Genomic DNA, 144,179 nt, shown 5'->3' on the forward strand with positions numbered 1-144,179 from the left:
GAGCTAACCTATGCTCACCCACCCCTATTTTTTGCTCACACATGGTGCATCTGGAACTTGAGGTACTGAGCAAACATTTCCATGTGTCGTGCCTCACTATTTCTGCTTTTGCTGAAGTATGTTTGGGTCATCCCCTATTTCAGATGTTCAGTGTAAACAACTTGTAGAGAGTATCTGCTGTCAGCTTAAATATATTCTCCTTTTGAACTGTGAGCAAAACCTCAGCCTTGATTAGACGATAAAACCTACCTGAGGCATGCATGTAAAGCTTGTTTTATATTCATGTGTGAAAACTGATGACAGATGAAAGGCTCAAGGAATAATACGGGAAGAGTTTCAGCTGAAAGAAGTCAATTACTGGTCCAGAGAAGTGGGGAACTCCATAACTTGGAGGAGAGGGGGAGAAAAGCTATGGGGAGGCAAAGGTCTTCAGAGTGCTGTAGTGTTCAGAAAGGGGGAAGAGAAGTTTTTGTATGGATCTGGTGCTGTAGCTGATGCTTGAGAGAGATTTCAATGGTCAAAGCTGGGGCAGAAGGATGCGAGCAGAGTGCTAAAGCAAGTGGCAGGGCAAGTGGCTGGTTGGGGAGATAGGAAAATGATTGGCAAAAATCAGATTTACCTCACTAGAATGTGGTGGTCATGAAAAACTTGTAAGAAGAAGAGTGAGGAACACAGTGGTAGGGCAGCTGATGCAGGTTTTGCCATGTTTGGATTAGATTTGAAGATACCAGCACAACCAGGGTGCAGTCAGAAGTAGCCAAACACTGGGGTGGCCAAATGTGGCTGTGGGCAGATTCAGGAACTTGAATGGAGCAAGAGAAGGGCAAGTTGTATGGGAGGGAAAGTGATGGGGAAAAGGCAGCATAAGAATCAAGGACAAAGAACTTTCTGTACAAAACGGACTGATGTTAGGAGATCTGGGTGGGGGTGGAGGCAGGTCTTATAACTGATGTACCAGGTGAAGTCGGTGTAGAGGCTTGATGTGTAATGTGGCAAAGGACTGGAGGTCAGCAGACAGGATACTGAAGCTGATGACAACCACATTTCTAGGTTATAGGAATTAGTGTAATGACACAGGAGAGGCCAGCCCTGCCACCCACCCTGCTGCACCAGCCCTGAGAGAAGACTGGTAGTAAGTGGAAGAGATTGGTAGTAAGCGTATGATGAAAGGGGGGTGGATTCTCACAGGTGTGAGAGGTCAAAAACAGAGCCTAATCTTCAACAGTGAGAAGGAAAACACGTTGGTAGTCCTGTCAAAAAAAAAAAAAAAAGGCTGTAGCTTCCCCAGCTGATGGGGGAAAGACAGGCAGTCAGCTGAAACTGATGCAAGCTAGAGCTGAGGATGGTGTTTCTACACGGAAACAGCATCTGTCCTCTCTTCCAGGGGTGCATGAAATAATTCAACCTGCTTGAAACTCTGTTCAGCTAAGATGATGGATGCAAGACTGTACCTTAAAAGCCTTGCTAATAAAAAGTATATTTAGTTTGTATATTGTGTGCATCTCCTTCCTGTGAGCAGCATGAACAAAAATAATATGTGGTACTAAAAAAAAAAAAGCACTCCCCACACAGCCTCAATGTTTGTTACACAGAAATATAAGAAACAAGATCTGCAGATAAAGCTTCTGCTTAGATTTATTTTTGGCTAAAGAGCAGCCTTTTGTCAAAAAATGTGGGTGTGCTTGTACACTGTGGTTTGAAGTAGATGAGCGAAACAGATGTCTGAGCTACTGAACTTTTTTTTTAACATCTTCTAAAGAAAGTCAACACCGTACAACTTCCTTAAGCAACCCGGTGAGGTGAATGTTGAAACCACAGAGCACACACAAACAAAACAGGCAGCAGCAATTCTGAACTGCAGACTACTCAGTAAAGGCGTAGTGTTCAGGAAAAGTCACTCTGTATATATATGTCATGCAGAGAAATAAAGGAAATGGAATGTGTGCAAGTGAAGGACCTCTCCAAGGACAGACCAGCAGCTATAAGGGAGCAGTAGCTTCTAATACAAGGGAAGAAATGAGGAAAGTAACTGTCCGTAAAAGGTCTGTAGCTGTCTTCCCAGTAAAAAAGCAGTCTCACAGCTGCCTGTGAAAGACTGCAAAGAAACTGGCTGTTACAAATGTTGGCACAAAGGGCACATCTCAAGATTTATGAAGACCCTCCAAGTGCTCACAACGTCACGGAATGGCTGGGGTCGGAAGGGAGCTTAAAGACCATCTAGTTCCTCCCTCCCTGCCATGGGCAGGGATGCCACCCACTAGATCACCAGATGATGGCTGGGTCCAGCAGTCTTATGTCACTAAATAATGGAAAATGAATATCAAAACTGCTGATTCATCTCTCTGGGGAATTGGATTTGAAGAGTCCTAAGTGGTATAATGTGAATGTAAGAGTGGTCACAGGTATGCCCCCGGGGTGGCTTGAACTCCAGCAGAATACAGTGTGAGTAGCAAAGGACTTAGCTTTTACTTTCTTTTACAGGGTCACGGACATCATGTTTTGAGAATTTCTCAGATGATTTTTTTTTTTAAATAGTAAATAACCATTCTGAAGGATCTTCTCCTTTGATATTCTGCTGAGCTCTTTGCTTGAGTTGTGTAACAACTATCAAAAACGTTATCCTCAGCAGTCTGCACTGGCTGTCAGAGTAGTGGGTTTTCACAGGAAAAGAGGTTCTGATGGTACAAAAACTCACCCTGAACGTGCAGCAAACAACAGTAAGTACCTCTCCTCCAGCAACTACCTCAACAGCTGAAGAACAGTCTTTATAAAGCTGGTGGGTGGACAGGAGTTGACCCTGTGGTGATGCATGTCACAATACCAAAACACCCTCATTGCTGAATTCAGAATGATTTGTGTACCATTTTGGACATCCCTGACTAAGCAGCAAGACTCTGTCAAGAAAAGCCTGAGGACAAAGTATTCCTGAGGACAAAGTATTTCTTGTCTGAGACCATGTAAGCAGGTTGACTTCACGATAACTGCTGTTGACACGGAGAGATTTCAAGGTTCTGTTCCTCAAATCTGAAACATGACATAGTGGTTTCAAATAGCCCAGCTTACCTTGCTTGCACATTCTGAGCTCTGGCCAAAGAAAGTAGCTTTGTTAATGAGTACTCATACTTAATAACATCAACCATCTTTCTCCCCCTGTAAAGAAGGGATCATACCTTTCTGCCTCTTGAACCAGGATGTAATGGAGCTACTGTCCATCTTCATCTGTATGTGATGGTTTTACACAACTGAGCAAGAAGTCTTGAAGGCTTTTCTCACTGCACTTAAAAATGAGGGAAAAAAGCTGGTTTACTTCCAGCTCCAACATCTACAACAGAATCAATAATAATTGCTCTATTTAGTGAACCAAAGAGAAGGCTAACATTAGTTATCAGCTGCATTTAAGTCTCTCGGTGGACTCCTAACTCTTAAGACAAAGCCCCCAAAACTGTGATGAAGAAACTCCCTTAACTTCCTCAGTTCTCCTTCTATGAGACAAGATCCTTTGGTTTGTCTTGGCCTGAATCTTCAAGACTGAATCATTAACATCATTTCCAATAGCAACACCATTCAATTAGCTTCTCTGCCACTCCTTGATCTGGATTTTCCAAGTTTTTATTCTTTTATTTTCAGAGTAAACTTCTCCCCCTCCCAGAGAGCCAGTTTAAAGAGGGGGAGAAGAGCTCATCCAATCCTAAATATCAGGGACAAGTCTCTACAAACGGTAGAGTCTTGAAAAAAAAGGTCTTGATTAGTTAAGAAAGTAAAACAATTGAGGAGCTATGACCAAGTTCATGGCAATGGTGGCCATGGCCATTGGATGTAAACGAACAGCACCTTGCATTTATCAGTTAGCACTGGACAGACAACCGATTGCCTGAACTAAAAAGTTTTATTCTGTTTTTCTCTTTGGACTCCTGGAATCCACCAAATCCAGTCTTCTACCCCTCTGACTTGAGTCTCATTGCAAATGAAAACAAGTTATACTATGAGATGGCTATGTCCAAATTTACACTCTTCAGGAGCACAGAAGGCTGTTTTTCAAGTAATACTAAAGGAAAAGTACACAAACTCTCATACGCTGGTAATTGTCATCATGTAGCTTTTAGACTTTCTTCACACAAATTGTTCTTAAACAGCCATTTTCAAACACAGCTCTGTCCTTATTTGCAAAGGAAAGGAAATAAGCAGAAACTATACTTACCTCTCTCCTTTATCTAAAGGAAATAAACTGCTTGATGCTATTGCAGAATCTTTCTGTGTTTTTAAGACCGTTTCTAGTCTAGCTGTAGGCTGTTCAAACAAATATTGATGATTAATAATAGGGCAAAACCCACTGAATTTTAAAAACAAGTATTTGTTCCAATATCTGCCATCACATAGAATTGGTGGTTAGCTAGAAATAAATTTATGTTACCAACTTCAAAAACAGGAAGAAGTTGGAGCTTATTAACATTAAATATTGTCTATGCAGGCACAAATTCAAAGCTCAGTGTAATTTATTAATGTCTTGTTTATGAAGCCTTCAAAAACTTCATGAAGTCCTCAAGAAAACAGTCACTACATACAAAAATCTATTTATCAATGCCTTTCTAAAAAGAAAAAAGCCTGGTGCTGACTTCCTTTTTCTTCTTCCCCTAAGTACTGACAAGCAAACATTAGAAAGAAACAGCCTGAAATGAAATCCTAAATACATATGATATTTTACTGGGCGTTGCTCTAAGGCAAGAATTTTCAAGACCTTAACATGTGCTATCCATAACCACCAAGCAATGAAAGAATCTTCTCTTTTTCTTTAATAAAAGCAAGATATACAAACAAGTCTTATAGTAACAGGTAACACAAATCGTCATACACAACTATATATTACATGCTGTAATCAGCAAACATTTATAGAATAGGACAGCAAATTTTGCTAGAGAATCCCTGTAACTTCAAGTGACAATTTATCTTCTCCTTTTCACATTAGGATCGTATCTGCAACAGAAAAGAAAATTTGTCACAAATTACTATGGCTCCATGATATTCAAACTTAAGAATGCTATGCAAATGATTTTATTATATATTTATAACAAGGGACTGGGCAGTGTTCATCAGTCCTTTCCCAGACTGCACTTCTGACAACTACAGTTGATAAAATTTGACTGAATGATGCAGAAGTCAGTACTTGTGCACGAACTAAAGATAACACCTTTACCAAAATAAGCTTTCACCACCTTCCTAGCTACTTTAAACCTACTTCATGCATAAGAAAGCTTCTTCAAGCCTGTATGTCTCAATATAAGTTCCACTCGTCACCCTGCCTCCTCCACCCAAAAAAACGGGGGCACAGGGGCAAGGGGTACTGTATATGTGTAACATTTGGCCACAACTCATTCACAGAAAACCTTTCTGTTGCCTTCTGCTCCTACAAAACAATCCCTCGCTTTGTCTTACCTTTCATACAGATTTGGATTGTTTTTTAGTTATTAATAACTATTTTTAAATCCAGAAAGTAGATATCTAAGTTACAGCAATATGCCTACAGTTTGCCGCTGCTTCATACTGTCGTCCTTTGGCTTTCTCTCTCTCCATTTGTGCTTCACCTTCCCTAAATCCTGTGTCACTTCTTTGAAATTCTGATGTGCTTTGTATTCATGCATGAATAACTTACGGACACAACTGAATGATCAGGCAGTTTTACTTCCACTAATTCTGATCTCATTCATCGCTTTTTTTTTTTGCTTAGACAGGAAAATGTCCCAACTTGTGAGCCAAGTTACATCACCACATAACTACAAAGGTATTAGAAGTTGCTGCCATGCAGCTCAGACTTCTGGCAAAAACGAAGTGTGTGATTTTTGAAAGCAATGCTTTATTATTTATTAACTGTTTGTTAACAGCACAAGCTGTTAAAGCAGTAAGGTTCTCTGAGTGGTTTGTACACGTTGATATGACACGCAATATGATATCTCTTTGATTTGGACAAATACATGCTTCTTTACCATCCATATACATTTTTCTACTGTAATACACAATTTTTAGTGTTTGTCAAATTCATGGCAGGTCAGAAGTCACATAGTAGTTGCTAGTTTCTTTACATAAAAACAAAGAAAATAATGAAACCTTTGCTAACCAAAATGCAGTCCTTATGCTCGGTCTCGTAGCATTTCTTTGATTTTATTGCTATAGCATTGTTACAAATCAATTCTAACATTTACGGATGTCCTGGACACCAAACACTATTGGAGGGGGGAGGGCAGCGAGGGGGTAGAACACACAAGCTGAGGAGAGATGGGGGATGATGCATGGAACTCTACCATCGGGACACCACCAACAGCTTCAACCCTGTCTGACTGTCTACAGAGAAGCTGACACTGACGGTCATGAACAACTTTCTATTTAATCCCCCAGCTCACCTCCAGCCATTTCTCATGTTAAATGAAACCTGGATGATGTTTTACAGACAGAAAGAAATCAACCAGTATTATCTGAGAAAGTAAAAAAACCATACAGTGCCTGTGGCCTGAAACGTAAAGCGATCTACAAGGAGTCCACTACTTTAAGTGAATGTACAAAGAAATGAAATACCTTGCTGGGAATAGGGAATGAAGGGCTGTTAGCAAGCATTATCCATTTATTTCCAGTCTTAATAGAGAGTATGGTAGTTCCTTCCCTTCCTCCTCTATCTCTGAACGTACTGAATTAGCAGTACTTGAAGGTACAGCTTTTCTTTCCAACACATCTTTACCTTGGAGCATGACTGTTTCTAATTTCATCTTCAAATGCAGTTTTCATGGGAAATTGCAGCTGCTAACATTAGCATCACATCAAGTAGTTTTAGTCAGGATTAAGGACAAAATTAGAAGTAGGTTATGATCTGCTGAACGTTAAACTATGTGTTTTAATATTTTTGACTATGGAAACTTCTGTACTTACAAATACCCTAAATAAATCGGAGCTGAGGTCAAAATTTTTCTACGCATAAATGCATGTGAATTATTTAAGTTTCCGCTGCTGTGTTTTGAAAAGCTGGAATTAATCAAGATATTTTGGACCACTTAATCTTCTAGCAGAGCAATCAAGCTGCACCGTAACTTTTTATAAATATCTTCATAATTGTTATGCATTTAAAAGCTGCATTGCAGACGTAAATCCGGATAAAGCGGCAAACTTGGCCTAGAATTTCTTTTTTTTTTATTGGAAAGTAGTTAAAAATCATTGAAACAGGATTATGGTTGGAAGTAACTGGACAAAAAATCAACTGAGTAAGATGATTTTCCCTGCTCTTTCAAAAGAGAGATGAGAGAAAGTGGTAAGACAACTGAAATGAGGGTTAATAAAATTACACTTTGGAGATAAATGTAATGAAATATGACAAAAATCATAGAAAACATAGCCTTTTTTTAAAATTTTTAAATTGCGTGAGTCATAATCTCAAAGATCAAAAAAGAAAGTCCTGCCAATCACTTTTTTTCACAGAACTAGCATTCTGTTGCTTTAGCTCCCTCAACACAAGGACATGCAAGGAACATGGCCAGTATGAAAGAAGTTACAAACTCCAGAGCTTTTTCTTAGGAATTCAGATGACTGACTTAAGTGTAACATCAAACCACTCCCTCGTGCTAGCAAACCCTAATGGCACAGAGCCTGACCCTGGAAATCTCTTCCAGCCTTTGTGAACAAACTGGCTTACGCGTGAGACAGGAAAGAGCAACATTTCTGCTTGAGAATGTTCTTATTAAAAAACTTATAGCAGGTCTGAATGAAATTGGAAGCTTAAGGCATAAAAAAAATCCTTATGAAAGTCACACTGGGTACATTCCAGACACGGGAATACATGAAATCTTTAATAATAATAGTCTAAGAAGTAGTCTTTTGCAAAATCGGCATTTGTGCAAAAAAGATGTGATGCAAAATAAACACCTTTTGTAAATATGAACATAAAACTCTTACCTAAAGAGATCATCAGCAAGTGATTCTTCTCTTGCACGTCGATTCTGTTCCTGACAAGATAAGATTTTTTCAATAACTGATGTTAGGGATGAAAGTAATGAACAATATGGAAGAACAACATATTCCTTCACTAATAAAATTTTTCCCTGAAAACAGAAATTTTCTCTAAGTACTCACAATCGATGTACATTCCTAATGGATGATGTATTTCGTTAGTCAAACCTGGCTACTGCTACTAACGGATTAGTATTCTCCTATATTATTATTCTCCTATGAAGAAAGGCTGAGTGAGCTGGGGCTGCTCAGCCTAAAGAAGAGAACACTCTAGGATGACCTTATTGCAGCATTTCAGTAATTAAAGGGGGCTTATTAAAAAGATGGAGAGCAACTTTTTGCACAGTCTGATAATGACAGGACAAGGGGGGATGGTTTTAAACTAAAAGAGGGGGGATTTAGATTAGAGGTTAGAAGGACATTCTTCACTCAGAGGGTGGTGAGCCATTCTATGATTAGTTTGTGCAAGTTTTAAGTTTTTGTCAGAAGTTTTGTTTGTAAGTATTATAGAAATAGTGAAAATTTTGTATGATTATTGGTGTATAAAAAGGATTTTAATTGGCATTCTCTACACTCAGGGACGAAAAAGGAGATAATTAAAAAGTGTTGAGGGCATCAGGCTGTGGAAACAAAATACAGCTCATCAGCAAATATTTTTAATGAAAATACTGGAAGATCAAAGTGCAACAGAACTGCTACAATAAAATATAAAACTTTTACATAAGAAGGGGAAGATTTTCGTAATAGAAAAAGGCATAGAACTTCTCAGTATCTCTCCCAGTATACCACAAGAGAATTTTACTCAAGTATTTTCTGTTCTTACCAAGAGAACAGAATGTCAATTGCACTGTGTAACAATTTGAGAATGGGTTATATAAAAAGTCCTTCCTACGTGTGTCACATTTGTAAAAGTCACAAGTTTCCATAATGCTTATTTTGCTTATTAAAAACAAAAGAAGATCACTCTCTTTAAGGTTACTGATTTTGCTTTAAATCATTATTACTGATTATTTGAATTTCGAAATGTAAACTGAATTCAAATAATCAGGAAAAAAAAAAAGAGCCTTACCACCGACCTCTGGCTTTCAGTAACTTTTCTAATGCATATGTTCCTATAAGCACGTGTAATAGCTAATTGGAAGAGGTTTTATTTCAAAACTAAAATTCTGAATTATTTCAGAAATGACCACAGGTTGTCATGACCACTTAAAGAAATCAAGTTTTGGTATTGTTCTTCTTTGAAAAAAATTCCTTACCTCCAATTCTTCTCTTAACCAGTCCTCTAGCTCTGAACTCTTTCTAGCATGGTGAGCAACCAAATCTGATCCTCCAATAATGTACGGAAGTTGTCCTGCCCCTGGATAACTGACCTATTAGACAATACATTCTTACAGTTAAGATACAAGGCAAGCACAATACAAGAAAAAGGTCTGTTTTAAAAATTCATATATCAGCGGTGAAAGTCAGTCTTTCTTTGAATAACAATTATCAGATGATATTTAAATGAGACTGAAGTGAAAAAAGTATTTATAAAAAGCTATTAAGTCCCTCCTTTTACCAGAGAAACAAAAAAAGGTGATGAGTTCTATATGCTAAATAAATGTGACAGTATTAAATGAAGTTTGAAAACATTACAAACTGATCTTTACTGATAGATTCTATTTTACATCAAAATGCATAAACATCTATTACAAAAAGTTGAAAAAAACATTTTATATTTGGGATAGTATTCTATCTAAAATGACTGCACACTCCTAGAAAACTGGAAGTTGCATTATCTGAATAATGTTCTCTATATTATAGTGAAATGCACTTCTAATAATCTTATACCATATATATGTTTTTTTGTTTGTTTGGTTGTTTTTTTTTAATATGAGCTGAAGTGGTACTTTTACACTGAACACTGTGGATTTTCTTAAGTTATCCTCAGGACCCAAGCAAGCAATAATCTCAGTTTTTTAAGATATTATTTTTAGTTTAATTTTGAAATCCAAATTTTATTACATAAAATTCAAGATCCAGAATCAGCATATGCTCTTTATAGATCTTTGGAGACGTTGAAATGCAAGTTTTTGGAAGCATGAAGTGAAGTCACACTTTTAACGAGATTATGATAGGCATCACTTAATGACATATTCCAACTAGCAGCTTGGAATAAGAGACTACAAGTATCTAAAGAATCTGGTATGAGGTAAGCCTTTGTCAGCCTGGTACTCTTTGGTCAGTTAGAAAAATATTTGTAAACAATATAGTAAAATATTGGAATCGTTTCTTTCTCTAGCTACTATTAATGTAGAAATATATTATGAAATATATTAAAAAAATACTAAGGAAATACTTTGAAATATTTTAAACAGTGCCATCTTGTGACCATTTGAAATACATACCTTTTTGAACTTTTTGAAATTTTTCTGTCCCCCGCAGCTCGTATTGCCAATAAGCTGACTGTTCTGTCTTGGATGGCTGACAACCAAGGATCTAAACTCAGTCAAGAGAAGTCTGCTAGGAAGACTGCTGGAGTCATCTTCAATTTTGTTGTGGTCTTTCTGAGGGAAGAAAAAGGATGGAGCACTTCAAGTATATGAACAGACATAGAGCACACCTAGTAGTGTAAGCTTCAGAGAAAGAAACAGTAGTGAGTGCAGCTGAGGGCCAGGAGAAGCAGCAGCAGTGCTACAAGACAAGATGGATGTACTTCTCAGCCTCCTTATACATTATCATTAGAGCTGGGTGCTCACTATTTTTTTTTCTTTCATATTTATATCCATTGAAAGTACAGGATTATTAAAAACTGCAGTAATAATCATGAGGACGGTGTACCTCATTACACTAGAATTTTACTTCATGATAAAGCTCCATGTAAAAAAAAAAACCATATATATATATATATATTCTTTTTTTGCAATGAAGGTATTATCTAAGAATTACTTCTCACCTCCCTGTCACTCTGCCTTTTATTTGGATTAATTTAACCAGCATTGCTTATTCTAATAGAAACTCAAAGACTAAGCTGAACATCTTCAGCTCCATTCTAGCCTACAGATTCATCGTTTAGACCAACTTTGTAGCTATAAACTAGATCTGAGAAATGAAGCAACTTTAACTTGTACACGGGAACACTGTACACGTCTGCATGCAAATCTGCATGCATACTTTGCAGCTTGGGGGTTAGATCTATGTGAATTAAAAAGGAAAATATGGAGGACAAGCACACAGATTTAAACTATCTTCAAGGACAGCTCCAGCCCTGACAAAGTACCAGTATTTTATATTAAAGTGCAAACTAGAAGTCCCTTAATCTGAGCTGACGCTGCACTCTGGTACACCTGCACAGCATTCCCTCTTCTTGGTTTGTATTTTTTACGCAATGTTTGTTCACGCAAAAAACATTTATCCTGTTCCTTGTGAACTGGCTACACTCTCCTTCCTCTATTCAGAAGCATCCCATTTCAGTTTCATTTAGCCTTGTCTCCTCTCTGCCTCACTGCCATTCCCAGCTATTCTCTCCTCCTTCCTTAATTCATCATCCCTTAGTCATCTCACCTGTAACACGAAGTTAGTATGCTATTTACTATTGATCAGTGTATGTTACATCTATTTCCCCCATAGTCCATCTCTTCTGCTCTAGGTGTAATCTCCTCAGAGCAGCCAAAGAGATCGCATTCTTATCCGGTCTTTAAGTACTTACCTAACAAAAACATCAGCACTGGCATTAGCCACATTGCAGAGTTAATACAACTGCATTAGTTTCTGCAGTCTCAATCATCTTAAGTGTCCATAAAAAATAGCTTTACACAAACACGTAGATAAACTACAGTTCTGTCTTTATACAATCAAGAAGCTAGACTGCACTATTCAAATTTACACGATTATTTTAAGGGGATCTATTTTTACACCTTCTTTACCCCAAAATATGATTTGCAAATATTATGTCCTTAAAAGCAAAGTTTTGGTGCACTTTCTTAATGATTCTCAAGGTTTGCTGTTCAAACTTACAATTGGTTTCTTACCAAGACTGGAGGAGATTCTTGCTTGATCTCACTTTTCTTTTCTAGAGTTAGAACTGATCCAACTTCATCTTCTCTCTGTTGATTAACGATTGAGATTAAATGAAAATTATGATGGCAATTACATAAAATCACTTTCTGCTCTTTCCTGTGGAACAAGCATTTTCAGATCAATACAAATACAGAGACAGAAAATTAACTGACTACACTATATATAAAAATTAAAAATACTGTCTTGCAAACTCTAGTTACTCAATTATGCATTTTACTCTTACAGCATGTAAACACTGCCTATACTGTATATAAATTGGCTGGACAGTAAGCTTTAATAGAAGTATTTTTAAATAGAAGAAAAATGAGTCTCTTCTCTCTTATTCCCTTTTGTGTTGTTGATTTTTTTTTTTACTTGTTACTTTGCTAGGGTTCTCAACATTGTTGTCCTCTACAAATCTGTATGTTTTTTTTGTTGTTGTTGTTCTTTTTTTTTTTCCAATAAAGTGGCTACTGTTAACTCAAAATCCATTGTTTTCTTCGTTTCTCTTAAAAATTGCCTTAGTCTCAAACAGAGAAATAATCAAGAAAACTAATTACAAGCTACTCTATGACTAAAGTATGCATCTGCTCCCTTCCTCTTTAGTCTCTGTCTAGTCTAACTGGTTTCTGCTCTTTACAGTGGAATAAGCATTTTCAAAATCAATATAAATATTTAGACAGAAAATGATCTGCAACATACTTTTAAAATTAACATGTTTTTTAGATTAAAGTTACAGTCTGCAGGGTACATCAATTTACAAACTGGTGAATGAATATGAAATCAGAATATTTAAGCTATGATAAAGCTGTATAAATCTGAAGCCAAAAACTTTGGAGCTTCAGGAATTGAAGTTTGGCATCTGGTTACAGCATACTAGTATAAGCCAAATTTTGCTTCCTGGCTCTTCGCTTTTTTTCAAGTGGTATGTTTTCAAGAGTTCTTAGTAACTCTCTAAAGTGAATGCTTCATTAGATAGCAATGTTAGCTAATAAAGTTACAGTGTCTGCCCAACAAAGTCAAACTTACAGAGATGGCATATAAAAGAATATATTCAAAAAAAAATCCTCTCTAAAATATTATTTTACTAAGAAAGAATTCCGTCATCAACAAGACCTATTTGCAAAGAGGAAAATGAAAACAAAACTTTTAATATCAAAGAATCATTAAGGTTGGAAAAGACCTCCAAGATCATCTGGTCCAACCGTCCCCCTACCACTATACGCATGTATGTTTGAGCAAGAATTATCAATTTACCCCTGTGTTAGCTCTATTCAAATAAACCAATGCGCTGAAATAAAGGCTATGATTGCTCAAAAATAAAAGTTCTTCACTGATTTTGTAGGTTTCTAAAAACTAAAATAAAATAGAAACCATTAAAAAAAAAAAGCCTTCTTCCACAATAGGTACAACAGTGTTTTACATCCTGATGATTTTCATCCATGTTGGCCTGACAAGAAAGATTTTGTTTTTGTTTAATATTAGGAATTTAATTTTTCACGTAAGTTCTGTCCTTTTCAAATGCCAAGTGAAATTCAGCCCATCCATAGCTGACCAGAGGTTCTGTCTATGCAGTTTAGTGGTACTATTTATTTATCTTTAAATGAACATTAGTGATTTGAATTGCCTCATACACGAATTTTGAAGATCTTCCATATGATACATCTAGAGATTCTAACTTGAAAGATGTTGGAAACTACTCTGGGTATTCAATGGAAGAGGTCACGTTAAGGTTTCTTCAGGAAATTCATTACATAAATGTAATTGAGTATTATTTTAGCATATATATTAGCATTATAATTACACAACAATGTACAATATTAGAAGTTATTCTTGGACCATGGAGAAATTCTGCTGTCCTACTTGCACTATTTCAAAGAAAAAGAGAGGAAAAATGTCAGAATAGAGGCAGTTTTTAATTCACAAAGAAACAATGCTGTGAAAGAAAAACAAACAAACAAAAACATTTAAACGGGTGTAACACTGCAATGTATGAGGAACTTTCTTCATTCTTAAAAAAGCTATTGCATCCCTCGAATACATTTGTAAACTTCGAGACCAGACACATGAGAAGAACATAACTCACCAACGTTTCATTCTCCTCTTTTTGCTTTGCATTTACTTCTTCAATTCTGCTTCCTTTGGCTTCCAGACATCTTTTTTTTCGTATATTGCCTTGAGATTCCTGGTCTTGATTTGCCGTTTGCTTTTTCCAGTCTAGGTCTCTGCTTTCAAATACGATTTCTAGTGTCTCTATATTTTCAGATAAATCATCTAACTCCTTTCTTTTCTTTGGTGCAGGATTTTCACTAGAAGTAATTTTAGTGTCAGTTTTATCACTTGCTAGTTCATTACTTTCCCTCGTCAGCTGGATGTTATTTTCCTTTTGATGCTGTTCTTCATTTTTCCACACTGACGAAGCTGTGGATTCAACATGCTTGGAAACAGGCGATGACCTTTCCTCCAGTTTTGCTAGTTTGGGGACAGATGTTTCTCCTCCTTCTTCATCTCTTTCTCTTAACCATAAAGTAATTACGAAATGAAGAAATTACAAAAACGTCTTTGAATATGATTAGCTGCATCAGCAATACAACAGCTTCCTGGGGTTTCAATGACGGCATTGTGAAATTTGTACATAAATACCCTTGAAAAACGGCTTTCCCTTTTCAGAAGCTGATCTAAAAATTACCTTTTTATTAGCTTCGTTTTGAATAACATGTACATCGATGGAGCTAAAATAATTTTCCAGAAACAGCATTATCTTAAAAATAAGGGACATAATGTCAAGAACATTTCAACTTACCTTTTCCTAGCTACTTGGAAGTAATTTGTAATCGAGTTAGACTGCTGACGTGGAGTGGACTCTCTAGGTTTACTGACTTCTGAAATTTTAGATGGAGAGGGAGGATGACTTTTTTGACTAAGTGTAGATGTTCTATTCACTCTAGATATCAGTGTTCCTGCATTCACATTGCCACTTGTGCTAGGGTTCTCCTTCACAGGGGGTACATCCTGGAAAGCTACTTTTTCTCTTCTGTTCGTCTTGGAAGTCTTCTCTATCTCCATACTACAGCAGAGAGGAAAAAAATAGTAGGTGAACACACAAGAAGTTACTAAGGAGATACACTGTTGTAGAATATCACTTTTAAAAAGCTGAGCTGTACTCGAATGTACTTACAAGCAATGTACATGTGCTAACAACAGAAATTGTAAAATCTGCCACAATAAATACATTTTCATAACCATGAAATGGCTTCAAAATTTGAATACAGTCAAGATAGTCAAGTCAGATATGCAGTAACTACATTTGTGTCTAAAAAGAGTCAGAGGTCCTGTGACGTATTGCTATCTACCACTAAGCAGAAATTAGGTTACTGCAGACAACCGACAGCAATTTGTTAAGTGCAGTTTCAAATGCTGTATTTCTTTGTCCACTGCAATGATGCAGTTCCTCTGCCACAAGAGTACTTTATTTGTAACTAGTAGCTTAGAAACTATTTCCATGCATACTTTACCGTGTCTGCTCTTCTATTTCTGTATCAGCTACATATAGCGTACTGGTATCTGCAGCAGTTGGCATTATGGTTTCATCCACAGCCAAACTCTGAGAAATGGCTGGCCCTATTCCTGATGCAGAAGTACTTCTAGTTACAGCTGCAAGATCAACACAAGAGAAGAATTAAAAGGTTAATAACCAGTCTGCTTTCCTATGCATGTATTATCACACTACCACCACTGGTAACTGATCGGGTGAGATTTTTTGTAAAATTGTGTTAATGCAGTTTTCATCAAAAAATTACATGGATTTAGTAATTTAAAAACAAAACAAAACACAACCACCAAACAAAAAACAACCTGAAGGAACCAGGTTCTAAATGACCAAATTCTGGGGTTGTTTTAGTTAAACATCCTGCTGAATTAAGTTACGGAATTTTGCTTAAATAAAAATGAAGCACCATGGGAAGTTACTTATTAATATGGTCATAATGTAATTTATAGATCATGTAATACACATGCAAAACTGTCAGAGCACAAAATCCACGATCTGTTTTACGTTTAGTGTTTTATCATCATCTGTTAACCTGGGGTCATTATACTACACATTACCCCTAATAATACAAAACCACCATTATAAAAAAAATCTTAGAATAAATGCCTTCTACGGCCAAATTCTCATAGTCCTTATAGTGAGGGGACTGCCTTAAACACTGTTTGCTGCTTAGTCTAGTCACTTGCATTAATGCTCTACAGAACAGAAAGAACATACACAATTCTATATTGTTTGCCTTTTCACTTCTCTTTGTCTTACAGATTGTCTTCTCTAAGTCAAAGGATACTAAGGCTATTTTAACATATAAGTCTCATAAAATCTATGACAGCATATCCTTTCAGATAACCCATTCTTTATACATTCATTTTTTTTTTTTTTCACACCACTGTAACCTATAGAGGAATAACCAACCTACAGAGTCACCCAGGTCTCCTTGAGCTACCACATCTGACATGATCTTACATGATTACTACAACTTGTATGTCCAAGGTAACAGTATCTCACTATTTATTGTTGAGACAAGATTGGAGGAAGAAGTCTTGCTTACAATCCCTTTGATTTGCAACACATACATGGAAGTTTTTGATAATCTCCGAACACCAGAACTGATTCCCTCTTGACAAATAAACTGCAAACATAGCTATCTTAAAAGACTGATGTTCTATCTTTCAATGTAAATTAATCAGGCAATTTAATTTTTATCTAATGGAATTATTGAGACAGGAAAACAACAGTCAGCATTCCTAATTTATTCAGCTGTCTACAGGGTTAATATCTTTAAATTTAACCTGAGAACCTATTTTTACTGCTGTTGTATTAGCAAATACAAGTTATGTTTCAAGACAAAACATGGTATGTCCAACCCCAAACTATTACTTTAGCAAATGTGGCAATGCTGTCTCGTTGGTTACTTTATGATTAGGTTTGATTTTGAAGTGGGAGCGTGTGGTGAGAGTTTCCCCAAGGCAAATTCTTTTGTGCGCAATGAAAGCAAGTCTTTACAAATCAAGTTGGTTCTTATTCTCTCCAATTTTTAATGTAGATCTATTATCTTGTTACCCCAGTCTTTTCATACAAGATAGAATAGGTTGGAATTCACAACTACTATATACATATTGGTTTAGCAGCCACTAAAACCGCGAACTTCAAGACTGTTTATAAACACGTTTCCTTTAAACTGAGTCTGGTTTTTACACTAATTTTAGATCTGTTACTTTTTTATTTACATTTATATGTCAGTTTTCAATGTAGTTTACTGGAAACTATTTAAAAAAATACCTTTTCAAACCTGCATATAATTTTCAGTGTCATTCTATTTTAGTGGTCTTACAAAACAGAAGAACCTTAGCATTATTAGCTGATGCCGTGTACAAAAAAAAACCAAACCAAACAAAAAAAAAAACAGCCTCTTTATTGCTGTTAAATTATTACTACCCTTCTTCCAATTACCTTTGTTACCAGGCTGCTTTTTAGGGTTGCAGTATGTTTCTGTAGACCTGAAGATTACCGCCAATCCGATTTCTGCTTCGGGAATAGCCCTGAGATCATTACTGTTAACACAAAAATGAAACCAACACAAATAGTTAAAAAAAAAAAAAAAAAAAGTCTTTCAGTACAGTTTCAAAGATGAAGAGCACAGATATGTCAAGGTACAAAAAATTTCAGTCCACGTTATTATTTTCCACAATATGGCAAGTCAGCATAACTATCCATTATCATATCCACGTCCAGTACATACAGACCTCCATGTTTCCTGCTCCCGTAGCCCCAGTCTAGTTCCAGTAACATGGCTAAGGCATCTCCCCACCCGATCTCTGGGAATTTAACTGACTGTGGTGTACCTCTGATGTATGTGAATGGAAAAGTGACTTCAAAGACTTGAGTCACTCCTTTTACAGGAGTTACCAGCACACACACACACGCAGTACATGGCTGTACTGCAGCCATGAAAATAACGGGAATACAATTGTTTTCTCTGTTTAGCAACGAAATTCATGGGGACTAGGTTTAACTACCCTGTTAAGGGTTGGGATTGAGTTTTTTACAATGTTATAATGACCAGTGTTATACGGAACACAAACTGCTTTTCACAAACTTGATATTCAAGTAGTTAGACAGCAATGAGCTGTATGTCCTCAAAGTGCTATTTCATGTTTTCCATGAAATAAATATGATTTTTAAAAAATCAAAGATTATCTATCCCCCATTTTTAGAATATTTTTAACTCATTTTAAATAGAAGAAAGAGCTCTTGCTTTCTGTAATTTCAAATCAATTCAGTAACAGTGAGTTAAAGAAAGAACCCCTCCAAAAACCTCAAATCCTCGAAGAACTGCCAAGTCCTTTCTTTCCTATTTCAAGAAATTTTACTTACTGTGCTACGTACTTAAAACAATTAAGAAAATGTCCCCCTTCTAAACACCCTACTGCTTCAATATGTATGCAAATATGACTAAATCAGTGCAGAAATTCTGCAATTACCCTACCACTGTACAAGAGAACAATGATTCACCTTTGCAAAACATTCAGAACGGAATCAGTCCAGTTTCTCATGGACTCAGATCCTAGGATCTGGGAGTTTGTCAACCCAACATCGACAACACAAACTTCAGGAGAAACCAGTGAAGAAGTTTCTTTTCTTCCCTCCGTCATCAACTTTGCTTCGCCTCCTCCAAGAACAACAGCCGGACCCAGTTTCTTGTACTAAGAAAAAATGCAAATAAAAATATCTGAAAATATTTATTTAGAAATATGCTAACCTACTAGCACAATACTTATCATTCATAGATTAATGCAGAAGTGATGGGTTCTGTTTCTACCCCTGTATTTCATCTTGCTTAGGCCACTGTTTTGTGAAAAGATAAATATAATGAAATCTTTCTCTCCTGATGAACCGAGAATGAGTCTGAATTCAGAGAGAACACAATACGTGCTTAGCTGTCCCTGCAACACCTTTGCAGTGTAAAGCTCAATTACCTGCTTGGCAGTTAGAAATACAAAAGTTTTTCCAAAGAATATTCTTTTCCTTTCTTGGTGCTCTGATAAATCCAGGTTTTCAGTACCAATGGAAGGCTCATCAACTGGAGGATAAAAACTGCAAGAACAGAAGATTAAAGTTACAAAATTGAGTTACGTATCAGTACTGATTGATAGTCCTTTCTACTGTAGGGAGAAGCTATGAGTTAAAACACTGCACTGCTTTGTTTCTGTTTAAACTATTTACATAAATATTTCTTCAAGAGATTAAGAGGAAACAATCTCTCACTTCTCAGTATCTAAGCTTAGACCACGACTTTCTAACTCAGTTAACTAAAAGAACAATGCTTTTAGGAGTGTACTCAACCTTCCGATTTTAAACATCCACCCTCCAGACATCCACACTCTCCACTAACTACACTGACAAACAAGACTGCAATCTCATTACCTTAGCAGGGGACTTCACACAAAAACAGATGTCTTGCTTGCTCTAGCCTTCATGTTGGGACAGCCACCCCAGTTCCCTTGTATTGGATCAATTGCACTCTGCCACACTAGATGACAGCCTACTAATCTGAAAGAAAGTAAGTACGCTTTTCTTGGTGGTGGCACTGAGAACTGAACTGATTCAGTCTGCAGCTTCTCAAACTTTTTGTCTGAAAATAACCAGAAGGGTTGTTGGGGAACAGATTATATAGAAGTGAAACCCTAATCTTAAATTCAAATTTTTGTGTCCTGTGATCTCTGCTTCAGTTAACAGCAGCATACACACATCAGAAAAAGCCTCTAAGACAACCTTTTACTGATAATGTCACAACAGTATTTATCGACTCTTGGAGCCACACATTCACTCCTGCAGCAGACCCAAGAGATCAAGGTGAAGGCATGTGCTGGAAAGGAGGTGAGAAAAAAAGATGCTGAAATGCCAAAAACTGGTTTAACAACCCAAGAAATTACATATGTACATGTATTCATACATACAGATATATGTTGATTTTTTTTTCTTATTAATGCAAAGATTAGCAGGTTCTAAGCAGGAAATAAACTCCACAAAATGCTGAAATACTAAAGTTCCTGAAAAAAATTATGCATTTTTTATATAAGTAATTTCACTATCTGTAAACATAAAAAGTCTCCTCGGATACTGATAATATTCACGTAAGTAAAGCTGAACACAAGAATAAGCCCATGTTCAAATATGTAATTCAATGATGATAGGCTAGAGCGTACTAAAATAATTACAGTCAATTCTAAATCATCTTTGTTCTTTTGCATTCTTCTCAATCAATTCCTAAAGCTTGATGGACACAACTGACTAACATGAAATTCAGGTTTCAAAAAAGTTTTTGACAAATGTCAGTGACTGTTCAAGGTTTGTTTACAGAAATATTGTTCAACTACTTCATTTGAAGGTGAAATAGATAAATTCCACTGATTTGAAGAAATAGGGCACCTCAGATTCTAGTTACCAGGCCAGAGGGCTTCAGATACTGAGTCCCGTAATAATAGTTATTAACCTGGGAAAAGGTTATTACAGGCAAAAGGATATTACAGGCGAAAGTCATCTTTAAAAATAAAAGAATGAGTAAAAAGGGAGAAAAAGCAGTTCCATTACTTCATATTATTTCATATAGGGCTGTACTTATGCAGTCATTAGTGAACTCTTCAGGCATTTTTTTTCCTTCCACAGGTTATCAGAGATTACCAGAAGACTGGTGTAATGTAGTGTCATAATAATAAAACAATAAAAAGCCTCAAGTAAGAAGCCACACTGATAATGTGAACTGCAGGTTTGCAATTCTGTGAAGTCTTGATATAAACCAAAGAGCTTTAACGCTTTTGAACTTTACAATTTCCCCAACACTAGGATTTGGAGGGGGGATCAACTCTACAGTACTAATCAACGCTTAATTGTCACTCTGCATCACCACACTAACAAGCCTTTCTCCTTTCAGATCCAAACTATTACTGCACCAAGTTGTTTAGTGTCACGTGGATGTACCAGCTCTTGCTACGCTGCACAATGCAGATATTCTCGATGAAGGTTAAAAGCATTTTTAGAAAACTGAATACAAACAGCTGCTACGTAAATTTTGAATATCTTCTCACAAGCTACATCTTAAAAGATCACCTATTTAAAATACTGCAATTATTTTAAAGATAGATCTCACCAGCTGTCTCGTTTAGCTTGACACAGAACTCTCTCTTTGAAAGCTAAATAATGGATACATTGCTAGTGTCAATCCCATTTAGTGAGCTCAACTCCTCTGGGGGTCTTAACAGTTAACAAAAAAGTTAAAAAAAGGGAAACATATCCATTAGATTCTATTTTACAGAGCATTTAACAGCTCAATTACGCTGTCATTTCCCTATTAAAAGAATGGACAACATGCACCCTGGTGCCAAGAGCCCCAACCACTATTTGTTTGTTACTCTAACAGACAGTAACAGCAGCCTTACAGCATGGTAACATTAGATCAAGCATATTTCAGATTGCACATCCAACTGCTTCCTTTCTATGGCCTGCACTACCTCTACTTTTTAGATCTGCCAGAAAATCTTGCTCAGTATTCCAGAGAGGATTCTCAACAATTTCTGTTTAGCTTTCTCACGATTGTAGAACGATGTAAAAGTATAAACAGACGGAAAAGTTATAATTCATGAAGTTTCCCCCTTTCTTTTGTAGCTGCAGACCACTTTACACCACTCTTAAGATGACCTACTTGATCTATTCCATAAACCTCTGCAAATGTAAAACGGTATCTTGAAACTGAGGAGTATTTGTTACCCATTGCTCCAGGTCAGCACCTGCATTGTTCTAACATGGCACTGCCATGATCTGTGACACGTATTTACCACATAACATGCAGGTTATTGCAAATATCTGCAGCCCTGCTTCCATTACCATCTGCACATCGCTAAGGTGCTGTCTGTTTATTTAGTTTCCTTTTTCCCCCCGTCATTTAAAGTCTTCTACCAATGACTATCAGACCCACTGACGAAAATAAATGAAATCCCTATGTCATGACATAGATGTATGCATGTATATCAGTACATATGTAGAATCACAGAATGCTTTGGGATGAAGGGACCTTAAAGATCATCTAGTTTCAACCCCTCTGCAGGGACACCTCCCACCAGACCAGGTTGCCCAAAGCCCCATCCAGCCTGGCCTTGGACACTTCCTGGGACGGGGCATCCACAGCTTCTCCGGGCAGCCTATGACGGTGCCTTACTGCCCTCTACGTAAAGAATTTCTTCCAAATATCTAATCTAAATCTTCCCTTTTTTCATTTAAAGCCATTCCCCTTGTCCTATCCCTACACCCCCTGACAAAGAGTCCCTCCCCAGCTTTCCCGTAAGCCCCTTTAGGCACTGGAAGGCCACTGTGAAGTCTGCCCAGGGCCTTCTCTTCTCCAGGCTGAACAACCCCAACTCCCTCAGCCTGGCTTCACAGGAGAGGTGCTCCAGCCCTCTGAGCATCTTTGTGGCTTCCTCTGGACTCTCTCCAGCAGACCCATGTCTTTCTTGTGCTGGGGGCCTCGGAGCTGAACGCAGGCTCCAGGTGGGGTCTCACAAGAGCAGAGCAGAGGGGGACAATCACCTCCCTTGCCCTGCTGGCCACGCTGCTTTTGGTGCAGCCCAGGACACGGTTGGCTTTCTGGGCTGCAAGTGCACGTTGCCAGCTCATGTTGAGCTTCTTGTCAACCAACGCCCCAAAGCAACAACGTGACTCCTATTTTTTTTCCACCGCTTATTTCCCCCAACTGCAACGTCTGGTTTCCAGTATCCACACCAGATTAAAACAATACATTCAGAAAAATCATGACTTGAACGTCTTTAAAGTAACTTAACTTCACAAATTGTTCACCCTGGTAACTGACAATAAAGTTCTACAAGTTTTGATGTTTTTTTTTTTTTCAAATACCAAGTATTCTTACCATTTCTGTTCATTACGTATTTTATTTTGTATGCTTTGGAAGACAGTCTGAAAAGTGTAAGTGACAAAGAAACAGTACCCATAGAATTTACCTTTTGAAAATACACACAATGCAAATTGCTGTCCTGCGTAAATCATGTGTTCATACTTTAAAAAAAAAAAACTCTCCTTTTTCAAGGTCAAAATAATAGCAATACAGGCACAGGTGAAATTTTCCCGTATAATAATGGGATTATTTTATGCTTTTCTGTGTGGCAAAAATGACCAAAAGGGCTATTCTACCATACTTATTTATTCCAAATTAAAAATACTCTTTTCCTATTACTTTAACAATATTTTCTTCTCCTATAGTGAAGACCTGTTTGTGTTACTTTCACTTCATCTCTCAAGAGAAAACAAAAAAAAATCTGTTATTTCAGGAAATTTAACAGTCAGGCTAACTTTGTTTTAAACAAAGCTTGCAAGCGCTTTTTTCCACATGACAAGTGATAGGAAGCAAGCAAATGGTCTCAAGTTGCACCAGGAAGATTTAGATTGAACATTAGGAAAAATTTCTTCATAGAGGAAGTGGTCGAGCATTCCAACAGGCTGCCCAGAGAGGTAGCAGGGTCCCCATCCCTAGAGGTATTTAAGAGACAAGTGGACGTGGCACTGAGGGACATGGTTTAGTGATAAGACTTGGCAGGTCAGGTTGATGGTTGGATTTAATGCTCTTCAAGGTCTTTTCCAACCTAAATGTTTCTATGATTCTATGAATAAACTCAAAAACTAACCATGCACTGGGAAAATACATTTTCATAATGAAGTGAGGTTGATATAGTTTATACAAATCTAATTTTCTTCATTTTAATATATCAACTCCCAAAAGAGTTTTGACGTTGCATCAAACATATCATCATAAGGATTGCTGTACCAACCTCTGAAAACAAGTTCCTATCCAGAGCTAGTAACATCTCTAGATGTATTATCAATTTCGAGAGCTCATTTTATAGCTCTAGGGGTGAGAGCAAGAAAATTGCCTGAAGATTAAAATGTGTTTCATGTTAGGCATTCTTCCACAAATAAAGTTAATGTAATTCACGTATTCTGTCAAGTCTGAACAGATGAATGTGCAGTTATTTGATAATCTAGCTTCCATAAATTTAATTCTGTGACATTTAAAACATGATACTTACCTTTCAGGAGTTGGCAACTGTTGCCTGGACTGAACAGCTTTGATTAATTCTTCAAAAAACTCTGGTTTTATAATTGGTCGTCCACAAATCAAGGCACATATAGTCTGAAAAGAAGGAAAATAAGTATTTAACATACAGAAAAAATACAGCTAGAATATGGTCCAACTGACTTGAGCTCTGTAATATCTTAGATGTGGAAAACATCGCACAAATACAACTGTACTTGATTTTACTATGGAAAAAAATGGATAGTTTTACTTCTAACAGCACAGTTTTTAGTTGCTATCCTGACCAAAGTTATGAAAATGTGTAAGGTAGCCGATGAAAATCAATGACAGTCTTCAAAAGAAGAACTAAAGCTCCAATACACAAAGCAATGACACTATGAGGTGTGGTATTATTTTTTGAGTGGTCAGTTGTTTTTTTTGCCACTGAAAAGGCTTGTGCAAGCCTTGAAAAATAACATTTAAAAATCACAGAGTGGCTAAATAAGCATTCGGTTTGTACAATTATATTGAATATAGTCAAGTGGAAGTTAAAAAGGCTACAAATTCTTCCTAAATAAAGTACATTTCCACTAAACTATCTGAAAGTTAACATAAAAAATGAAAAGGAAGACACTGACAAGGATGATGAAAGCAAATAAAAATTCCGTCCTTCATTTAAAAATGGAAAACACCAGCAGAAATGAAAGAACAGCATACATCAAAACTCTACACTAGGCAAATACTTAGAATGGTAATTAAAAGAAGAGTAAAATCTAAGCAAATACTGTCTGACTAGACATTTATTTTACACAAGTAGAACCGTGTTACCTTTAGTGCTTCTGTTAACTTGGATATGAAGTTCCATAGTCGAAAAGTAAACAGTTGTGTGGGTTCTCACCAAAACAAAGTGATTTTTTTTTTTTTTTTAACCATCCCAGTACTTCTCAGCAGCCTCAACTAGACTGATGCTAGTTTAGTTTAGTTCTGATCCAAATTACTGTGTGGATGCATGAAAGGCAGAACAGGAAAGCTAGAACAGGAGAGGGAGCTGGAGGATAGTGGGAGGAGACTCAACACTAACATCTTACTCAGGGATCGTGGAACTGAAGGATAGAGAAACTTAACTAAGTAGTACAAGAGAGAACTAGCAAAAACAACAACAAGAACACAAAACCACAAAACAAGCAACCATGCATACAAAAGAAACGACCTACCAAACAAAAAAGCCATCTTTTTTAACAATGGATTGACTTTTCCACAAACATTATGGCAACACTAAGAGGGAAAAAACAAACAAGCAAACAAACAAAAAAACATTTTTCTTTATTTCTCTTAGTTTTCAAATACAACTTTTTCCCCTTTCCATTTTTATTTCATTTTAATATGGTATTTTGGCTTTTAAGCTGAGAATAAAAGCTTCTCTATCAAAGCTTTCACCAAGGCTACCATAGCTTCTCTATCCATCCTTTTCCCACTCCCTCCTTTATCTAAACAACTTTTTCAACTTTTTTCATTTTCTCTCCCTCCAACATATACCTTTCGAAGTTTGGAAAAGGAGGAGTTTAAAAAGAAGAGAAGGAAGACTTTACAGAGAAAGAATTTGTCTAGGTAAAGCCAAACAAAGCTCTGCCACAATCTTGACCACATCTAGAATTTAATTCACATTCATAGAAAAATTGCAGAGCAGTTCCATCAATATGCGAACGCTCAACATACCTTAACAGTAACTTTTACTGATGCCATTACAAGGTAAGTACACTCTTTCGTCCATTCATTCACTACAAGACCTCCCAGGAGCTGGATGGCTTGATTTAACTCTGTTTTCTGAGCAGCATCTAAACACGAGGAGCAGACAACCAAAGACTCATACTCCACTCTGAAAAGAACAAATGAAAGAGAATTGCTTTGGTAACTTTGGTGAAGCACTATAATGAAAAAAGCTGTCTTAACAATCATGTTCATCTCACAGAGAATTCTGAAAACCTAAAAAAAAAAATGACCCTGTTAGTTTTATACAGATAAAGACTGCTTTAAAATATCCTGAAAATATATATATACTATCTTTCATTCAGAAAAATTAACATTTTGATTTCATGTTTGAAACGTTTCTAAGGACTATTTGGTCTCAAGAATGAGCAGAGACACCGATTAGAATCTGCTTCAAGAAGGTTTAAAATTAGGAAATACTAGAAGAAATTCAGCATGGGCTTTCAAATGCAAAAGGTATGCTCAACAGAACAGTCCGTGAACAGATTGATATTTAAAAGACATGAGTTTTGCAGAATGCAAGCTCAGGTAACTTTTTTTCTAAGACTGCCCTTACACTTGACCATACACCTAGTTAAATCTGTGGATTGCCCACAGTGCATTACAGTATGCCAAATCATATGATTTGACTTGGTTTAGTCTATAAAGGAGAAAGAAATTTACATAACCTTTCTGGTACAAAATTCACGATGTATCTGGGCCTATGACATAAACATACCTGACAAGTGGTACAGGAGCTATCTAAAATACCCAGAATAATTTATTGTAACAAGGCGTGGAGAATGCTGTTTTTACTGCCAAATAATATCAATAACAGCGACAAAATTAAGAGTAAAATTTAAGGAACAAAGACAACTTCTGGTTAATTTAATGTTGGTTCTGAAGGTCATTAGAATTGGTTTTATCTGCCCGTCTCTGTACCTGCAGGAGCACTTTATATGCTCGCATGGATAGCACTGGCTACGACATTAAATTTGAAAAAATGAGCAAGTTGTACTCCCTTAAGAGAAGCATATATTACAGCAACAAGCATTCAATGGTTGGTTCTGCGCAAAGCACTATCCAGCCATCTCAGTTCTTTTCTCATTACATTATCAATAGCTAACAAGGGCTCAGCTGAACTGTATACCTACTTTAAACTTTCCTTCCTCCTTTAGAACCATTTAGCTTTTAGCATTTTCTCAACTAAAATTTTGTTCTTTACTTAGGAAAGCCTGAAAGCACTTATGGTACATGACACATCTTCTAAATGCCAATGCTAAACTATAAATAGTTTTAATTCCTTAATTTATAATAATGAATCGTTATTATAAAAATATGTATTCAGTTAGGGTTTCAGTAACAGGCTGTGGAACACGGACAAATATTGTTCATCTCTTTTGCTTTCTAAAAACTTTTTAAACATTTAACATCATTTACATTTCTTTATTGTACTATTTCTTGCCAAGTTCTGTGATGTGCTAAAATAAAATACTCTTTTTAAAAGCTTCATTTTTTTTTACTTAGTATTTTATAATCAGCCTAAGTACTTCTTCTTACCTAAACTTGCTGTTAAAGACTCCAAAATTGACTCTGTCACCAGACTGCAAAGGCCTTGAAGATCCATTCATTTTTGATCCATTAACAAATGTACCATACTTGGAGGTATCTCTTATTGTTAATGTAGGGACTGGAACAGACTGGCTCTGAAAACAAACATAAATAAGCCTTGACCGTTTATCAGAAACAGGTTACATGAAAGAAATTCCATCTGATTTGTCTTCAAATTTCTGTCCACAGAAACTGCAACATGTAAATGACAGTAAAATGCTGCTTGCTAATTCTCCTTGGGACATTTTTAATTTTCCGCAGTCCCCTAAGCAAATGCAAAATTAATGATGTGGAATGAAACGTGAACTCCAGAACCTAGCCTGCAATGATAAAACTGCAGCACTTTCCAGACCCATGACTTCTTTGTCTAAAACTTGTCTATGCAATGAAATGTAATAACATAATTTTCCTGCTGTGAATATTTTAATAAAAATTCCTAATCTATTTTCACTCTGGGATAAAAGGAATGCCCAGACAGGAGCCTGGAACAGACGATTTATGCCACTGAATTTCTCAAAACAGACAAGCACCCCAGAAAAAAATATAAATAAATAAAAATTCAAGATTAAGGAAAGAAGGTGGCCAGTGGTTCTACTCCAGCTGTATTACCATGGCAAACTGAGCTGTCAACACAGTGTATTTTTAACACAGTAAAATGCTGGCAACTTACCTGGGTCGTTTCAGGATGACTTACTGTCAGAACCGCATGACTTCGACTGATGGATTGATCATCCTGAATTAAAATTGCACAGTTTCTGCGTCCAACAACATAATCTGTACCAACTAAAAGCCGATACGGCTCCCCTGAAAATAAAAAAAGAGACAGAAAAATATAAATTTACAAAAAACTCCAAAGCACCCAATGTACTTCAGAATAATTCAGAAATTTCTAACCCTTAAACTTGTCATACATGATTTAATAGGCTGATGAGAATCACACATTTAGTTTATGGCCAACATCTGTTTCTTCCTCTCCCCTTTGCTATGTCCATTATAAAAGGATGCATTTCATGATACACAAAGCAGTTACAGAAGTGGTGGTATACTTTTTTCAAGGACAATATGTTTTTACTAGTGTGTTATTTATTTTCTGTTGTTTTACTTCATAAAAGAAGTACACAGTACACAAATCCTACAGGTACATAACTTATTTACTAACTTATTATCAGAATAAAATGCCTCCCTAACAGATGCTGGAAGATTTGCAATGTAAACCAAACTGATACTTAGCATGTTCTGTCTCTGACCTATGCTTAGCTCATTCTTGGTATTTGTGAGCTAGATCACACTGCAGCTTAACAGTGCATGGCTTGACTGTGTCCAAAAGGTGTAGGTCACCTGCTAGTCAGTGGTGAACCAGCAATTTTTATTCATGAAAATGAATGAATTAGAGACTAAATGTTAGTTATCAACTGTGGACAAATACTTTTCAAATACAAACAGTGCAGAACTGATCATCCTGATTACAAACCCAGTAAGAGATCAAACCCTGCTCAATGGGATTACATGCTGCTGCCACCAAGAAGTAAAGCAAACATCCTGAAGTCACTCCTAAAGAATCAGGAAATAAAGAGCAGATGCAGCGGTGACACGAGTGCTCTTTATGAAAAAAAGAGAAAGCATTTCAGTCAAGGAAAAGCTTTTATATTATACGCTACCTATCAGAGTTGATCAATACATCAAAGCTGCAGATAAACTGGAAGAGAGGTAGAGTGACAAGACAGTTTCAAAACCCCGCATGCAAGAAATAACACGAGACTTGGTCCTTGAAACAACACAGCAATCGGGCACCGTTCAGGCAGAGCCTCCGAGGTTGCCTTCTGCCCCTCCGCTCGGCTCTCCGGGTGTCACAGAGCTGCCTTGCTTCAGGGGCAGGAGCGCACCCGGGGCCAGCCCGGAGGCACAAAGCAGCTGCCCCACCGCCACCAAAGCGCCGGCCCTATCCAAAGGAACCGCAGCGGGCCTGCAGGGCTCACGTGCAGAAGGAAGCCCTGCTGGGTACCGCAGCGGAGGCCGAAGGAGCAGCTCCAGACTCCTAAAGGGAACGCCCGGGTCGAGGCCCGCCCGGGACCCCTCGGGCTGCGGGGAGGAAGGGGGGGGCTGCAGCCGCCGTGCCCTCACCTGGTCCCGCGGCGGGCACCAGCTTCCACATCCCGGCGGGGGGCTCCTCCTCGGTGAGGGGCTGCGGTTCGCCGGGCGGCAGGGCCGGGAAGGGGCCGGGACCGCCACCGCCGGCCGCCCGTGTGCCCCGCCTGGCCGCGCCGCGGGCGGGGAGGGCGCCGCACGATGGCGGCGGCAGTGGGCAGGCAGCGCAGCCGGGCGCGGCGCGCAGGCGTGGCGCTGAGGGGAGGCTCCGCAGCCCGGCCCCGCCGCGGACGGCTCACGGATCCGGGCTGCTGCCGCTCAGGAAGCTGAGGCAGGGACCGGTTGCCCCTGTTGGGCTGGAGCGGGGCGGCTGTGACCGGGGCAGGGTGAAGGTGGGCGGCCAGGTGCGGGCGGTGAGGCCCGGGAGGCGCCATGACGGCCGCAGGCCTCCCCCCTGCCCTGCTCTGCTGTAAAGCGTCGGCGTGCCTAGCAGCGGGTCGTGTTTGAAAGGGAAACGGTGACATACAGAAATACAGCTCTTAACTGAAACCTCTGCAACTTATACATTAAAAAAAAAAAAAAGCAACTTACTAGTTTTAAGTAGCAAAAAAATCCCGGGCTCATGGATGGGAATTTTAAGTCCATTAAGCACGTCGTCACTGCAGATGATTTGCAACATCCTTAAACTTTTTATTTTATTTTTATAATTAATCGTTTATTTTTTTTTTCACAGGGAACAGACAACAGGTATAGAGAAGCGGTGTGAGCTGTGAACGGTCAAAATACCCGTTTCTCATCGTGCTGGGGAGCTCAAAAGGAGCAGGATGCCAAATCCCCAATGCCCACGGTTATATTGGCCAGTATTTGAAGATAAAATTTCTTCCTACTGGGTAATCACTTCACGTCTTTGGTAATGAGTATTGATAATTGTCATTCATCTTTGCAAAACAGCAAAAGCCTTTTGGTGGGTGCACATAGATAGCAAGTTTTAGCATCAGGAAACTGATGGAGTTGAAATGGGAGAACTTGGGACGATGTTTTTCTAATAGGAAGAGATTAAAACATAAATATGAGATGTAAGTCAGGAATGTTATTTGTGTGTTCAATCTCCCATGTGATTAAGCATTCTTTGTCCTTAAACGTTCACTTAGATACGTTTTCAGATTTTCCCTCCTACATTTCTTCTGAGATAAATGACCACAGTCTCCTTAATCTCTTTTTATGCAAGTTTTCTTCATATTCTTTGCTCGTTTTTTCAGTCACTCACAATTTTACAATTTCAGTTTCACTAGGGTGATCAGAAATTTATAGTGTATCCTAAATAGTACTATATCTCAGCTTTATATAACTACTTAAATGTTCTCTGTATAGTTCATTATCATTATTCTGTGTCTTATTTATCCTATTGGCTTGACTTCTGTGATCACAATCTTATGTGACAAATTGTCATCATAAGAAACTGCCTGAATCCTGTAAACCATATTATAATGTTTATACTTTCCATTTCCCTGCTTTTATCCAATTTCATTTTATTTTCTGCTATTGTGTTTTCCTATTTATTCATATTTACCTTCTAGACTTCTTGAGTTTCTTGCTGTCTCTCTGATCCTGATTGATCTAAGTAACCTCTAATATTTTTTGGTTCTCTACTTGTTCCTTTTTTCAGATCATAAATAAATGATTCATCAGGGTTCCAAACTTAGTTTCCTCAGTAACTGTCAGTGCAGAAGGAGGTATTTCAGATATGCATATAGGCTACAGGCTTAATTGAATATAATAAAATATATTCATAAAATAGTGCCACAATTTACCAAGCCTTGTGAAACAGTAAACAAAATACCGAGTTGATCTACCGTTAATTATTTACCCTTAACAGAAGTGTAGATCTGCACCATGCCCATGTCTTAAAGATGCCAATTTTCTCCATGATGATAGTTATCTCTGACTTACGACTTTTTGTTAATAGCTTTTGGTTTCAGAAGTTTCTTGCAGTATTTTTAAACTTTATCATGAGGTGCTAAGTATTTATTTACTTAAGGTAGTTGGAGTGGCACAAAGAGCATAGACATGGAAGTTTACAATGAGGACTCAAGTTTCTGCTGAGCACTACATTCTCACACTTCGCCAAAACCTTGAAAGCCTAAATTATGATTGCTATACATCTATCCATTACCTCTTAGACATTTAGATAAAATATTACTGAGACAATTATCTTTGCGCACAGCTAGTGCTAGTTAGACACTTTCAGATCATACTTTTCTAGGTATTACTGACTTTAATGACTTTTTTCTGCTCACAGATTAATACACTTTACATGTCTCTAGGTTTACAGTCTTAGAGTTTCTCAGGTTACCCCACAAGATTAAAAAAAATAAAAAATCAGATATTTTGGCCCTGTAGTCCTCCTGATTTGCTTTAAACCAGAGACTGGATGCTTGAATATTTCAGATAATCTATTCTTAAACTCTTCCTAAGCTTATAAAGACGTATCTCCCAAACCAAAGTAAGATTTATAAAATGGAATAATAACTTATTATACCAATTTAATTTCCTCATAAAATTCACTTAGATTTTAGATCATGAGACGTGCAGGTGCTAATGTTTTTTTTTTCTTTTAATGTCTGCTTTCTAGTCTTTTGAGACTGTTTTCTTATAACCTAAAAATGAAGTTTGTTTTTATAGTTTGTTCCTGCATACTTGTTAGCTTCATTGCAGTGAAGCATTCTATATTGTGTAGGATGTTTATATTAAAGCATCTTTTGAACTATTTTCACTCTCATTCTTCATGCTTCTTTCTTTGTTCAGTGATTACATACCTCTTGAGCCTCACTGTGTTGGAATGAACTGATCTGAATGAAAAACTGTTACCAAAATTTTAGAATGACTTTTAAACACCTACCAGATACTTGAAAAATAATGATATTGTAATAATAAATAACTAAATAACTTTAATGATATTGTGGCAACTATTCCTACGAGTCTTGGCCTTAATGCTTCACTGGCTGCCCAATGCCAAGTCTAATAATTATCTTAAATGCTCTAGGATGTACGGTACCGACAAACAAGAGCATCAACAGTCTCTGAACGTTAAACATTAAGCTGTTCAATCCTTTTTTTAGTACAGAATGCTGATGACAGTCTTATGATTTTAATTCTGATGCCAGGGATGACTGTATGGGCTTTTCTGTTTTACCCAAGCTGTACAAAAGGGTTGGTATCAGTCATTCATTACCTTTCCAATTGGCCAGTCTATGTGCTCTACACAAATAAATAAAATGTCTTGTTATCTCAGAATAATCCCCTGTAGATTTAATGTTCGTAATCCCCTGTAGATTTAATGGGCTTAATGTTCGTAAACTGCTCAGGCCTTTTCTGGATTCCATTGTCAGTGGTGAATTTGGAATGAGAAGGAGAGGGATTTCAACCTTCCCATTGCACCTTGTTTCAGGTCTTGGGTAGGATGGAGGAGCATCAGTGCTGCTACTGTTGTGCCAGGGAGTGCTTTGTGAAAGTGCTAAGCCCGATCCCACCCCAAAACAAGCTGCGTGGTGTCAGCCCCATTTGAGAATCCCAACTAGCAGACTGTTTCCCCACAGCTGTTTTCATATTTTTTAAATAAAGAATGCCTCTTCCCCAAAAGCACCTGGCAAGAACTGACCAGAGCGCCTGAGAAGAGCCGTGCTGATAGTACAGAGGGCACGTAGACTTCTTTCAGTGTAGCCTATGACAGTCTTCATGAATTAAAATTAAACTTTTTATTATTTTAGTGTCCTTCAAATAGCATGCATTGAGAAATTATTTGAGAGACAAAACCCAATGAAACACAGAGACTGAAAAGCGCCGCATCAGCTCCTTGCAGCGCAGCTCGGGCTCCTGAGGCGATGACGGTAGCCAAGCAAGGAGCCGCCGCCCGGCGGGGTCGAGCTCCTGAGGCTGCCGGGGCTCCGATTTTGCTGTCCAGCCACGGACTCGCCTCTTCCCCAACAGCACCGGCCCCGCCAGGAGCAGCAGCAGCCCCCTTCACCCCTGCCCGGGAGCCGCGGCGCTGCCGCCCCGCCTGGTCCTGCGGAGCAGGCGCACAGCCCGGCGCCCGCCCCCGAGGCTCGACGAAATGGCGGCGGCAGCGGCGCTGCTGTGGCGGAGCGGTGCGCGCGGCGGCGCCTCGCTCTCCTTGGCCGGCGGCAGGCGGGTAAGGCGCTCCCGGGGAGCCGAGTGCGGGCAGGCCCGCAGAGGGGCTCCGCCAGTCCTCTCACCCGCTCTGCCCAGGCTGCCCTTGCGGTGTCAGAGCCGCCCGCAGCCGCGGGGAGCCGCCTCGCCGTGCCGGAGCGATGTCGAGGGGCTGATGGTAGCTGGGGGAGGACCCCCAAAGGGTCAGGACACCCCCGCCTCTCCTCAGTGCCTCGCAGAGCCCCTTTGTCCCCTGTTTTCCTTCAGGGTGGACGGCAGGGGCTGGAAGTGCCAGTACCGCCCTTTGGTCCCGTTGGCAGAGTTGCGGGGTGCAATTTGTCTGAAGTGCGAATGTTGCTGTCAAAGTAGTGACACGGCTGGTTCCTGTGTGGGTGTTGCTGAGGGCCTTTTCTAGCGAGCCCTGCCCAGGCAGAGCGCTTCCTACAACTGACTGCCTCCGGGAGGACTTTTTGTAGTAGTTTCATGATTTACTTCCAACCCCCGGCTGAGGGGGATTTGTTTGTTCTCCTCTTCGTGTCTTTGTTTTTACCCTGTTTCCTGGCTCATTTATACTTCTCTTTACACCTGAGATTTAATTGAACGCCTAGACCTTAAATGCTGGCAAGATTAAATTGAATGACTCCTGTCAAGGAAGCCCTTTGTGAAACTGCTAATGAGACTGTAGCAGCCTCAGGAGAAGACTGCTGAATCATACCAACCTCACCGGCTACTCAGTGCTGTTAATTTATTAATCTTGGTGCTATCTTAAAGCCCATGCTGTGGCCTGCTTCCTCCTCCTCCTCCTTCAGCAGAAGGAGAGCTGCTTGTACGGTTTCTGTAGTGATGTGAGTAAAGGAGCGGGCTGTGGCCAACGTGTAGCACCTTTGGAGGCGTAATCTTATCCTGGGGGCAGGGGGACTCCCTATGACATCTTGGTTTGGGGTGTCTGCCATGAACTGAAGGTTTTCAGAGCCCTCATCTGTCCCTGCATAACCAAAGGGAGCAGGGAGCTGTGAAATCCTCAGAGAGAATCCTCACCCACCTCTTTCCTGGAGCCTTAGGCGTATGGTGGTATTCAGTGAAAATAAGCAAATTTGTTTTTAGTTGGGATAATTAAAAATAATCAGTATATTACAGACATTTGGTGGCAGATCTGATCAGTAGAACTTTATTTCAGAAAAATATCTTTTTTTTTTTTTCTATGTGAGCTGCTTGGATTGCTTAAAACAGTTTATGGATTTTTGCATGTGTGTGTGAGAAGCTATTGCATATTAGCTGAGGAGTCCAAGTTCCAGAAATAATCACCAAAATATGCATTTAATGTAAGTGCTGTGGGACTTGCTGCATTGCTTTAGTTTCACGATAAATCCAGCTTTAGTTTGACCTTTACTTTCTTGATTTTATTCTACAGAGTGCTCCCAATTCTTCCTCAGTCTTAGTTTCTGTTTAATCATTTGTTTGGAACATGAGGTCCATTAAATCGGCAGTGTATTCCATGATTCTTCCGTCTGTTTTCACCAGTGTTACTCATACACAAGTGTATTATCACATAAAAAGATTTGCATGCACGCTTTCTCAGGCCAACTTTAAGATCTGTGAAACTTGCATCCCTGGATGTCATACCTATGGCACCTACAGATTATTCAACTACTGCTAAAAATACAATCTGTTAACTTCAGAGTTAGAAATTTGAATTAGTATTTAGAACAATAACTTGTAATATTTGTACTATTTTAAAATAACCTTTCTTCTTGGTGGCAACTGGAAACATGTTGAACAATTTTATGCTTTTTTTTTGCAACAACATATAAAAGTAAACATGCAGTCTTCCTAAAATTACACTTTTTTTTTTTTTTTTGTAGTGAAATAGACACATCAAGGACTCAAGTACAAATTAGTATTGGAGAAAATAAACAAAGCATGCGTTCTACTATTTTTATTATTTTTTTTTGCACTATAAAAATGGTCTAGTCTTGTCTTTCTTAGAAATGTTTCCAGCTCCAGATTGAGGTAACTTCTGTATTCTAAATAATTTGGGACAGTCTGCATTTTTACTGTAATGCTGCTGTGCCGAAGTATTTAATTCAGTAGTTATTTTAGGGCTGGATTCCATCTGATGCTGGAATGACCTAATGTTTCACAGATTGCAAAATGGCATTAGTTTGTTTAGCAGCTCCAGAAATTACTGGGACAGGTCTTTTGGAGTTTGATTCTACCTAATTCAAGCCAGTTAAGGGTAATGTTTCATTGTAGTAAAGGTTCAAAGCCTTGGCACTGCTAGTGAAGCTTTTGAATCTGTAAATGTATAGATAAGTAATTTCAAAATCACATGTACTTATTAGGGCTAAACTACTAATACTTAAAGTACAATTTGTATCTGAATCTGAAGCCTAAATCCTGCTGTAAATGTATAATTTGTTGGTGAAGGATTTCCACATACCTTAGTAAAAGTGACAGTCATAAAAATAACTAATATACAGAATAATAAAAATCACGATTAAAATATTTTTTCAATAGTTCTTTAGTTGGAATGGAACATCTAAAAACAGCTCAGGTACGTTCCTGGTTTACTGTTTGTATTACACTAAAACACCTTGATGCAAATGCAATTAATCATTCTTACATTCAGTTTATAATGATAGGAGGGTAGTTATGATTGTTATCTTCACTGTCAGAAGCAAATCTAATCCTGAGTAACAATCTTGTATATGGAAATAAGAAAAAACCTTACTCTTTTTTTTCTTCCAGTTTTTCAGCCGTGGGCCAAATGTGTTACTTCAAGACAGCAATGCACCGCAGGCTGCATTCTTTTCACCTCTTCAAAAAGTGATGTTGCCACCAAATACCTTTCAAGGGAAAGTAGCCTTTGTAACCGGTGGAGGTACTGGGCTTGGCAAAGGCATGACGACAGCCTTGTCCAGTTTGGGTGCCAAGTGTGTTATAGCAAGCCGGTAAGTATTAGCGAACACATTTTAGAGCTTTCATTTAGTGTTGAATGCTGAGTGGATTGGTTTTGTTTTCTTCTTCATCAACTGGAAAAATTTATTCTGTTTACTTTATTTCAGTACACTTGTAATTATAATGTAATACTATAAATACCAAAAATCAGTTGATCTGTGTGCAAATGTCCAATGTGAAATTGTTTAGTTGGAGCTGCACCGTAACCAGCAGTAGGAAGAAATAAGCTAAACTCGGAAAAATTCTTCAGGAAACGTGGCAGCAAAATAACCCAGAATATGACATAAATTCTGCTATAGCATAAAGGAGAATACAAAGTAGAATGACATTAGTGGACATCTTGTATTACTGTGGGTGTTCTTCATATAGATTTTAATTGCAATAAAGAATTACAATCATTCATCTTAATTCTTAGCAAAGATAGTCCTGCTATAATTCTATAAGCACTAGAGTAAAGGCAAGAAAAACAATCTAATTTTTAATCAAAATAAGTGTTGTGACAGTCTTCTAAGTAGTGATTCAGATATTAGTTTTAAATCTGAATGCATAAGTCCCTTCTAAAGTACTAATAGAGTAATAGCTAAAGCTAAGTTTATTATGATTGTGTACTCGGAATGGAAGCATTTTGCTAGTGTACTACACTTGACTAGTTTAATGTTAGTCTCCTACTTTAGACACTTCTGATTTACTTCTAAGTACTAATAAGACGAAATTACTTAGATCTAACTTTCAGAAAGTTAGTAACTGAATATAATTTTTATTTTGAAGTTCGTTTTGTGAAAATCAATACGCATATGTGTGCATGCATTAAATAATATTTTAAAATTTAGCTTGTATTTGCTCTGAAGAGATTAATCAGCTCTTATCTGAATTGCAATTGCATTTAATTGAAATTCACTGTCATATACTTATTTCTAGGAAGCTTGATGTTTTGAAAGGAACAGCAGAGGAAATTTCTTCAAAAACAGGGAATAAGGTAAATTTTACAGAATTGTGAATGTTATACATTAAATGGGTTGTAGGGATTTTATGCATTTATATGCTTCTTCTTCCATTGTTACACAGGTCTATGCCATCCAATGTGATGTGAGAGATCCAGTTTCTGTTAAGAATGCTGTTGCTGAACTAATTCAAGTGGCGGGGCATCCTGATGTAAGTATTTTAGTGAAAGGAAAGATCTGCAGTCTTCATTATTGAAAATACTCTGCATATGTATGAAGGAAATGACTGTGATAGAAAATCAATGAAATCTAAAGAGACTAGACAAAAAGTGGCAGAACTTCAAGATAAAGCTAACATTGACAGCTAAACCGGCTATACTTCTTACATAGTTCTTAAAATAGTTGTTGTACTTGGTTTAAGGACTAACAGTTTATTTGTAAGCAGTGGAATAGTTTCGGTGGGATTCTTTTAGTTAAGTGAACAGAATACTGCTCAAAAGTCCTCCTGAAAAGGATGTTTTACCTGTGCTGGTATCTAATAACACCTGTTGGTTATTAATAGAACGTCTTAAATTAGAAGCAGAAATAGTCCTAAACATCTTTGGTCCTTGCTTGACTTATTAAAATACACAAAGAAGGTTCCAACTTGAAAATTAACTGCTGCTGAAATGAAGAAAAAATCTTCAGTCAAGGTAAACATCTTTTAATAGTTAGGCACAAAACACAGAGCATTGATGTTAGCCCTTTGCTCTGGGAAGGGTTGTTGTCTATTGGAGTCTAAGCAATGATAGGCCATAAATCCTGATTTCATTGTAGTCAGAGCAACTCAGATTGTGCTAGCTGATTAGAAAGTGTGATGAGGGTGTTAACATCAACGTAAAGGATATTCAGTGTGATTTAGAATGGTTTTCTGTAGATTTAAAACTGTCATCTGTTTACTATAGACATTTTGCTTTCAGCAATAGCTTCATATAAAAATGAAGGAGAACCTGATGAATTCTAAATGCTTGAAAGTACATTGAGAAACATGAATACATGGAGAAAGTATTTCTCATAGCTGCATGCTGTATCAGTGATATAAAATAAACCAGCTCACTGTCCTGATATGTAGACATATTACTCTGGATGTAGTTTTGACTACTAGTTACTGCAGTTTCTGGCCAAAACATGTTATCATCTCCAGGTTTTAAGTGTGTGTAGAGTGGGAGGAGACTTCTTGCTCTCTTTTTAATGTTTTATTACATCAGTAATTTTCTGAATAAATATTGCCCGCATCTTGTTCTTTATAAGCATTTCCTGTCTCTTCAATTTCACTTTTTTTTTTGCCTTTAAGAGAGATTGTAGGCTGTATTGAATGTCTAGTTCTTCTCTTTAGTGACAGGCACAACAGGTATGTCTATGAATACTGTAAGTCTGGGTATCTGGGACAAACTTTTCTGTTAGGACACAGTTGAGACAGTAGGGAAGGTACTTAAGTCATCATCTAAATTTTCAGCTCTTCAGTACCGGCCTAGTAACGTAGAACAGTTTGGAAATACAGCTATTCTCTGTTTCACATCTATGCTGCAGATGTTAAAATTTCTGATGGATTATTTTCTCTCTTCCCTACACTGTACCCCATTTGAAAAGGCTGTAGTCCCAAAGCCAAGGCTATTTTTAATGTTCTACCCAGGTACAGTAAGAAGTTCCTTATAAATTCTCTGCTTTTTTCTCAATAAGAGCTATTTTTAGTAAACTCTTTTTCTTTCTGTTTCAGGTTGTGATAAACAATGCAGCAGGAAACTTTATTTCCCCTTCTGAACGACTTTCTGCTAATGCATGGAAAACTATAACTGATATCGTGCTTAATGGTACTGCTTTTGTAACGCTGGAAATTGGAAAGGAACTCATAAAAGCCCAAAAAGGTACCTTAAATTTAAGATAAATGGTAAATAAGCCTTGTAACATATTATTACTAGCTTTCCTTGTGTTACAATGTAAGGCTACGTATGATTATGTATCGTAGCCACAACTTTAACACTAAGTCTTTTCTAGAAAGTTCTTTTTGAGTAAAGCCATACTTAAAAATCACAGAGTAGGATTGGTTAGCAATTATTTTATTGTAGATTGCAGAGTTTGTACTAATTGTAAAACATTTGTAAAAACTGGAAAAAAAATAAGGCTTTGTTTAAAGCATGTTATTTCTTTCTTTTGGGTCTTCTATATATATCTTGGTTTCATTAAGCAACTGAATATGTGATGCTTATTTAAATGAACATCTTAACATCATAACACTTTACGTTTTCCTTCTCAACTTGTTAATATATAAATAATTAAAATTCACAGGTGTAGGATTTGACTAATAGCTCTAGCTATATTGATGAAATTAGAACAAAATACCCGTTAGTAACTACTAGGCTAGGGCAGCTTCTAAAAAGGCTCTGTAAGAGCTTGGGCCTTCACTCTAGTCAGTGATATTATGTATATACGTTGATTATCAGTAGAAGCCTGAAGGTTTAGATTAAGCTTCAGAGCCTAATCAACACCTGTTTCCACTTATACGGAAGAACTCTAACATTCATGGAAAAGGGGGAACTGAAATAAAAAGGACTTCCAAGATTGTATTTTCTTAAAATCTGCTTACAGCCCAGAGCCATATGGTTCCCTGACGCTTCAGCTACAAAATTCTGTACTGCTGAGGGTGCTTTTTACCCTATGTTCAGCGTTTGATCTTTGTGTGTGTTGTTTTTTGTTGTTTTCTTTAAATGTTTTTGCAACTTCCAGGAGCAGCATTCCTGGCTATTACAACAATTTATGCAGAGAGTGGTTCAGGATTTGTGTTACCGAGTGCCTCTGCCAAAGCCGGTGTAGAAGCAATGAGCAAGTGAGTAATAGAGCAAAATGTTTGTTCTGCTTTTCACTTCTTTGCAATAGAATAAATACAAAAAACGAGCTAAGCTAGTTAGTATAATTAATATAGTCCTCCCGTGCCATTATATCATCAGAGAACCTTCCAGCCTCCAGTATCCTAGCAAGAAAATAGCATGCTGACAGCTTCTTCCAGAAAGAAATGTTAACTGCTTGTTACTGTAATATTTTTTATCAGGGCAAAAAAGTGAAAACTGTGCACACATGTCTAAAAACAAATGTAATTATCAGGAATTTACCTGCTTGGGATTTTCATCTGTGCTGTCTTCAGTAAACTTTAAACACTTTTATTACTTTTGAATGGAATAATCTCACCAAAACCTATTTGCTGTGGTTAGAAGAGGAGAATAACAACGGAGTCAGCATTTCTTTGGTTGAAGTACTTTTGTTTACAAAGATTGTGGAACAGACTGGGTTCCCAAGTGCATCAGATGCTGGAAGATAAATTATCCTTTTAAAAAGTCATAAGACACTTGCTGCTGTATGAGTGGCATTCACACTGGGGTGCGTGTTTTTCTCAGCATGTTTCCTCTCCCATCCCCTTTAGCCACTCTCCGCTAGTTGTTCAGTTTTTTCTTTCTTGGGGTTGTTTGTGTTACATAAACTTGCTTTCAGTGCTTTGGGAAAGGTGTTCCCAGCTGCATACTTTTGCTCTCTGCCTTGCATTGCTGTGGCACTTAACCAGAACATTAAGCCTATTAAGCTTGCTACTTCGCTGGAAAGCAAAACTATAAAAAGGGTGACTTTCTTTTTTTTTTTTTTTTTTCTCCTGTGGGTTTGTAAGTTGAATAAACTTCTCAGAGAACCAGAAGAGCGTTGGAGTCAATGCAAGGAAGTTAAAATGCAAAGTTGTTGTGGGGAAGTGGAGCTACATCTTTTGGCAATAACAAATTCTAAAATTTCAATTACAGAGTTTCAATAATGAGATTCTTCTGCATTTTTTTTTTCTCTGCTGGCTCTCATAGGCAAACCACCACTTAAAAGCAGTTGTTTGAGGAAAAGTTCAAGGTCTATAGTACCTTCACCTTTCTTTTGCCCTTTGTTTGGGTGGAGTCTACTTTTGCTAGTTTCATAAATAATTTTTTCCTATCACCATCTTAAATCAAGGTCTGCAATTAAAATTCAGAACAATGTGTCACATCCAAGTTACTCAGCAAACAAAAAGACTTCTGCCATTGTTAGCTATAGGACAGTCTTTGATAGAAAATAGTTCCTCCTCTGCATTTCAGCAGAAGGCATTTAATAGTTTGGCGGCTGTTTAGTAAGTGGAATTCCGTATCAAGAAAAATATGAAGAAATAAGCGATGGTTTTAATTTCTGTTCCGTAGAGCTGAATGGAACTTAAGCATATATTTTTCCAAGACGTTATGACACAGTTTCTTCATTCACCATAGTAGATGATCTATCTGAAGTACTGCTTATGCAGAGAAAATGCATAAAACAAATTTATTCTACTGGTCCCATTTTAGTATTTAAGGTCTGTTTCATGGTATTTCAAAACATGTGAGAGCTACATTGAAAATGCTGGAGATGTTTATATTTACTGGATGGTCATAACTACCAGAGAAAGACAGTAGTCTAACGGCTGTTTGTCAAGGCATTTAGGTGCCAAAGTCACCTATACTTGGAGGGAGAGATAGAATCCCTCCTTACTGTTGCTTTATCTATGATGCATATGTTAAATCAGTATTCCTCTGTTTGTGAATGTGATTTATTTTTTTTTTAACTTATAAATGTTTTTATTAAGAACAACAAAACCAAGAAAAAAATCCTTAAGTGGAAATACCTGTTTCAGGACTCAAATTTTAGTATTTACACGTTTGATTTGGTTTTGAATATATATATATATATATATATATATACACACACATATATATATGCACTGAGTAGCATTATTAAAGTAATTGTTTAAAATATTGATGCGTTTTGTTAATGAATTTTTAGGTCTCTTGCGGCTGAGTGGGGTAAATATGGCATGAGATTCAATGTGATTCAACCAGGTCCAATAAAAACAAAGGTACATAGCATGAAGTGAAACACAGCCTTGAATATGCTTTGTAGTAGAGACTTACCTTTAAGATAGTCTAACCCCTTCTATAACCGTTACGTTAGGGTATAATTTCCTTAGAAGTCCAAGACTGCTGGAATATTGAACACATTACTTATTAATAATACATTTGTAACGTGAATTTCTTGAACTTACGAAACTTGTTCTTGCCCCTTCTACTATGCTAATATAAAACAAACTTTTTCTTAGTGTTTCGAAGGAGGGAAATACCAACATATTTTAATGTTCTTTTTTAAATATGGATTTGAAGAATGTACATGCATAATTTGTCAAGTGAGTTCTTATACTTGGCAGAGTACAACTGCCTTTTTCTGTCTGAACTCCTAATTCTTAAACAAAGCATCTCAATTCTGAAATTTCAGAGTCTCTTTTAGGTGTATGAGAACAGAATCTCACTAGTTTTGTTGAAAAGCACAAAACTAGAAAGAGAAAAATAAGTCAGCAAGAAAATGTGAAGCTTTGGTAAGAGTGAAAAGGAGGATTGAAGGGTTTGAAGGAGGTAATCCAGACCAGCTGGAACAGGAAGAAAAAAGGAAGCAGTGCTGCAAGAGAAGAGAGAAGAATCCCTTTCACATAGAGTCCAAATATTACAGTTATGAGTTCTAACAGCTAATAATGGTATTATGGCTATCTATAAAATGTTCCACAGTTGGTTTTGCTGTTGTTTTGGGGGGTGGGGCAAAGGGTTGTTTCTTTTCTTTCATTTTTGTTTTGTCAGTCTTAGATGCTACACTGTACAACTTAATTTTACCTTTTTGACTGTAAAGATAGATAAGTAACAGTATCAGCAGAGTTGTAAGAATGTTAAAACAACATTACAGCTCAGACTGAAAGTTCTCCAGGTTTTGTACCAAGTGGATTTTTAGTCAAGAGTATTAAAAAACAAACAAACAAACAAACAAACCGCCATGTGATGATATTTATTCTTTGCTTCCAGCCTCTGATAGTCTGTGGCCCAGAGAGTTTGATACAGCTGGTATCTTTTCATATGGTAGTCATCTTGATGGATTTTTTTCTTCCATTAGTTTGTCCTGTTCCCTTTTGAATCTATATAAATTTTTAGCATGTGCTATATCATGTGGCAAGATCACTTTAATTTTCAGATTTCAAAATTTTTGGCAAGATAACTACTTTAAATGTCAGTAATGCTACCTCCTGTTATTTTTTTAATCTAAATTAATAGCATATCTCCCACTTGAGACACTATATTTTCTTAGTAAAGTATTACGTTTGTCATACTGGTTCCAAGTTCAAATTCCTCTGAAAACAAAAATGCAGATTTCGATTACTTAAACCAGCATATTGCAAAATCAAGGCTTTCCCCCTTAAGGGCTACACCTGTGTCTTCAGAAAATGCTTCTGGACGTCATGTTAGGAAAAGGAAGAAGCATACAAGAGGAATGCTATTCAGCTTATAAATTGGCATTTAAAAACATGTCTATAGAAAATGTAAATGGCATGAGTAGAGCCATGATTACAGAAATTACAGTGTGCTTTAACTCTCATAACTTCAGTAACTTAAGAAAAACATTACTAATGTGTTTCTGATTTTTGCCTGAGGAATTTGTTTCCTTGTGGAGGAGCCAGGAAGAACAAAACACTCTATTTCCCATTCAGTTCTAAGCTATTCAAATATTAAAACGTAGAGTGAATTAGTTTAGTTCTAGCCATTGCAACAATTTAACTGAATCTTTTTTTTTTATACTCTGTGCCACATAAAATTTCTGTTGCTTTTGCTGCTGCTCATTTCCTCTCCTTCCTCTCCCCTGTCTATGCAGCAATTTTGAGTCTTGTTTATTTCCTCAAGTCTATATCAAGGGTGTTTTTGAAAACAACCCCCCTCCTTTTTTTTGTGGATAGATGGTGGGTGACTATACCAACCAAATGTTTAATTCCACCTTGCCACCCTCAGTAGATGCATACTAGTAAAACAGTGATAAATTCTGTTTTGTTTCCTGTATTCTTTTTTATCCTGCTGGTGTAGATGGTGTAGACATTTTGCTCACAAATTTTAAGTTCCTTATTAAATTTTCCATAGAGTCAGATTTCTGTCTACTTTTAATTTCTAATGTAGTTAAAACATTTCTTTCATATGTTTCTCTTAAATCTCAGGGTGCTTTTAGCCGCCTTGACCCAACAGGCGCATTTGAGAAGAAAATAATTGAGAGGATTCCCTGTGGCCGTCTGGGAACTGTAGAAGAAATAGCAAATCTTGCCGCCTATTTCTGCAGTGACTATGCAAGCTGGGTTAATGGAGCAGTAAGTTACAGTTGATCTTGTTTATAAAATCAACATGCTGATGGTATGAGTTTTGCTGATGTTTTTTAAAATGTTGGTTACAGTATAGTATTTCAGAAATTAAAGAAAACTGTTACTTTGAAGCTTTGCAATCATTATTAACCTTTTAATTGTATTGTATGGTGGTTAGTACTTTTAAAGAAGAACATAAAAAATATTGAATTACGTTATTTTGAGTATGGATTTTAGTTTTTGGTCTGAATCAATAAAAATGACTTTCACAGTTCAGAACAAGGAAATGCTACAGGAAAACCACTTATTAAATATACTGTTTATGTTTTCTCTAGGTTATTAGAATGGATGGTGGAGAATATGTTTCTATGGCAGGAGAATTCAATGAGTTGAAAAAGGTACTAAATTTCTTCCCTGCTATTTTATGTTCATGTACTTGGATATGCAATTATTATATGGAATTCCAATAAAATGCTCTTTTCTTTTTTAGGTTCCCAAAGAGCAGTGGGATATGATGGAAGCAATGATTAGGAAAACAAAAGGCTCTTAATGAACCTAACTGTATGGTGGTGAATTCTGGAAATGAACCACTACTTTTTCATGAATATTTAGAAATAACCAAATGAGAAATAGCCTTAATAATCTTTTGTATGCTGATTTCAATAAAATATTTGGAAATTGTCATGTTTTGAATATAGCTTGTTTTTTTCCATCTGTTTTTTTCCAATGAGTTATCAGTCATAAACCAACAGTTCATTAAAATTTTATTGTTCTATGGTTAATGTCTTCTGTAGCCATGCCATGATCTACATTTTTGAAGAATATTTCAGAGGATTCTTTGGTTTCTCATGTCTATGCAAGTATTTCTTAATATTGTAGCTCCAGTAGGATTTGAAAACCATTGTACCTGAGTATAATCGTTAATCTGAAGAAAAAAAAATTAAGTCCTAATGTTTGCACTTCAGTCATAAGCCCTAAAACTGCAAATAACAAAACTTCAAGTCATTAGAACTAAGTACTACATACGCTGAGATGGAATGTAACTGATATGGTTACTTAAAAATATTTTTAAAATATATAACAATCTTGGTCTTGGCTTTTTGACATTTTCAGTCTGTTAATTGTTTTATGCCAAACTTTAAAAATGGCATTCAAGGGCTAGTAATGCCTTCTTAAGTAGCTCTGTCTTTAGTGTGAATAAAGTAATGTTCTTGAAAATGAAATATTAATAGCAAATGATTTTTAGTTTGTGTGAGATGAGGGCAGTCCCTAGATTTCATTTGAATTCAGTGGTACTGGAGAATGTGTAAGATGACATTACTTCTGAACCTAGTCAGTTCATCCATCACAAATAACATGGGTCAAACTAGTTATAAGATGATGATTATAAAAATGCTTTATTTTCCATATTAGGGGATTGCCTGATGTTAGCACCCCATACCCTATCCCACCCCCTTTAAACAATTGATAGAATTCTTTAAATAAATTAAGAGGCACTGGCCTTTACAGCCTGAAAGCCAAGCCTTTTTTTTTTTTTTTTTTTAAAATTCTGTTTAACCTGACTTCTAGGCCATCCACATGTACAAGGATGGACACAGCTGTATGAAACATATAGTGATTTTAAAAATCAGGAATATAGAAGCAACTCAAAGATGCCTTCCTCCAAGTGCTAATAGCTATTTTGTTGCTTTACCCATACTTCAGGCTATGTTAACATCTGCCAGCCTCTGATTTGGGATCATTTGATTGCCTTAATGCAAAGATGAAGCAAGCTAACATATGTTCTACTGAAAAGGTGAACTGTGCAGGCTTGGCGGAATGATAATACAGTTTCCATGTACCAGGTTTCTCCTGAGTGATGGTCCTGTGGGGGACTGAATATTGTCTGTGCCACAGATAATAAAAAAAAAAAAATGAAAATGTGCTGATGATAGCAGCTTTGAAGATGTCTCTTAAACATACAGCTTTATTTTCAAAGCATCTTGGGTTTTGCCAGGTCTACTGCTGAGATAAATTTTTTACGTGATATCCATGTCTATCCCCTAAAAGTAATTCATATATCTGGGAAGTTATGCCCAGAAATACTGTTCTACGCTTGTCATTCTTTGCAGATGCTTAAAATTTCTCTTCATGTGGGACACAATTGTGTATAAGGCTTTGACACCTTAAAAATAAAAAGTTGCAAAAAATGTTTTTCAAAGGTGTGTTTGTGAGCTGTGGTGTGATCAAGTGTTTCTTTACGATACTAGGGTATCCTCTGGAGATGGGCACTTGATAAAAGTAAATTCCCACTGGTTTCTTGCATCCACAGGTATGCTGAAGTCTTAATGTAGGAGGGTTTGTTATATGGTTAAAATACTGGAGTGAGATTCAGGATAACCATGTTCAGTCTCCAACATTGCAATACATTTGCATGACCTTAAGTTACTGCTGTTGCATCTGAACAGCACGGTGGGTACACTTTCCAGCTTTCCCTTAGAACCTAATCATCTGAAGCAGGGAGACTAGCATGTTACTTTTAGTTTACAAAACATAAGTCTTGGGTTAAACATGGGGGGAAAGATCAAGAAAGTAAATCCCACAAGGTGCCCAACCCGTAAGCATGCTCTGCAGTTGTATGTTGTGCATTCTTCTCTCAGTCTGACATAAAAAGCATAGTTATCACAGCTGGTTTATTCAAAACAGCAAAAATGGCAGGAGATGGTATCCATGTTCTACACACTGCATTATGCTGATTTATTTCCCTTGGGACTGTTACATTTCTGACCTTACTTCAGATTGCCAACGAGCCAGGTGGTAAAAGGGAATATGAAAAAAAGTATTGTGCAGCTTAATAATTTCATGAAGTTGGAGGGGCAAGAAGGTAAGTGAATCAGTCAGAAAAAAGTGATGGTGTACATGGGAGATCACAAAAGGAGTCAGTGGGGTTGCACTGTCAGTTTAATTTTCACGGATTACAAGGAAAACTGGAATGCAAGTGCCCTTTTTAAAAAATGACTTTTGCTTGACCTGTCAGTCAAAGGTCTTACCACTCCCATGAGCTCAGACGTACTGTAGCAAAGCAATATGCATTGTCTGTTTTCAACTGAGAAGTACATCTTGACTGCTTGATTAAATTTTGAAATTCCACTTTTTATTTCAGTTGTTGGTTTACTTGGAATCTCTGTTACATTTACTTACGTTAATTCAGTGCTCTAAAAGTGGCGTTGTATTATAGTAGAGGTTTATAAACAATTTATGCATTTTAAGTTGCTAATGAAAAGAGATTAGTTGTATTACCTCTTAGTAATGATACAAGAACTCCTGTCAATCTTTGGTTTGGAATTCCCTCCTCTTTAATTCAATTACTGTTGAGGATATTTCTATTATTTACCAGTTTGAGAATCTGCTTTACAAGCAGAAGTGGATGCTATTTGAGGAAGTTATGGGTTCCTGTGTGTCCATATGGGCTTCCAAGTTCATCGGCACATGAGCTGCTTCTTTCGTCTTTACTTGTTTTAAGTCTAGTTTCCTTCAATGTTTTTATAAGTGATCTGGAGGCAGGACTTGAATGCATACTGAGTGAGTTTGCAGATGATAGTAAATTAGGAGGAGCTGTTGACTCCCTTGAGGGTAGAGAGGCCTTGCAGAGAGATCTTGACAAATTAGAGGGCTGGACAATCACCAACCATGTGAAATTTAACAAGAGCTAGTGCCAGATTCTGTATCTGGGGTGGGACAACCTTGGCTGTACGTGCAGAATGGGGGACGAGAAGCTGGGTAGCAGCCCTGTGGAAAGGGATCTGGGGGTTCTGGTTGACAGCAAGCTGAACTGGAGTCACCAGTGTGCCCTGGCAGCCAGGAGGGCCGACCCTACCCTGGGGTGCCTCAGGCCCAGCACTGCCAGCCAGTCGAGGGAAGGGATTGTCCTGCTCTGCGGTCTCACCTTAGGCACTGTGTGCAGTTTGAAATGCCACAGTATAAGAAGGACATAAAACTATTAGGGAGTGTCCAAAGGAGGTCTACAAAGATAGTGAGGGGTCTAGAGGGTAAGACGTATGAAGAGCAGATGAGGTCCCTTGGTTTGTTCAGCCCAGAGCAGAGCAGGCTGAGGGGAGGCCTCATGGCGGCCTGCAGCTCCCTCACGAGGGGAGCGGAGGGGCAGGCGCTGAGCTCTGCTCTCTGGGGACAGCGACAGGACCCGAGGGAATGGAGTCAAGCTGCGACAGGGGAGGGTCAGGCTGGGCGTTAGGGAAAGGTTCTGCACCCAGAGGGTGGTCGGGCACTGGGACAGGCTCCCCAGGGCAGTGGTCATGGCACTGAGCTGCTGGAGCTCAAGGAGCATTTGGACAATGCTCTCAGACATTGGTCTGATTTTTGGGTGGCCCTGTATGGAGCCAGGACTCGATGTGGGGCCCTTCCAACTCTGAATACCCTATAATTCTACGATTTTTTTCACATGCTGATAACCCATAAAAAGCTGAATTGCAAGGAAATTTGTAACTTTATTTAATTCCATGGAGCATCTTTGTGTTGTAGTCACCAAACTTGGAACCCCACTTTAGACTAGGTAAAAAACCCACCAGTCTTTATGTGATAATTTAATGCACAGTAAAATAAAATGATCTTTGGGATTTTGGTGCATTGGCCTGCTTTTAATTGGCGTAGAACAACTTCAGTTGATTTCAGAGGGATTTGGAGGTGCTCAGCACTACAAAAACCAGGCCAAATATATTTTACATTCCTAAATATGGATTCGGAGCCTCTCTGTAGACACAGCAAGCAGGTGTGGATTTCAGTACACCTCAGCAACCAATGATTATGATGGGAGCTTAGTATGAATGCACAAGTTGCCAAATGGAAATTAATCAGTAATTTTTTTTATAATGTTGTCTAATGAAATAAATACTTAATCCTAGTGTAAGCAGCGTTCTAGCAGCAATGTATGCATGTTTTGTGAGACGTTCATTTTACATGAAGCACTACTGGCTCTCAGTGCTCTTATCTGTATTTGACATGTACAGTATGGAATATTTTACTTTCAACCTTCTTTTGTCCCTAAGTATCTGTCAGAAGAAAGAAGCTTGCTGTCTTCCCTATCATCGCCTCTTTTATTTTCCTAACCCTTGTTCTACCTGAACCCTACCAGTTCTAAGACCTCTGCCCAGGAGCACTGAAGAGATTTGAAAGCCTGGACTTTTTACAGAAGTTTTGCCTTAGCCATATTTGCTATAGTTTAGCTTTGCACTGATATAGTAGACACCTTTGCTAGAATGGTGTTGCTAAATCACTGTCTTTTGATCCAAGTATATATAAGAAATAACTGCAAGAAGCATTCCCTCTGCAGGTAGCTGAGAACTGCTGTAACGAGAGAGCTGATTGCCAAGAGTGGTAGGAGCAGGATGACTTCGGAGCAAGTCTTTGACAGGTAACTTTGCTTATGCTTAGAAGACAGATCCCAGTTTCTGTGATGACTTTTTGTCTAAACACTTTAAATGCTTTATCTGCCACTGTGGTGTTACTAACAAACAGTCACGTTACATCATTTATTTTTTTTTAGCACTGTTAAAATAAGGCAAAATCCAGGGTTTCAGCTGCACAGGATGAACAATATCAATCATTTATTGTACTGATAGGCAGATAATCTATTCATTGTTCCTTCAGTTAACATACACAGTTGTAGTTCACATTGCATAGAGAGAACAAGCAGGTGAGAAGTTAAATCACTGTGCGTGGAGTGGGAGTAAAGCCATAAGAATGAGCTAGCTTAAATTCACTTCCATTTTTGAGCCTTTCTTCAGTGAAGATCCGTCCTACACCACATATTCCTTAACTTTCCAAGGCTGAGAGAGCCTGGGGCTACCAGGCCATTCCTGAAACAGGCATTTAGTCGCCTGAGTTCACCTGAGGTCACGGATTAATTTCAGTGGGAGTTCAGTGCCAGAATAATCTTGAAGGATCTGAGCCTCATTGTTAGAGACACGTTTCAAATAAAATGCATTTCCTTCTGCTTGTTAAGTAAGACACAGAGATGCATTTGAGAAGTTATATATAGCTAATCTTCTAACCTGGAATTGCTTCTGAAACAGCTTTAAATGAAGGCAACATAGATTTATTGGCTTTAAGACACAGCCCAATTTCCTTCTTATACAAGAAGATACCTGGAGTGATGACCTGGATGTTCATGGAGTTGTGCTGGCATAAAACTGGTGTAAAGTAAAAGAAGAGCTAGTGAAAAAAAAAAAATGGGGGGGAGGAAGATAGAAGAGCCATATCCATATAGTTCTCACTTAAAAAAAAAAAAAACAAACAACTCTAGACTAATAAAAGCAGAGCTTACCATGTAAACCGAATTACTAAATTGGTATAAAATATTTACTAGATCTTTTGTTTATTTTAGTGTTAAATTTTAATACTATTATTACAGATTAGTAATCCAATGTAATCTAAGGAGGCACAATTTTTCAAAATAGTTTTTTTGTCCTTTATATGGTACAGAAAAAAGAATCCAGGAGATAGACATGATAGACATACTAGACAACAACAGACTTAGGATATTAAATTTAATTACAGATTACACAGAATATGATGTAAAAACAGCAATTTACTAGAATAATTATAACCTGCAAAATGTGAAAATAGTTTAGAAAATGGATTGTCATATTCTCTGACACAGCAATAGTCATGAAAGGTACACTTATATGTTAATCTGTGTATTAACTATGCTACCTGTCACTTAGCCAGGATTCCAAGACAGATTAAAGGCATTTGTTTCTGAAGTGCCTATGTTTAAATTCAGTAAAGTTAAACAGCTAGATTGAAAACACTGTATTTTTGTCAACTACTGCAAGGAGATAAATGCTTCACCTATATGCTATCAGTTCATAACAAGAAGAGTAATCAAAAAACTGCAGAGAGCACAGACCTGTAACTGGGTAGTTTGACAACTGACAATATTCCTTGATGCCTTGGTAACTTTTGGAGATCAGACATGCCAACTTCTCTTTCCTATTTCAGACCTAAATAATGTGTTGTCTGAATTTGTATTATATATTAAAAAAAAATAATTAGTTGTAATTGGGAGAGAGACCTTTATGTTATGTGGATCAACAAGGAAAAATGTTGCAAGTGTCAAAGGATATGATGACCACAAAATGTCAGCAGGTATATATATTTTTTCCAGCTGTGTTTATGAAAGCCAAAAAAAAAAAAAAGCCAACATATTTTAGTTTCTTTTGAATATACAGACTGGCCCAAACATAGACATTCTCTTTATCAATCTTATTGTTACAAAAACTGTACATTACAAACAGTATAGAAACAAACTCAAAGGAATGTGCCACACATCCTGGCTAATTTTCTATATGCAGTTTAAAAATACAGCCTACTCCCTTATAGTGCACAGTTATTGTGTAGATAGAGTACATCACTAGTTAAGTGGACATGAGAGAAGAGTTCTAATTTTCCTCAGCGCAGAGAATGAGAGCCAGTTCTGCTCGGTACAGCTTTCCTCCATCAGACAAGGCCATGATGCTTTTCTTGTATGTTGCAAGGTTGTTAATGTCTAATTCCTATTTAAAGAACAGATAATGCTTTATAATCCTGTTTAGTTGTCAGCATGAACAAGTTTGCTGCCAATGGCAGAAAATAAGGTGAAAAAAAAAAAGGGTGTTCTCAGCCTGTCCAACAGTAACACATTGAAAATGTTGTTATATATTTGTACATGATCCATGTTATAGGCATATGTTAGATTGCTGATAGCTGATGTCTCGGAAACAAGCTTTTGATAGTGTTGCTGTGTAATCACAACTCCCTTAGTTAAGGCTTTACACTGCTATGACTTCTGCCAAGATTTTTAGTTGTGCTTTGACTTCAGGAATTATGACTTAGAAGTTCTATATTTATCTTAATTGGGTGGATTAAAGTGTCCTTAAAATCCAAATTAAATCTAATCTCTAAGGGGAAAAAAGCCCTCTAGGATTACCTTTTTGTTCTTTTCACAGAGATCCTTCAGCAGTGCATCAAGTTCATTCTCATCAATGTATCCATTCCCATCCTGAAAAATAATATTAAAGGGAATTTTAAGCATTTATTTTTTCTCTCGGAGGTTACGGCTAGTTTTCAACTTCAGAAAATAAGTGCCCTCAATCTACTAAATTACTAAAAAGGTTTTCTGAAGACTTACTTGATCATACATCTCAAAGGCTTTATTGAACTCTTTTGCACACATTTTGACACCCTAAACACCAAGAGAAAAAAAAGATCATTAATGGGCCTATTATGTGTGATGGTAACAGTGTAACCTTAAGATGATAAATATTCATACCTGAAATTTAATAAGAAAATTTTCCTGTACTGGGAGTAGCCTTTAGAGACAAAAAAAAACCAAAACAAAATAAAACAAATTCAGCATATTTACATCAATTGGTATGATATTTTTTATGAAAAGAGACAGAAGGCATACCTGGCCAGTTCAGTAAGCTCCAGCTTTCCATCGTTGTTTGCATCAAACATCCTGAGCTGAAAGAATATATATTTTTACATTACTAATCACAATTAATCACCATGATAAAGAAAATGCTTCTTTGGAAAACAAATTCAGTGAAATTTATGCTTAACTTAAAACTGAAATGATGGCTCCAGGTTTCAAACTGCCACGTTTACAGTGTAATACGTTTATTTAAAGTGCTGAAGAAGTGATTTATAGTAATTAATTCTACTGCAAAAGCCTGATAAGAAATGAGATGAACAATTCTGATTAACCTACTCTAAGATAGGTCTTAACCTGCCTACAGTGATGATTGTCCCATATGAGAAACGTGCATGTAATTATTTATAAGGGAGAGAAGTGTTGACATGATAACATTTTACTTTTGACTTCATGTCATGATCTAACAATAGCATCATTATTCTCTATTCATAAAAGTGAAACAACATTCAGGTAAAGTTCAATAGAATTCAAGGCATTCACTTCCTTAGGAAATAATAGATGTTTTATTCAATTGGCTGCTAGGTCTAAATATGTAAGTAAAGATCACATTCTGTTTCTGTGATATATTTCAAGAAAAGACCAAAGAGATGCTCTAGACAACCAAGACATTTTGTTGATAGTATTAAAATGGGAAATTAAATGTCTCCAAGTAATTATAACTAAATTATAAGAATAAATATATTGATGTAATTTGACAAAATAAGTGCATACTATTTCTAATCATTTTTAATCATCCTACTGTATTAAAGTGCTTTCCATTCAGCCCTTGAAAGGATTCAGGGGCACAAACAGCACACATGGAAGTACCTAGAGGTATTAATGCTGTGTAGGATTAATTTTTATGTCTCTGCCAATTTTTATGTCTATATAGTTCCATTTTTCTACCTTCAAATATTATTTTGCCTTTGCTGTATAAAAGAGTCATAAAAGCAGCAAACTGTACAAAGCATTTTTAAGCATTGTACTGAAAACACCACCACCCACACTCCATCCCATCACTTTCAATCACAGTAATTTTAGATGTAATTTTTAGAGAAGAGGAAAAGTGGAGTCTTTCATTGAGGTAAGTGTACATCCTTTTAAACACAGAAACAATTCCATGAAAAAAATACCCTATTTCACTTTGGTAATTCACTAAAAAATGACAATGGAGACCAGAATAGGGACCAATTCTATAAGCAGTCTGTGTAACACCCTGGCTCCTTTTAACACCTGCTTTCCTCCTATAGAAGCATCTGCCTTATATGCATTCCACATGAAAGGAGATTTACATTTGGAGGAGGTAAGCAGTAGGAGCTGTAAAGTCAACATATTTTGATGGGTTGTTAGTGTCATGCTGTGCCTGCCTGCCTGCAGCTGCTCGGTGCTGTATGTTTTCCATCAGTCTTCTTTTCTAGTTTCTGGGGAGATTATGTGAGAGTTGGTTTTATAATTTCTTTCCTGTTACTTTGCTGCTAATTCTTTGTCAATGTGTCTCTCTGCAGAGGCCAGAACTGAGAGGACAGTTTAAGATGAAGGTCCAAAATCTCCCTAAACAAACAGAACGCACGTGTTGTCTTCACCAGTGAATAACTGTACATAAATGGCTTGTATTGGTACAACAAACAAGCAGACTTCTGTCAGGAAAGACACAGTTTTGATCAATCAATATTAGGCTTTGGGCCAGTTTGAGGGCTTGTGTGTTTACCTAACGTGTTTTTGATAATAATATTTTAGGATTAATCCAAACTGGGAAAACACAAACATACTGTTATACATTTCCTGAAGACAAGAATTCTGATTTTTTCTTTTCTTTTTGAAATGTCCATTCAGAAGCCATAGCGGTCTCTACCATGGAGCACCAGAGTGGTGAGATAGAAGGAACGCCTCTAGGACAAGCTGATTTAAGGCCAGGGAAGTGACAGTTTTGTTCTAGTGTTTATCTAAAGCATTAATTTCTTCTTTTGTAATTACACGGAGGAAACAAGAACAGTGAGGTGCTTGTAAATCTGTTAAGAAACCACCATGCACTAATTGCTTTTAGAACAAGAGACAAACACTACAGCACAGCTAGAAAGGAAAATATAGAAGGACGCCTCAAATTAATTTGATCTAAGCATAACAACATACTTAATCTTATGACAGGCACAATTTTTCTCCTGTGAACTCTGAAGACTTTAGTTTTACACCTAATGGCATGGGAAAGCATATCGGGAAAACTATTTGCACCATACTATGACTTGATCTAATGTTATGTAAACACCAAGAAGATTCAGAATTCCTGAGCATTTTTACAGCAGCAGTGAAAAGCTACACATTAGAGTTGCGTGGCTGCAGGAGTACTTGCAGTGCTTGATGCCACGATTCATGTCTGCGTTGCAATGACACATCTGGCCTTATTAGGACCTGGTGGGGCTCCAAATCATTTGGAACCTTCCAGTGGCTAAAGATAAACACAATTTGGATTAAACCAATCTTGATGAAATATGCCCGTAAATAATCTTACCATTATTTCTGTGTATTCTGTTAGCTTTGAGTCTTCAATCTGCTTATTTGCTTTCTGTAATAAATCTTTCAAGAAGCTCTGTTAAAATAAATAGAGAGCAATATGTGAATTTTTAATACTGTATAAAATGCTTGACTTGGTAATTTCAGATTAAAGTAATGGGAAATACTATTTTACTCCCACTTTAATATTTACTGCTGAAGTTCAAAATAAGTATGAAAAGAAGTAGTAATTAACAGTTAGGTCCACAACAATTTATTTTGATCAGTTCCAGTATACTACAGTTTTATTTGGAAAAAGTGACTCATAAAACATTATACATTGTATGCCATTTGTTGTATTGTGAATTTGGAAAAAATAGTTTGGCTTTCTAATCAGCTTTATCAGTAAATTAAACTAATTAACCTTGAGACTGCTTGGAAAATTTGGATGTCTAATTACTTCTTGCAACGTAGGAACGATTTTACAGAAAAGATCAATGATTAATCAAGTTTTCTCCTTGCCTATGGCACTACCTGATGCCAGAAGTGAACACGTTAACCTATATTCCTCCTTCAGGATAAGGTGGGAACCTTATCCTTTATATGTGTGCAGCCAGTTTCATCAGATTTATTATTTTTTAGAACAAGAACCTGACATGGTATCCCATGACTTTTTAAATAGGCATTTTAAACATCAGACATTTTCACTTTAAAAAATAAGATTATTTCTCTCCATGCAGTGGTTTAAATCGCTGTACTAGTAACATTAAAAAGAAGGATATCAATTTATTTGCCAAGCTTATTACAAGATCTGAAATGTCTGTATGTCTGTCAGTGCTCAGTGAAGTACTAATTACTATCATTAGTTGGAGTGCCATTATCTCTGTGGAAGTTTGGGTCACATTTCAAGATAGAAAATAGAGTAATTCGTAAGAAAATCAATTTGAATATATGTATATTCATCCCTGAATTTGAATGCAGCCATGTTAATAGCCGTATTACTTACTAGTACAGCTCTTTCAGTCTGGCCCCCTCTGTGCTGAAAGGCCTTCCTATTAGTTTCTACACAAAGACCATGACTGAAATGTTGTAAATGGACTTTATGGAGAAATGTTTAATCTTGTGTCCTTTGACAGAAAATAGGACTGGGAAGGATGTTGAAAGGCTACCCAGTCCATCTCCATGTCTCAAGGCAGAATCACTGATATCTGAATGTCCCACGTCATTGTCTGATCTGAGCTATTGTTAAACCGCTCTGAAATACAGGCAGCGATGGGGAGTCTGCCTGCCCCATTCCACTGCCGTTATTGTTGCTGGAAAGTTTTGCTCATTTCCAGCTTAAATTTCTCTTCAAAAGTTTTATGCGGATATAACATAAACATACATAGCAAATACTTAAAATGTTTGGGCTTGTCAAAAAATGTCTACCATTCCTAAAAATACAATTGGACATTTATGTCTTCTTTTCAGAGTTTTAAAATGGCCTGTTTCTCTGAGGCAAACAAAATCTCACCGCACAAGAGAGAGGGACCATTAGGACCAGTTAAAATTTCTTAGTTCTTCAACTGGTCCTCAATCAGCCCTGCTTTTTCAAGTCTATTTAAAATTACAGCAGTAGCAACAGTCCTAGAGGAACCGTCTAACAGCTGGAGAGTTCCCAAGTGCTGCATGCGTGGCCTCCTCCTGCTCCTCACAGCTTCAGACACACCGACCCACTGCAAGCAGGCAGCCAAAAATGGGCTCGTCTGTCTGAGGGCTACCTCAAGGAGGGATCCTTGTCAAATGTCATACAGGTACCAAACTCAAAGAGGAAGGGAAAAGGAATAAACTGAATTTTATCATTTGGAGTCCTGTTCTTAACAGAAGAGCTGTAAGGATTTCAGGTGGTTTGACCTCCTGGTACTCTGGTTAATAAAGTTTATGTAGCTCTTCTTTAGAATACCACATAAGGACAAAATATTCCAGATGGATTTAAGCTACAGCAATTGAACTGTAGAAAATGGCCTCTTTCTGCTCAGACTCTGCCGTATGTGAGCATCTCTCCTCTGAGGAGAGGCTGAGAGAGCTGGGACTGTTCAGCCTGGAGAAGAGAAGGCTCCGGGGGGATCTTACCAATGTCTATATATAGCTGAAGGGAGGGTGCAATTAGGACAGAGCTATATGATCTTTACAGTGGTGCTGAGGACAAGAGGCAATGGGCACAAACTGGAACACAGGAGGTTCCCTCTGAACATCTTTTTGCGCGTATTAAAACTGATATCAAATTCCCATCAAGTTATCTAAGCAGGGGCAGCACAAGTCCAGCCGTGTTAGCCTAACAGTATTACAGTGGAAACTGTATGGATTACGTGATACTTGAGAGAGCCTAATATACCCAGAAGCATTGCGATTAGTGGTCATGATGCCCTTAGGGGAAAAAGAAAAATCACAATGCTAACCCTCCACCCTAAAAAAAAACTAAAATCAAAACCAACCAAACAAAAAAGGAACAACATAGCTTTCACAGGCCTATCTGGTTTCCCTTGGCAGAAATCACCTTTCTTACTTCTAAACTAGAGTACCTGCTATCCTCAGTCACTTGAGACAAACATCGATCCAAATTAAACCACGTTTTTAGAAACATTTATCAGATTAGAGGTGCACTTAAAGTAATTCACTGGTGATAAAAACATCAGCTAATCATATTGCTTTTCAGTCGTGTCTGAAATGCAAACACATACACCAGCGGGTGTCTGAAGAAAAAGATCCCGTGCCTGTAATCCAATGCCTGCTCTCATTTTGTGCACACTCACAGGTATCAGCTTACCTTAAGTTCCTCAGAATCAATGAAGCCACTGTGGTCGCTGTCGTATTTTCTCCATGTCTGCAATCAGAACACGGGCGATTTGATGATGTATTTATGGCAATCGGGTCTTGGGTGATTTTACAAAAGAAAACTTTTCACACTGTACCTGCATGAAGTCTTCACTTGACTTTAGCTGCTGGCACCTGAAGAACAACAGGAAATTCTCCTCCGTCGGTAATATCTGAGCAAGCTGTAACAGATTTTTAAAAATATTAAATTTTGATTGTTCATTAGCCCAGCTGAGCCTTAGAGTATGAAACCTTTAACAGAAGCAAGGGATTTTTCATGATCCCACTACCCCATTGTGACCCCACTGGAAGCTTCATCCCATTAGCCAAAATGTTTAGAAGATGCCGCTGAAAAACTTCTGGCTTTGCCACGTTCATCAAGGTTAAACAGAAGTGAGGTCTGAGAGAAGGCAGTGAAATAATTTACTGAAAGGGCAGCTAGGGAAAGAGGGAAAAAATTCACCTATGCAGAGTCAGGATCTGTGGTGAGAACCTTAGAATCAGTGCGAAGAAAGCATGGATGTATAGAGGATGAGTGTGAAGGACCATGAATTAAGAAAGTGAGGTAGAAAGACTACTGACAGGTACTGAGTAAGAGAAGAAGGAGACAGGAACACTGACGTGAAGAACACGTGTAAGGAAAGCAGAAAAATAAATGGAAAAAAAAAAGGAGGGAAAAAGAATGTGGGTAGGGTAAGGAGATGGCAACTGGCGATCATTTGTCAGGCACAGAGATGTGTTCAAGAAGAGCTATAAATACCATAAGGGAATCAAAAGGGCTTTTAGCCCTGCAAAATCAGGGGTGGTTTTTCCAATGCCTATGCTCTACAAAAGGCTTTTTTAAAATCAGACATTATTGTACTGATTTTTGAAAATGTTCATTTACTATAACTCAATTTTGGCAAGTGACAAATGTAGAAGATGGAGAGTATGCTATATAATTTCATGTAAAATCATGATTTGTTTTTAACAAAAGCCTAATATTTTTTTTCTGTGCTCAAAATGTATGAAATATGTTTTGATTAGGGAAAACTTTTTACTTGAAGAATAGACCAGCTGTGCTTACTAGGAAGAGAAAATGGAGAAAGCAGGATTTCTTAGCTGCATTCTTTTATGAAAAATGACATCTGCAGACTTCCTGTAGCCCCATCTTAAAATTTGTATTCAGATTTTTTGTTTCTGTGCATTCATTTCACATCCTAAAATCCCTTGTTCTGCTATTGCCTTCTTCCGTACTATTGTCTGATTGCTTGATTTTTTTATTTTTTATTTGATTCTCGTTGCACTGTAGGTGACTTCAGCTCTCCCTCTCACTCTATAGGCACAACAAGGTGATGGAAACAGATCTCTAGTTTCTCTAAAATTATCTGTGCAAGAAATGAGTGATATCCGCTAAGTGCTGGTACAACTGAAAACATGCGTCAGAGTACTCTCCTTACAGAAATGGAGCAGTTGATTACAGACTGCCAAGCACATCACCGCGTTCTGAGTGCTTTTGCTAAATGGCTGAAAACCAAACCTAATCAACTTAAACAATGTGTTTTTGTCAGCAGCCTTTGAAATCTACTCCATTATAAATGGCATATACATAAATGGGTAAGTGCACATTCGTATATACGCAACAGCTAAATCTGTGGAACTTTGTACTGATTTATGGAAACTTTTCTTTGTTTCTCCCATGGGAGGGGGCTTTGACTTTTGGAGTAAATCAGCATTGCAACTGAAGAGTAAACATTGGATGGAAGGACTGATTATAAAAAACAGCAGAGGGAAGGGACTGATTATGACAATGAAAAAGTGTCTACGTGCGTGGGAACTGGAAGTCCTGGTTAGGGGGACAGCTATAGCTAACTTTGGTGAATTTTGCAAGGGTGCTAAATACAAAACAAGAACTTTCCAAAGCATCATTAACAGCTTACTAGCTGTACCTAACTGGATATGAGGCACAGAATATATTACCCGGGGAAGAAAATTATTTTAAACTATACCTCCTGCCCTTTGTAGGTCTCACACAGAGAAAAGCACAGACTTTTGCATTACAAAGATATAGTGGATCAATATTCAATATTAGCTCAGACTTCTGCCAAAAATAAGTCTTTCCTGTTTTCCTTCTTTCCAGCCCTTTAGCACAGTATGAACAATAGCTAAAAAGAAGTCCAGTTGTCCTAGCATCAAATAGCATTAAATTGCTTTTCACTGAAAAGTCTGCAGTAGTAAGGGATAGGGAATTTCCCAGTCCCTGATACGGAGAAGAAAGATGGGAACCTGCTGCTGTTTCTGATGAAGACTTCTTTATGAGTACGGGCATGTTGGGACCCTGTGAGCGTGGTTCAGTAAGAGTGCAGACTGCCAGGAGTTCTCCTGCATGTAAACAGAGGCAGTTTTGGAGGTCCTTCTGTGCACTCTGATGCTTTTATGGAGAATATCAGCTATTTCTTTATCATGAGTAATAGAGGACAATATCAAAGCCCAAGGCTGGCTTGACTGCTCTCTACTCAGCTGCAAGTTAATATAGATCTTTATAGGATACATAACAGAAAAAATACTCTCAGTAATTAAAACAATGTCAGAATTATTTGCTAGAATTGTTCTCTAAATAAATTTTGTTGATCATTAAGATATCTTTCATATAACTCAGTGAATTTGCTTCTCAAAATCTTATAATAGAGAACAGAAGTAAAAATAATATTTTAGGCTAATAGGTAGTTATTTTTATGGTGGAAGTGTCAAATAATGTGGACGTGGAATTACTGCAGTCCTGAGTTTCAAACCCCCAGGTTCCACCTTCACATTTTTGTGCAAGCATTGGCCTGAGTACAAAAGGTGAACTAAAGGTCTCTTACAAAATGGCAAGGTAGTGGACAGGTCAGGCTCTGCACTTAGCTTGTAGGCACTGGATAAAAGCTAGTGGGCTAAGTACAGTGTGCTTCCAAAGACAGAATCGACACTTAATCTGAGCACAAAGCTGAAAATCCACTCCTTCCTCTGTGAAGACACCCAGGCCTCCCCTATATCTTAGCCCAACAAACCTCTCCTTGAAAATTCATTATCTGCTAGGACATTTTCCTTCAGTTGCTGGGGTATTCATTATGATGACTGGAAGGCTGAATGCATTTATGTATTTTTTTTTTAAACAGCAATCATATACTTTTTCAGGAAAAGTGTTTGCTGTACAATGCAAATGGGAGCAATCCGAAATTAGTGGACGTTTTTATTTACAAGGAAGGAGAATCAAGTCCAAATAGCAACTTTAGTACCATACTGCACGTACAACATAGTCTGAGTCCCATCAGCATTTTCCAAATCAAGCTTCTTGCTGATGTCAGTGAAAAAAAATATAGCCTTTGGGTTAGGAAGCTGCTATATTAAGGGAAAAATTCCCTTCAGTCACTGAACGGAGAGCTGTCAATATTCAGTGGCTTCAGTGGATGCTGAACGTGGTTGGCAGTTCACTGGAGGTGGTAAGCACCTTACAGTATTAGGCCTTGTGGGATTTGATCACCTTTACCCATTAAGTCAATAGTATAATCAGAAATAGAACTCGAAAGGCAAAACTCTCGGTTATCTTCCCTAGGCAAAGAACCAGAGTCTTTTGCAGGTACTCTCTACACATTCTTCTAGCATATAATGCTTCTATTACATGTATTCAAAAATACTAAATTAAACAGGATTATTCAATAGCAAATGAATAAGCATTTATTAGTGCAAACAAACAATTTGTTAGTCCAAATTAACACTCGTTCTTTTCAGATGCAGAATTACACCAATGCTAATATTGTCAAAAGATGCATTTTTAGAATAGATTATAGCTGTAAGTGAAAGAAACTGTTCATATTTCCATAGTTTAGTCATAGATACGCATTTAAACAAATATTTGCAATTCAGACATGTGACAGAGGACAAAAGATATCCTGAAGTGATCTATTATATCAGCAGTGATATATCCTATTGACTTTTACAAATTCTATTCAGTCCTCTATTTTAAAAATAGCTACTGACCCAAAGTTAGTCACTGTAGAAATTTTGCAGACCTGGCTTGTATCTAGCTGTTTCTTAATTAGCTCTCTAGGTCAAATTTCTTATTACCAGAAAAGAAAAAAAAAAGAAAAAAAAAGAAAAAAAGCATCTAATAATAGCATTTAATAATAATGCCTCAGTCTCAAAGCACTCAGTGTGACATAAATGAGTTGTAGGTTTAGGCTTGAAATAGTGACTTCTCAAGCTGTAACCCAACAAATTCTCCTTTTTGATTTGCAGCACTGGACAATGAAAGTAAGAGAAAACACGTTGGTTCCCTACTTACTAGATGTCTAAATTATACAGTTGTTGAGAGCCTGTAAGTGTAGAGGAGTTTGGCTGACTGCGTATCTGTTCTCTTTAGAAAGAGGGAGGAAGAAACAGGAATTTTCTCCCTCAGGTTTTGTTAAAGTTCAAGAAAGGTTTGGATCACAACTACTGTTAAAATTTTGATTAAATTTAACATGATTAACGTGCTATTTTATCATATACGTGTGTTTTAGAATAAGCTACATATAGTGACTGCCTAGTTACATTCACTTGTGTGATGCCCTAATTATAAGAGTGGTGACAGAGCATTAATTCAAAATCATACGTAGAAATAGATCATATTTATTTTTCACAATTTAAATTTCTAAAATGGAGCTGTTAGCTACTTCACAGGAAAACTAAATTGCTATTAATGCTTATTTGTACTGAATAAAGCATGCAAAGCTAAATGAAATTTACTGAAATTATCTGGAGAATGGTAAGGAGCACTTTACTTTTTGGTAAGGAAAAAAATTCATTAGTGAAAAAAATGCTAAAGATTCTAAGACAGAGAAAGAATTTTCTGTGTTACTAAAAATCCAAACTATTTACATAATATGTTCATATTGTTCTGTGCTAAATATATTTTCTACACATAAACATGCTAGTCATTTGTTATAAAGTAATTATCTTACCTCGACTATTCCTATTTTCCCATCAGTAGCTTTGCCATATTGGTCCACAAAAGCTTTCATTTCGGGTGTTAAATCCTGTGAAGTTATAATGAGAGAATTGTCATTTATAAGATACAGAGAAACATATACAAACTACTTGGAGCATTCTAATAGTCACCAAATAATTTACTACAGTTAACAAAGCATTCACACTTACTGTAGCTAGATTCCTCAAGTTGTTATGGAATTGAGTAATTTTTTATGATGAATAATGTCACCGTGATAAATTTTGCTTCCCAAAGGGTTATATTATAGTCAATGTGAATGATTGACATCTAAATACTTGGATCTAAATACTCCTATTTTAGTTTACAGAATGAAAAAATTAAGATGTGTTGGAAGACGTGTATAACAGCTCCATTGTTTAAGGGGATAACAGTGAATTTCATGGGTAATTATTAGTCAATTTTCTATGTTTTCATTTTTAAATGACAAACTTCAAGGCAGTGCAACATCCTTCAAAATAAGGAACATTTCAGTATAATACATCTGAACACCAATATAGTCTTTACACATCCTTGAGTTGATCCTACCTGAACAATTTTAGCTCTAAAAAAACGAATAAGACTATCACGTTTTTCACTGCTTAGTATTTAGTTATCATAAAAACAGTATCCAAATGTCACTGCTGTAACGTAGAGAAGCAGGTTTGGGAGGGAGAAAGCTTTGAGGAGTACCTTAAATCTGACAGAATGAAGTCAGCACAGCTGTTCATTGTATAAATTATATCTCTTGATATACATTTGTACTCGAAGACTGTCTTATGCCTAGGCTACAGCAAAGGTGCCAGCCTCAGGGTGAGTATCTAAATACTTGAACCGACACTTCAACTGGACATGCTTTGCTTTTCTATAGGCTGTCATCAACCTTCAACACTGATTAAACTTCTGATTTTCTTTACATTTCCTATTGGTCTAAGCTAGTAAAACCATGCAGCAAGAATCAGGACTACAGCTGTGATAAAATATTTGACAATTCTACGGTTATAGATGATGATACAGCAGTCTTTAGATTAAAGTTTTAGTTGCTCTAATAGATCTGATTACATAGGACCTAAGTGATTCTCTCACTGGAGACACAGGGAATCTCAGCTGTACAAACTCTGTTGTAATTTGTCCCAAATTTCAACTACAAAAGCTACCTAAAATGTCAGTTCTTTATAGCTGATACAATCATGGCCTAGTATCCTATTTATGTCAAAGTCATCCATGGCAGGTTAGTAATTTGCCGTGGCTTTAATTAGAGATGTTGTTATTAATACAATGCAGTTCAATGTCACCTCTCATCTACTGATCCCAAAGTGGGCACGTTTGCTTAGCAGCTGGAATGGAGAATTTAGACACCTGGATTTTAATTAGTCCTAGTTAAATATTTTGCTAATCCTTCTCGTAGCACCTCTGCAGCGCCAGCGTCCAGCTGTTGAAGGAGGCATAATTGCTTACAGGCTATACAAAACAAGATGTATGTTGTCCAGAAAATTTTTTTTCCCCTTTGTGTTCACTTCAGTTACTCTTGAGCTTGTTGACGAATTTTTCAGGTCATGTTATTCAAATAAATGTTTTCAGTCAAAAAGGCTTGCTTAAATTTAACCAAGTCCAGTCCTAATCTTGATACAGATGCAGTGTGCAACACTTGAAATTAAGAAACAAGTCCTTCACACCTTCATCTCACCTCTTAAAAGACGCTTATCCAACCAAGTGGAACTTGGAGCTTTTTTGGAATGATTTTAAAAACGTAAGTACAGATGGCACTACAGAAACACTTACCATGACTGCATTCATAAACATCTATTAAATCACATATTTCTCTGGAGAAATACTGTCGTCATCTGCATTTGCAGAGAAAGTAAGTAACAAATGTGGAAAAACTTGTCTAAGACCCACTGATTGCCTCTCTGTTGACCTCTTTGTCGAAACACCCTACAGTTTCTTCTGGCAATGGGCACACCTAAGTAGAGAACGTAAGGCATAAAAAGTGGGCCACAGCAAATGGAAGCTATGCCTATATAGTTATACAGTTTTTATCTTTAGAAAGTGGCAGTTCTTTCAAAGTGTCTGAAAGTATGTCAGATCAATTCACTGTCTACCACAATGAAAACACACAGTGTGACCAAAAGAAAGCCCAAGCCCTGACACCTCTGACTGCACATGCACCCTCTGGAGCAAAGGCAGTTCCAGTCATGGGGCTAACATCAGTCGGGTTGCATGCTACTGCTCCGTCTGAGAAAAAGCAACTGTGAAAGTACAGGCTTACCGAGTGGATTAATAAAAGGGTTAGAATTAGAACATAATTAGAACAGCTCTGTAGTTGGGAAGAATATTGGGAAATGTTAAACCATCCTATTCAATGACAGAATCAATGTGATTCTTTAATGCATATGGCATGACTGATGTAAAATCCAGCTATGAAGAATGCATAATTGAATATTTCAAAAATAGTGAGCAGGAGAGTGACCTGAAATGCAGAAGTTAATGATGACAAAGAAGCTTTGGGGTGTTAAAAGAAGGACAGCCAAGGAAATGACATATAACCTACACTAGTTTCTCAACGTGTCCCTTCTGGCAAAAGGAAAGAAATTCGAAGCTACTGAATTAGTATCCCATGAGACAAGACACGAACTGATGAGATGCTTGTTTGGCAAATGAGCCTTCAAATCCAAGAATCAGCTTAGATTTGAAACCTAAGATGACACATATCCATAATCTAGAAAAAGACTTTAGCACATAACATCTACCAAAAGGAGAGCCAATGGACCAAGTACCAAATACGATGTTGCTACAGATCAATATGATTGCTCTTTTCAAAAGAAAGTTCCAAAACCAAGATTGATTCAGAGAAATGGCAAAGAAAAACTTAATTAAACACCTCAGCATTTTCCAAAAAAAAAAAAAAATGTGAGATACAGGCAGAGGTTATGCAAAAGACAGCATAAATGTAACGTAGCAGATAAGAATAATCCTGATAGGCTTTTCTGTGTTACTTTGACCAGGCTCTTTTATTTTTTTTATTTTATTTTTTTTTTTTTAAGAGGAGGTGCAAACTTTCTTGGAGGGAGAAAAGAGTCTGATTTTGAAACAATTGATATTTTCCCCTTGAGCTTCTAATTCATTTGCTTTAACTTCTGAAAATCGTATAAGGATTTCTACTGAGAATACCATTGATACTAAATATACACAGGCTTCAGTATCTCCTTTCTAATGGACATACTTAAGTTTCCTGCACTTTACTATGGAAGAGAGATTTGTTCTGCTGAACTACCCGAAAGATACTGAAGTTGTGTTTAGCCTTCTCCGAGAAAAAAAATACTCAAAAATATAATTTTTTCTTTCTAAAAGAAGCCACATTCATTTACTATTTTTTGTGAAGTTCTTTGAAATTTTAGTTTTAAATTATTAACACTCATGAAAATGAGTGTCTACACCAATGGCTATAAGAAGACTTAACTGATACCAAGACTGCAGTAACATTAGAGGCATTGCTGGTGGACAGATTTTCAGATCCGTGAAGTTTACACTCATATAATTACTAAGATAAAAATTTTCACAGAATAAACTGGTGCATAATATTTTTTTTCCGGCAGTCACTTCTAAAATATACAACAACTTTAAAACAAAGTTAATTATTGAAAAGCTATTGCTCAATTTGGAGGTATACTTATATGAAGTAATAATCTATTTCATCCATGCACACATGTCGTTCAGTTAATTAAAATTTTACTGTTACTTCAGAAGTATTTCTGCATAGATTGACTACAATAAATTTGATATATTTATATATATTTGAAATTGATGCTAATTATTTTAAGTGTAATTAAGTTGTTAAAAAATTTTACTTCTATTTTAATTCAAATCTTTATACGGAATCATTTCTCTCTCCTCTCTCCCCCCCCCCACCCCCTTCCTTTTTTTCTAAGTGGGTATAGTTTGGAGGACATTTATGATTAATACATTAATAACTCATGCACAGAATTGCATTGACAACATTGTCAAAAACTTTGCTGTCCCTGTGAGCAATTTAAACTACGAGGATTTGATACTCGTATTCTTGGTGTACAACACTGGAGAAGGGCACGAAGTGGCTGGCAGTCATCTGCAGATCTATTTACTGACCAGCAAGGGGCAGAAATGCATTTCAGCCCATGCTGCCCATTACGCACGAAATTAAAGCACAGTCCAACTAACTTAAGTGCTTGCTGGTTTTTCTTTTCTTTTCTATCTCCATCTCTTTTTTTAAGTATCAATACATAACTGGCTTGGTTGTGATGGGATAAAGTCCCATCCATGACAAAAGGGTAACGTGCATGCATTTGCTGACCTTTTTAAAGCCGTTTTAGACGTATCAGCTTGTAGCCTGGTGAGATGTGAACGGGACCTGATCTCCAGATAGATGGACCCTGGTCTCTCCTCTCCAAACCAGACGACATATTTCATGTTAAACCTGTAGATTTCTAACTGCCCTACTTCCCTGTGCCTGCTGAGGCTCCTCTATGCACCGTGTGATGGCCACAGGGCAGGGGAGGAATCGGGGCACCAGAGTTTGCTCAAGAAAACTCTTCTTTCCCGGAGGAGACGGAAAAACGGGGGGCGAAACGTTAACCTACCAAGCCTGCCTTCTTCCTCGCCTGCTGCAGCTCCTGGATGAAGTTTTGTAGCTCCTTCCCATCCATGTACCCATTGCCTACAACAAAAAGAGTTACGCTTGCGGCCACCGCTCCCTCCAAACTCTTTCCGCTCTTCAGCGCCGGCAGAGACTCCTCGGCCCGAGGGCTGCCTCCGGGGGGGCTCCCGGCACACCTCGCCCGACCCCAACCCCAACCCCGACCCCAAAGCCGCTGGGGGCGGCGGTGGCGGAGCGGGGATCCCTCTCCACCCCCCTCCTCCAGCGGCTGTGTCCCCCTCCCCTCTCGCAGCCCCCCTTCCAGCCGCCCCCCTGCCGCCCCGGGGAGGGGACGAGAGTCACCGTCGGAGTCGTAGTGGTGCCAGATCTCGAAGAACTGGGCGGCCGAGATCTCCACGCCCTGCAGGTGGCTCTCCGCCGTCATGATGATGGAGGGGGGCGCGGAGGGGGCGCGGAGGGGGCGCGGAGGGGGCGCGGAGGGGGCGCGGAGGGGGGCGCAGAGGGGGCGCTGTCCGCGGTGCTGACTCTGCCCGCGGCCGGCGCAACGGCGACAGCGGCGGCTCCGACGGCTCCTCCCGCCGCCGCCCCGCCGAGGGCTATTTATTGGGGCCGCCCCGGCCGGCCACTCCTCCCGGCGCTGCCCTGCCCGCCCTGCGTACGAAGGGAGGGGCCGGGGTCTCCCCCCCGGAGGGTGCCGCCCTCACCTCGGCGCGGGGAGGGAGGGTCGGGGTGCGGCGGGTCCCCCCCAAGTTATCTTGGGGTCCCGATGCTGAAGTAGTAGTCGTGGATCTGCCGGCTGAGCCGTCGGGTTCCCAGCTGGGGAAGGGTGCTGGGTGTCAGCTCTGTGGGATGGCCCGGTGTGGGGTGCTGGGGTCACCCCATTTGTGAGTGATCCGTCCCCAAACTGTGCCTGCAGGTAGCTCGGCACAGCCTTCGTCTCTGGAGTGGGGCAGCCCTATAAACTGAGGTATCACAGGGTATTGAGATATCCAGACTGAGACAGCACGGCAATGGGGGCAGTAAACTTAAATATATGGCCCTAGCAGGTAACTTCATCCCAACAGGACAGCATGGAACACCACCCTAGTAAGGTCACTTTTTCACAGTGCAGGGGTGTGAGGGACACTGCCACTTCTGACTGGCCTAGAGGTTTTTTCTTTAGGTTGACCGGCTTCCAAGACTTGCCCTCCTATAGCTGTGGGTTGGTGGGAGGGAGCAAAGCAGCTTGCCAAAAATCTTCCCTCCGTCGCGGAGTGACATGGAGTTGTACCAGTACTAATGGTCAGGTCCCCGTTGGGTTGGCTGCATGACCTCGGTTCTCTGAAGCTCTGAAACTGCCTTTCTGCAATGTCCCTCGCGTGCTGCATTGAGTTAGCAGGGTGTGATGGCCAAGGTGATCGGCTGCCAGAACGCTGCCAAATACAGGAGGTAACGTAGTAAGGATGGGGGATGAGAACAGCTGGGAAACCTGGGAATCTCAATGTGTTAAGTGACTGACACGAGCAATGGTAGGACGGTAGCATGTTAAGATGCACATAGAGTGTGAGGACAAAAACCAATGGGATAATGCAGAACAGAAGACGGCAAGAAGCCAAGGGGGATGGATAACCCAGCAGGATGAGAGGTGGATGCTCAGTTAAAAGCTGACATGTCCTGAGAGGGATTTCAGTAGATTGGGTGGCTGAAATCTTGTATGCATTATGGAACAAGATGTGGGCATAGCAATTAAGTAATCATGAGACCTTATACTCGATTCCCTTCATCTTTCCATTCTCTTGTTTCTCCACCTGTTACGTGCAGCTTTTGCTCCTTCTGCTGCTGCTGTTTGGCTGTGAGTTCTTCAAGGAGAAACTTCACATTGGTCTGTGCTTTGTGAGATGATAAACAGAACAAAAGCTGAGATGAAAAACACAAGAATCTAATCTTTAATCTCTTCACCTCAAGTATTTGTATTAGTGAAAAATGTTTCTGACAATTTTACATCCACAAATACCATTATGCACTTTCAAAATCACTAAAGTAATTTTCACTATTTCCTTGCAATCAAGCTTTGAGTTTTGCCATGTGAAAAAAAAGAAATAAAAAACATGGCTAGGTCGATTTCCCATCTAGGCCCCCTCTTTCAGGCATGGCTTTCTCAGAGTAGTAGACTTCAGTTGGGAGCCAGATCCTGACACTTCTGTACTGTACCTCTACTGCTTGTCTTGAAAATAAAAGTCTCATGCTAACGCATTTCCATAAAGTAACAATGATGACAAGAGAACAGAGCATTCATGAGGCTTTTTTTTTTTTTTTTTTTTTTTACTGGGAGCAGGTACCTGGCAGGGCCCCGGCCACAACAAGCGGAAGTGCAGTGAATCAAGCCCGCGCCTATCCTTTGTGCTTGGAAAGACAACAGGGTGCTAGTGACGCAAGGACGCTGGAAGGAGACAAAGGTGGAATTGGCATTTCCATCATTTTTACACAGAAGACAACTGTGCCAATGAGGCAACCTCTTGTATTTGCCAAGCGTATTGAATTACTCACTTCAGTGCAGAATTTCAGCTTCCAGCAGCATGCACAAATGGAAACTGGGTGCTGAACCAGTTTTAACAGTCCTCTGACTTGCATCTTACATCGGTTTGCTCCTTGCTGTGCACCATTTTCAAACGGCACCTCAAATCTTGTCCTTGTTACTTATCCCTGACCCAGAAGTCTGTAGCTGAATGATGGGGAAGAATTCAGTATTGTTTGGGGCCAGCCTGACCTGGCTCATCTGACTGCTCAGACTTTTAAATGAAAAGGAGCTGTAATATTTACATTTTCAGAAGTTCTCAGAATAAAATACTTTGCATAGGTCGCATGTGGCCAGGAGGGTTTGGAAAACGTCTCGTAGGGACTTTGAAAATACGCTGTTGCTCCCCACCAGGGACATGTATAATCATGTGCAGGTAGGATGCTTGGACGCACTGACCTCTCATTATGCTAACATCTACAAAATCAGTATTGTCTGCAGAGCCTTTATGTATCTTTCTGCATTCTTTGTAAAACAATATGTTGAGGTGAATGAGTTTGTATGTTCTTGCCGCTGCACTTGAAGTGATCCTGCGCAGACATAAAAGTAGCAGACATTTCCATGCAAAAATAATCACTTATGTAACTAACTGCACACCATATTTTCATGATTAATGAATTACCAAGCCACCATTCATATTTAATCCTACTGGACTCTGCTTCTTATGCAAAACTAAATCAGAAACCGGTCATTTCAATTCCAAGAAGCTATTAATTTCCATTCAAAGAGAAAGCACTGTAAAAGATCTAAAACTGCAGATATATACAGGATGTGATCCATAACCCAATGAAGTCCATGCAAACTTTTCCAGTGACTCTAGAGGGCTTTATACAAGGACAGAGTTCTTCATGTTTTCAGAAATTATATGTATGGTGATGTGCATATATACACATTGATTAATTAATTACTTCACTAAGAAGCCTAAGCCCTGTCTTTCATTTTATCCAGAGCTACTTGAAGTTCTCCTCACAAAAAAATGAGCCAGATCCATATCTGGCAGAAGTCAAAAAAGCTACAGTGAAGCCAGCTGGAAACTTGACCCAGAATCTAAGTGACTATGATTTTCTTTGAAAGCATTTGTTGTTCATAGCTCTTCTTCAAATGCTTTTCATTAATATTTTTTTTTGTATGTGGGTTTTCTGGGACTTTCCAGTTATGACTACCAATCTTCTGTCTTCAATCTCTGAAGAGCATCTAGATGTAATATCCCAAGGGTCTTTCAAGGTCTGTGGAAATCAAATATACCAAATATAACAGCAATCCAACCTAAAATATCCCCCAAATAAAAGCAAGAAATAATAAGGTAAGAAATCCTCATCCAAAAAAAAAATAATAATAAATTAAAAAAAAATTGAAAAAAAGTAAATAAATCAGCATGGCTTGAAACATCACAAACTTGAATTTTGATGAAGAGATAGTACAAAAGAGATCCAAATGAAAGTATTTTCAAATGAGAATGTCTTACATGAGTAACACAAATTCTTTGCAGGGACTGCAGAAATTGTTTACTCAGTTATTCTCAGTTTACTGTGTTTACTCAGTTCACTGTCAGAAGATAATTCACAGGCATGGATCTTTGTGTACCCTCACTTCTGAAAGGCCAAATTCACGTGGTTTTGAGAGAGCATGGACTGGACTTCCAGTCTCGTGTCTGGACTTCCCTTATCAACATCTCCTTTCCCACCCAACAGTCAGTGATGATTAGCAACACAGTCATTACTGACCCTTGGCTGTTACAGCTAGCTGCATTCCTGCCCTCTTGCAGAGAACTGTCAGTCATAAGCATTTAGAAACAAGTGATTCCCTAGATTTTGATGATAGCATTGTTGTGATTGTATGATATGGAGAAAGTCTCTCCTACGCTCATATACATTAAACATCTGAGAAACATCATGAATGGGTGAATCAGGTTTTAACCAAATTTTTAAACTTCAGTAACTCTTAGATTAATACAGAATAGGCTTGCCCTTAATCCTGAGCCCTACCATATATTAAATATTTTAAAGCCCATAGATACAGCCTTTCATAAGAGAAAAAGGATATAGATGGTGTTAATGGTGAACAAGGCCAAACACTTGTATCTGTACAGAGTCCTCCTAATGACAGATGCAGAGATAGGTGAGGACTGGTGCTTTGTAAAGTAATCCTGGGACACATTGGGAAGACTTTTTTGCAGGTAAATCTTTGATCCAGGTACTCAGATAAGGTCCCCAAGCTTGCTTGGGACACGTAAACCAGGTAGAAGCACTGGAAGTGCTGGTACCCATTTTGGGCTGTGGCAGAATTTGACAAGTAGTGCCAGGCTCTAGAAGGCAGCTTCAAGTTGTGTGTAACCACCAGCAGACGTGGCTCACCATGGGTGGAGGGATGTGAGTTCTTTTCAAAATATTTAGATGATACTACAGAACAGTGTATTGCTTACTTATTCTTTATCTACATTTCATTCAGTGTTTGTACACTTTAAAAATTAAAAAGAGAATGCAGCATTGAAGTGCACATTCCATCTTAAGCTGCCCTCGGTTCTTTTAACCAGTATGGCAAACCACTATTTGCACAGTAAATATATTATGTAAATAGCCTTCTGTGTTTTTCAAAATCAACATTATATTGAAACATATTTTTCATGCATCAGACAGACTTGTCTAAATAATTTTAAGAATGTGAAACGTATTTTAATGTAAACTGCAAAATGGTGAACCACCAGATTACAAAATATCCCTAGCTTTAACTTCCTGACGGGTGAGGCCAGGGCCTAATTCATCCCTTTTTTACCTACTTTATACCCCAAAAGTCTCATCTGTAGTTTTCCAAGGAGCAGCATGCTGATGACAAGGCAATGCTCAGTAACAGGTTTCTCAGAATTCCATCACCCAAAGGCCACACAACCATGCTCTGCTACCCTGTGAGATCCTTGGAGCCATCAGAGCATTTCTTTCTTAAGTTTGCAGCTCCCTGCCTTCAAGGACCACATGGATGTCCAGCACAGACATCTCAGCCTGGCACCTCCTGCCAGCCCAGAAGCTCCCTGGGGCAGCGAGAATGAGAGCCTGCAGCTCCTGGCATCAGGGAATGGCTTCTTTGTTTGAAGGAATCAATGTGTTAGCTTTACAAATGCACAAAAGTGCCACCAGGAAAAGACCCTGAGATGGATGGGATCAGCTTGATGCACTACAACACTACAGAGGAACCAGGAAACCAAGGCAGTCCTTCAAAACAAAAGAGAAACTGTGCAGCAAACAGCATTCTTGTATCAAGAGCCATCATTTCCAAGATGATGTTTAACAGTGGTTTTATTTCTATTCTGCAGTAATGTACCTGCGTAACTGTGAGATTTAGAAGAGCCTCAGGGATGACCTAACTCTACCTGGAGGAAGCAGCTCCTCTCTCCCATCTGCCATGATCTTGTGATACATTCACATCAGTGGAGTGCGAGGCTGTGTGGAGTTACATCTCCAACAAACCTATCCCTGCCATCAGGAAACCTTCAGCTGCTGCCTCGAGCTCTCTGCACCACAGGCACTGAGTGGAGACAGGTTCAAGCTCACTGGACTCGTTGTTTCCTCTGAGAGTCTGATCCAATGTTTGTTAAAATCAGTGTTTGTCCTTTTCTTGATTTCCAGTGAGTTTCAGCAGGATTTTTAGTGGCTTATGTTGCTATATGCCAGACTGTGTTTTTATTATCTTTTTACTGTTGGGATAATGTGTACTTGCATATAATCCTAAGCAAATGTGGCACAGTTTAATAGTCTAGAAAGCAGTAAACTGAAATCTTCGTGATACTAATAGTTTTGGTGGCTGGTTGCTGAAGCTTTCGGAGACACACCTTGTGAGATGTTTTACCAGTAGACTGCTAGAAATTTAGGCACCTAATTTAGGAGGATTGTCTCTCTGGAGGATTTTGCAGCTCCTTTTAAGTATTTGAGACACTTTGGCTTTACCCACCCTGGAGGACTCAGACTGTGTCTAGCTTACAGGGCATCATGTATGCTTTGTCCGAGCATCGGTTCTGCAAGGGGAGGAGAGCTGGGTGTGCGTCACTGGCCCTTGTTCCCGGAGCCCCCAGTTCCTGGGTACTGATTTTCTGGGGAAAGAAACTTGAGCTGACAGCTGAAGGGAAACTGCAGAGTATGCCCACAGGTACCACAATCGGGGTGAGCGGGGGACCAGGGCTGTGACATGCACCCTGTATGTTAGATGTGGTGGGATCCAGATGAAATGTGTTCTGGGTCAGTCCCCTGTGCGCAGAATGGGATCAGAATGCTTCCCTCCCAACGCTGTATGTCTCCTTAACTAAAGTTAGCGCTCGTTAAGAAGAGCACAAATCAAGAGAAACACAACCTGTGTCCTAGAGCAGTTATGCTGGATAAAAGCATACAGTTAATTTGTAACTAGGAAATACAGTGTTCTTCGGAAAGGTTAAATTAAAAATTATAAACTGGAGGTTTTTCTTGCTTGTGCTCACAGCACAGTTCTATCCTCACCAATCTGAGTGCTGTAAGGGTCTACCACAACATAGTGGTTTCTTGAAAAAATAATTCATTTTAGCAAAGTTATGGAATGTGGAGGTGTTCAATAGGTAGCCTCAACCTTTTGCAAATAATGGAAAAACTTGTGTTATCTCATTCCAAATTCTTTTATTACAGTTATAGGTCAACCCATGCAACTTCAAAGTCATAAAATTACATGGCAAGAGTCTCAAAGTGCAATATGGAAAAAACAATAAGTAAAGCAAACAATATTATAAGGTGAGCAAGTTCATCTCTCAACTCCGGTGAACTCAAAACTAGCTCAGCAAAAATGACGTAAGTGCCACTCTAATAAAGATCTCAGTCACCGCATGCTGCTGCACAGCAATGTGAGTTCTGGATATTGGCAGAAATCTGTGTGATCCAGCCTCTGGCTGGAAGTCTGCAGAAGCAGGCATGTAACTCTATTTACTTTTTCTGTGCAAACCGCCAACAACTGTGGTTTATCCGCTGTGGTCCATTCTTACACACATTCTTCTCACTGAAAATCAATAGCTGCTAAACTTGAAAACTTGCATATCAAAGGGAAAATAACTCTGCTATATGCTATTCATCTCCCTAATGATGTGAGCTCTTTACATAGATTGATACATTCTTCATTTTCTATTTTTGCTTTTCTTATTTTACCAGCTTCTTTTCCCCCAGATTAAAAAAAAAAAAAAAGTTTGATTTTATCAACATTACATTGGGAAGGCAGACTTGCTAACTGCATATTTTACATCTCTCTGTTCTATATAAAAAAAAGTTTAATGTTCTTTAAAAATGTAAATAATTTACTTTGTAGATGAGTTCAAGAGCAGAAAAGGGAAATCTAGTAAGGAATCTCTTTATTAATTCTCCAAGGCGTATCATTTTTGAAGAGAATTGACAGCTACTTCTAAGTAGCTCCTGGAAATGATTTCAGCATCTGATAAGCGCAGTGGCTTCTTGGAAGCTTGTAAATGATACATTAAAAAGCATTTATTTTGCTTTATTTGAAAATTTGTTCCAGGTTACCTGCCTCCTCTAGGGTTCAAGATTAGAAGCTTCCCTTCCAACAATTCATAATATAAACACTTATCAAAACTGTCCAAGGCTTGCAGTAAAAATATGATGAGCAGGTTCGATAGAAGAGCTGGACCCTTTTCTGAGCAAAGATCAGGGCCTGTCCGCGTGATCATGGAAAGAAGTGACATTTACAACAGCCAGAGAATGGAAAATGTTAGTAAGTCAAAGCAAACAGAAGCTAAACATTACGCTTTCACAACACAACAGGGCAGCGTGTCCAACTTGTTATCAGTTTACAACTTTAGCCTCAAAGCCCCCTTTCTGAACTGACAAAGTTCTTTGTTACTCCTTTACTGAGCTATACCTGGGCTGTAAGGCTGTTCCCACAGTGCCTCCCGTGACATCGGTGCTGGGGGAGCTTGCAGAAATATAAAAGCTGCTTTACCCTACCTACTGCAATCCAACCTATTGCGTTATTTCTCAGCAGTGAATGATTATTTTTTTTTAATTATTTTTTTTGTTATTATTATTTTTTTCACTATGGTTCCATTTTCTGGGGGGTTCTTTCTCCCTTTTAGGGACTAGAAGTGGCTACAAATGGGGCTGCCTGTTTGGCCAGATGGAAGCAATGGTTCCAAGTGGAAGCAATGTAAATCAGGAAAAGTCCATCCTATATTTAAATAGCTATAGACTAAGCGAAGCAATGAAATGTAATGGTACATGTTGCAGACATACTGATTCATCAGGTTTAGCATTCAGACACACAGGAAAAATGTGTCACGAAAACACGAAGTGACCACTCTTCTACCACGGCACGAACTTTCTCACCCATGATTTTCCCTCGTTCTCACCTAATTGCAGCACAAGACTGACCTCAGCTCCATGTTTCTAGTCCCACGTCTGTTTGTGAGGGAAGCACTGGGACACTCCCCAAAGCCCGTTGTCTTCCACAGTCCCACAAGCAGGATTTTTGCAGGGGTTTTCCTTGTTATCCGTCATTAGCTGCAGTTGGGCTCCTCACCTGGAGCATGGAAATCCCACATCTTCAGGTGGCTGGGCTGGCTGCCAGGTGCCAGTTTGTCTGCAGGGAGCCTATCCCAGAGTCACTGGCCATGAGAGCGACTGCCAGAGGTCCCCCACAATTATTCGGCAATGCCTTGCTGGCTAAATCAGTTGCTTAGTGTCAGAAGGTCTGTTTTGAAATGTCTATCCCTCTGCTTCGCATCACGTCCCTGCTCTTCCCACAACCTGGAGGAGGGCAAGGAAGAGCTTGGCTCTGTGCCACAGAAAAGCATGGAGGACAAAACTGGCTGATAAAAGTTTTCACTCAAAATCAGGTCCTCTGCATACTGAAACAAAATGCAAACCTCTGGCCATGATGTGCAGAGGAAAATCTCTCAGAAAGATAGAAGAATTGAATAAACCAACTGAGAAACAGCAAAACATGAGCTTAATGCCAGCCATGGTGTGCAGTCTGACAGAGCCTGTGTGGGACCTGAGGGAGGCCCTGGGAAGAGATTAACCCTCTTCCTCCTCCTGTCTGGGGGTGACCTCCTCCAGCCACATATGAGAAGGCAAACTCCCGTTTTGGTGTAGCCAGAGCTCCGGTAACTGCTCTTGAAATCATCCTGCAGATCCAAGGACAGATGTGCCAGGAGGGAAACCTTGTGCTGACACTGCAGCTAGCCCAGCTCCATTCGAGTGCGGCAGCCACCCTAAGGAGCTCATGCTCCTCTAACTAAAATCCTGCTCTGTGGGTACCCCATTTACTTTAGAGCAGATTTATTCTGCTTGTTCATTCAAAGTTACACTGTTCTCTATTTTAGAAATAACCTCTGTGGCTTTTGGGCTGCCTCTTGCCCTCTTCTCTGTGGTGTTATCGAGGGTATACATAAGTGGAGGAATTAGAAGTATTTTGCAAGGCTGCTGTTAAGGTTTTAGAATACTTGGGGTCTTTACCTTTGAAAAAATTTTGGTAAATTCACTGAACTTTTCCAGCACTTTTCTAGGGACAGACAACAATCTTTTCCACTGTACAATACATTTCTCATTGACAAGCCAATTTCATATAGTTGGATTAATCTTTATAATTAATGTTTCAAGTAACCTGAAAATATATTATTGAATATTACAATCCACATTTCTTCCCTGGATGCTGGGGTGCGGCTTCTTTTAATTCAGAATGACAGTGAACATAGGTATGTGTATGTCTGCCTTGTTGGTGCTTTGCATGTTGATATAAAAGCTGAAGTATAAAGAACTTCTCCAGTGTCTTACACAGGACTCATATTCTTCCCTTTTGCTACACATAAATCTTCAAGGTCACCTGTTCCTAAAACTGATGTACAAAGCAGATACAATTCAAGAAAGTGGGAGGAGGCTTTGATTTCACAGGATGGCATAGTGGGCAGGCTGGATTCTTTAGGCGACAAAGTCAACGGAAGCTTTCTGAATGGTAACTTCAAGGAGAGATCACCGGTAATGATGATTCATATCCACATATTTAAAAAGCAGTAAGGTAGAAGCATACAGTGACAGCGTGCTCCTAAAACGTTGTCAGCCAGAAAGTACCTGGGACTTGCTTGTGGAAGATGTGCCCCAATAAATTCCACCCATGGTGATCCCCTTGGGGAAGATAATCCCAAGGGGGTTCAAGGAGGATTTTTGCATTTACCTTTAGTGCAAGGCACAGGGAAGAAATGCTTCAGCCTGAGAAGGGTCTGCAGACAGTCTTGAATGTTTTATGAAGGTCTTTAAATGTTGAGGAAGGGCCTTTTCTATCAGCTCTTATGGTTGTAATGTACCCAGGCCCATAGCTCTTGGGAAGTTATTTGTCCTTGCTCTGTCAAATCGTCACAAAGTATGCCTATTATGCCAGTGTGAAGAATGAAAAACATGCCTTTGGGAGGCAGAATGTTGGATTCATTAGATCAAACTGCTCTGTGTGCTGTCTTTCACACTCATGGGCAGCCCATACCACCAGGTGCGTGTGGAAACCTATAACCGTGGCCATTGTGTCCTGTGCTGGGGAGGAGTGGGCTCAACTGCTGGTGGCAGGACCAACTAATGTCTACTTCCTCCCACCCCAGCGAGCAGGGATACTGCTCAGAGAATATCTTATATTATGAGAAAAACCTGAATATCAAACTTAATTTTTAAAAGTTTGTTTAAAGAAGAAAGGGGCAGAAACATGTTTATATAAGAAGGAAATATCTTAAGACTCCTTCTGGATGAGCTAATTTTTCTGTCCAAATTCCATCAAACTAAAAACTTCATTTCTTCATTGTTTGAAACCTCCTAGAGAGGAAAAGTTTTAGGCTTCAGAGTCCTGATGTTGTGATACAGAAATCTTTGAAGGTCTCTTGTGATTGAGTGAGTTTATTAATAATGTAAGCTAAATGAAGGCCCAACGTGATCTTTTTGTGCTTTGAACCAAAGTTTTTAACAAATGCTAAAAACAACTTAAAATGTAACACTGTGCAGCTCAGATTTTCAAATGCTTTGGGTCTTTCTTTCACCCAAGAGCAGGAGAGTCTGGCAAAAGAATAATATGTATTGTTTTGTCAGATTGGCTGATACACTCCAATTTAGAGATTTATATCGGGCTCCGAAGTCTATATCTAGGCATCCATGAACACACTGTATGACTTCACAAAACTCAAGTGCACACAAATCCTATTAAAGCAAGGGAAGCTGCAGATATTCACTGTCGCTTCATGAAGGCTTTTTCCTGCGGGCAGAAAATATTATCATCACTTTCAGGGCCTTTTATAGCATGGACTGTAGCTAAAAGCTGGGAGAAGGTGAACTTTTTCTAAATCTCCTAAGTGGAGTAAACCAATTTTTTGATTGGGGCTATAGCTAACTTATGATTTTGGCTTCAAGGGCCTTTAAAACACACAGATTTCTGGGCCCAAAGGGTCTTCAAATTTAGATGTTTGATGTTCCACTTAATGCCACTGAGCTCATAATATTAGTTTGGGAAGTTGCCTGTCTCTACAATTCAATGCAGGCTACATAATCATCAAGACATTGTATCAAATTAGGGTCAAGTCTTCCCAGCACCAAAACAGAGGAGATGAAGTGAACAATCAAAGATAAAACTAGTCAGGTCAGACATAGTTAATTTGACTTACTGGTGAAGATCTATTTTAAACTTAAGATTAACAAGTTCATGTTGCTGCAGGCATCACACTATCAGACTGGTTAACACCAGTTGCTCTCCCGGACATGCTCTCCAGATTAACCAGCCATGAAGTAACAGCACCTAAATATAGGTTTCTATTTTTGTTAGCAGGTGTTATCCTTACCAGGTAAAATTTCTCATTCCTTCCCTTGGTATATACAAGGTTTTTATAATGTCGGTTGCTTTAAAGCAGAGATAAAGCAGTTAGGAGTGGTCAACTGTAAGTCTTTTACACTGGTAAATAAAAGTATTTGAAACTGTGAAAGAGAATTTGGATGTAATTGTTTTAGTGCTTTTTCCTTGACAATGCTGAAGTCTTTCTAGTACCTTTAAGTATATGGTGTTTGTAAAAATGTGGGTTAAGTCGTTGTTCATGCAATGCTATCAGCCATCAGAGAATGCTAGTGAGGGAGATACACCTCTGCTTTAGTCACAGTTATCGCTTTTCCTGTTCTCTTTTTTCATCCCCTTTTGGACTCAGGTCCTTTTCTAAGCAAACAGTTGTGTATGATTCAGAATATTCTGGTTTTGGAAGAAGACCCCAAATATTCTTTGTTTATGGAATTAAAAAAAGCCAACAACAACAAAACTTAAAATGTGTCAGTTTTGGTAGTTGTTATAAAACAAGAAAATCAATTGCTCCCTGTTTTTTTCTACTCAATGTTTTAATTGGGAGGAGGGTAAAGGGAGAGGTTCTTTAAGTTTTTAGCTGGAAAATCCCTTGTTTGACCAGCTCCTGCAGCCTTGCCTCAGTAAAGCACCTTCTTGCCAGTATCAGGTCGCCATGCCCAAGAAACCTCACACCACTGGAAGGAGTCCCAAATACCATTGCCTTAACACTCCCCCAGCTTGGCAGTGTATCATCCACGTAAAGCAGCCCTAACACCAACTGAACCGGCTGCCAGATCATCCTCAATGCAGGGAGGTCCAGGGGCTGAGCAAAATGAATTTTACAGCTAACATCTCTACGTGGTGGCCACCAAGGTGGCTGCGTTAGGTGAGCAAACAGCTCTCAGTAATCAAGAAATCCTTCAGCAGCTCTAGTGCCTGCTAGGAGAAGTAGAAGAGGTTGGGGAAATGGTGAACCCCCAGGTCAGGGGGACACAGAAGCCACTTAGTGCCCTCTCATTATAGTGGCAAACATCACCAGGAGGTCTCTGATTTAAAGCTATTCATTTGTGTTAATATCTTGAAATCTAAAATTGTTTATTGCATTGTAGTCTGCAATTGATGTCACATTTCTGACTACCCCACCTGTGAATGGGTTGGCCAGTTTCATGCTCCCGCTTATGTTAAATCAGTGTGTATGTGGTAAGGAAACAGCACATCTGCAGAACAAAGATTTTACTCTAATAAAAGAAGGAAGTTCAGGAATAGAGATAAGTGGGAATCACTTCTGTTTTAATCACTGCTATTTGTAATTTCCTGGCATTTACAGATTCAAGACCTGTAGGGATCAATATTCAAGATTTTGGAACCTGCAGTAAATTAAACCTTTAAAAGTAGTACATGTACTCCATTTCCCAGCAACTCCATACTCCCATATTTGTATGCAGGCAAAGCTTAGAAAGACACAAATGTGTTATGAATGTATCAGTACAGATGATACCTGCACAGTGAGTCTGACTCGAAAGGAAAGAATCTTGCTTTCTCTAAGGGGTTTCGGGTAAGGCCTGAAACACATTCAAGTGGAAGGTGGTGGTGTGCAGATTTGACCCAGTGTTTCCAAATGTACCTCTTAAGGCCATCCAAGACACTATTTATACTTAGTATACTTGCATAATTTGAAATGGAGGAAAGGATTAGTCAGTTTTCTATGATACATGACATAAATTTCATTATTTACATAGTATATAAAAATAGTTCCAGTACAGTTGCTTACTAGAGTTGAATTAAGTTGTTATTTTATAGGCAAGCTGGCTGCTGGTGCTCTGTATCTGGTGAAGGACATGAGAGCTCTTCTCCTGCTGGTTCTGCTCATAACCCCATTACCAGGGCTGGCAGGGTGATGGCCATTTATGCCATAGATGTGGCAGCTGGAAATTCTCATTATCCACTGGACTCTCTTGTCTTTCATTTCTTCTGCATGACCAATGAATCTAAGGGCCTGGAAGTCACTTGGGTCTGTGACTCATGTTTGGAAATTAGATTATAAATAACACAGGTAAATTTTTCAAAGGGTATTTTCATGCATAATTCAGGACTAAATATCCAAAGATGAGAAGTGATGCTTTTCTTGATGTCTAGGGTGGACCATAATGAGATGATCAAGCTGAGGCCCAGAGAGGCCCTGGCCTGAGGCCTCTTCTCCAAGGCCATCAGGGCTCCTGCTGATTGCCAGATCTCAGACCACAGAGCTGCTTGTCGCAGTCTCAGGAAAGCTGTTCCCACTGTCCTAAATGCCACTGTTGTTTATTTCTTTCTCCCTCAGATCCTTCTTTCTTTAGTGAGGGGTGTGCTGAGCTGGAGAGAGGAGCACAATTCCCAGGAAAACACCTATTGCTCTGGACTCCAGTGAACTCCAGTTGCTCTGGACTCTGGTGAAGCACCTGTCTTACTTCAGAATTTATACCTCTCCCTGTGCTTCAACAAAAAGTTGAGCGAGCAGGTTTGCCCTGTACTTTCTGCCCATGTATTCAGTTGCAGGGGTGATGGATCTACCAGCAGGCAGTGGGATGCCTCAGGATAAGGCTTTCCTGAGTCCTTCTGTTACAACCCTTTGAGACTGCCTAGTACAGATGCATATTTCTGGGGCGGGAAAGAAAGAGCATAATTCCAGTGGCTGGGCACTGACCTGAATGAGTGGAGAGAAACGGAGAAAAGAGACCTGCTTTCCTGTCCCCGCTCCACTGCTGCTCAGGTAGTAGCGGGAGGCAGAAATGAAACACGGGTGTCCCCTTCCCCAGTGAGCATCTAAAGAGTAATGCTTATCTTCTGGACAATTAATATTTAATCATCCGACATAAAATGAGCAGCTCCAACAGGAAAAATTGCAAGTGGCCTTTCTTCCTCTTCGCCCCGGCGAATATGTGATAGCCTGAAAGTGAGAGCTTTCCTCCCCTGAAAAGTGAGGCACCCTCAGTCCTCATGGGCATAGCAGCAGGGTGTCATCCCAGCTCCCACACCCCAGCAAATACTTCACACAAGCTTTTGGGTAAAGACTGGGGTGAGGGAGCTTCCCTTTTCCTGGAACCAGGATCCTGACATTGTGCCTTGAAAAATTTTACAAATTTTTGCTTACTGAATTTTGTGGCTGCCCCATTCTTAAGTCTCTTTTATATTGTAAAAAGAGCCACATATATTCTTAGGTGAAATGCCATAGAGTGCTCCACCACTGTACTATACAGACTTTTTTCAGGGGCTGTGTTTTAAAGCCCTTGGGACTGGGATGCTCCCCACCAGCCAAAGGACTCTGAAAAATTCCACTTGGGTTGTAAGAATCCAGTGTCCCTGACTGTCTGTTGGCTCATAATTCTGGAAGCAAAGGTAAATAAATGCCAAAAAAAGTCATGGGAGTACCTAAATACATTTTCAAAATAAGGCAGAAGTGCTGGAAACAGAACTGAAAGCAGAATTTTGTAAATTTGAAGTCTGATATTACTAGCACTTATAATGTCAGGATATTTACTGCTGCAATGGATAGGTTTTATGAGGTCTGTGGTGATGACTGTAAAGAACTAGCCCATCTTGAGACAATTAAAAATTATATACTTTTAGAATGAAAAGCTTAGAAATCTACTGTCTCAAAGTATTTTGCTGCCTAAGTAGAAGGCTGGTAAGTCACACAGTTTACTTTTATGGACAATAAAGTAAGGCCTGTTCTCAGGTGCAATACTCTTAAGTGGCTGCCAAGTGCTAACGTGAGACTTTAGACTGATTTTATCCTTCTGACGTTCAATGGAACAAATATCCCGTAGTTTGCAGATAAGGATCACTCCAGGATCAGTTTCAGTTTGACACAGTTGTTTCAAAATTCACCTTGGGTATATTTTTTCCCTTCTAGTTTATCTAAAAAACTAATCTGCCAGGCTAATGAATTAAAAGGGTCAAAGGAATCAATGGTCCTTATTTGCATTCATTCAAATGAATACATCTGTTTTATGGAATAAGGAATTACAGCTCTGGTATTCCTTAGATACTTCATACAGAATGAACATAATTCAATAAAAATATTCTGGTTTTCTTGTTATGAATTAACATACACTGAATAGAAGTATTTTTATGATTAAAAAGATTTATCATGTGAAAGTGATCTCTGGACTGGTAAAATGGTACTATTGAAAGGAGGGATGATTGAATAGCTGAGGTCTTGCTGTTCGTCTTCGAAGGTCTGGGCTCAGTTCTCGCTGAAGTGACTCTCTGAATGACTCTGGGAGATCTACAGAGCCCTGGTGCTTCAGTTTCCCACTCATTAATTTTCCTTCTTACAGTAGTCTGGTGAAAATGAATACCTTAGGAGCTAAGGATGTCAGATCTTTCAGTTGTGCAATATGGTAAGAATAGAAGATCAATACAAAAGAAAAAAGGTCGAGCTCTTTTAAATGGATTAAAGAAATGTAGTGGGAAAACTGGAAGGGCTGACCAGGCTTTTTTGTGAAAGTCCATCTTGTTTTTCCATGACGTGTTAAGCTAGCTCCGGCTCTAATACAGCAGGCTACAAGAAACCCGATTTAAAAGTGCATTGGGCTGTGTTCAAAACCGTGAAATCCATAATCGTTCTTAAGACCAGTGGAAAAATGCACTACTCTGGAAATTAATTTGTGCATTTAAGGTAATGAAATAGTCTGACTGATCATAGGCTGCAGAGTCAAAAGTCTCCCACCTATTCCTGCAATATTCACTGAGAAGAAAAATACTCTGACCTCAACTCCCACTCCTGGTGAAATACACCTGCTTTTAATTGTAAGAGCAAGGGGTGTCAGCTGGCAAGATTTTATTAGTGTCATTGAGATGGCTCAGGTGGGAACAAAAAGCTTTGGAGCAAGTTGCTTTTACACGAGTGATGGACTTGCCAGTGCTGTATAGAGAAACCTGAACTCTTCCTGCTGCTGGTACCAGAGAAGCCAAGCAACCTACATTAGCCAACATAGAGTGCAGCATTAACATGGGCATACTAAAACAAAATGGCTTCATTTGCTGTCATTACTAAATGTAAAACCATTTGGGCAATTAATTTTAATTCCTAGACAGTTATAAAAATGTACAGGCTTCCTCAGGTTATCTGTGGCAGTTTTCTATCAAATATTACTTGATATAAACCTCATATACAGTGTCACTCAGTTGTTTTCTCCTGCAGATGAACATCGTCAACCACCACCATGGTGTCAGCCCCACTTCCACACAAAAATGGGTGGCTTTTACAGCAGGGAACAGACACTTTTTCTGTGGCCCACAAAGCAGCCCATGGCCTTATAGACTGGGCCCTCTCATGCTCAGAGAGGACAAAAAGCAGGTGTTAATGTAGATCTCTGCATCTCAGAGAGCTGCAGATGCTGAAAGGGGAACCAATGCCCCATCAGAGCTGTTTCCTGACCTGCTCGGGAAAGGAACAAACTCAGAGCAGGATTCGGGAGTGAGATTTTGCAGCACTAATGCAGTGTTAATCTGTGCACAGTGTATCACACAGAGGCAACAGAAGATTGTGTAGCACAACACCTGCTCCTGAATAGCCACCTTCATTTCTCCATGGACATCGGTGTTTGCCTGTATAGGAAAAGACTTTGAGTGAAGAGTCACAAATCGGGAGAATTTTAGACATCTGTTTCACTGATTTTTTGCTTTGCTGACTGAGGTAGCTTTCCTCTGGAGTACCTGTTTTTGTATATCTCTTTCAGAAATGCTGCACTATTGCCATCCAGGTTCCCTCCCCGGGGCCGTGGATCACAAGACTGGATGGCAGCTGCCCTTGTGTATCTAACCCCCTGTCAATATTAATAACAATAGTCCAGAACTGAGGGTTTTCAAATCTTATCTGCCTCTAGAGAGAGAAACAAATCAAATATTGAATTGATATAACAGCAAGGCAGGCAGAAGTGTTTTGCTGAGCTCCAAGTGTTTCCTGTTGGCTTTCTCCTTGCATCATGCCTTTAAATTTTTTCATTCTTAATTGGTGAAGATTTAAGGACAAGACTCCTCAAGCTCTTTTTATCTCCGTAACAAGACGTGGTTTTAACAGGAGTCATTTTGGGGGTGCTGGAGAAGGAAGAGAGAACATTGGACTCTGGGGACACATTTCCATAGGGTAATGCTATTGAGCTACTTGATTTGTGCACATCATTGTGCCGTGGGATGAAAGCCGGGGAGGTGTTTGGAGAACTACCTACTCACTCAAGCTATTTGATTGAAGTTTGCCATTATCTGCATGTGCACACAAAGTACTCATTTGTGTTTATAACTGCTCTGCACAGATTTTTGGCAGATGTTGTGTTGTTACTCTGAAATATGGCTCTTCGTTCTCCTTAATGAGCAAGAGCTGTTAATACCATGCTGTGTTTCTGACTCTTTTTGCTGGTCAGCACTCACTGCCTTCTTTGCTCCAGCAGAATGGAAGCAGATATAGCAGGCCACTGCACCTCCATTTATCTGATGTTGCAGAGCGCCAAAATGAGGAGATCTCTTGGTGGAAGAACCTCCTTCTCTTAATCAATTTTTAACTGCTAAGTCACCCCAGTCAATCTTTGCTCAGCAGCTCAGTGAAACTTGTGAACAGGTTTTTCAGGAGAACAGGCTTAGCTGAAACCAGGCAAAAGGAAAAACACTCTTTGCAACCCTACTAAAAAATTAAACAGGTGGCAAACTGTGGAGAAAATGAGAATGTGAGAATATATATTTATAGAAGTGCTATACTTGTCCTAAGTATCATAAAGCTTTTCAGAAACCTAGAAATACTTACAGTGCACAGGCACTCTTTCATTTTGCCCTTAGAAACAATAAGTGAACGAAAGAGGCCTTCTTATGAAAATACATGGCAGCACTGCAGTGAAGAAAACTCTTCTCTGGCAAATGTAGGAGGTTATGTTAGCCAAATATAATTACCTAGTACCAGCTTGGTGCAGTGTTGTTACTAGTGCGGTTATTTTTATTGTGAATGATATATAGCACCCATAGCTAGTATATGTAGTCAAAACACTGATGATATCTTCATCACCACAATGTTCCTCAAAATACAGGAGTGCACAGATGCTGTCCACAAAGAAACCCCTCGTTTAATTCTTTTTTATCCTGGGAAAGAATTCAAAGCAGCTCAGTTGCTGCTTCTTTCCTCTCAGTGAAATATGGTAAAAAGAAAGATGTCTCCAGGTTAGTAGTGAAACTAGCGAGATGTTCTTTCAAAGGTCACCAAAAGATGTGTGTCACTTCAGGAAGCAGGGTCAAAATTTTGGATTTGCAATAACGTTGGATGCTAAGCAAACATTATCTGGTTTAAGTTCACTTAACAGTAAGTGTCCCACCTGACCGGCTGGAAAAAGTAATTCCCAGAAGTTCTCTGTGGAACAGCTGATATACGTTCATGGGTGACACAGCATACAGCCCTGGTCACTTTTTAACAGTAGGAGGACTTTTTATGGCTCTACAATGTGATAGCTTTCTCAGAAGAAACCCTTTGGGACTTCAGATTTTCCGTCCTGAATGTATATGCTGCAGAATTTAAATGGGGACCTGATGTAAACAAATACCAAACATTTGTTAGAGGTAATTAAATGTTCTCAGAACACTAGATTCTCAAAAAATACAGCTGTGTATAATTGTTATGGTTGTCTTCAAAAAAGAATTTACTATACAGTCACCAAGGTGTACTGCTAATGAGCAGCAAATTAATCAAAACATTCTTCTGATAATGTGCTTGTCTTCAACTTACATAAGCATCACTTTCTGCAAAGAATTTGCTAATGAGATTCCTGCCACACTAGAAGTTATTCAACAGAGAAAAATGAGATGCACAGAGGGAACTGTGAGAGAGTGTATTGCTTCTAATTCATCAGAGCTGTTCAAATGCAGTCCTGCTCTGAGTCCACTCTGAAGCTGTCTTTTCCATACATCACAAATCTGTTTTATATAATTTTATCTACCTTAGTGCTTTATTTTGGATCAGAAGTATGTTTTGAAACAAATCTCCCTGTTCACATTTACTGTGCATTGGTACCATTGTGGGGCATTTCTTGAACACATGAATTGGATTCCCTTCAGATGAAATGAAAGTGAAAAACATTCTCTAGCAGCGTAGATGCTATGCTCCAGCCACAAGCAGGTTTTCAGGCTGTGGGACTGGAATAAAGCTGTTCTGATGGAAAAGATGGATTGGCCCCTGCCACTCCACAGCCTGGGATGCGTGCTTTGTGGATGCCAGATTCTCAGACTCTTTAATTCTGTAGATCTTTGTCCAGAGATGTTGTGGATGCCCCATCCCTGGAGGTGTTCAAGACCTGAGCAACTTGATCTAGTGGGTGGCATCCCTGCCCATGGCAGGGGAGTTGGAACTAGATGATCTTTGAGGTCCCTTCCAACCCAGGCCATTCTATGATTCTATGATCTGCTCCTACTGATCTGTGCTAACTAGGTAATGCAGACATACGTTGCATCATCAGGGTCATATCTACTGAAATGAATGATAATGTGTTGTGTCTGCCTTTGCTGAACCAAGCTAGCAAAGCTGCTGTTCATTCTTATATGTCGCTTAGCACATTTCCTTCTAAGTCAGTCATGTTCCAGTCCTTTTCTGTGTTTCATCAACAGACTTTCTTAATGGAATGAAAAAGTTAACATTTGGCAATCCCACTGAAGTCAAAAAGGTTACAAAAGCGTGACTGAAGACTGCCTGTAATGCCATGAGGTTCTTGCACAGCAACCTTGCTTGACCTTTGCTGCCTTATTAATGCTGGTGACATGCAAATAGGAATAACATTTTTAGCCCTGATCCTATGCTGAGTTCTTCAGACCACAGAGTGTGTATATTATGTGTGCATATCCAGACAGCTCAGGTGGATACCAGCAGTACTACTTTCAGAGAGAAATGGACTTGACACACATAAAAGGTCTAAGATAAGAGAGTAGGGGTGGATATTACAATACAATTAATGGACCAAGATAGTGAATGCAGGGTTCATAATAATAAAAGAACAAGGTTATTCTGTTACTGAGTTCTGTAATTATTTTCTGTATCAGTCCCTAATGTCAAATCTTTTGTCTACTAAAGTGGATAAAAATTTTTCAGTTGGCATCAGGACAAAGCTGGGGCCAATTGGAAATGCACAGGTCCTCTAAGGTGAGTATACTGTTGTGTCCATAAACTCTAAGGTACTCATTACTGCCTTTGTGGAAATAATCTATAACTGTAACTGTATGTTACATTTGTATAGATCTGTATGTCTGTATATAATTGAAAGTGAAATCAATACAGACTTCAGTGGTAGTAGTACCGTAATCATTTAGTAGAAAAAATCCTAAGTCTGTGTATGTCTTTGCAAGGAAAATTCTTCAGACTTTCTGTAAGTTGGGTTCTGGTTAATACCACTTTGTAGTACATGTATGCTCCTTAGGAAAGAGCCTGGGTTTTTAAACTGCAGATGAAGCTGAAACAAGTGTCTCTTTTCAAGTTAATTTCACTTCCAAGCCATCTCAGTAATGCTAATAATGAATTTCTGTCTCTACGTATATGATATTTCTGAGACGTCTATCACCAGGGTATCTAAATGTCATTATAAATTTAATGAACAACTGCTGCCCATTAAAAGTAAGTGTAACTTCTATTGCTTAAATTAAACTAGTTTAAAGTAAAATGAGCATTTAGGTTAGGCAGGTGTTGCTGCTATTTATATCCAGAAGTCAAATTTCTCCTAGACTGAGGGTTAGTTTCAAAATTACACTTTTTCTGCCACTGTTAATTTGCTACAAAATGCTTTATAAATTGGCATCCAAACTGCAGAGACAGTAAAAGAGGTGTTTACATCAGTTCTGGTTATCTCTAAAATGTAGGTATTCATACCAGAGGATTGAATGGTCTTCTCACGTGAGCAACTTCCAACATTTGCCTTCTATATTGTCAATTGATGCTGCTACACTGAGGTTAATTGGGCCATTAAATTGTGTTCTGCCAGTCTATCTTTCCTTAAAGGACTTAACAAGATTGCCTGCTGAAATTCTTATTATCCCTGTAACAAATTTTAGTTTTACTGCTGCTGGTCTAAGAGCCGAGGAAAAGGATTGGATCAGCTCCACAGCAGAATCAATTATCATCTTTGATGTTTTTTTGACTACTCAATTATCAGAAAACACAGGGGAGTCCAGAAACAAACTTGGCCAGGGTAAATACACCAGGACAATTGTAACCTCTCTGCCTGGTAATTAATAGTAGCAAAAAGGGCCTGGTTCAATACATTTAGGGCTGCTCTTCACAAGTGACTGAGCAAGGTCCAGCCTGCAGTGCCCTGCGCGGGCAGATCACCCCCTCTGCTAGCTCCCTCTAATTGTAGGAAATCTGTTTATTAAGGCATAGAAAATGGCAATAATTGGAGGGAGCTAGAGAAGCATATCACACATGCACAAATATTGATAGCATCTGCAAGTCAAGAGGAAATGATATTGTAAATAACCCATTAACATCCTTCCTATTCACTGCTGAGTATTTCACATCACACCACTTTAGACATCCACCCCATCCTCTCCTCAGCTTAGCTTTGCAAATAGCAGCTCTGTGAAGGTCTCTTTGCTTGCCCTGGGTCCTGAGGGAGCTTTTCTGATCTGGCTGTGAGCAGCAGCTCTCAGTGATTCAGCTGTATGGAGATGCTGAGAAGGCAGGTCTTTATCCTAGAGTCCACCGAGTGAGGTTTTTCACTCCATGTCCACTCATCCCAAGGATTTCCTGCAGGGTTTCCTAACATGACTGAGCCCACAGACCCCTTTGGCCTTATGACAACTTCCTGAATGTCGCTGGAGGACGTGTTAGCCTGTGCCCATTCCCGTTCCCAGGGAGGTGCCTGATGCCCAGTTCTGGGGCTGATCCTGGATGGAGGGGCCCTGGGAGCCCCCACAGGGAGCCCCCAGCCTTCTGGAAGCCTTGTGAAAGACCTTGATTTAACTGCATGTCTGTGAACTTTTACAGGTTGTTTTAAGTGCAAAACTATCAGAACCCATAGAAGACTGGGCACATCTCGCTGAGATCTACAAACAACATCCTCTGAAATTTGAATGAAAACAAGTGTCTAAATTTTCCATCATCTACCTGTAATGGTTGGAGCCTACATGCATTTTGACCGAAACCTGGTATAAGACGCTCGGCAGATGTCTCATGGAAGAAAGATCTCTTTCAGGTCCCGACTTTCTGATGTTATCCCAAAGGACAGCAGATTCAGAACAGCTGTCCTCCATGGTTTCTCAAAGGAGCAGATGCACATCGAGTTCACCATTTTATTCAGATAGGGAGATGTAATTCTGCCTTCTAACAGCACTGCCACCTCACTCCATTTTCTCCCTGCTCTGGGTATCAGGCTATCACTGGCCTCATTAAGACACTTACTCCTTTCTGTTGATCCTCTTTACATTTGACCTAATATTTGCTAGTTTTATTTTGAGGAGAAATAAATGCATTGTGTTTTTTTTTATCAGGCTTGTGAATTGTTCCTTGTGAATTGCTTATAAATCATACTCCTCTAATTTCTTAGTCTACTGGGAAACTGTCTTTCTATCCTTATGGACTTTAAAGTTGGCGTTTACTGCATCACAAAGGAGAGGCGATGGCTCTGTGAGATGGTGCTTGACATCTGATCAACGTGTAATAGAGCAGGTACAGATCTCAGTCAAGAGTGAGGTACCAAAAATCAGGCAAGAAGGCTTTAGTACACTTCAGACTTTATATCAGCTATTGTGTTGATCACTATCTCACAGATTTTATTTTTAATTGCAAGTAATTCAGTAACAGCTGGGTTTGATTCATCCTTTACATGTAACTTCAAATGAATAAGGGAAATGATACAATGATCTGTGACAGCAGTCAAGCACCAGCAGTCTGTGTATTTTAACCCCAGGCCTTATCAGGCACCAAAGGACTAGAAACAGAAGTTGTTTAATTTACCACATCCAAACATCCATCTGTGATGTGAGAAAAAAATCCAAATCTCTTGCATTTCCAGAAGCCATGAAAATACATGACTGTCCTAGGGTAAAAACTTATTGCTGACGAATGACGAGAGACTTCAGTACAAGACTGAGCCATGCTGAGGGGAGCCTTGAGGCACTGTTGTATGACCTGGAACTTGGGACTTGGAGGTTTTACCTAGGTTTGGGGAAGCTGAGGGACTTACCCCAAAGTCCTTAACACTCTTTTAAAAGGCCCTGAGAAATGCAAAAGTCCTTAAGTCAAATTTCCTCATTTTATGGCTTATATTGTATAAATGGGCCTTTATAGGGTCTGTGCTCTGAGCAAAAGGCTCTGAATGAAGAGCATTTCTATGCTCCTTCAGCTGGCTGAGTTCTGAATGTGAAGACCCTGAGCTCTATTCCAGATGCCACGTGCAGCACGAGTGACTTTTTAAATCTTTATATATATACAATGCGCACATATACGATACACTACAGTTCATTGGTCACACTGCAGAAAGTTTTGCTTCAATGGAAGCAAATATATGACTACTTAGTCATGCAGGTATATATCCTCTCCAGCCACTGAACTCATTGTCAGCATGACCTTGGCAGCGTTAATGCAACATCAAAGTGGCAGATCTAAGTGCCAAGTGCAAAAATGTCCAAAAAAAAAAAAAAAGAAAGGCTTGGTAAAAATTATAAACAGCTCTGTTCACTCCCTTTCCTATAAAAGTACTTTCATGCTCCCAACTGTCATCTCATTTATTAATGGATCAGAAAGGAGCAAAGTTCCGTACAGAATCACCTCTTCCATGAGGAACAGTTTGAAAAAGTACTTATTGGAAACAACTAACACAATGGAGAGAAAAACTTTTTTTTTTTCCTTACAACAAAAATGTCCTTAGGTTTTCTTAATTAAAAGGAATTGTTATTAACAAAATGTTAGTCAAAGAATCCTGTTTAGTGTTGCAACCTTGAGGTGTTTCAAATACACATTAGGCACTTCAGAGCATTAAACACATTTTACCACCTCTGAATGTAATTGCTTTTGTTTAGCTCCGGAAAGGTTTGAAAAATATCATGGTGATTTTTTTTCCCATCACAGTAGCTGCACTGGTGTGAAACGTTAATCAGTTCTGCATGATTTTTAATTAATGGTGTCCAGTCTCTAGAACTGTTATACAATGGGAGTGATTTTAGTTTGCACCCTACTATTGTATTTGTCCTCCTTCAAGAAAACATACACAGTCAAAGTCAAATTAGACTCCTGAATTTTAAAAACAGAGTGACTACTACAGTTATCTCAGGTGATCTGCAAAACCCTCAGTCACTGAAGTGATGTTCAGAAATTTACATCTCAAGTTCAATCCTTTGTGCATCCCATTTAAGAAAAGTTAAAAAATATAGGGAATTTAACAAGCTCAGGACCTCAACCCCCCAAAAGTAGAAGAGGGGCAGTAAAAATCAAGTAGGATGAAAGCTGTTATAACAGCAGCATTTAACTTAAAAAAAAAAAAAAAAAAAAGAGATCCAGTGAATTGTGAGCACATGCAAATTGCTTCTTGCTGAATGCATGAGAAACTGGACAAGCCTTTGTAAGGGATATCATGTTTTATCTTGGATGGGAATTGCTGCAATTAGGTAGTTTGCTCTTTACCTTGGAAGCATAAAGTGTCTGAACAGTAGTGCTAGAACTAGTCATATTCTCAATTCCCTGCTGCACAGTCAGCAGGAATAATTTTTTCCGTTCTCCTTTACGAGTCTTTGGAGCCATAAACACCTCCCCAGCTTTCCATCCGGCGCTCTGTAAGAGCAGCGACTGGATAAGCAGCGAGTCCATTAGCAGTCTGGTTACAGAGCAGGAGCTGGAGCAAGTGTACTCCTCCAGGAAAATAAACATCTGCCTTGCTGCTGGTGCAGCTCTCTAACAAGGACTGACAGCAATTTCATTTCAACACCACCACGTCCGGAATTTGAGGGAGGTGAGAGAGGAGGAGATCAGACAAGCAGAACACATCTGTGTTTTTTCTACCCCTTGAAGCATATAGATTGAAATACAGCATATATTAAACCTTTTGTCCCTCAATAAGTGGTTAATAGCCAGTTCTGGTTAGAAATATTTAAAACTGATGCAAAATGATGCTTGTATTTTGACTTGTGTGAGGTGTCCATTTCCACGTGGATGAAGATTGACATTTAATTCTCCATGACCATAGCTGGCCCCAAAGCTGACAACCTCAGTTAGGGCCCAGAGCTGTAACCAAACCTCTTAGCTCAAGGATGGCTCTTTCCACATAAGGGTTGATGGGAACAGGCAGGTCTGCCTACACAGGGAGCTTATCCTGATGATAACTTTTGAAGGCTGAGCACAAGATGTTGGTCTCCTCTACCACTTTTTATGACTGTTAAATTCACTTAAAAAATGAGCGGTGTCTTGAAGAATTGGGTGTCTTGCATCTTCAGCTCTGCAAAATTTTCTGTTGCCTGGCTGTGGGATGACATGATGAGCTGTCATCTACATGACATGCTTATAGAAACTGATTTTTATAGGTCAGTAACAGCCACGAGACCTGCACAGATGTGTGGTAGGAGGGGGCAGTGTGTTTTTTTTTATTAAACTTCTGGCAAAGTGGTGAGCTCGTGATCTGAAATACCCACTTTTCATATTGACAGTATAAATCTGACATGGCCCATTTCTATGGGAACATGAGCAGGGAAACACACCTTCACTGTGTAACTGCAGCTGGCTTCCTCGCAAGTACCACCTTTCTTTCTTCATTCATACATTCACACACACCTCATGGTGACATGGAAAAGAATTTCTCAGCATTGGACACGGAGGGACAAGATAAGTATTCCTCCCATTGTGGTGGACAGATATGGTTGAAAAGTCTTCACATCTAGCTGATTGAAATCACATTGTTTCTCCTCAGTTTTGTTTTTGTTTTTTTTTTTCTTTTCAGGAGAGAGATAAGAAAGCAGGAAAAACTTCACCATGAGAGGGAGAATTCCCAATTCTATAGCTGGAAAAGTGACACATTCGAGCCACATCCTCTCCATGGCCCTCTGGAGAATGGGCTTCAGTTCCTCCATCAGCCAGCAGCTAACAGAGCTTCTTGGAGTGTCTGCACTGTCAAGCAGTGTCACAGAATGCCTATGGAAACTAAAATTTCATCATCTACTAAGCTAATGTGCTAAAACTTTCCCCAGCACAGGATAACTGGCACTTTTCCAAATAATTCCCGAGCAGACTGGGGGTTAGTGCAGGCTAGGGACAATTGCTAATACACAGTTTGTCTTAGAGGCTTAGTGAGTTTAATGGCATGGCCACAGGCTGTTTAATGCTGAAGAAAATGTATAACACTAGTATAAATGTAGCTGTCTGGAGAGCAAGGCATCCCTCAGTCTCTATTAAAGGATGGGTGGTAAAGCTCTAAATAACATGTACTCTGCTCCTGGTGCAGTAAGCTGTGTTGCTATTGCTAAAAGAAAATAGTACCTTATCACTTGGAAGAGTTTTGTGGAGGACGTTATGAGTGGTAAACTCAGCTGGCCAGAGGGTACCTACAGGTGAGACCTGAGGACTGTAGACCTGAGCATAAGTGGACAGTGGAAGAATTACTTCACGGAGGAAAAAAGGCAAAGGTTGATACCAGAGGGGTAAGCAGGAGGCCAGAAAGGGGATGAAGGCTCAGGGACATCTGGCTTTGCGGAAGCAGCAAGCATGCTGTGACCACTTTGTTACTTCATTTTCCACGAGGTCTGGCACATTAACCCATCTGTTGGGGCATTTGTGTGACCTATAGATACTGAAGAGAGTGTAGACACGACTGCCCTCCTCTTGAGGAGCTTTCCACACTGTTGTTAGCACAGGAACACCTTGATCCTTGGCTGGTCTTCTTCATGCTAATTGTGAGGAATTAAGGAACACAGCCAGACACTTGCTGTGAGACTTCTTTTCCTCTTGAGGAAAGACAACATCCATTTTTTCATTTCCTCAAAACAAAACAAAACAAAACAACAACAACAACAACAACAACAACAAAAACATGATAAAAAGGCAGTCATGCATTTTCTGGAAGAGGAGTGCGGGATAGTGGAGCAAGACAGAAGAGAAATCTCCGTAGCGTGAAGTTCTCCCAGATGAGGGGGTGAACATCAAGCTTAGCATAATGCAAATCCCAACATCAGCTCCCTGGAAGCATTGCCTGGATGATGCTTCAGAAAGCTACTACATTGTAATATATTAAAGAAATAAAGTGGCATCTCATCTAGGCCTTCTGCACTGTTGTTTCCTCAATACCAACATTCTTTCTGAAGATTTGGAAAGTTATCATGGTATTGCAAATGTCTCCTCCACCCAAATGTTCAGAATACAAACGGTGTTGTAGATAAGGATGGGCATAGGATGGGCAGGGTTGTTTCAACCAATGAGACATGTCTAGAAGCAGAGAGCATGAATTTATGCACATGATCAGTGTAACTAGATCTGTACTCCTCACCACTCAGCATCCTCTTTCCAGCAAGACTCATGATGACTGGTTTAAACATAGTATCAATGGCAGGGAAAAACAAAACAAAACAACTAACAAACCAAACAAAAACAACCAAGATTAAACTCCCCTTTTTTGTCCCCTGCTTCGTTCTGAAGCTGAAGCACATTTCAACATGATGGGTTGCAGGGTGAGACAACATGCTGGAGAAAGCAATGTCTTATTAAGGGATTTGTGAGTTAAACACTATAAACTTCCACACTCTTCACACATGCACCCAGTGTGAAATAATTGTTACATCCTCAAAATAAATCAGCATAAAGAGATAGGGAAGCTGGGTACCCAGTTATTTATGCCTCCTTCTAGATGTAAGATTTTGGGAGCCCTACAGCTGTTAGAAAAGATAACTCGGATTCCTTTTAATCTTCACAGCTAGGGCTGACTTCTATCTCACCTTCTAACAGAAAGTTTCATGCTACACGTCTAAGAAAGTTTTCATGGTTTATGTACAGGAAGATGATGTGTCTGATGTACAGGAAGATGATGTGTCTGCCCACCTTGGTGTCTCTTTTCAGAGGCAAAACCAGCTGCTGCATCTACGGAACATATATAGACACTGCAGACACAGTGTAATATCCAAAGTTTGGGTTAGCACCATCACCAGAATCATCTTATATGGGAAGGGTAGGTAAGAGGGGCTACATATGCAGTGCAGTGCAAAATCAGAAGTCCTTATGGTCACTGGTCAAAGCTGTACTGTTTCTTTTCCCAATAAATTAGTGCTTGTTCTTCTTTTATTATTATTATTTTTATTAAAATAGGGAAATTTTTATTATGGTCCCTGAATGCCTTTTTTTTTTTTAATTTTTTTGTTTTGTTTTTCTCCAAAGCAGGAATGCAGAGGAGAAATATTTTAAGTTCCCATTGATTGCTACTGTAGTGCATCTTCAAGGAGCTCTTTGGGTACTAAGTCTGTAGGTCTTTCTTTTTAACCTGCTTACTTACCAATAAAAGATGAAGCAGTTTACCTAAGGTATTGTGAATGCTTCTGGGTTAAATCAAAAGATTTCTTGTGGCTATTGTGTTTAAACCAGCTTAAGACTCCTAGCCTGAAATCCTGAGATTAAAAGTAGAGTACTCCAGGTCTGTAAGGACTGATTGTCTGTCTCACAAAACCGTTGCACAGCTGAACTGATATGATGTAGGGGAAGCCAAAGCTTGTGTTCTTGGACCTGGAGGGCGAAGCCTGCTTGACATAAGTCCTAGCCTGGCAGGAGGCCAATTTGCAAAGCAAATTGGCTTGTGCCCGTGTTGACCCTGATATTACGATGATATGCATAGTGTGAAACCTCTCTTATGGACAGGAACAGATTATCATCCAGTCTGGTAAATACAATATCTTTATGAGATGAGGAAAGAGGAGGTAATTATGATTGTTTCTATTCCTATATTTCCCTACTTACATGGGAAGAAATCAGTTTTAATCAATAAATAAGAGATAAAACCCTGCTTTTACCTTGATTTTCAAACCTTTCTCCCTCCTTATCCCTTTCAAATGGCTCCAAACAATCCCTCTGGTATAAAATATATCTGGTTTTCAAGTATTCTGAAACTTGTAAGTGGGACTTGAATGCTTTCATTTTCAAGTAACTGAGTCAAATCTGACCCAGATTGGTCATGATCAGACTTTTCTATCTTATAGAAGCTGTCCATAGACCAGTGTTAAATGCTCCCCACTTACTTCCTAATGGAGAGTGTTTCAGCACAGCAGTGTCTGATGTAATTAGTGTTTTTGCTGGAAGATTCATTAGAGAGACAAAAGACAGAAAGAAGTAGAGACCAGACCACCTTAGCAGCAGTGATCCACTTATCTGTGGGTTCCACTCTTAGCCCAGGACTTTCCAGAAGAGGTGAGACAGGGGTTTTGCTCAGATGCACTGAAGACTTAGGTGTCCATGTGGTGTCTGAATCCGAGGGCAGACGAACATTGCCAAACTTGCTTTCTCTGCAATGAAGATAAATGGGAGCTGGATTCAGGCTGCCCTCTACAGCTATACCATAGAAGTGTTTAGCATGCACTGGAGAACTTGCCATGGTCATGCGACAGTGGGTCTGCCTATGCAGTTATGGGGCTCACTGTGCAGTCAGAATATACAGTGACCAGGAAAGATGAAATTAAGCAACTGTGTTGTTTCAGTGGCAATCTGGGTGGCCACAGAGCAGAGTGTCATAGAGCCTACATTGCTTCTAGAAGGGGTCTGCCTACCGCCAGTGACTGAGGGTGTAGGTAGTCTCTCAGCTACGAGTCACAGCTTTGGGCCCCAGTGCACCCTGGCTGCTGCTATGCCTGGCAGCAGGGTTCTCTTCTTCCTTTTTTCAGTTTAAAACCACTACCCCTTGTCCTGTCAATACATGCCTTTCTAAAAAGTCTCCCCAGCTTTCCTGTAGGTCCCCTTTAGGTACTGGAAGGCTGCTATAAGGCCTTCCTGTAGCCCCCTTCCCTCCAGCGTGTTGACCACACCATGCAGCTTGGTGTCATTGGCAAAATTCCTGAGGGTGCACTCAATCCCGCTGTCCATGTCATCGACAAAGATGTTAAACAGTGCTGGTCCCAGTGCCAGCCTCTGAAGATCTCCACTTGTCACTGGCCTCCACTTGGACATCAATCAAGCCATTGACAGCAACTGTTTGAGTGCAAGTATTCACAACTCTTACAGCATGTTGTAAGAGTGATAACAACTGTAAGCTGTTGTCTCTGTGCAATTTGTGGAAATGTGATGTATCTTTGGCTTAAGTTGTGTTAAAGAACTTCAATAGGAAGTGCAGAAAATCTCTTTACTTCTCATAAACCCCAGCTGGAGCTTTTCACTCACCATTTGAGATGAGTCTTTATCAACTTTGCTTCATGTTGGGATCATTTTCTTTTCATGTAATAAGTTTGGTTTGGGGTTCTGTGTTTACTACAGACATCCTGTAAGCAACCAGACCTCAGTTCTGGTTGAAGCCTAGTCTCCCAGGTTCAATTTAAGCTTCAATAAGAGAGAGCGTCTGATTATGTCCCAGCCCCTGCCTCCTATTACTCAGTCTTTTCAGTGGTGTTCACAGTGGCCATTGCATAAGTGCACAACAGGATAAAGCATACAGTGGAAGGCCAAACATGAAGCAAAGCAGATTTAAGGGGACTGTTTTCTGGATGTATGGGGAGCCAAGGCCTATACTTTTTACAGTGTACTCCTGCATCTGTGTTTGATAAGCCTACAGCTGCTTTGGTGCAGCCATTTTCCCACCAAATTCAGTGGGAGTTTTTGTAGGTTGCCTGGACTCTGCTTAGAAAGTTAATATTTATAAATAGCAATTATTTCATTAAAAAAAAAAAAAAAGTCTACAACAGAAAATATAACTTCATTAAAAACATGAAAAAAAACCACATTTTTGGTTCCTGGGGGGGGGGGGGGGGGGGGGGGGGAGGAGGAGAAAGCTGAGGTTAGTTTCTATTTTCTAACACAATAAAATAAAAATTAAAAATTCCTTAATTTGGGATCACTTGAACTTTAAGTTACATTCAGAATGATTTACTGTGTCTGTGTGCTGGGAGAGTTTCATATCAAGCTTTTAATACCTTTTGTTAGTTTAGCCTCTTTTATGTAGCCTATTGTTATTATTTTTTTAATTCAATAGGAAACTTAGCCACCTTCAGAAAATTTATTTTTGAATGAATAAATTGCTCACCTAAAAAGCTCAGCTAACTTTGTGTTAACTGGTCTAACACAGTCACCACAGTGAATTTTTTAATCACATCCACTATTTTCTAAAGAATGACAGAACAACCCCTAAGGTTTGAATGCAAACCCATACCTTAAGTCTTCAAATATTTTTCTCTGGATGAGATTTGGTCTTGTTAATGTCAAACTTCACAATGAAATGAAGCTATTACTGAACCCCGAGATCAATTAAGCATCTCAACGGATTTTCAATGTTACAGCAGTATGAATGGAATTAAGCCAAAATTGGCTTTGCTGGGATCTGCCAGTTCTAAATAAAACTTGTAGAAGGAAAATCCCTACTGCATACTGCATCAACTGATAAGTCAATAAACTGAATTTGCAAAAGAATGTATAAAAAGATAAATGTCTCCTCGAGTTCTTAACAGTTTGTCTTGGCAAGACACTCTCAGTGGTTAAATGCCTTTAACCTTCACTATAGCCCTGACATTTTCTGTGATACGATGTATATGGGATGAAGATATTTAAAATCGATAAGGTAGGATCTCAATATTTGCTCTTCTGATTGCATTGTATGATGGGTTAAGTAAGGAAGAAGAAGGACCAAATTTGACTACAAAGCTAGATAACGTATCTTTGGGTAAAATTGATAGCTAGAAAACTGACAGGGCTATATTCAGATTACTTATTTAAGGGAAATCCAGGTCTGAGAAAATGAACAATTTATCTTCGCTCTCCAAGCTGACAGATTCTGACTCTCATAAATAAGTTTATGAAGAGAGTCAGGTTGGACACCCCGGGTTAGACTGGTGTGTTGTGGCAACTGGATCTTTTCATGGAGATTGCAGAGGACTCTGGGTTCCTCAGCCTTGTAGTTGGACAAGCAATGGGCAGACAATGACATAATTTAATCACACTGCAGATCTACGTTGCCCGGCATCCTTCTTTAGTTATAACCAACATTGAAAAAAGTATGAAGGGACAGATGTGTGCTATATATCCTCCAGGATCTCTCCAGCTTTCTGAAATTCAAGACTGAAGTATTTCATGAACCAAGGTGTTCAGGTAATTCCAGTGGATTCCTAAACCCGTATTGTGTGGCAATAGAATCTAAAGTCTGGGAAAAGCATCTGTCTCTGCACTAAGCACCAGGAGCAGCCTGCGGGTCACTCACATGGACAATTCATTTAAAAGCACCTACCTGGACAACTCCTGATGAGGCCAATGGTTATGAGCTGTACTGTAGTTCCCACACATCTCCTGCACATGGAGCTGACTTGAAGAGAGCCTGTCTGAGAGTACTGTACATGTTTGGGCATATGGGCCCTGTTGGGATGTTTTAGTTTATCGGTATGTTCTGGATGCACAGGGAGCTAGCTTTGTAAACTTTGATCTTTGGTTTTCCATGTTTTTTGCGGGGGCAGCCCCTAACACACAAATCTAGAAATATCATGAAAGCAAGGTTCCTAAGTGCCTTATCTTAAATTCACCCTCTACAAAGTATAGGAGATGATTCTCCCATTTCTCCTTGCAGTATTCTGAATAGATGTAATATTATTGATAAAGCATGTAGCTGTTATAGTGACAGAGCGAGATAGAATGGAAAGGCTAGATCCAAATGAAAAAAAAAAAAAAAAAAAAAAAAGATACCAGCTTGAATCCAAGCAACATTACAGATATATTGTGTGTAAATTAATTTATCTCCTAGATGAGGTAAACGGCCTTTACTGTCTCACTTAAAGATAATTTGAGAGTTTCTGCATGGTTCTTCTTTGTATGATGCAAAGAAACCTCATGATTCTCTGCAGCTTTAAAAAAAAAAAAAAGATGAAGAAAAAGGAAAAAAAAAGAAAAAAAGAAAAGGAGGAAACCACTGTAATTCCTCTAACACTTTCCCTACCTCCCAGTTTGGTCTAGACACAAGATTAATCAATGCTAGCATTCCTGGAGTTAAATGTTGACAGTTTGTTGACAGTTTGTATTGCATTTTCCTATTTCCGAATAACGTTTTAGAAAGTCAAACACAATATTCTTAAGTCTGTCCCCCCGCTGTCTGGTTCCTTGCCTCTGCATCATAAAATATTACAGTTGGGTCATTATGGCTGTCTCTTACTAGTCTATTTTTGTGCAGGTTATTTGGGGACATTCCCACGTCTTTGATTTATCTGATTTAGCCCCAACTTCACCAGTGAAAATTCTAATGATCTGGGAATGATTTTTTTTTCCCTTCTTTTTACACTTACCAGCTTGCAACATAACTTACAATTTTCATCAAACCTAATTCAGAAGGAAATGCAAAATATGCCTATTACCAAACTTCCTCAGTCTGGGAAGGTATGTCCCATTTCACAAGAAGAGAGGGGTCTAATATGCATAAAACTGGGTTAGAAAACTTTGAAAGAATATCCAGACTAGCAGCAATTCCCAGCAGACAAATTATGCAACTATATGACAATCAAAACTGCACAGTTTTGTAAGCAATTTGTATATCGTTTTGTTTTGGGAGGTTCTGAAGTCCTTTATAACTAGCACTTTTAAGTATTCAACACTAAATATTCAGTCAGTTTTGCAGGAGTACGCTTAGAGTAGCCAAACTTTAAAGGCCTCTCTCAAATACATGGAAACAAATTAGATTGTGGGAAATAATAATTAAATATTGGTTCAAACAAGCATTCAATATGAAATAACAAAACACTGGCTATTAATATTTAATGCAAGGACATGTAGTTTTGACTAGTGTCAGCAAAACCATGAGAAGGCACAGAACTACCAAGGAGAAAATTCATTTAGCTAAATTTAGATCCCCTCAAAATGACAGAAACTCCCATTAACTTCAGTACAGCCAAGATTTCATGCAGAGCTCCTAAATTTAGTACAGAACTTGAAACATTCATAATTAGCAAAATAGGAGTTCTGAATTGGTGGGAATGGCTTTATTTATTTGCCTGCTAACTCTAATTCCACTGTAATTTGAACAATCATTCATTAGAGGAATGGTTCATCTCTTTCCCAAGTTTTTTCTTCAATCTTGAGAAGGTTTTTGAGGGAAGATTCCCCAAGTCTTGTATCGCTGACGTGATTTTAGCAGGCTTCTTGAATCAATAAATGGTAAGCCTCCTTCAGAAATCTGTTTCAATTTTCAAACAGCTGACTGTAGCTTGTTTCCTGTACTAAAGTAGAGGAAAAGACATCCATCCTTTGTCAGTGTGAGAAAAATGTAGATCTACATTTTCATTCATTCATGCCTGGCTTCCACCCAAATACAAGAAGGGATTTCTTGTTTCCTCCTTCAGTTGCAAACCGGAAAGAGCTTGTATCTTCTTCCTCTTGAAAAGGCAGCTGTTGGGCAAATGGTTTCACAAAGAATAATGCTTGTGTATGCTCTGCAGTCAGCTAATCTGCACATCCACAAGCTGTGAATTGTGCAGAACTGGATCTCTATCAGCTAACCTCTTGCAGGTGGAAGTGTTAGCTTCAGTGAGGAAAGCACAAACACAAGCATTAAACCTGCTGACTGCCCTGTATGTAATTTCATCTTCTCTGGGGCTTTTTTTTTTTTTTTGGGGGGGGGGTGTTGGGAAGGATTCAGTATGAAGGCCATGAATGAATCAGTTAATCTTTGTGGTTTTGGGGTCAAGCCAAGTCATATGAAAAGCTGAATAGGTAACTGTGGTAACTTTGATAAGCTTTTCCAGAACCTTATTTCATTAATAAAATATTGTTAGGAATTTTTGTGCTTCTAATAAGTACATAAAATACCCTCCCTTCTACTCTAAACCTTATGCAGCCATATAAACCTCATGAGACTGTTCAGATGAAGGGCAAATGCTCTTACTTTGTAGACAGTGGTCTTTAGTAGATATGTGGTCTTCCCGTATGGCTGGCTGGATGTGAACTGAGCCATTGGTAGCTGAACACATACAAAACACACAGAAAAAATTGCACACACACACAGCAATGTGCCCTGCCACTGGGAAAGCTAATGGTATTCTAGGCTGAGCTAGTCAAAGTCTCACCATCAGGTCAAGCGAGGTGATCCTTCTCCTCTACTCAGCGTTGGCAAGGCCACAGCTGGAGTGCTGGGTCCATTTCTGCGGCCCCCAGTACAAGAGAGGCATTGAGCTGCTGGAATGAGTCCAGTGGAGGGCTACCAAGGTGTTCAGTGGACTAGAGCACTTCTCCTATGAGGAGAAGCTGAGAGAACTGGGACTGTTCAGCCTGGGGAAGAGAAGGCTCAGGGGCTATCTCACCAATATCTATAAGTACCTGAAGAGAGGGTGCAAAGAGGACTGAGCCAGGCTCTTTTCTGTGGTGCCCAGTGCCAGGACAAGAGGCAGTGGGCACAAAATGAAACACAGGTGGTTCCCTGTGAACATCAGGAAGCACTTCTTTACTGTGCAGGTGACAGAGCACAGGTGCAGGCTGTCCAGAGAGGTTGTGGAATCTCCTCCTTAGAGACCTTCAGAAGCCACCTGGATGTGGTCCTGGGCACCCTGCTCTGGGTGTCCCTGTTTGAGCAGGGTGTTGGACCAAATGACAGCCAGAGGTCCCTTCTGACCTCAACCATTCTGTGATTCTGTGAAAGCTCTCAAGATAATTTGCATTTCTTATTCACACAGGCCTCCAGTCTTAGTATTTGTTATCCATGATAACATATAACATGAAGAACTAGCTCCCTGGCTTGAACTAGAAGATTCTTCATAGAGGTCTGTTTCCAGCAGCATCTCATAATGGAAAGCTTGAAGAGCATATATGTGAAAGAGGCAAGATTGATGCGTCTGTATCGTCTATATCTATGCCTTATCTCTCTGTCTATTATTCCTTAGTTTATGTTCCTTTCCCATCATAACTTCTCCATGTCCAGGAAATAGATGTTTAGAGGTGCATCTGGACTACTATATATTCATTCTCTGGCAATCTGTTGAGTTTCTGAGTGCACTGATATTTTAGCCTCCCCAACACCCTGTGGCAGGGTTCCGTGGTTCAGCTGTGTCCCACGTGGAAGAGAAGTTCTTTCTACCTTCAGTCTGCTGCTTGATAACACCATAATTTTCCAAAAACCTTGAAAGATACTGCATCTCATCCTGTTTCTTTGTCACAAAGAAGACATCTTTCTAGGCTGCTGCTGATTGCCCAATGGCATACAATTTGAACAAGGTGTATTGCACCAGTTTCATCCTCTTTCTAATTTAATACCTGGCTTCCTCCAGAGTACACCTAACTTGGTGATATCTTGTGCTAGTAAAACAGAGCTTGATACAGAACTATCCCATAGATAACTTCCACTTCCCTACATCGCTGGTCACTACACCTGCCTACTTCATCAGGGTGTTCAGAAGCTGCTGAATTGATTGTTTCCTTTGCCACGGTAAGCTGAGAAGAGTCTGTAGCAAGGTCTGACACATGCTGACTGGGAAAACAAGACTCAGAAGTTCCCTTTGTCCTTCACTCACCACCCACCCACCCCACATTCCAGAAAGCAGCAAATGTTTCTTTTTTTGGTGAAGTGACAAAGCAGATTTTTGTTATCCTCTCCTTCTCCATATGCTTCTTTTAGCAGAAAAATAATCCAGCAGCAGCAACAAAGCTCTGCTTATGTGACTGAGCTTCTTTCAGCAACCTGGCAGTACCTTGTCCATTCCTTCTCAGATCTATTTATTCAGCTGCTTAAGAAAAGTTATGTTCTTAAGGAGAAGTTTGATAAATTTGTTTATTGTCCTTTAGATCTTTGGGGAAAGTCAAAAACCTTCAGTATTCAGCAATCTTAAATCTTACTAATGAACGTTTTAGATTTCTAATTATAGTTTCTGTGAATGATTTATATATATATATATTAAGTGTACTTTTGTAGCTGTTCTTTTTTTAAAGGAACAGTTATTTGAGTCACTGAAAGTTATTCAAGAGCCTGGGCTGTCAGCGTGCAGAGAGATACACAGTGTGACTACTTGTGCAAGATTTTTATTAGGATGGTCACTGTACTTGCAACAGACAGCTTGGAAAGGTCTGTGCTGGTATTGAAAGTTCCAATTCCTCAGTGGTAGAAAGGAGCTGTTCCATACTCTTGTCTGGTTTGATTTCCACTTGCACAGGGATGTAGTTACAAGGCAACTTATCAGTCTGGCTGTAAATCAAAATAACAACATTTTACAGCTATTTTGAATATGTGTAAATGTCCACGCAGAGCACAAAACATCAGAGAATCAGTCCCTTACTTACAGTATTGGCAGGTCACAAAGTGATTCTTAGTCCTGGCTTAAAACCAAGCTTTCCAGAAGTTGCTGAACACTTCTGGGTATCTAAATCTAGTGGCAACATTTTTAGAGGGTGCTACATTTTTATAAATTTAGAATTAGCTCAGCTTCACTATTCACTTTTAACAATCTTGGCTTTGCATTTTGCAGCACATCCCATGTATGTGTGTTAAATACTACTGAAGGCAGTTGAGAAACACCATTATAATACATTTGTAGTCAAGAAAGTACAAAGTACAAGTCATAGAAAGGCAATAAACACCCCAGGTAGAATCTCATTTTAATTTCCCAGCTGGGATGGGTGTATGGCTGTGCACAGGCTGGGCATTATTCAGCAATGCTTCCCATTTGGAGTAACTAGAAAGAGCTAAATTTGATGGCACCACCTCTATCCTCAGTACCTTCTAGGATGCTTGGAGAGTATGTTGATGAGAGATGCTTGGACAGTGTATGTTTATGATGAGGAGTGTCATTTTCAGGCTGTACAGCTTGCTCTGCCCATGGCCACACTAAGCAGCTCATGAACTGTATGAAACCAACATGCAACTGCCTTCTTTGCTAAAAACTTAGGGTTTGTGCAGGCCTTATGTAATTTTTGCTGCAAGTGAGCCTTGCCTGTGAAGACTGTGAAGACTTCCCAAGGAAAGCCAGTGGAATTTGTTTGTCTGTTTTTAAGGATCACCTGCCCACCTGAACTAAGACCTATCTCAAACAGTTCTGGGTTACCAGTGAGCCTCAGAAGTGACTTGCCAGGTGCTAACATAAGACGCTGGCACAAATCTTCCACCAAGCTGAAAGGGACACATTAGTAATTGAGAACAATTCCTGGCACATCCTGACCCCTGAATCATGCACAGGCATTATCTTCAGGAGTGCTCATTCCTGCAGACCAAACCTGCATTGGGCAGTCACAGAATGGACAAGCCATAGGCTTGAGTTTGTTCCTTTTTTTTTTTTTAAATAAAAATAACAATCATATTCTCCCGAGGTGAGTACTATATTTATGAAAGGAGCAGATGGACAATGCTTAGCTACTAGACCAGCAGCAAACTTGATTTATCTTTTACCACAGGGCCAGCAATATTGTTCATTTTCAAAACACCCCTCTGCTGTTAACTTTTAGTACCATCTTTGAATATAATTTCATCACTCTCAATTCACTGACCCTAGTTCCAAGTAAGGGAGCCTTCTTCTGTGTATCTGTTCCACCTCTGCTTTGGTTTTCATCAGCTGGGTTCCTGAATAGCTCCGTGGAAGTGCTTGCACCACAATTTGAAAACAATGTTTTGGACTATTTTTAAGTTATGAATTTGCACGCTGCAGCAAATGGGCCAAACAAATACAGTTTTACCCATATCTGTCCTTTCAGTCCATTGGTTTGTATCCCAATAGTATTCCCACATCACTGCTCAGGATAGTTGCCAAAAGGATGATGCACTAGAATGACAGGGTGGTCTGCTTTGACTCAAAACTGACAAAACTGAAACAAGGTGTTTCAGACCTTGCACTTCTCTGGACTCTCAGTCCTTACCTGATGAAACACCTGATACATCTGCAAGTGCTGGTGCTCTTATTGCTGCAGATGGGGTTGAGGCATCACATGCCGAGGCATCTTGTTGCCTCCCCATGGCTACCATACATGATATCACCATGCCAGTGTTCTGCTGCAGAGCAGGGTATTTCACTGGGGATGCACCTGGAATCCCCACCCCAGCTCTGCTGGGAATGAGCCTGGTGAACCAGGATATCCATAAGATGAGTCACGTCTCCCCACATAAGGAGTTATATCTCATAAGCCATTACACTGCAGTGATGGATGTCTCAGATGTGCGTGAAAGTGTTAACGATCCAATTACACCAGAAGGGATGCACACAATCTCTAAAGCTAACCCTGCTTGCTGCCTTTAAAGAAGAAAAGTCTCAAAGTTGCTCACTGCAGACCTGTGAACTTGGGTTACTTAGAGATCCCTCAGCCTCCTGGTAGATTTTGGAGCAAAAGGAAATCTTTTGGGACAAAGCATGTGATGATGACAGAATGCAGCTGAGTATTTTACCTTCCTAAGGTTCCATCTGGGAAACTCTGCAGCTGCTGTCTTTCACACTGTCCCCTTTAACACCATTCCCACGGGAACGGTGTTAAGCTGAGGCAGGGCAAATTTAGGCTGGACATCAGGAAGAGGTTCTTCGCCGAGAGGGTGGTTGCACACTGGAACAGGCTCCCCAGTGAAGTAGTCACTGCACCAAGCCTGTCTGAATTTAAGAAGAGATTGGACTGTGCACTTAGTCACATGGTCTAAAATTTGGGCAGACCTGTGCGGTGCCAGGAGTTGGACTTGATGATCCTTATGGGTCCCTTCCAACTTGGGATATTCTATGATTCTATGATTATGCTTTTGTGAATTTGGCTTGTTTCCTGGTGTCCCCAGAGGATTAGCCCCACAGCTAGCCTAGACTAGAAAGACCCTTCCAGCACACGCACTTCTTCTCAGACCAGGCCCAGCAACTTCCTTGATTTACAGAATAATTCATCCTTCAACTGCCAAAGAATGCCTTTAATGTGCTTCCATGTGGAAAAAAAAACACCTTCCAGCTGTCTTTTTTTTTTACAGGAATATTTTTGGTGAAATGTCCTCTGAAGTCCTCAATACACTTCAGGCCTAAGGAAAACACACTAATACATTAGCCTTGTTCCTCTCCCTAGGAATGGAAAATGGTTTGCTGCTGCCCATATATTATCCAGGAGCGCATTGCCTTGTGAGGTATGATTAGACCTTGCCAAGGACGGAGAATAGATGAATAGATGAACTACTTGTCTGGTCCTTTCTGAAAGTTTCTGGAGAAATACTCTTCTTCCAAATGTGATTTCTCATGCCTACCTTATTTTTCTTGCTCTTTATGTCTATAAGGATATAATAGGGGAAAAAAATAAAATTGAAGCTATTTGGACAGCCATGCTTTTCATGTGGAGTTGACAGTAAAATTCAGTTTTACCAAACCTGAACAGTGAAGATAAATCTTTTTCTTCAGCCTTTAGTAGGAGCTGTGCTTTGGATAAAGCCTTAATTGTTTAATGATTTCCTGGATATTTTTGTTGTTGTTGTTGTTTGTTTGTTTGTTTTGGTGTATTCAGAAGGTCTGTTTCCAGTCTTTGTGTGGCTGGACAGTTTCTCTTAAACTTCACTTTCTCCACATAACTAGTAACTTTCCAATTTTGAGGCTCTGCTGCTGACCTATAATTATAGTTTGGTTGAGGTTACACTTGAAGGTCACTGGGAAACAGCTGCTCATGTGCATTGCAAATGCATACCTATTAGATAGTGTTAGCTAGCAATCATTACATTCACTCATTTTGAGTTGTTCTGACACCCTAGTTGTCCTGGCTGCAATTTAAACTGTGAAGCTGCTTATGTGAGGCCTCAGAGTGGTTTTGTCATTCTTGTCTGAAAGACTTCCTGTAATCTTCCCTAGCTCTCCTTAATCAGGGTTGTAATTGAAACTTCTCCAAAATAATTCTGAAGATGAAGAGTTTGTGAATTCACAACTTACACTACATTTAAAGGCTAACGTGTTAACTATCGCCTTCCAACCAGAAGATCAGATGTTCTTCTTCTAACACAGAATTACAACCAAAAAGGACTGATAGAATATGTTAGAACATGAGATTTCTTGACTAGCATTGGCTTTAGAAGTGAAAATAATGGCTGTGACTGTTCCCATTTAAGAAAAGTCTTAACCCTGCTTGCCTTTGCATTTGATGCTTCGAGCAATAAATGTGCTTTTGTGCACTGTCGAGCTCTGTCGTACCCTGCTGTACCCTGCCAAGCCCCCTGCAGCTATATTGGTCTCCTCTGAGAGATGATAATAAGAGAAACTACAAGACCAGAGCACACCTAACGTAGGGTCCACCTGTAGGTATAGAATTTCCTATTCATTCTCAATATTCAGACATGAAACACAAGGTTGTATATTTTTTTGCAAACCATCTGTTGATGTAAATACCAGATCAGTGCACATAATCATTTGGGGGATGTAACAGGTTAATTTATTCCTGTGCATGTTTTACTTTGTTCCCATTTAAAACCTAAGATTATTCTTTTGCATTAAAACTGTTATCAGATTGCTGGAGTTAATGAGCCACAGAGACTAGAACACAGAAAATTTTCTTCCACTGAGTTGGAAAAATGCAGTCATTAAAAGGAAAGACATCACTTGTTATTCCATGGGTCTAAAGGATTATATATTTATTTATGAAGAACAGTGAGGAGAATGACAATGGCAGATAATTAGACCTGGAATGATATATCTTGGAAGGAATTGTCCAACGTTTGGAAGTATACATTATTTGAAATGTTGGCTGTTGGAGAAAATATCTCTGCTGTCAGCATTTCCTCCAGCTCCTCTCTTCGCAATGCCACAGCTCTGATTTTGCCTAACATCATTGGGGATGCAGGGGGAAAGCTCTCTGGGCAGCTTCACGCAGACGTTTTTTGCTGGACCAAGTCATACAGCTTCCTCTGCAGCTGGTAGTACTAAGCTCGGTGTTCAGTATGTATTAGCTTGTATCTATGGGCATGTATAGGGGTATAGACACATCCTAAACAAAACTACTCACCCGCAGCAAAGACTGTTTCATATGTTCACAAATAAATACTATATCCTGATGATTCAACTTGCATTAGCAATGGAACAGACTAAATAAACTTATTTTTTTCAGCTCTATATCCAGTCGTTATTCTCAACGCAAAATCACCCTTTCCATGTTAGTTGTTGTATTATGTACTTGAGCTCAAAGCACCTGAAGTGCTGCAGAAATTTCTGGAAGGATGCAGAGTGTGCCAACACTGTTGCCTGCAGTGAGATACCTGAGCATTTCCTCATTTAAAACAAACAAACAAAAAAAAAAAAACTCACTGTGGTTGAAGAACTGGGTTATAAGCAGATCTCTTGGCAGGGAGTTTTTCCTCACCATTTGCAGATAGGAATGATGGATGAGCCTTTGCCCTGTAAGTTGCCTTTTGAGACAACCAATCACCACCCCCAACCTCACTGCCCCCAAAGGCCCTGTTGGCAGTCATGGGCATCTGCCCTGCAGGAGGTCATCTTCATCCTGGCAATGATTACCTTTGTCTGTACCTGAAAACAAGACTGCATGAGGGAGCCTCTCCCTCATTCATTTAGGAATGGAGAACTAAGTAGTTAAATCACCAAAGTGCCACTGGATTTGTATCTTCCTGAAATTTTCCAAGATCTCATTCCTACATGGTAAAATGAAACCAAACCCAGCAAAGATTTGTTTAAAAAGGGTAAGGTTCATTGTGCCTATTAAATTACAACAAGAACCAATAAAATATTTTATATGAAAATGTCACAAACTTCTCTGAGTCATTGTGTCTAATCATCATCACTGGAATATCAAAATACTAACCAAAATGAAAAATTACTAGAAAAAAATCAATCATTGTTGAAAAGCCCTTTTAATTGAACAGTTGTTGACTAGATCTAATACACTCTTTAGAGAGTAAGATCCTGAAATGAAGAAAGTCGCATTAATTTACAGAAATGAATTATATTTTGTTCAACTAAGCACATCCCAGACAGTAGAAGGACAAAAAGATTTAAAGGCTCACCTCAACCAAACCTAGCATCCAAAATATTTTTGTTTAACAGTTTATTAAGCAAAACTGAACTAATTTCTGCATGTCTCTCCTTGGAAAGTAATACTGCTGAGCTCATTAGGCCTTCTCTCACATCAAAGATATGAAAAAATCAGCTCTGTTTGGGTCTTATTCTGCTGCAGGGGATCTTAGCCAGGCAACTCGGATTCAGTAGTGTTTTATTCATTTTAATACCTTATTCTTTAAATTTTAAAGGCATTTTAGTGAATCTGCTGTTCCCAGAACATTGTGAGAAATAGACAACAGACATTACAGCTATTTCTACAAAACCGTCTATTCAAATGGCTTTTAGCATCAGGGGGCTTAATTTCCTTGAACTCACTCGTATTTCAAATAAACTCAAAAGACTAGGACATTGCTTTCTGATTTGTAGAGGCAGCATCTGAACTTGTATTTGCTTTTGCAAGAATGCAAAGAATTTATTTACTCAGGGCTTTTCTGTCAGGCACAAACTCTACATTTGTAAGACCAGATTTCATGTAATCACATAAATGCATGAACTAAAATGTTTCCTTAAAGCATTTAAGAATCAAATGACCATAGTAGGCTTTACAGGAGGCTCAGACTGGACCCAAGAACTGTAGTTTTCATTCAGTACTAATAATACCAATATTAAGAAAAGACATACAACATGAGATTCTTGGTGTGCCATATATGTATGCATAAGCTAAAATGTTTAACTTCTTTCTTTTTATGGACAAATAAGTGCAAGCCACTTAAAAATAATCCTAAATTGTCACAAATAACTAGAGATAATTAACCATGTCAGTAATCAATACCCACAGTGGATTACTAGAATAAAGTATTAACACTACAGAGGCTTGCAATTAGTAAACCAAAAATAAAATGTCATTTTGTAAAACAAAAGGAATAAAAACACATGTACATGCACTTTTGCTTTTGTGTATGCAAACAAACAGATCTGCTCTTAGTTCTTTTCAATTATCTCCCAAATTATTCCCAGGACCCCTTATTACCATGAATCACTTGGTCTCGGTTGTCCATATAGGGCTGTAGGTTGGGCATATTCATCACCAGTTGCACGACACCATTTTAACAGTCAGGCCAAGCTTCAAAGTAAACAAACAAAAATACAAACAAAAAAAACAAACAATCAGACCAACCACTACTAAATAAACCTTACCCCAAATAATAAAATACAACTTCTTTTAATGATAGTAAGGCATATTTACATAATTAACTGTCCAAGCTATCAAGATGATCAGTTTTGCATTCCCAATTCCAAAGATAATAGGCATCTGTTCACCTCAGTGGAGTTTGTTACCTTGTTATACATCCCAGTAAAGAAGCACCTTGACCTATGTATGAGCTACTCAACTTGGATGATGATTCCTATTTTGTTCAATTTGATAACACATCTATTCTGTGAACTAGCCATCAGTGTGTAACTTTAGGTAAACTTTCTTTCCAGTAGACTGTCCATCAGGGTATATTTTTCAGCCTGCAGGTTAGCACTCATTCTAGACATGGTTCTTCACTGATGTGTTTCCAAGTGGGGTTCAAGATAGCCTTTCTGTGTTCTTAGTTACCCCTAAATTCTTACTTTAGGGTTCTCAGACTTCTCAGGACTTGTAATATAGCATTAGTAAAAGTATATATTTATGTCTGTGTATAGGTAATCATTTTATATGTATATATAACATCTTTCTAACTACATGCTTCTAATATATTAACATCTATCTAATTATTACAATGTTAAGAGTAGCTAGCAAACTTCTTTGCTTATATTCACTTGATTCTCTTGAGGTTACAACATACCAAAGCCCTTTTCCTGAGCTTCCTGCCATATTTGGCAGGTAAAAAAAAAGGAATAGACTAAAATGTTTGACAGGTGGACACGCAGTTTTTAAGTTCAATGCCAATATCAGTGCCTAAAAGAGAGGAGGAGGAAGAATGTTTGGAAAGGAAGGGAATCGTACTCTAATCTGTGAAAATAAGGGGTTGCTTTGCATATGGACTACATCTCTTGGAAATGAGACAATTTTGATATAAGCAGAGCTACTCCAAGGAAAAGGGAGATTCTGGGTTTGGTTGTTCAAAGAGTGCTCTGTAAACAACACTCCTGCTTGTATAGAAAAGTCGTGTGGCTGTCTAGATACAAAATCAGACTTTTGTGAACCCAGTTAGGCAGTTATGCCACCTTGTTCATTAACTGTCATTGATAATTGTCATACAAACTACCATTGGGCCATTGTCAAATTATTTGTTAAATGATAATTTTAAAAAACAAGTAGACAAGTCTGTCCTACATTCATGGTTGGTGGATGTTTTATCTATTTTTTAGTGGATTTGAATGTCAAAGAAGAATCTGAATGTCTGAAAAGACGTAGAATTTTCTAGCCTTTGTAGCTGTTGATAATGTGTTATACTAGTGAGAATGGGTACTGAAAGGTGCCAGGGCAGTAATAGTTTATCCACCTCCCCTCCCCAAGTTATTGGTTATGCCTAATCATGGGTAATAATTTCCATTCCAAGGAAATGGAGGATTGAGTCTCTGGCAATGATTTCTGTTTCAAGCCTGAAAAATATGAAGAATTTCTGATGGAGAAATATTAAGTACAGGGATTCTTCCATTTATTATCCTCAGGCCTGTGGGGAAATAAAACATTTTAATTGTGTCTGAAAATCTGTTTGCAAACTGCTGACCCAGAAGGAAAGCCCTGGAAATCATTTGTTATAGTCTTCTTGATGAGCTACTGAGTGAGCTGCCATGCAACAGAACTGCCCAGAATTCTTCTTCTGCTGGCGGGAGAAAGCTGTTTGTTGTTGATACCCTCTGAAAACTAAAATCTGATACAAAACTACTGCAATACTCAGCACTGGCATCTATGAGAAACATAATTTATCAATATGGCAAGAAATAAACAGGACAGGACACACTTCTGAGCTAGGCTGCTGGAACTGGTTCTTCAGGGATCAACACGCTTTGTTGTTGAGAACAATTATATCAGCCTGTGGATGCATGTAAGAGAAGTCCCCAGGAGCAGGGTGGCAAAGGCAGCTCTACAGCTGCTGTGTGCTGATGGAACAGGGAAAAACATCCTGGCCCTGGAATCATAATTCTAGATAGCCCAAATTCTTGTGCGTCTCTTTTCTAAGACTTTGTAAACACGAACTGAGAATAAATATGTGTGCTCTTGTGCTCTGATAAGAACCATATAAGGAGGAACTGGGGAAAAGTGAAATCATTATATTTTTCAGAAGATGATGTATATATTTGTTTTCTTCTCATGAGAAGTGTGCACTATTCTGTAACAGTAGGAAAGGCAGGTGCTTGCTTTTGGTTGCTTGATGTGCTAAAGCACACTGCTTTCTTATGTGGCCTACAGCAAAGCCTGCACACACACACGAAGAGAGCAGCTCTATGGATCAAGAAGTCATCTTGTTTATGTGACACATCTAAGGAGCTCTCTGCCAGCCATGGGTGAGAACGTGTGTGAAAACATTGACAACCATTGCCTGAGGCAGAGTGAGGTCTTATGATATTTTGGGGATTATGGCCAAGATGTTCCAGTCCTGAGGAAGCTGTACTCCAGCCTGTTCTGCTGGGTGATGATGAAAGAGCAGGGTCACAATGATCTCGCTTCCCCGTGGCCTTTCCTAAAGCTAATTCATATATGCGATGCAGGAACAGGCCCATGGTCTGTAGAGGATTTGATCAAGGGGGACACACTGGGAGGAGATGTAGCAGGGCTCCCTCTGCTTGCTCATCTTGGAGAGCCTGCCCACCTGCAAGCTGTACCTGGGCAGCCTGAGCAATAACATAGCAAACTGAGTGCTAAGTATTACCAGAAATAATTTCTTTCAGTTTGAGCCAAGGCTCTGTGTGAGTGGCATAAACCTCAATTTGTCTTTTGCAGCTCTTTCTCCTACTAGTGAGGTGGTTAAAAACTTTGTGATGGAGCTGGGTGGAGCAGGTCATTGCACAGCGAGCCATCACAGATGGATCTGGTGCAGGGCAGCTCAGAGTGGTAAGAGAGATGCCTTCCCTGAGCAGGGGGCTCCTCATAAATGTGCATTTCAGGGTGCAGAGGACTCTGAGTCCTGAGATTTTTAAGGAAAAGTTTTGAGGCTCCCGCAACACTCTAAGCTCCATCAGAAAGCTCACATGTTGCGTGCCTCCCTGCAATTTGCCCCCTTCAAACTTGACTCTCCTGAACAGTTTCAGCAGCAGAAACATTGCCATAGGAGAGCTCTTATGTTTCCTTCTAAGACAAAATTCTGTGAAGGAAATCTGCAGTTTCAGTTTTAAGGAAAATATCTGAATACAGAAGAAATTATTAAGAAGTCAGAACTGAAATAGTCTGTGGTATTTCAGCTGAGCATTATTCTACCTCTGAATTGCTTGTATGTGTGTGTTATATTACAGGATATGTAGTTCAGTAAAGCAACCCTGCTCCCAGAAATCCCAGAGAGCGGGATCGTGGGGTGCTTTTAACTACAAATCTCATGAAATACTGCTGTGACTTAATGAGGATTCAGGTCAGTATTCAGGAAAGTCAAAATTAAAAACTTCAAAATTTCTGTATTAATCTCATTCAGAAATGGGGCATTTCCTTTTGCGTCATTCAGTGCAAAATCAAACATTAACAAGCATTTATCCCATAAATTCTAACTTTTAACAACTCCAATGAGTATCATCACTACACTCTGATGGTTTCACTGTAAAATTAATCAACCAACTAGGAGATTGTACTATGACAAAATACACACAACAGCTTCAGGCAGCCTGGTTACTCAGCCCAGACTACAACTCTATGACCTAGAGTATCTTTTCTGTTCACAGCCCAGTGCAAAGGAGGCTGCAGGGGTGGTGCAAGAGCACAGCAGGAGCAGCCCACAGAATGGCATTGCTGAGGTGGTGGCTACCAGACATGCTGGATTTGATGATGCAAGGATGCTTGCAGGCCTGTATGCCTGTATTCCTGGTTCCTCTGTGCATCTCGGAGTCATTCTCAACACAGGACTCCTATTCTAAAAAGCCTTCAGGCTACCTCTCTAAGGGCATTGCTCAAGCAATTCTCTCAAGAGGCATTGCTCCCCATGTGCCCATACAATCACATTACTTCATGCAAATTGCTTTCTCTAATTCCACTACTTTACATGGGCTATCTTTCTCCTCTCTGCAGAGCTATCCTCTGTTTTGATTTCTATCCTAAGACAGAATAAGTTTTTTTTGTTTTGTTTTGTTTTGTTTTGTTTTGTTTTGTTTTGTTTTTTTCCTAAACAGATAATGATATGCTCATTTTCCCTTGAGTTGGGATACAATTTCTTTGCCTCCATCTACATGAGATCCCAGGGCAATTACTAGTAAAACATGCTCCAGCACCTACCATAGCTGGTTCCCGTGCAAGACACGTGGGTGTTACAGAATTAGACAAAAGAAAGTAAACCGGGGCAGTTTAGCTGATAATGCTCTTTCCTTGTAAGGTTACAGAACGTAGAGATGTGTCCTAATGAGAGAAACCTCTCCTTTATCAAGGGAAAGCTATTTTTAACAGATTCTTTTAATTGACTTGCTGTAACTCTTCACACGGAGCAGCAAGTGTTGAATCATCTCAAAATGTTCCTCTCCTTTGGCTTCCTTAAAAAAATAATCTCTTAAGAATATCGATATTATTTTTTTTGTACAATAAAATCAAAATTAAAAATGTGGATTTTGTCCTTATTTCTGACATGAGTCATTGTAACATACCAAAAAATTAAAAGTAATTTAGAAAGGAAGAGTCTGTCCTTTTTCATTTACTTGCTATCCCTGTGTGTGGATGTAATGTGGAAGAGACAAAGGTCACTAAGGGTACCAAAAGGGTCCCACTAAAATGTGGCTAATTTTCTGATTTGTGTCCCAGTTTTGCCATATGAGCAGCTATTTTTTTATCACTGCTTTTTAAGAAGGCTATGAATATGTGAGACTCTCTGCAGACTGAAGTCTACCTGCTCCTTAAGTAGAGATGCAGTGGGAAAGGATGTTTTCTCTCTTCTTCTGGGGGGCTCTTGAAAACGCCAACCAGAAAGTGCAGTTAAAGAAAGATATTCATCATCCTTGTGCTGTCCCTACAGGGGATGTTTCCCGAGATGCTCATGTCACCTGAGGGGAGACAGACTTTCACTATAACCACATATGCCAGGGTACAAAACAAAGGTGGCAGGTCGTAAGGCATGGGCTGCCTACCTTTTGTGCGAGGGTATATTCTTTTTGCACTGTGAGGGATTCAGACATTGAAATACTTCCAAGCATTTACAAGAAGCAGAATGCCTCACAGTGCTCCCTCCGGGACAGATTGTTCTGCATTACCCTCTCTTCAAGCTGAGCCTTGAAGTTACATTTTAGCTCTATATGATAGAGAAAGAGTTTTTCTCTGATAAGTTTAATCTTATGTTCAACTGATTTGAAGATAGCAAGGAAGCTATTTTCTTTTCTATGCACAGAGGACTTACCTTGCAACCTACCACAGAGCAATTAGTGTTGCAAAGAGGTAGGTGCATAAATTCTATCCCCTAGGTATCAGGTACATATAAGCTGCATGGTTATGAATTATGTGTTATATATACATATATATATATAGAGAGAGAGAGAGAGAGAGAAAGGAAGCCTGTCCCCTGGCCAATCACCAAATGTAATCCTTTACCTATGAAATACTTAGATTAAAACAAACAAAGTAAAAGCAGGATATCTCTGTCCTTGCATCTGATTTGGCACAGGTTATTTTCAGATATCTTTTGACAATAAAAGTAGACCTCTTCAATTATGGCATGAGGTCGCAATGTATGCCAGTAAGCAGAACAAACATCAGAGGACTGTACTGAGCAATTTGTTCTCTACAGAGCAGGGCAGCAGTACATAAACAACTTAAGAGCTGAAGTTCATGGACTTTCCATAGGGCTCAGTTTCCTAAACCATGAGATAATTTTGGTGGGCCTGAATGGTGATCTCACCCCAGACCTCTCCTCAAAGGGTTCATGTGCAGTGTTTTTGGTGAGGTTATCCATGCTGGAACACAGTGCCACACCATCTCTCATGTTGCAAGACTTAAAACACCTTTCCCTTGACCTACACACCTGAAAATAATAAATCCCCCTTCTCTATCTTAGGTTGTTCGGCATGCATTAATGAAGGGTATTTAGAAATGATATCTGCACATCATCTGGCTCCATGCCTCTTAGCTGGGATGTAGTGCATAGGACGTTTACTTGTCATCCAACGTTAGAAGGGCCAGTGTCGTGGAGTGATGTGTGTCCTACCACAGCTTCCCACACTGCCTGCAGTCAGCTGTGTGCTCTTAATAACAGTAAGGGTTCCAAGTAATTCCTTAAATGCAGATGTTTCAATGTTTCATAGGTCTTTAAAATAAGTAGCTGGACTCTGCAGCATGTAAACATCAGTGCCGCATCCATATGTCCACACTTATCTAAGCATATGCATATGTTAAACCTACAGTAATGCTGCTTCCACCTTCTCTCTTAGCTGGGACTTGTTTATGTGTGCCCTGGGGTGAGATGTGAGTGCATGGGGACGTGCATCATGGAGCCAGGCACAGTGCAGGGAGCAGTCCCTGGAGACCACTGGTGTGCAAGCTGCCCCCATACTCAGCTCGTTCCTAAAGAGAGCCAGGGACCATTGCCACTACATTATGCCTAGAATTATCAGTCAGGTGGAGGTTTTGTTGTCTGTCTGTCTTTTTTAATTGTTATGTTGTGAGATGAACTCAAAAGTAACCTTTATTATCTAATACCAAATTATGACAGTTAGCTTACCGTTAAGTATCAACGTCACATTGTTGGAAATCAGCAAGCTAAGATTAAATTTACTCCCTGCATTTTTTTGCGGTTTGATTCTGTCAAAGACAAAGCATTCATGTTGCATGTGTATGAAGTACAACAAAGGAGAAGGACGAGCTCTCCTTTTTAATTTTTTTTATGTGGATACATAACTCTTAAATTATTTATATCTACAAAACATTGCATTACAGGACTTTAAATAATAACAGAATTTTTCAAGCAAAATGAAATCTGAGTAAAGCCTTTTCTCAGTGTCCTAAATCATTTAGATTACAGAAAATATTGTAATTTTTTTCCTAGAAAAGATTTTTGTACAGATAGAGGGGAATGGTGATTAGCTTTGCAATGATAATGAGACCAGTAGTTCAGTTCCTAAGGGTATGAAATGTTCATCTGCTTTTAGAGTACAATGATTGCAGAAGAGTCATAAAATCTCCTAAATCTGTATATCACAGTTATGTTTGCATGCCTATTTTTCAGTAAATATAGAACAACCTTTTAAAATTGCAACTCTTATATCAGAACTACAGGATTCTCCACACTTCATCTCTCCAAACATTTTTTTTTTTCCCCAAAGGACAACTATAAAACAGCCTCTTCCAGACCACTGGAAATCTACTCTCTTTTCTGAATCTGATGTTTGCTGGAGAAACCTCACAGAATCCCAGAATGGTGAAGGCTGGCAGGGACCCCTGGAGGCCACCTGGTCCGGAGTGTTCAGAGGGAACCTCCTGTATTTCAATTTAGATGATTTTATTAATTGTTTCACTTTCAAAGCCAAGCTGAACACACTCTTATTTGACAGCTTTGTATTCTTGTTACAACAGGGAAATGACAGACTTCCTGATAGTGCTGCCCCAATTGCTGCTGAGGAGGTTGGCGTATTGTATAACTGTATTATTACCACAATGCTGGGAATTCCTGGGGCTGAAAACTTGCTATTGCAGTAGCATCTGTCTTGTGCACTTGTATGCCCTATTGTGAAAGTATCAGGATATCTCAAATCTTTAATAATCTGATCTTCAAAACATTTCTATGGAAAGTTTGTTACCTTTATTTTGTATATGGGGAAGACAGAGACAATAGAAGCTAAGTAGTTTGTCAAGGGGTACCCATATGGGTAGCTGCAGTAGAGGAAAGCATTGATCCCACTTCCCACAGATGTCCCTGCAGCTCTTGTTCGCAGGTAGGATACATTTCCCCTCAGCCTGATACTGATGATGTCAGCCAAAAATGGTTTTATATAGTGCTAGCTGGACAAAAGTATTTCCTGATGTATCTCATCTGCTGTCATCGATGATGTATGTCACCACTGTTCACCAAGGACATACCTCAGCTGAGCCTGGTTCCCAGACAGAAGTACTTATTTTAACAGGATAATATTTCATCCTGAGTTCTAAATTGAAAACAAGGTGTTGGAGATATTTACCTTATATATGGAGTATTTGATTTAACACCCAAACATTTTTTTTTCTACTTTATTTGTATGCATTTTATGGTAGTATAAAGAGACTAAATAAAATACTGAGCCATAAATAAATCCTTCCCATCAAACAGATTTCTGACTGGAGAAAATGAAATGAAATATTCTGTGTTTTCAGATAAAGAGAAGCAGCACATTCAAATCCAGTGAGTGCTAGCTATGGGTACAGTGGAAAATTACAACTAGATTTTTATTGTGTCAATCTTCTACTGCCTTTATTAAGTATAAATTTACAACATCAACTTTTCTCCTGAAAATGGTTGCATGGCAGCAGAAATTATGTAAAGAGATGTAACAGACTCCGTCTTTCTTAAGATCAGGCAACAGGCTGTAACCATAGCAAGCATTTTAAAGAGATGTTTTTTGTTGTTTTTGTTTGTTTGTTTGTTTTTGGATAAAAACATTCCTCCTATCAGCCACTATCTCTATATTATAAGAGATGTTGGTGTTCATAGTCACCTTCCTACTTCTAGTTGCTAACAGTGTTATACACTGACATCAATAACCAGACAGTTATCAGTGGAAATGAGTATTTCTTTTAATTTCTTTTTCCTCAGTGCTCACAGAACAATTTTTTTTTTATTTTTTATTTTTCCCTAGGAAAGTCGATTGTGTCTCTGTCTTCAGCTGTCATATTTTTTTATTTTATTTTTTTGTCATCTAGATACCAGTTCTCCTCCTGGAAAGGTGCCTTTATAGTTTCTTTCATCTCTTTCTCTTGCAACTTACTTTCTTACCATGTTCAAGAAAGTGGAGCCTGCATGCTCCATGTCTTTCCATGATGCTTCTTTTTATGCCTTCCATTGGAAGCTATTATCCTCTACCAAATAACCAGTATCTTTCTCATGATCTCCTCTGCCAGCCTCTTTAACAACAATGAAAGAAATGAAAGAATCATTGTTTTCCTCTATGCTTTAGTCATTTCTTTTTTTCATGGGATTGAAGTTGAGCACCTTCAAATATTGTTTGTTTGCCTCATGCCATGCTTTCTAGTGGATAAAAATGGATAAAATGCTTGAAGACAGCAGCAAATATTTACCCTCATGAATTCCTTACTATCTACTTCTGTTCTGAAAAGAAAGCTCTTGAACTCCTCTGTGCTTTCTGTAGCTATTCCTCATATCGTCTCTGAGATCTTCCTCCAGCTTAGCCTCCCTACACATTAGGTGTGGAGCACCTCAAACAGCTACAATCTGCAATTATATATTAGCTCTCACTTCCTCTTCCTCCTGTCACCCTTGACTGCCTCCCCATCTCACAACCATCCACCTTACTAAAATTAATAAGTCTCTTATGCTTGTAACTCTATATCTAACCCACTGAGAAACCTTTCTCCCTTGAATTCAAAAGTTTGTTTCTTGCTTTCTTTGCTGTGCTTTTTTTTTTCCCTTTTTAATTTTTTTTATTTATTTTTCTTTTTTCTTCCACTGGGACAAAGAACCTCCGCCGAATGTTTTGACTAAATTTGTTTCTCTTGAAGACCTTATACTGTAAGTTCATTTCAAGCACAGCTTTAAAAGACTCGGTGGCATAAAGTGAAGCATAATATAGGTTAGAAGCTGAGGAAGCAAAATATTCTTTGTCTCACAGTAGGGCTGTAAAATTTCAGAACTATATATATGCAGAGCATATGAGACTTTGTTTTGTCTTTTCATGAAAAGAAAGGTGTCTTCTATAGCCATGAACATGCATTCCTGAATATGCAGTGGAAAATAACACTGGCACTGAGTTATCTTCTGGGAGAAAATATTGAAGACCTGTTGCTGGTGTAGCCTAACTCCAAACAATATTGTGCTTACAAAACAGGCCTAAATTTGTTCATATGCATACATATATACATATATTTGTTTATATAGACCAAGAGGGTCTATATACCAACAGAGAGAGATATCTGGCATACAGGCACCTAAGAAAACTGTTAGAAGAAAGATAATCTTGTAAAATGTTTGTACATAAAGTATATAAATTATATGTGACAATAAGAATTTCAGAAGGGATTGTTCCAGCAGGGGAGGAGTGTTACACATTAAAGAAAGCTTGGAAGGAAATGAGTGAAGCTGATCAATACAATATATACCTTATCAATGCATTACTAGTGATTGCACAGGATCCCTTAGGAGCTGAAATTTCAGGTCTACATAAAGGGTACACTCTGAAGCTGTTCCGTAGTCACTCAGCTGAGAGACGACCTGGACTGTGAACTGCTAATGAAGCTATCAGAAAAGCCACAAAGACAGAAGTCTTGTTAGTGAAAGACAACTCTCATTCTTCTCCACTTCCTTCTGCACCTCCAGTCCTAGGTTAATGCCCCAATGGGAAATGATGAGAGGGTGTTTGGGCATGATAGGAGTATAAAATCTCTACAAGTAGCCAGTTAGAAAACCCAAAAGCATGATTTGATGTAGTCCTGATTGGATCAACTCACATATCCATAGTAACCATTAATGACCATTATTAAACAACTCTTTTGTAATGCTGACTGCAATACACTAATTTTCAGCAGCCATGGAGAACTGAGATCCTCCTCCCAACCCCACCCAAAAATATGAAAAGACGGGAGAAAAATGCCTAGCCCCACTCTCCAGTATCTCTTAGCTTTAAACCCAGGAACTATATAAAATGATGCAATTTCTTCAAAGGAAAAAAGGAAACAAAAATACTAGTAAGAAAATAAAATGATTGCAAGAGGCAGGGAGGTTGTATAAAGGCATTAGATTAGAAGCTCATCAGAAATATTCCTATCCAAAAGAACTTTAAAAGGTCAAAAAAGACTTCACTGTCAGGCACCAGAGAAAAGAGTTGTCTGGGAGTAGAGAAATTTCCTCCAAAATGGGGATGCAATCTCCAAACTAGAAAACTGGAAAAATCATTTATTCCAGCATGCTGAGTGTAAAACTATTGTAAGATAGGCCAGAATGAATTTGAGGACCAGCTAGTTTAAGATATAAATGTTAGTAACAAATCATTGTCACGCATATCTGAAGTGGCATGTCTGTTAGAAAACTTCTCGGATCAAAGGATGGTTCAGTTGTAAAAGGATTGCTCAAGGAAGGCAAAGATGTATCAGGAAAGCTAAATGTAATAATTGCATCAGCTGTCGGAGTGGCAAAGCCTTGCCCTGGTCTGAGGCCCCGAGCCTTTCTTTATAGGAGGCAGAGTCAGGGAACTGTCTTGGTCAGAAGTGTCAGCAAAAGACATTTTAGGGCAATTTAAAAAAAAAATCAATAGAACATTGTCAGTGCTGATAGCATTTGCCCAACAGGTCTTAGATAATTCAGATATAAAACGGTTGTGCTCTCAGCTGTGGTGTATAACCTGTCACTTAAATTGGCCTCAGTGCAGAAGGAAAGGAAGATAGCACATATAATGCCAGCTTTTAATAAGGACTTCTGGGGAATCTGAGAAACTACAGAGTAGGAAGTCATACTTTTACACTGGGCAGATTAGTAGAAACTGTAATAAATAACATAAATAGGAGTGTACATGAGCTAATGTGATTTAACAGGAAAGAATCAACACAGGTTTTGCAGGGAGAAGTAATGGGTCTCAAACCTATTTCAGCCCATGAAGGACTCATTAAACATTGCCTTATCATGAAGCTAGATTATTTAGTATGCTTGGATTTCAGAAATACTTTTGATAAGGTCTTAGGGAACTTTTGAAAGGTCTTAGAGAAAATAGGTTCTATGGGGTAGGAAGGAAGGCCCTCTGCTAGCTAAAAGACAGGAAAGAGGACAGGAGGAAATGATGAGTCTTGAAAGGGCTGTGATGGGACCTGCACTGCTGAGTATATTTATAAATGAGCTGGGAAAAATGTTACATAAGGCGATGTTTTCTGATTGTACAGAATTGTTCAGGAAAATTAAAAAAATAAAACTGATCACAAAGATCTGCAGAATTATATTGTGGTACCAAACAACTGTTGACATCTGCAAAGAAGTGAACTTGAGAAAAATAACCCTGACATTAACTATAACTTAGTCAAAAGATCGATCCTGGATTTATTGTGGGTTGTTTTATGAAAATGTCATCTCAATACTCAGCATGATTCAAAAATCAAAACAGAAGATTACCAGGCAAGGACTGGAGAGACAGCCTTCGGATATCATTATAACAAAACAAGCTCAAGGACGTTCCCACATTCTAGGTATTGCATGCAGTTTTGGTTGCTTCTGATGTACAGAAAAGATACAAACGATCAAGGAGAATGATCAGAAGTGTATCATGGCTTTCAGACAAGATGAACTTAAACAAATTGCAGCTCACCAAGTATAATTATTCTGCAACAAGTTTAATATAAATACGTTAAAGCTTTGTCACACTGCAAATCAAACTCATTGTCAAAACATGTTTTAGATACCAAATTATAAACAAGTTTGAGAGAAGATTAGACAAAAGTAGAAAAAAAAAGTCCATTAAAACTTCACAACATCAAATGCAGGTGCCATGTCTTGTGCAAGAATCCTCTAATCTCCAGTTTTCTGTGAGCAGAAAAGGTATCTAGAGAAATATGTCTTGTCTTGTTCTTAAATTCGGTAAATAGGCAGAACTATGGGCTAAGCTGGACACCCCTTCTCTGAACACAGTTCAGGTGTTCTTATGTCTTCAGGTATGCAGAAAATGAAACTGTGGAGGACACATCTCAGAAAATGTGGTGACAAGGGTTTTTATAATGAAAAATGCGAAGTCCTGCATCTACGCAGAACTTCTAGGAGCAGGAGCTCCTCAGTGTGTCCCACGCTGCCTGGATGTTCAGCAACTTCGCATACTATTATTCCAGGTGGCTGATGAAAAGTTATTTAGGATTGTTTTTACACATATGCAGTAACGCACACTTGTGAAGACTATTCCTTCTAAAAACATAGTAATATTTGGCTAACGGAGTGTCACTATTTTGACTGTGTTCAGTCCATTGTATTTAAACAGCTGCCACTAATACCTTCATGCAAATGTTTGCTGTTTGACACTTCTGTTTGGCATTAAATACCAGGATTGAGGAACATCTGCCACTAAACCTTCTTTTTTAAAATGGTCCAGTAGGAGACTTATCGAGACTTATTTCTGTTGTTTTTTTAAAGCTCCTTCTGCTCAAGACCAGTGATTTGTTAAAAGAAAAAGAATTATGGCAGGCCTTCTGAATATCCATTTAATGTATATTCATAAACATTTCCAGCCCAAAATCAATCTGGATCATAATCAGTTTACTTCTTTACTCAGCCATGGACAATTATTTCACATCTATAAATGTCAGCTTTCAGTACGATGATTAAAACTTTTGATGGATCTGAAAGTCTCAGCCACAGACTAACATGGAAGTTATACCAGTGATTTATTTTTATTCTCTTCATTACTTTCGCCTCAGATTTCATCATGTGGTTAAGGAGTTAATTTCACGCAGACCACGTTTTTTTCCCTTTCTCTTTGCTCTTTTCTCCTCATTCACTGAGCTTCTCTAACAGACAGTCACTTTTTGTTGCAGGGAGGGGGGTACGTCCTTCCTTCATTTAAGTGCATCTCTTGCTCCAGCAAAGCCTCATCCAGCATTTAGGAATGTCCAGAAACAAACTGGTACTGTTCCCAGGAGATCTGCGAAGTGCACAAAGCTGCCCCACAGAGCCAGGGTAGCTTATCCTATTTTCTTTTAACATTTTGGTGTTGGGAGAACCCAGCAATGTGCGAGAGGTCTTGATGGCTGAGGATAGCTCACCCCAAAGATGGGAGCTGTGTGAGTGCTGTTGTTGGTTATGTTCTCAGGCATCCCCTGGACTGACACTGCAAATTTCTGACCTCAGTTTCAAAGTTCAGATCAAGGAATCAGGACTGGGCTTAACTTTCTATTTCGTATTAGGCTTCTATAAATACGCTGGCATTACAAATGTAAGTGGCGCAGTCACGCCAAATGCTTTCACAAAGAACAATGTTATCTTCTGCTCTTTTTCAACCACTAAAAATTGTTTTCTTTTGTCTTGTAAAGTAGCATATTTATTTTTAAAATAACTACAATAATGTGAAGTCTTTATATGTTTATAGCATTAGTCTTTCAGAAACTTTAATAATGAAAACATCTGGAGCTCTGGGCTGGTTTTCAGTGACTACCCAGTGTTCGGGCTTCCCTCCATCTGAAGCAACACCCAAGCACCACCATCTAGCTTACTAGATGCAAGATGTCCTTTGGTATGGGGTGACTGGTGTGGTGGGCCTTATTCTTCTAAACCTTTAATTATCTGTGCTGTGCAGAGCAGTTGCATAAGTAATCAGTAAGAATGGCACCACCAACTTCCAGATAGTTGTGCCTTGTACTTCCTAGGAGGTGAGAAATGATGGGAGGAAATCAGAGCTTTCTCCTCTCTGCTGCATCCTGGGCAGTGCTGGGACACCTGAGACAGCAGCAGAAGGGATAAGGACCTCTTTCTCCAACAGCACTTTAGAGAACTATTTCCTCTCTATCTTGTCTTACGATCATTATTTACCATACAATTCCAGCTAAATTTCTATTCAACTATAGCTGTTCAGGAGAGAAAAATTAGCTTAAAAGGAAGGTGCTGTGTGGATTGACCTTTTCTGGAAGAGTTTTTCGCTGGCCAGCACTTTGCTAGAATTGCTGCAGCTGCCACAGCACATCTTCCTTCTGGGGAAGTTGTGAGAAGAGGATGGTGCTCTTGCTCATTAGCCTGACGACTTTCCAAGGTAAGGAAAAATGAGACATCCCCCAGTGACCTGGCACTGCAAATCCTCAGTCTACAGCATGTTTCCGGATTACAGCTGAAGCGGGCAAAGCTCCACTGAGCAGGAGCCAGCACAGTTGATGTCTTGGCTGTAGATTATAGAGTTATGCAATGAGAGAAGCAATCCTAGCTGGCAGTAGTCATATGATGCAAACTGAAATTCGTCTCTTTCTGTGAGAAAGACCACAGTGTAATATAGTGGGGGGACTTTTGGTTGCTGAGCTCTGTTTAGCAAAAGTGTATAAATAGCTGTGAACAAACAGCCGTTCAAAATAGTCACCAGCAAATTACTGATTCTTTGCCTATTGCCATGAAAGCATTAAAATATTTTTTATATTTATCAAAAAATAAATCCCTCTTTCATGAGAGAAAAATAGAATTTTCACAAGTGCTGATCTGCACTTTTACACGTATATTGAGTATTTTTTGACATGTGAGCATTTACAGACATTTCATCCATGCCATTTTGCACAGAAGAGGTTTCAAATGTATGTATGTATGTATGTATGTGTGTATATATGTATGATACAATAATTTAAAAACCAAAACCATAGAAGCAAAAAATTCTGCATTTACCTATACATCTCTCAAGAGGGTAATGTCTCATTACAAAGTAAATAGTTTCAAACCCCGGTGAGAGCTCACAAATACCATCCCCAAATATCTTCCTTAGAGAAAACATGGAGTCTACCCTTCTAATCTCACAGGTCTTAAAAATTAATACCTGAAAATACTCACTGAGAACCACATGAAAAGCTGGGGTTAGCCACCACACTGCCTTTACTGTGCATCTGATGGACTCAAAGACTTGGTGGAGTATTCAGCACATGCATGGATATTTCTGGGGGTGTGAAAATGGTTTGAACCACGAGCTTCCCACATGCCTCCAAGCCCTCGCTACTCCTCTGACCACTCAAAAGAGATATGAAACAGGGAGGCCCCCAGATAGACACAGACTGCGAATTATAAACAAGGAAGATTGGCTGCAAAACTTCTCAGAGTGGTACTGATAGTAATTATGTAATAGTAATATAATAGTATGATAATATAATAGCATAATATTATTTTGACCCTACTTAAAATTGGTTTACCATGTTCTTTACACTTCCTAAATAAGAGTTTTCAATATTTTAAAGATAAACAATTTATGACAGAAAATGAACAAAGTGGTTTAGTGTTGCTGATATCTCAAAAGATGATTTTTTTTTCAAAATAGGAACAGCATTTTTATTGTAAAACTCATTTCTGAAATCCAGAACAAAATGTTTTGAATTCGAAGACCTATATTCTGCCTGAATTTATTGAGAAAGTTTTTTTAAAAAAAAAAGTGTTTGTCATTGTTTGTAGCTATTTCCTGAGTGTCCCAGGCTCAAGCCAGTCCAGGGAATTTCTGTGATGGAGGAAAACATTTTCGATGACATGTTCTGTGCTGTGTTTTCTGTAAGGCTTCTACTTCTGTAGGTAAATTAACAATCTCTTTCAGTGATAGATAGGGACATGAATCTGTGGAGGAGTAGGTGGTGGAGGTATGAAAGGGGGCTTTGAAGTCTAAGATTAAGCAGAAGATGTAAAGCGATTTCTCCCATCGTGGGCTCTGTGCAAAACTAAAGTGGATTAGTACTCGTCATCAAAGAGCACAGTGTGAGAAAAGTGAAGTGGGCCTGCCACGGCAACCATGTTCCTGGCAGAAATTGCTGCCTTTTGTCACCTACAAATTTCCTAATATTAGAAAAAGGCAGGCAGTGAAGGTAACAGAAAATCAGGCAAATCGCAGTACATACAGAGCCTTTTTCTATTCAACAGTCTCTCGAGAAGAGCTTCCTTTAATTGTATATGGCAAATGCAGCATCAGGTCTTTCCCTCTTACACTGTTCTGACAAGAGAAGGGAACTGGCACCAAGGCTTTATCTATATTAGTAAATTAAACAATGATAGGAGTACTCTGGGGTCACTGATATCTGCTCTGGTCCCCAGCATGACTTTGGCCTGGACCACCCATAGCTTTCTGAAACACCTCCTGAACCGGGCTTTGGCCTTGGCACAGGGAGCGGTCCTAAGAGAAGATGAGAAGTCGTTCCTGCACTTCTGTGATCTCTGAAACACGACCCAAAACTGTGGAAAATTTTTGTCTGGTTCTCTGCCTGCCTTTTTATTTTTGATCACTGTCAGCAATTCTATTAAATAGCTAATATCCCCATAAGCTTTCTGCAGATGCCAGAAAGAAATGAGCTATTAAATATCAGCTATTACAGTATAATTCTGTCAGATGCTTCATTCTGGGTTTGCTGCACGTCTGGAGGATAACCAGTCACAAAGCTATCTGTAAGTCCTTTCTTAACAGTGCCTCTCAACAGCAACTTCCTCCTTACTGCACTGATTATCATTATTGCTTAAAAACTCGATTGAATTCTATTTTCTTCCATATCTTCATCCTCCTCTTAACGGGTAGTATTGCAGTATTATTGAAATCTTCTGAGCAGAGGTCAAGCTGCTTGCAGAGACCTCAGGCACACTCGGATTAGACCCTGCAGCACCTGTGAGGAAGGCAGTGCTGGGGGCAGGCTCCGCAGGTGGCTCCTTGGGAGGTGCTGAGTGCTGAAGAGCTGGTGGGGCTGGCATCACCTGATATACATAAGCTGAAGTACAGCTGAGGACTTGCTTATTGACCTATTGCATGTGAGCTCTGGGTATACTTCAAAGTAGTTTAGGAGGTTTTGGGAATGCCTGTGGAACAGGAAGAATACTTAAATTTTTTTTTCTTTTTTTTTTCTTTTTTTTTGCCAGCTTTGAGGCTTCCAGCAGTAAACAGAGAGAAAGTAGAGAAATATTTACTCTCAGTGTGCCTGTGACTAACAAGGTTTTATTAAACACAAGCTCTGCAAGTACTTACATTAGTGAAATATAGCTTGCCAGGAATTTATATATTGTGTTCTCAAGCCACTAAAATATTAAGTAAATAAATTACAAATTTATGTTGTCGAAGTCTCACCAAATTCACACAAACAAAAACTCTCTGGCTTTGAACAGGACTAAAAAACTTTCTGTTCTGTCTTATTCAACAAGTAAATTTAATTTTGAAAATAAAATATAAGAAGCTGAACAAAACCATATACAGGTTAGTTCTGTTTCAGGAGCACTATGACTTGGTGAAGACAAAATCTGCCACTCATTTCTCTCTGTAAAGATACCTCCTGTACCATTAGGCAGGACGTGATGCTGCCTGGTTTCTCCCATGAGCAGATTCACCCACAGCTGTTTAGCTTGAGAACTGTTGTTCTCTCCTGGTTGCCGAAGAGCCAGCTCCCTGTCCCACAGACCCCCTGCGTATTGACCAAGGCAAGTAGAAATACAGTACCTGAAGGATTACAGTAACATGCTATATTCATTGCCGGTTGCCAAAATTTCAATCGTCATTGCCTTTCTGAGGCTTTTAATTGGAATATCGCATAATTAACCCACTCTATTAATCACATTTCAGTAAATGCTGAAGTGAAAAACTTGAATAAGCTCTGGTACTGTGCTGGTTAATCTGCTGACTTCACTTTCACTTGAGGACAGACCTGCTGGACCCTGGATCTGTTGTTTTTTGTAGCATTTATTTCACTGGCCAGCATGGCAGCTAGCAATGCTCATTGCTTAGGTCAGAAATGCAGGTGGTGGCAGTCATCAATTTATTCCCTTCCATAGCACAGAATCAAAGAGGAACTAAACATATGGTCCTGTGGGCAGACATCACCACCCCAAAGCCATGTCACGTACCGGCCATTCAGTCCAGATGCAGTTTAAGACACTGGGATTAGGATTCACAAACTCGTAGGTGCTTACGTGCCTGTAACTGAGAGGAAGTGTGATCCTAAGGCAGGGACGGCAGTGCCTGACATACTGACTGCTGCATGCCCTCCTTAGGGTATGCCAGAGGTTATCATAGCGCAGTTTTGGGCGAGGAGTTTCTGAGAAACTGGTATTCACAGCCTGTAAACATTTTGTGGACTAAAAATATCTATTTGATATGCACAAATAATGTAGCTTCCCTTGAAGGCACATCTGAAGTGCATCTAAGTGCTTGTGTGAATTCTTTCCTAGCTATATAAATCTATTCTTTAAAAACCTAAGTGTTTTGTTTTAAATCTTGTCCTGAATTTTCAGGCTCCAGAACCAAGCTTCACATTTTACCCAAGATGTAGTACAACTGTTTGTGGTGGCACAAATTCATATCTGCTTAGAAACATGCTAAAATCAAAGTCATCACATAAGGCAAGGTTAAACTAAGACAGCGATCTGTCTGGCAGGTGAAAGGCTGCTGCTTTATTTACTAAGCCTCATAATCTTTTGACTTGCAGTTTGCTGCTGAAGAAGATTACTGAAGAACTACAGCCCATATCCAAGTGTTACAAGTCTATATTTGGTATCACACTGAACTCCAGTAGAAAAGGTTGACGAAAGGCATATAGAAAGGCATAATTGTCAAGTATGAAAGATTACCAAGTAGGCTGATAAACAAGGAATGGAGCTGCATTTTGGAAGACATGGAAAGAAGAGTTGTGCGTTTTGTGCATTTATTCATATCAACAGAGACCCTTTCCCAGCTGTTTTCCATCACAGGTCAAAGCTCAGTAACGTCTGAGCTCTCTGGACTGAATTAAAACAAAGGGGTGCTTCACAAATGGAGATCATAAATTTATTTAGATGCATATTTGGATTTTCAGAATTTGACAACAGGATTTTTTTTAAAATCCATATTTATTAATTAATTAATAATTAAAAATCTATTTTAATTAATTAATTAACAATTAACTTGATTGGTATGCAAACATGGGGACTCATTGGGCTTCTTATGAATGTCCTCTGGGTTTCTGTTGCCTCTGTGATAATCAGAGTGGTCCAAATACTCTCATGTGAGAAGAGCTGCAAAATTGTGGAAGTCCAGTCTACAAGTTACATGCATTCTATTGCACTTTTTGTAATAGTAAAGTGACAGTAGAAGGTCTTTAAAATTCCAGAAGACCATTCCTGTAACTGTGCTATTTGACTTAACCCAGTATTTTGGAGGGGACTGTGGTGGGCTGAGGTGTGGAGAGAAGTGTGTGTATCACTGGTAGAGAGAACTGCTTGAGCATTACTCATAAAACAGCCCAGTTATAGCCTAACACATTTGTGGAGAAATATCATAGTTCTTTTATCTTTTTTTTTTTTTTCCAAAAGTATGAGCACAGTGGGCTATGATTTCTACTATGTTTTCTACTGTCATTTCTAACCTTTGATGAAGAACATCTGACCAGCTGCACAAGATACGAGGGATGTTTCGTTACAGAAGCTGTAGTCACATGTGTTTACATGCACTCTCACAGTGTGTTCTGTGAGCTCAAAAGGGAACCTAGGAATAGATTAGGAGAGGTTTGTAACAAATAGTACTGGTCATTGGGCAATACCTGCTGCTAGCCCTTAAAAATGACATTTTCCTCCCCTTCTCATGATTTCTCTGTAAATACTCTAGCAAGCGAATTATAACTGAAATAATTTCAGAAACTAAAAATAGTAATAATAATTTTTTAAAAAAATCTGGCAATATTGTTGAACTGCAAATCAGAAACTTTGAACCAACTGTTCAATGGGTTTGAAGAACAATGGATCAACTCACAAAGAACACAGCCAGTTAAAACTAATCCAAACAGCTTAAATATTCAGATATCACTTTACTCTCAGGAGTTTCACAAGGATTTTCTGATCTGCAGTATAAAATGATCTTTAAAATTGTAAATAATTTAAAGCAATGAATATAAAAAAGCAAATCATAATCTGTTCCGTGACGAGTTATAAAGGGAAAGGTTGTTAATTTGGAAAAATGTGTCACATTAGCCATTGTTCCCTAAGACTGCAGGAGAATCAAATGGATGACGATTTCATAACTGAGCTTCTTCCCATCCTGATGCCTCCAGGACATTGGTTTCAACAGCAGGGAGCCCTGCCAGACTAAACGTCTGCTGCATGCACAAGTACATAGACATTATCTAAATATATACAACCTCCTGCTTTATAACACTTTGGTTGAAGACTTATTTGCTCTTTTACTTGGAAGTATCAGATGAGGGAATATTTGCCACTGCAACCAAGAGTGGCAGAAATTTAATTCCCTCCTTTTTCTGTTCTATTCTCCGTCCAATCTTGAGCAAAGTAGAAACCTTGGATATGAAACCAAAGCAAAGGACTGGAGGCGAGCTGAAGCCAGGCTGCCAGGCAGTGCCATCTAGGGGTAAGCGGTCAGGACACTATCTTCTGCATTGCTCAGGCTAGAGATCAGACCTATAGTTGCTGTAGGATTGAATACACCAGGGCTTGTGTGCCCTAAAACCACTGCTTTGTTTCTCAAGCTCTGTAAGATGGCCTAACAAAATGTAAAATATCACTCAGATATCTGCAGCGTCATGCCTGTGACAACACCTCCATGAAAGTCCTATAAAAATCTCTGTACTGCTTTATTGAGATTATTTAAAATGGCGCTGTGTTATCTTCTAAGATCTTTCCTTTGTTTTTTAAAGTCTATCTCTGTAATAAGATTGTTCTTTGCTTAATACATTAAAAAGTCTGAAGGGATTTTGCTAAAAATTAAGTTATTGGCCATGCAGGTAGAAAAAGAATAAAATAAGACTTCTAGTGAGATAATCAGAAATGAAGTGATGACAAAGATCCCAGACAGTCACCAGAGGTTCTCTGTCTGTCTGTTTATGTATCTAACTGTCTCAAAAATGAGTTCAATATTTGGTGTACAATCCTGCTATGTCCTGAGGTGAAGTGATGGGCTATGTAGCCATTTGATCACAGCAACAAGCAGGAGCCCAACACCCATATGAGATTAATAGGGAGGCTACAGCCTTTTTAACCTCTCCATTGCCTCCCCTGGAAAGGATGCTCCTTGACAAGACCCAAATCCAAGCAGTTGTGCTCAGGCATCATGTGGAGGAAGCTGGTGAAATATTGATTCCTGACAATGTGAAGCCTCTGTGGACAGCTGGGTGAGTGCTGCGGTTGTGTTGGGAGAGTACAAGTTATTACAGTAATCAAGATGTGGTGCAGCTACCTACTCTGTTTCTTAATTTGCAACATAAATAACATGAAGGCTACAAAGATGCTGACATGTTTAATGCAAAAGATAACTAACTTTTCTTAAGATCTGCTCCAGCACAGCTACACAAACCATAGCCAAAATAATGGTACCTTCACTTGGGAAAACATATCTAGATGCAGCAAAGATCAATGCCCCAGGGAGTCTTTGAGCTTGACACAATATAGAGGTTACAGAAGGGAAGCGTTGCAATCTCCTCTTTGTAATGATGAATTGAGGTAAGAGGAGATTAAGTGGGTAGCCCAAGGTCATGTGGGGAAGTCTATGGCAGGGCCAGGAACCAAACTGAAATAAGAAAGGGAAATGAAATACTACACCTTCGTTTGAAGAATTCAGACCAGAAACCAGGCTATATTTTTTTCAGGGAAGGTAAATGAAGCTCTGGAAGCTGACTAAAGTGGGTCTTGGTTTCACTGTCACGTTGGAAAGCATTACACCTGCATAGGAAGCCTTTGTGCCATGGCTGCACAGGCAGTTACGGGCCTTATGCAGATACCGCTCAGTGACATGCAGAGGTGTCTGTGTCTGCTCTGCATTGCTGTGAGCTTTGGGAATATCTCTGACCTGTGCTGTGCAGGAGCACATGCCAGTTTTTGATGGTTGCCAGATCTACCCCTAGCCTTGGAGAGTCACAACTGCCTCCTGTCACGTCTGTAGATGTCTCCTCCAGAATATTATACATGCTAAAAAGCAGCCTGTTACTAAGCAGCCTAATGATGAATTAGGCACTTATGGCTGAAAATCTTGGCCAGTCCTTGCAGCAAACAGCAATGGTCACTGCTAACCCAGTGGTGGTTTTACACAGCTGGGCAGCTGAGCTCTACCACAGCCATTCTCTCACTCCCCCTCCTCAAAGGGAAAGGGGGAGAAAATTTTGATGGAAAGGGCTCAAGAGTTGAGATAAGGAACAGTTATCATCATGGTCAAAACAGATTCAGCTTAGGGAGATTAATTATTATTATTATTTTTAACCTGTTACTAACAAGCTAGATCAGTGAGAAACAAAAAAAAATAACTAAAAACACCTTCCCCTCATTCATCCTCTTCTACCAAGCAGCACAGGGGAACAGGGAATGGGGGTTGTGGTCATGGTCAGTCCCTGACACTTCATCTCCGCCACTCCCTCACGGTCACTCTGCCCCTGCTCCCCGTGGGGTCCCTCCCATGGGATGCTGTCCTTCCCGAACTGAGCCTGCGGGGGCTTCCCACAGGCAGCAGCTCTTCAGGAACTGATCTCCAAGAATGGTGCCTGGAGCACCTCCCGCCATCCTTCTGCACTGATCTTGCGGTCTGTAGGACTGGTTCTCACTCCTCTCTCCCATCTGCTATTGTGCAGCAGTTTTTCCCTCCCTTTCTTCAATCTGCTTTCCCAGAGGCCCAACCAGCATCGCTCATGGCTTGGCTCTGGCCAGCAGCAGATCCCTTTTGGAGCCAGCTGGAGCTGGCTCTGATCTGATATGGGGCAGCTGCTGGGCTCTGCCCACAGAGCCTACAGCCCCCCCTGCTACCAAACCCTTGCCATGTAAACCCAATAAAACCCGATTTTAATTCTTGGGACTGGTGTTACTTCCACCACCATCACCTAAAATTATGTTGCATCTAAAGTACAGACAGACAGCTTTTGCAAATCCCTGTTTTGTACTTCTATAAACAGCTACAGAAGATCTCTTTGAATGGAATAGCTGATCTTCTGGAAAAAAAAAAAAAAAGTGAGGTTCATTAGGGCTACACCATGCAATGTATTCACTTGCCAGCCGCACAACGTAGTGCCCAGTCTGCTTCTCCTGTCATGGGCAGCACACACCAGCATGGCACTGCTGCTTCCACCATGACTTACTGCCTTTTCACTTCCAAATCCTTGCTGGCTGGGAGGAAGTCCTGTCTAGGGATTACTGTGTGGAAATCTGTGGTCCGTGATCTCCATCAGATTACCACAGCTGTTCCTGCCTGCTTTGAAATCCATTACTCAAAGCCACCTGTTCCTCTCCTCTTCCTCCAACCTCAATTCCTGCATCACCAGAAGAGTAAAGATTACTATATGTAAGTAATAATTATAACTGCAGCTTGTATATTGAATATAGATATTAACTGTAATTCTATTATGCTTTTCAAATCACATTAAATGCTGAGCAGTGTAGTATTATTAAGTATACAATTATAGGTGGCATATTTTTCTACCTAGCTTCTGACTTAGATAATGAAAGGTGTGGGTAAAAATCAGGGAAAAACATACAGAGGCATATTTGAATTCAAAGACAGTCAGTTTGTGAAAGCGGTCAATTTGGCTCCAGAAAGATATCAGCTTTGGAATTTGATTTTTTTTTGTTGTTGTTAAACCAAGGAAAATTCTCCAAGATCAATCAAAAGAAGGAAATAGAATTTCTTCTGGGCAAGGTGGGTCCAGAAGGGCTGGGTGACTTGTATGAAGGACGTGCAGAGGGAAATGAAAGAAAAGCTGTGACCCAGTATGATCCCTCCTGATGTCTTTTAATTGTGGTGAATTGCAGCAGCTTCAGTCTTTAACCATGAACTAGCACCAGCCTCACTTATAAGTGATTGTCTGCATTTCTGAAATGAACCTTTTCCTGTGCTTCCTCTGCCATCACAAATTCAGCAAGGAATGCTAGCAGAAATACCACAAAAACAAATAAAACTTTTCTGATCAGGTTTAAGATGACGGTGACAGCTCCCCTAGTTGCATCCCAAGTCACTTGATAGACTTTGCTGAAGGAACCTGACTGATGTACTTGGAAAAGGTGATAAAATGGGGAAGAGGTAATAGTTTCCTAAGAAAATGTGTGCTGCTCCCTATCTCCATGAATATATGGATATGTGGTCACCTACTTTCATGGTTGTATATCCATACAACCATGACCATATGGATATGTGGTCACCGAAATGAGGCAGTGCCAAGCCCACTCCAGTTCATCACTTGCAAGGAGAAAGTTTGTCAGGACTTTAACAATAACTGTGGTCATATTGTATAAAGCAGGCTGTGACTGTAGTCTGTTGGTACCTGTTTCTCAGGGAAGATGAGTAGATGTTTCAGCTCTTTGTCTAGCATCATTAACAAGTGTTGATTAAAAGGTGTTTGCGGATTTACACAAAGGTTAGATCAGCATCTCTCAAGGACTTGTTTCAAAGAGGTCCTTTTGATTTATTTTAAACAAGGAGATGCTTTACTAGCTTGCTTTCAACTGTTGCACATTTTTACGTATAGCATACAGAAGAGATAACTGTTGGTGTGTAGGAAGTGCATGTATTTCAGGTTGGAGATCCTGTTGTACAATAATTGAAAAGTGAAATAAAATAATCATTAATGGTTTTGTGAGGTCACTTGGTAAAAGATTTGCTTTTAACACGAGCTCTGAAGTTTTGACATAGCTGAGTAAGCCTTAGAGCTCAGCTCTCTCATCACCGTGTTAGTGTTCAGAGTTCAGGCCTGTCTCTCAGGGAATGGGAAAGAGAAGATCATAGCTGGATAATGAAAGTATTAAAGGCCTTAGCACAATAGCAAAATGGGGATTGGAGCAAATGTTAATAACACCAGCCATCAAGTCCCAGCAGCCATGTGGGCATAGTGGAAAGATCTTCATTTTCAAACCTTGCATTTCCAGTTATGACTAAACTGCACTACTCAGGAAGATCTCCCCTCAGCTTCCCAGTCCACCTCCTTCTGCCACATCTTGATACCATGTAGAAGCAAGCCTGGATCTGCACTGAACCCTCCAAATACTCCTCCTCAAACCCCATGGGTTGGGAATTCAGACAAAATGTAAGTTAGGAGAGATGTATGCATCTCCTCAGGTAGGATGAGCAGGAGAGCTACACCAGGGTCAATACTGCCCTTCACATCCACCTCACTGATGTGAGCAAGGAAACATCCTTGGCTAGAGTGGCCACCTCTAACATTCCTTTAAGGTAGATCTTCATTTCTAGCCTGATCATAGAGCATTTAGAGTAATTGAGAGCTAAATAATGTCATCCTGGCATATTGGGCACACTCCTGTGATTGAGATGGCTTTGTCAGGGCTGCAGGATCTGGAGAATGTGAGACCATGTCTTCTGCTAAGCTAGCTTGGGTATCTCTGTTAGGCACTTCATGAAGCCATCTGAACATGAATGTGCACACACCTCTGGCAGAAACAGTTTGTGTTACAAAGGAGCACTTGGGAATTATGCGAATATGTGTTCCCTGCTTCTGGATAAAAGAAATCCCTGCCATCACATGGGAAAACTAGAATTTGTTTCAAGAAAGACAGATGTCCCTGACATTCAGAGTCCATTGGTATCTGAAGCAGTTAAAAACTCCACTAAATCAGTAGGATCACTACTTCTTATTGCCACCTTCAGGATTGCATACTCACCAGGAAAGTATCCATTTTAACACAGTCCAGACTGAAAGACTGTCCAGATCTCCTTCAGTAAGTAAAGAAACAGACATGAAAACTAAAATATATATTCATTATCACTTCTTGCTCTGACATGGCAATTATTGAATGAATTTGATCACAGTGGGACTGCAGAGATTTTGTCTATTTCAGACCTTGCACACTAATGTTACAATGTCCTATACATAATGAATAGCTTTAAAACGAGAGTAGAAAATTATTTCATTCGTGTCTTATAACATGATGATCTAGAACACATTTCATGAAATTGAAGGAAGGACAGGTTTAAATTATGTAAAACATAGATAGAGATCACAGTATCACAGTATCACAGATTTCTAGGTTGGAAGAGACCTCAAGATCATTGAGTCCAACCTCCGACCTAACACTAAGTACTCCACTAAACCGTATCGCTAAGCTCTACATCTAAACGTCTTTTAAAGACCTCCAGGGATGGTGACTCCACCACCTCCCTGGGCAGCCCGTTCCAATGCTTAATAACCCTTTCGGTAAAGAAGTACTTCCTAACATCCAACCTAAAACTCCCCTGTCGCAACTTTCGCCCATTCCCCCTTGTCCTGTCACCAGGCACGTAGGAGAACAGACCAACCCCCACCTCTTTACAGCCTCCTTTAAGGTAACTGTAGAGAGCGATAAGGTCGCCCCTGAGCCTCCTCTTCTCCAGGCTGAACAAGCCCAGCTCCCTCAGCCGCTCCTCGTAAGACTTGTTCTCCAGACCCCTCACCAGCTTGGTCGCCCTTCTCTGGACTCGCTCGAGCACGTCCATGTCCTTCCTGTAGCGAGGGGCCCAAAACTGAACACAGTACTCGAGGTGCGGCCTCACCAGAGCCGAGTACAGGGGCACAATCACTTCCCTAGACCTGCTGGCCACACTGTTTCTTATGCAGGCCAGGATGCTGTTGGCTGTCTTGGCCACCTGGGCACACTGCTGGCTCATATTCAGCCAACTATCAACCAATACTCCCAGGTCCCTCTCGGCCAGGCAGCTTTCCAGCCACTCATCTCCCAGCCTGTAGCTCTGCTTGGGGTTGTTGCGCCCCAGGTGCAGGACCCGGCACTTGGCCTTGTTGAACTTCATACAGTTGACCTCAGCCCATCGCTCCAGCCTATCCAGATCCTCCTGCAGAGCCTTCCTGCCCTCAAGCAGATCGACACACGCACTTAGCTTGGTGTCATCTGCAAACTTACTGAGGGTGCACTGGACGCCCTCATCCAGATCATCGATAAAGATATTAAAGAGGACCGGCCCCAGTACCGAGCCCTGGGGGACACCACTAGTGACTGGCCTCCAACCAGATTTGACTCCATTCACCACAACTCTCTGGGCCCGGCTATCCAGCCAGTTTCTAACCCAGCGAAGCGTACGCCAGTCCAAGCCCCGAGCAGCCAGTTTCTTGAGGAGAATGTTGTGGGGAACGGTGTCAAAAGCCTTACTGAGGTCAAGGTAAACCACATCCACAGCCTTTCCCTCATCCACCAAGCGCGTCACTTGGTCATAGAAGGAGATCAGGTTCGTCAAGCAGAACCTGCCTTTCATAAACCCATGCTGACTGGGCCTGATCGCCTGCTTGCCCTGCAAGTGCCGCGTGATGACCCTCAAGATAATCTGCTCCATGAGCTTTCCTGGCACTGAGGTCAAACTGACAGGCCTATAGTTCCCCGGGTCTGCCCTGCGGCCCTTCTTATAGATGGGCGTCACATTGGCTAGCCGCCAGTCAACTGGGACCTCCCCTGATAGCCAGGACTGCCGATAAATGATGGAAAGCGGCTCGGCCAGCTCCTCCGCCAGTTCTTTCAGTACCCTTGGGTGCATCCCATCCGGCCCCATCGACTTGCGCACATCCAAGCTCCGTAGCAGGTCGCCAACCATTTCCTCATGGATAGCGAAGGCCACGTCCTGCTCCCCATCCCCTTCCACCAGCTCAAGGCACTGGGTATCCAGAGAACAACCGGTATTGCTGCTAAAGACTGAGGCAAAGGCGGCATTAAGCACCTCAGCCTTTTCCTCATCCTTAGTAACTAGGTTTCCCCTCGCATCCAGTAAAGGATGGAGATTCTCCTTAGTCCTCCGTTTCGCGTTGATATATTTGTAAAAGGATTTTTTGTTGTCTTTAACGGCAGTAGCCAGGTTGAGCTCCAGATGAGCTTTGGCCTTTCTAATTTTCTCCCTGCACAGCCTCGCTACATCCTTGTAGTCCTCCTCAGTGGCCCGCCCTTTTTTCCAAAGATTATAAACCCTCTTTTTTCTGCTAAGCACAAGCTGCAACTCTCTGTTGAGCCAGGCCGGTCTTCTTCCACGCCGGCTCGTCTTTGGGCACGTGGGGACGGACCGCTCCTGTGCCATCACGATTTCCTTCTTGAGGAGCGCCCAGCCTTCCTAGACTCCTCTGCCCTTCAGAACCGCCTCCCAAGGGACTCGGCCAACCAGCGTCCTCAGCAGCTCAAAGTCAGCCCTCCGGAAGTCCAATACAGCAGTTTTACTGGTCCCCTTCCTGGCCTCGCCAAGAATAGAGAACTCTACCATTTCGTGGTCACTCTGCCCAAGACAGTTTCCGACCACCACATCTCCCACCAGTCCTTCTCTGTTTGTGAAGAGAAGGTCTAGCGGGGCACCACCCCTGGTAGGTTCACTGACCAGCTGCGTCAGGAAGCTATCTCCCACGCTCTCCAGAAACCTCCTAGACTGCTTTCTCTGTGCCGTGTTGTGTTTCCAGGATATGTCCGGGAAGTTGAAGTCCCCCACGAGGACAAGTGCCGACGATTTTGCAACTTCTGTCAGTTGCCTATAAAACTCCTCATCCGTCTCCTCATCCTGGTTCGGCGGTCTATAACAGACCCCGACCAGGAAGCTAGCCTTGCCGGCCTTCCCGCGGATCCTAACCCACAGGGATTCAACCTTATCATTCCCAGCCTGGAGTTCCACAACATCAAAAGATTCTCTAATGTAGAGAGCCACGCCACCACCCCCTCTGTGTTGCCTGTCCCTCCTGAAGAGCCGATAGCCAGGCATTGCAGCACTCCAGTCGTGGGAGCTGTCCCACCACGTCTCCGTGATGGCAACCAAGTCGTAGCCTGCCTGCTGCACAATGGCTTCCAGCTCCTCCTGTTTGTTACCCATGCTGCGTGCATTAGTGTAGATGCACTTCAGCTGGGCCATCGCCTTCTTCCCCGGCCTAGCCATTGTTTCCCCCGGCACAGCTCCAACAAGCCTTGTTTGAGCCCCGTCCCCCTTCTTACCTAGTTTAAAGCGCTCTCTATGAGTCCCGCCAGCTCCTGGCCTAGGATCCGTTTTCCCCTTGGAGATAGGGACCCGTCTGGGGCCATCAGGCCGGGTGCCGAGTAAAGCTCCCCATGGTGAAAAAACCCAAAATTTCTGTGCTGGCACCAGCCTCTGAGCCACCTAGATATTTAGGTAGAAGATAAATATTTACATATGTACACATAAAAAATTGTCAAACAGAGATAATTATATTATTTATAAACTTTATAGAATTGTGTTATATTTTATTGAATATATAACATACAATATACAATATATATTTGCAAGTATATTTCTCTATCATATAACTTAAACCAAAGCCTGTCATGAGTTAGGCAAGATGTGACCTAATGATTCAGATTTCTTCGTATACACCTGCTTTGATGTTCTGAACGGTATTTAATGAAGATCACAGTCATGGTTATTGAATGCAAGAATTTAATTTGTTTGTCTCTCCCATGTGGTTCAGGATTACTCTACCTTGCATATTTTTCCAATGTGCTAACACATTGCATAAAATGTGGATGTCAATAAAAAAAGCCATACAATGGACTTTGCAAAAATAGATGTAGAAAGGAACAGTAAAAATATTCTCAAGAAGTTATATATTGGTATGTATCTCT

At 39.5% G+C, this 144,179-nt stretch overlaps 3 protein-coding genes across 5 annotated transcripts; 1 reads left to right on the top strand and 2 right to left on the bottom strand.

Annotated features, from left to right (window-relative positions):
* Positions 1-4,767: 4,767 nt before the first annotated feature.
* On the bottom strand, positions 4,768-29,807 carry NBN (nibrin). 2 transcript variants are annotated; one of them, XM_013172374.3, is made up of 16 exons: positions 29,628-29,807; positions 28,177-28,310; positions 27,456-27,601; positions 25,866-26,025; positions 24,163-24,266; positions 19,048-19,165; positions 18,584-18,774; positions 17,522-17,622; positions 15,537-15,675; positions 14,825-15,088; positions 14,108-14,537; positions 11,994-12,068; positions 10,371-10,529; positions 9,240-9,353; positions 7,930-7,979; positions 4,768-4,971 (listed from the first exon to the last, which is right to left on the bottom strand). In XM_013172374.3, exons 1-16 carry the CDS (start codon positions 29,656-29,658, stop codon positions 4,941-4,943), a joined length of 2,247 nt encoding a protein of 748 aa, XP_013027828.3. In that variant the 5' UTR covers positions 29,659-29,807; the 3' UTR covers positions 4,768-4,940. The 2 variants fall into 2 exon arrangements, with proteins under 2 accessions (XP_013027828.3, XP_047931165.1); XM_048075208.2 differs by lacking the exon at positions 29,628-29,807 and adding an exon at positions 28,978-28,996.
* A 519-nt stretch (positions 29,808-30,326) lies between these two features.
* Positions 30,327-45,566, top strand: DECR1 (2,4-dienoyl-CoA reductase 1). 2 transcript variants are annotated; one of them, XM_013172376.3, is made up of 10 exons: positions 30,327-30,481; positions 36,507-36,709; positions 37,635-37,692; positions 37,782-37,868; positions 39,414-39,561; positions 40,421-40,520; positions 42,509-42,581; positions 44,745-44,891; positions 45,218-45,280; positions 45,373-45,566. In XM_013172376.3, the coding sequence occupies exons 1-10, from the start codon at positions 30,416-30,418 to the stop codon at positions 45,430-45,432; spliced, it is 1,005 nt and encodes a 334-aa protein (XP_013027830.1). In that variant the 5' UTR covers positions 30,327-30,415; the 3' UTR covers positions 45,433-45,566. The 2 variants fall into 2 exon arrangements, with proteins under 2 accessions (XP_013027830.1, XP_047931169.1); XM_048075212.2 differs by lacking the exon at positions 30,327-30,481 and adding an exon at positions 33,527-33,780.
* A 4,883-nt stretch (positions 45,567-50,449) lies between these two features.
* CALB1 (calbindin 1) lies at positions 50,450-68,778 on the bottom strand. The gene is made up of 11 exons (XM_066990581.1): positions 68,631-68,778; positions 68,272-68,348; positions 63,633-63,707; positions 58,770-58,853; positions 58,625-58,681; positions 55,838-55,915; positions 53,326-53,381; positions 53,188-53,227; positions 53,047-53,100; positions 52,846-52,917; positions 50,450-52,432 (listed from the first exon to the last, which is right to left on the bottom strand). The coding sequence occupies exons 1-11, from the start codon at positions 68,710-68,712 to the stop codon at positions 52,319-52,321; spliced, it is 789 nt and encodes a 262-aa protein (XP_066846682.1). The 5' UTR covers positions 68,713-68,778; the 3' UTR covers positions 50,450-52,318.
* Between the last annotated feature and the right edge of the window lie 75,401 nt (positions 68,779-144,179).

Source organism: Anser cygnoides, chromosome 2, assembly GCF_040182565.1.
Source record: "Anser cygnoides isolate HZ-2024a breed goose chromosome 2, Taihu_goose_T2T_genome, whole genome shotgun sequence".
Lineage (NCBI taxonomy): Eukaryota > Metazoa > Chordata > Aves > Anseriformes > Anatidae > Anser > Anser cygnoides.

Excerpts from the sequence above, each read along its gene's own strand:
- NBN (XM_013172374.3), bottom strand. The coding sequence starts at position 29,658 with ATGTGGAAGCTGGTGCCCGCCGCGGGACCAG. Across the intron at positions 17,623-18,583 it reads GTTCTGAATGTTTTGCAAAG|TAATGATCTCAGGGCTATTC; the intron begins GTGAATCATTGT and ends TTGTGTTAACAG. Across the intron at positions 14,538-14,824 it reads TTCCAAGTAGCTAGGAAAAG|AGAAAGAGATGAAGAAGGAG; the intron begins GTAAGTTGAAAT and ends TTTATGGTTAAG.
- DECR1 (XM_048075212.2), top strand. The coding sequence starts at position 33,703 with ATGGCGGCGGCAGCGGCGCTGCTGTGGCGGAGCGGTGCGCGCGGCGGC. Across the intron at positions 39,562-40,420 it reads ACTCATAAAAGCCCAAAAAG|GAGCAGCATTCCTGGCTATT; the intron begins GTACCTTAAATT and ends TGCAACTTCCAG. Across the intron at positions 42,582-44,744 it reads CAGGTCCAATAAAAACAAAG|GGTGCTTTTAGCCGCCTTGA; the intron begins GTACATAGCATG and ends CTTAAATCTCAG.
- CALB1 (XM_066990581.1), bottom strand. The coding sequence starts at position 68,712 with ATGACGGCGGAGAGCCACCTGCAGGGCGTGGAGATCTCGGCCGCCCAG. Across the intron at positions 63,708-68,271 it reads CGAGGAAGAAGGCAGGCTTG|GATTTAACACCCGAAATGAA; the intron begins GTAGGTTAACGT and ends ATAACTTCACAG. Across the intron at positions 52,433-52,845 it reads TCTGTGAAAAGAACAAAAAG|GAATTAGACATTAACAACCT; the intron begins GTAATCCTAGAG and ends TTCTTTAAATAG.